General features: G+C 39.2%; 8 protein-coding genes across 10 annotated transcripts; 6 read left to right on the top strand and 2 right to left on the bottom strand.

The window, feature by feature from the left end:
• The first annotated feature begins 21499 nt into the window (after positions 1-21499).
• Positions 21500-31165, top strand: slc25a43 (solute carrier family 25 member 43). The gene is made up of 5 exons (XM_072663266.1): positions 21500-21924; positions 23756-23997; positions 24603-24775; positions 27065-27199; positions 29420-31165. Exons 1-5 carry the CDS (start codon positions 21653-21655, stop codon positions 29630-29632), a joined length of 1035 nt encoding a protein of 344 aa, XP_072519367.1. The 5' UTR covers positions 21500-21652; the 3' UTR covers positions 29633-31165.
• A 1081-nt stretch (positions 31166-32246) lies between these two features.
• Positions 32247-34937, top strand: slc25a5 (solute carrier family 25 member 5). The gene is made up of 4 exons (XM_072663696.1): positions 32247-32459; positions 33702-34188; positions 34272-34412; positions 34499-34937. Exons 1-4 carry the CDS (start codon positions 32349-32351, stop codon positions 34654-34656), a joined length of 897 nt encoding a protein of 298 aa, XP_072519797.1. The 5' UTR covers positions 32247-32348; the 3' UTR covers positions 34657-34937.
• A 1621-nt stretch (positions 34938-36558) lies between these two features.
• Positions 36559-51584, top strand: LOC140541063 (uncharacterized). Its single transcript, XM_072663576.1, has 16 exons — positions 36559-36811; positions 38669-38774; positions 39045-39258; positions 39488-39630; positions 44514-44670; positions 44765-44820; positions 44952-45118; positions 45211-45321; positions 46023-46148; positions 46318-46428; positions 46541-46699; positions 47862-48456; positions 48809-48872; positions 50077-50252; positions 50331-50419; positions 50524-51584. Exons 1-16 carry the CDS (start codon positions 36626-36628, stop codon positions 50632-50634), a joined length of 2571 nt encoding a protein of 856 aa, XP_072519677.1. The 5' UTR covers positions 36559-36625; the 3' UTR covers positions 50635-51584.
• Positions 51585-53010: 1426 nt separating this feature from the next.
• ube2a (ubiquitin-conjugating enzyme E2A (RAD6 homolog)) lies at positions 53011-56914 on the top strand. The gene is made up of 6 exons (XM_072663236.1): positions 53011-53207; positions 53430-53510; positions 53881-53906; positions 55833-55922; positions 56095-56183; positions 56297-56914. The coding sequence occupies exons 1-6, from the start codon at positions 53164-53166 to the stop codon at positions 56423-56425; spliced, it is 459 nt and encodes a 152-aa protein (XP_072519337.1). The 5' UTR covers positions 53011-53163; the 3' UTR covers positions 56426-56914.
• Positions 56915-57643: 729 nt separating this feature from the next.
• Positions 57644-62724, bottom strand: nkrf (NFKB repressing factor). Of its 2 annotated transcripts, none has more exons than XM_072663234.1 (3): positions 62581-62724; positions 60882-61006; positions 57644-60705 (listed from the first exon to the last, which is right to left on the bottom strand). In XM_072663234.1, exons 2-3 carry the CDS (start codon positions 60988-60990, stop codon positions 58472-58474), a joined length of 2343 nt encoding a protein of 780 aa, XP_072519335.1. In that variant the 5' UTR covers positions 60991-61006; positions 62581-62724; the 3' UTR covers positions 57644-58471. The 2 variants fall into 2 exon arrangements, with proteins under 2 accessions (XP_072519335.1, XP_072519336.1); XM_072663235.1 differs by lacking the exon at positions 62581-62724 and adding an exon at positions 61168-61397.
• Positions 62725-65230: 2506 nt separating this feature from the next.
• arr3b (arrestin 3b, retinal (X-arrestin)) lies at positions 65231-81432 on the bottom strand. Its single transcript, XM_072664244.1, has 17 exons — positions 81292-81432; positions 81102-81189; positions 75399-75523; positions 71857-71888; positions 69982-70012; positions 69831-69891; positions 69677-69721; positions 69156-69352; positions 69012-69071; positions 68843-68919; positions 68621-68756; positions 68428-68512; positions 68253-68325; positions 67831-67968; positions 67231-67338; positions 67062-67111; positions 65231-66167 (listed from the first exon to the last, which is right to left on the bottom strand). Exons 1-17 carry the CDS (start codon positions 81430-81432, stop codon positions 66139-66141), a joined length of 1476 nt encoding a protein of 491 aa, XP_072520345.1. The 3' UTR covers positions 65231-66138.
• On the top strand, positions 81205-107242 carry inppl1b (inositol polyphosphate phosphatase-like 1b). Of its 2 annotated transcripts, XM_072664264.1 has the most exons (27): positions 81205-82589; positions 85152-85215; positions 89692-89830; positions 91014-91173; positions 92225-92365; positions 92530-92617; positions 93158-93247; positions 93357-93479; positions 94090-94204; positions 94577-94677; positions 95016-95118; positions 95278-95474; positions 96910-97027; positions 97286-97382; positions 98481-98619; positions 98846-98945; positions 99078-99166; positions 100499-100580; positions 101472-101558; positions 101924-102031; positions 102179-102267; positions 103189-103276; positions 103360-103515; positions 103842-103923; positions 104092-104893; positions 105543-105658; positions 106041-107242. In XM_072664264.1, exons 1-27 carry the CDS (start codon positions 82453-82455, stop codon positions 106132-106134), a joined length of 3705 nt encoding a protein of 1234 aa, XP_072520365.1. In that variant the 5' UTR covers positions 81205-82452; the 3' UTR covers positions 106135-107242. The 2 variants fall into 2 exon arrangements, with proteins under 2 accessions (XP_072520365.1, XP_072520366.1); XM_072664265.1 differs by lacking the exons at positions 81205-82589; positions 85152-85215; positions 89692-89830; positions 91014-91173 and having other exon boundaries at positions 92312-92365; positions 92534-92617.
• Positions 107243-114910: 7668 nt separating this feature from the next.
• On the top strand, positions 114911-125681 carry LOC140541181 (P2Y purinoceptor 4-like). The gene is made up of 2 exons (XM_072663735.1): positions 114911-115081; positions 116490-125681. Exon 2 carries the CDS (start codon positions 116497-116499, stop codon positions 117607-117609), a length of 1113 nt encoding a protein of 370 aa, XP_072519836.1. The 5' UTR covers positions 114911-115081; positions 116490-116496; the 3' UTR covers positions 117610-125681.
• Positions 125682-142029: the final 16348 nt, after the last annotated feature.

Raw genomic sequence — 142029 nt, 5'->3', positions numbered from 1 at the left:
TAGTTGTCAGTAACAATAACAGTATGTCTTTGTAGAGGGTGCATGTGGATGCCACCACCAGTTGAAAAAGACTCCCAATACTTATAAAATGTCCATTAATATCTCTTTTTGTTAATAATGTGATGTGCCTTTGGTGTGCAAAGTGTACCCCATAGAAACATCAGGAATATGGAGTTGCAAACCCAATATCAGACTCTAATTCTGTGGTCTGTTTTTTTCTAATTTAATTTTTTTTTATCTAATTACTAATGTCTTGTGATAAATAAGTATTTATACATATTTAAAACTCCTCTTCCCCGTGTTCATTCTGTTAAACCCACCACCCACCTTGAAATTGCTTAACCATCCAACCACTATAGATTCCAAGCAAAAATACAATTACAGGAGAAAGGAAACACATTCTTAGCTTTTAATGTTAGATAGTTAATGTAATCTAATTTAATGATCTTATTTATATCATTCTGGAACATTTGTGTCGATCCAAACATCCTGATATATTGACATAAAAAATAAAATGATAGGATAAAAACACAAAAATGGAAAGGATTTGACAGCATGCTTCAAACGTACCAGAAATCTGTAAAATGTCTATGTATTTAATTCAGTTTTTGTGTGCTTTGTACTTTGAGTCTATTTAAATGATGATACTTCTACTCTAGTATATTTATTAGGACACCATTTTTTAATGCAGATTAAGTTTCTAATTTTTTCCCATTCTTTTAAAGGTTAGCTTCAGTTCCTGTGGTTATAGATGCTAAGTGTAAAATAAGTTAGACTGCAGTTCTATAGAGAACCACATTTCTGGTCCCTTTAGAACCATATTCGAAAGTATTAACGAGATTCATTAATTAAAAAGATTTGTATGTGTGAAGAACCTTCTAAAGGCCCTAAAACCCTTTTCATGATGTAAAAGTTCTACACCAATTTATGAGTTCCTCCCTTTTGTACACTCATCCATCTCATTTACTAAGGTGATTCTCTAAAGACCCACTGAATTGTTTTTCGGGAATCAGAGTTGGTTCTGTATTTTTTGGTTCTTTAGTTTGAAGAGCATATTTTATTCAAGTTGTTCTTGGCAGCTACACTCTTTAAAATACAAGCTAATAATCGGTTCTTGGTTTGGATGTATGACTCTTGGGAAAACCTCTGTAGTCATATAGAAACTTTACATTATATGGAGGTTGTTTAAAAAGATTCTTTACATTTGACTCACTTACAAAATGATTCTTAAAGAATCATTCTTTCAAAGATTCATAATTCATTCATTTGAGTAACAGCACTTTTACTTGTAGGGGTGGTATAAGGCCGTTCTGGTAAATCTGGTAAGTTGAAATGACTGAATATTACATTATTGTTGTTCCAGTATGGATCTGGTGCTGAATTGACTAGTGCTCCAGGTAATGGATGTTATAAAACCAGCTCAAAACTGATTTCTGTCATTTTTCCTAAGAACATTATTGATTTACAGACCTTTTCAGTACACAACAGCACACTTATTGACATATACGCTAGTGTTTGGTGTGTGGTGCGTTTGCCAGAGAAACGTCTTCACTCTGTGGAATGATTAACAGACTGTAACCTTTTCCAAGCGCTTTATCAAACTGTTGGCTTGTGTAATGGCACACCTGTGTGGATTGCAGATTTGCACAGCTGCCAACAGATGCTGAGTCTAAAGAAGTGTTTGAGAGTGACACCTTGTGGTGTGTTTTTGCAGGACACGATGTTTGGTAAGTGCTGCTTTTATTAACCTCTTAAAAAGCCTATGGCCTACCAGCAGGTCCTATTACCAAAAAATAGCCCCACCAGTCTGTACAGATGTCCCTGTAGTTACTGAATAAAACACTTTAGTGTTTAAAGAACAGGGATTAAAAAACAGTCCGTCATTCTCAGTTTTCCTTCAATGGGGAATCATTCCAACAATCTATAATGTAAAAGAACAATATGCAAATTTTAAATATACATTACACTGAATTACATTATGCTACACTGCTTAAATGGATATGATATGTAAGAGCATATCTTCACTGTTTTCATTTTCTTTGATGTAATGCATATTGGACAGTTGTTCTTTATACTGTGTCAAAATGGCATGATGAATGGACCAATAGAAATGCTCCAAGCTTTATTATTATTATAGTTTTTTCATTCTCCTGCAAAGTTGCTATTTTGCATGACCCCAGCGACATTAAAAACATGATACAGGATATGTTTAACCCCCTTATTACAAACTTCTATTACCAGAGAATAGCCCTGTAGTTACTGAGTAACACACCTTACTGTCTAAGAAGCCTTACTGCCTTAAGGGGTTAATATATCAGCTCAAAGCCAAGTACCTTATAGCCAGTCTAGTGATTTCAACTCTGCGGATGGAAATGTTTGAGGCTAGTGTATAAAGACAGTAACCACACAGAGCCCACAGCAAGGCACATCCTGCCTGAAACATCTTCACAAGCTTGTCTGTTTGAGCAGGGCTCCTTCCAAACAAGAACAAGCCTGTTTGTCCTTGCTGGGATCAGTAAACATCCTCAACACAAACAGCAGCGAGAGAGAGAAAAAACTCACACCAGCAGGCCAGCTGCACTCTCACTCCATGTGCTCTTTGATGTCTGTAGAAGAGAGCTGATAATGGAGATCCTAACATCTTAATCCTTTTAATTGGAGCACTGGTCAAGCTTTATCTTGCTGATTGTGTCCTAAGAGAGGGGATTTATGACCGATTCTCTTGTATGTAATGAGGTATCTGTATGGAGGGATGTTTGGATAGATTTTGGGGTTCTCTGAACTATTGAATTTAAAATTGAAGTGATGCTGTAGAAGAACCACTTTGGATTCCCTTCCTACCGTCCTACCACCTATTTTTGTTTTTTAAAAATGTAATTAATTATTCTCATAACTGTTATTAAACAACCACTCCAGTAACCTTCAGTAGATGGTTCCTTAAATAACCATGTTGGTAAATGAGATAAGCAGAATCTTTTGGAATTTCGACATATAGTAAAGGTATGGTTTGTCATAGAACATAAACCTGTAAAAAGAGGTCCTTGAAGGGATAGAGAACCTCCTGTATATGGTTCTTTGAAGAACCTTTAAAAAGTGTCCTAAACAGTGCCACAAGGGCTCCACTATTGTTACCTATCAAATAACTCATCTTAGTACTACATAGAACTCTTTGATGAGAGTGTCCATGCAAGCCAAGATGATCTAAGAACATACTTCAAATCTGTGAGGTTTACATCCTATATGGACAAAAGTATTGAGACACCTGCGCCTTCAATGTTTCCTCCGTAATGAAGGGTATTAAAAAAGAGTTTATCCAGCATTTGTTGGAGTAATTGTCTCTACTATCCAGGAAAAAGGCTTTGTACTAGATTTTGAAGCATTGCTCTGAGAATTTGATTGCACTCAGCAACATAAGTAGGGTCAGAATGTTGGATGATCACCACTCCACCTCATTCCCAACTCCCTGAATCATCCAAAAAGCTTTGGATGGAACACCATCATTCCAGAGAGCACAGTTTCACTGCTCCACAGCCCAATGCTAGAGGGCTTTATTTCCCTCTAGCCCACACCTGGCATTAGGCATGGTGCCAATGGGCTCAGAAAGTCCTATTGTATTGGTAGTGGTTCTCTGAAGGGACTAGACCAGCTGTGTGTGTGTGTGTATGCACATCTGTCTCAGCAAGAAGCACTAGACTAAATACACTGAATGTAGCTGGATGCAATTATTATAAGGGGTGTCTGCAAACATTGGACATGTAGTTTATGAATAAATAAATAGGTGAATGAATGGATTGATTGACATACATTGTAATGGGAGTGTTTGGGCTGTAAAGGCTTTTTCCACAGGCTCAGCTTACTAATCTTAATATGTGTCCTAACTGCTACACTTGCAGTCCTCATTTGTTCATGCCTGTGACGACCATGAGTCTGAATGATATCCCATTTCCAATAATTGTGTTCATAGGGGTGCTCACAAGTGCCCGGTATGTTCCCTCAGTTTGACCTTTTGGCTAGAACCATATTAATGCACACCTAGCAGTGGCCTCCTATCAAACATTCCTATTGATGTATCAGCTATATAAGAATGACGAGCAATCATATCAGCTGCCTGATGATATTCTGCTGATTTCAGGTGATATATCATTTTGCTGGGAACCTCAAACTGTATAGACTGTACATTGCACAATTTCCTCTCAAATACACACATTTGAACCTAATGGCCTCAAGGTATCTTGCCCTTTATGTCCACATGGTATTGATGTCATTAAAGTATGGACATGGAGGAGAATCTTAGAGTTTAGAGTCACATTTTTAGAAAAATGAGGCCTATAATTTTTAAAAGCTTTAAACCAGTCATGATCTTCCATTATCTCTGATGGCATGCCCTCTTTCCATGACTTTCTCTTGGTGCAGATAACTTGCATTCTAAAGAAATTAAAGTTACGAGCATAGGCACACCACTAGACCTCTATGAGTCCCCACACCCACACACGTGTGGACCTGGCTGCAGGTGCACTGAATAGAGCTCTATTGCTGCTCTGTTGCTAGGAGGCCCCGTGGAGGCACATTAACTCGGTGGGCCGTTCCTCTTTTCCCATTCAGTCCAGCCCCCCTCCTCCACGGGCCAGACAGCCAGGCATCTGTTTCAGAGCATCGCTCGCACCCCCGACTTTAGGTCCTGTCTGGCCTCCACATGCAGGCCCTAAATCAGTGCCTGGGGAGTGCTCAGACACGGCCCTCCCCCGACCAGCTTTATTGTGACATTTGAGTGTCATTTAAACAGTGTGGAATCATAGATATGACAAAAATGACTGAAGTCAAATGTCTCTTACTCTGTGTTTGTCTCAATGGACTTAATTCAGCATTCAATCTGAATATCTGTGTAACCTGACATTAAAAATGTCACATGACCACCCATGTGGATTCCATTCTGTTTGCAAAAGCATGGATTAAGCTGCTCTTTTATTATTAAGCAAGCACTAACAATGTGAGCTCTGTATTTTTTGCCATGGAATTTACCCATACTAGGATTGCTACATATGCCATTTGCCTGAAGTAATATTGCCTAGGAAAAGTTAAGCCTGTAATTTACTTTTCACTCCATTCTGGCAAATTAGCCAGCCGCCCACCAGCCTTTCCTCTTATGCGGCTATTTGTGTCTGCTCCAAGCCATCTCCACCTCTGGCCTTATGCATGCTTGTTTGTACCTGCCATGTCGCCCTGCTTGTCCACTCAGCATGTCACTGTGTAACATCTTATCAGTTCCTCAAGGATCAAAGGTCCATGATGATCTTTATCAGGCAGTATCTCTCTTCTCTTTCTCCACTCAGTACTCCTTTTGCAGTACTGGGCCGACCTGGCCTGCAAACACCATGCCTGATGGCATATTGGCCTTTCTTTTTCTTTTTTTTTTTCTTCTTATCAAGAGAGCGGGGGCTTCATTCTACACAGCCCGGCGAGACAGCCTTTCCCTCAGGACGGGGGGAAGAGGTCAGACTGCCCTGTGTCTTTACAACTAAATAGCTGACCCCATTAAGGTTAACTGGGAGGTTAACTCAATGCAGTAAATCTGAGTGCTCTCGCTAGCACTCCGATGCCTCTTAGAGCGATTTAATTAATATGTCATTAAACACGAGTCAACTGTCACTGTCATTTCTCACAGATTGTGTGGCAAAGCTAGTGTTTGATTGTTTTCCTTTCTGTTTTGAAATATTCTCCTGACACAAGTGGAGGTGCTCTCAAGCAAATCTCAGGGTCAGACCAACAAATCATGTGCATTTTAGTTCTTATTTTCCTGGACAGCCAGACAGTGAGAGGCAGCTTTCCAAAGTCGCGACCTTGCCCTGACCTGGCTGAAGGAAGTGGTCACGTGGCTCAAGACAAAGCAGCGCAAGAGAGAGTCTGAGGGGCCGGACGGTCAGCCCGGAACAATGGGGACCGCGCATTCAGCCCGGGAGCAGCACAAAGGAGCCTGAGACCTGCTTCTTCCCGGTCACACCTCGCCACAGCACTGGCATTTCACACCGACCTGCGAACAGCCATTCAGTGAAACTACTGTTTAACCTAAAGCCCTGGCCCACACAGAAACCGAGATGGGTTTGTTGGGTTGTGTTTGAAACTGTGACCCTGTTTGTGCTACACTGATGAAGAGCGTCCCATACCTTTCCAACATGCTTGATAAATTCTTTTGCATGGGCAAAGGTGAGGAAGATAAGATAAATAGAATTCAGGGTATAATAACAGTGGTTATGATCATGGCATTATTGGAAATACATAAGAATCCAAAATCACTCAAAATGACCCAAACCAACCAACCAACCCCAATAGTTGAATGTTAGAAGTTCTAGACTAAGAGCTGACAAGCCAAACTAACTGGTATGAATGGGAGGGAGAGTATGCTAGAACAGTGTGAATAAGAGAACTCTAGAAAAAAAAAACATTCTAGGGCAGGGGTGCCTTCTTTTTTGTTTATAATGGACTGAGCGCCAAAAAGATCAAATAATGTACATATAAATAAACGTGATATAAATATACGTATTATATAAATAACCAGGTTTTTGCTAAATAATTTTCTGAAATTAATTGTATTGCTAAAATACGTTGAAAGACCCCTATAGATTGTCTATAGATGCCAAACTATTAACAAATGATCTAATTCTTAACAAGAAAATGGTTATGGTTAATTATGGGAATAGGTTTAGGTTTTTGGTTGAAGCTGATGTTAGATTTAGGCTTAGGTTTAATAGAATCTATTACATTCCAGTAGAATTTAATAGATATTTAAATGAATGTTAGTTAGATTGAAAAGGTTGATCATCTATAAAGTTTCTGCAGAGGACCATTACAATAAAGAGTTACCCGCACCAGCCCTGTTTTAGAGTAACACACGAGTTTGGTACATCAACCCAATCTTTGATCACGTTTTGGGTCAGTGTGCTCTAACCTTTGGAGACATGGAGGGTGCCAACCATCATCAGAATCCCAACATAGTCTACATCCTCAGACATAGGAAGGTGTGAGGGCCTGATTGCTCTGTAGGGAGTTGGAGGCACCAAAAAATTCTTTGTCTGAGTCAAGCGCCCTATGGCAAGAGCTAAGAGAGAAAACTCACAAACCCTCCTCCTCTTTCTCTCAATGGACTGCTCCACCCCTTTACCTGTCCCAGCTCTGGATCAAGGTGTGGGGGCTGCATATCAAACAGTCGCAGGCCTTTGATGTTGGGAGAAACACAAACACTGATTTGACCTGAGTCGTAACAGCTTATTTGTTCCCTTTAGTCATTCATGGCCTCCTTGTTGAATGTGTAAGCCTTCAAAGGGCTCTCTCTCAGTGGGCCTGGCTTACAGTAGCCATGCTGGCTCTGAGAGAGCTCTGAGCTGGGTCTGGAGGAAGGCCATCTGGCTTCCTGCACTTAAGATTTGATATTGATTTATTGGCTGTACATGTGAAGATAGGAGGACACCAGCTGCCAGCGGCTTGCTGTTTTTTAATGCTTTCCCCAACCCCTTTAAGACAATAGGTCCTGCTTTGTGGATTAATTTCTGCAAGTTAAAGACCAAGAACAATTTTGTGTGAATTAAAATTGTGGTTATATAACTTCTCAGTTATTAACTGTTAAAGCAATAAATACTTAAACCTGCAAAAATTTCTGCTGATTTTATTGCGGCCATGAGAAAGCATTGGATTTTATTGCTATGCCTAGAACATTTTCATTATGCTGTATATTATTGTAAAATTGTATATCAAGGTCATTAACAGTCAATCAAATGTTGATGTGATAATGTATACAATATGGTGTCAATTAACCCACCTGAGCTTGTTATTCTGCCAACATCAAGCATAATCCACTTAAAAATAAAATAGTTTTTATTGAGATGTTTAATACATGTTTTTTGACTGGAAATGGGTACATCCTTTATATAGAGATTTAATCATTCATATTTAAGAAGGATATTCATATTAAAAAATATAATTTACATTCATAATTTTTTATAGTGTAATGTAATATGCAGTTAAGAGAGCGAAGAATGGGAGAGTTTAAAGGGTTAAACAGGTGATATTTAACATGTATCAAGGTCATCACTAGGAATGTAGTGAAAGATGCATTCTTAAATGTGTAATGGCTCAAATGTGTAAAGACTTAAACGTGTAAGAGAGCTTCTGTGCACCACATCTCTTCCCTTGCTGTGAAGTGAGCCAGCCTGCCCTAGCTGTGTTCGCGCTAGGCAGAGGGTGTCAGCATGTGCCCCCCTCCTTCTTCCTCTTCTCTTCTCTCTTGTCCCCTCCCGGCGCAGGACTGTGATGTGACTGTGATAATGGGGCGAGAATTTTATGGCCCCTTGGCCTCCTGGCCCGGCACCAGGCTGCGAGAGCAAGGACAGGCCCAGCCAAACTGCTTTGAATGGCATAGAGCTCCCTCTATTGAGTGTTCATGTTCACAGCACTTCAAGCAGGGCTGAACTGGGGCGGAAAATCTGAACATGCATGAATTCAGATTCACACTTCACACGTCAAGGTCAACGGTCAGGGACCGGTGTGGGAAGCTGTGGGCCGAGCAGAGCAGCCCTCTCTCTTCCTCCAGTGCTCCATTTCAAAGCTAGGGATCAAGAGCAGACTTGCGCATGAGCTGCGGTGAATGACAATGGCTGCTCCTTCCACCTGTGGCTCCCGGGACACAGAGAGGGACCCTTTAGACAAAGGAGCTTTGGAAGTTCTCGGGTTAATGAATCCAGGATACGCAGCCTCCAAGATGGTCAGCAAACAGGGAGGACACTATGTCATTCGGGAGGAAGTCGGGGCCCTATCCTCCATACAATGTATGCCAGCAAAACAGAGCAAGTAAAAGATCAAGAGACAGAGCAAGAGGGAGAAGGACAGGGGAGGAGATCAGTCCAGCCACAGTGGAGACCTTGTGGCAACACATACCAAAGCTAACCCTGTTAAACGGCTCAGCCCCTAATTGATAAGAGGCAACACACGCACACACTTCACACTAGTTATCTGGCACCAGCATCGCCCCATTATCTTGTATTAGGAGCCACATGCATATGACAGTGAGATCAAAGGCTCGTTTTTCCTGGCACGTTCAAAGGAAGCGCTGCAACTTTTATGGCTCTTGAGACTGGAGAATCTTCTTTATTCCCACTTTGACATTCTTTAACAGGCCAGAGTGACACTGTCAAGAAAAATTCCTCACACGTCCAGTCTCTTCTCACGGCTACACTTCCGTTTAATCTACATACAGTTCATATCTGCATCTATTCATGTAGCAGTCCGAAATTCTGTTATGGATACATGACAAGCAGTCTTTGCCATACCACACTGTATTTACCAGTATATGAGTATTGATAATAATTTTAAAGCCTAATGGTGCTACAAGTTCAGCTGGCTTAGTGATGTGTCATGGAGTAGAATAGAATAGAATTATTGTCAGTGCATCAGCGTCGCTGTCCAGTGGAGCTCCAAAGTGCTGACTTCACTGGAAAATGTTCTTAACCACTTAATGCAATAATGCCTATTACACACTAAGGCTTGTACTTCACTACAAACTGGTGAAGCTCTTTGATAATAGGAGTTTTTTAAAAGGAATTTATAGCATTTCTATTGGCCCATTAATCCACCAATATTTACACAGTGAACAGAGCAGAAATGGGCAAAACTGGAGATACATGTCTTTCATTGGACAGCAGAGAAAAAGTACAGCAAACTGGGTTGTGATCTTCCACACCAGATGCTATGTGAGAAATAAGATGCATCACAAATGCAGAAGTGTAAAGACCGAATACAGAAGCACATGAGCAACTATCATATAAACTATCACTAAGCTAAAAGCAACATTACAGTCGTAGATAAACAGTGGAACAGTTCAGATTAACTACAGCAGCTCTCATCATGCTGTAACACAACACCTTGTGTAAAGGCACAGTAACAGTTCTTGTCAGTGGAGCTCAGTGCAGATCAGAGAGGGATGCTCATAGTTATTAATACATGTCTCTTGGAGCCATTTCTAAACAATTGCTCATCAAATGATCATCAGTTTGAGTTATTGGGAGGTGCAGCCACTTTACCAAGATCTGGAAGAAGACCCAAGCTGTCACCCTTGGCAAAGAGAAAATTGGTGCGGGTGGTCAGGAATAATCCCAGAACCACCAAGGCACAGGCCTGCCATGAACTGACAGCAACTGGAAAACCAGCATCACTGTGTACAGTAGTAGATTTTACATTGCCATGGACTGAGAGGCTTTATCGTCAAAGAAAATGTGTTCTGTAGGAAAGAGTCAGATTACCAGAGGTATGTTTAGAGGTGTAATAGGTGAGCCATTCAACCTCAAGAATCCTGCACCACCTATTAAGCATGGTGGTGGTAGCATCGTGCTCTGGGGCTATTGTGTTGCCAGTGGAACTGGTCCATTGCACTGTGGATGAAATAATGAAGAATGGGCACTACCTCAGAATTCTTCTGCATAACCTGAAAACATCAGCTAAACAGTTGAAACTTGGACTCAATTGGGTGTTCCAACAGAACACACAACCTTAAGCAATGGGTGGTTGAGGCCTGACCTCAATTCTAAAAATATATGGAAAGTCAGGTTTCATACTAGGAAAACACCAATTCTCATTGAGATTTACCAATTCTACCAAAAGATAATCAACCAGAATTCTGTCAAAAACTTGTGTATGGTTGGTGGTTACCAAAACATCTGGTTAAGGTACAACTTGCTAAGTATGTATAATTTTGACCCTGTGTTAATTTCAGAAGACCCTCTGATGTATGTCGTACATTCACCCTGCCCCAGAAAAAGAACAGTTAAAAAAATCACTGAAAGCCCAATATTGCCATGATATTCATGCCCAAGATGATGAGACACTGTAGATACTAAACATAGATATGAAGCAGCAGAAGTCCAGATAGGAACACACAATGAAAGAAGTGGAGCCTTTTGGTGTCATAGTGCAGTGTGTATGTGTGTTTATCAGACAGTTGGGAGAGAATCTCCAGACACACAGAATACAAACATACAGGATTATACCCTCTCACTGCAACCAAACAGCCAAAGAAGTGTTACATATCATAACATGTCATATATGACCCTCATCTAAGACCTCAGCCTAATCTAATTCAATAAAAAACTTATATTATAATATATTATATATATTATATAATATAACTTAATATTCAAGGATGAGTTTCTGATTTTCCAGTAGATGAGCAATGATAAAGTGTGTCCCTGACACCTCTCTTTGCCTCCCCAGACCCCCTCCCCCCCAGAACAGGGCCTCAGAGAAGGTGCTCTTTTGAAGAGGCCGTCATTTCCTTCTCGGGGCTCTGTTATTCCAGTAGTCTTTGTGAAGAAGCCAAGTGGTCCAGCCTCAGACAGGAGGTGGGCTCTTCACAGGGAGCTGAGGTTGTCAGCCCAGCAGGGGAGGGAGGTGCACCTCGCGAAGGGACACAGGCCAAAAACAAACACCGGCCCCGACAGGAAAGAAGCTACAAGACCCTGCTGAGATACAGGGACAGCTCATGCACTTACTTTCATGTGCTGGGCAAATGAGCCCCAATGTACGCTTACACATATTAAAATAAATGGCCATAATAAAGGTTGTAAGTTGGCAGTAGCCTATATTAAAATATTATATTAAATATATAAAATATTACATTACAAATTTTTAAAAATATAATTTAGTATGTGATGTGTGGGTGTAGGGAATGTAATATTTTACTAAGAGGATGTTATGAAAGAGGAAGTGACTGAACCAGCAGCCACCAGTTTAATATAAATGATGGTCACTTCTGTCTTTTAACCCGTTCTAATAAATGCTGCATACAGTACATTGCAACACATGCCTCTTGGGTAGGGATTAGTGTGAAAATAATAGGTCCAGGTTTTGACCTATTCATTGACAACACAAGTCCAATGCAGCTTTCTCATTTGTTGCACAAATTGCTGATGTGAGGGCTCAGTTGAGCTTGTCAAGGATGCAGCAGTGTTAGGTCTCCCTCTAGTGTTCACCGTTAATAGGTCAAATCAGGGGTCATCAAATCCAGGCATTTACATGAATACATGAATCAAATCAGCTGACAAACTGCTGGGTACCAGTCCTCATAAACTGACCTAATCTGAGGAAAGACCTGAAGTTTGAGGAATATTTTTGGTTATCTCCTCATATTCTCATTGCAATAGTATCTGTGAATTGTAGCCAAGTATTCACACTGAAGACACACTGAATGTTTTATGACATATTTACTCATTCTGGTTACTGGGTTGTTAGCTTAGGCAGAGATGTAAAAATATTACAAATATTTTGTATATATATTTATACAACAAAATCATTTATAGAAGCACTAGGTTGTGACAATTTACTTATCTATTTAAATAACTATGTTGCGATAACATACAGTATATGGACAAAAGTTTTAGGACACCTACTTATTCATAGTTATTTGACTGAACATTTACTGTCCATGGCCATGTACTGGCTATGTTGAACATATGCACTACCCCACCTCCCCAAAAACCTTTTCTAAGAGCCATTAAGACTATAATGTTATATTAAAATGTTAATGTCGAAAAATGTTGGGCTGCACTAGGCTGCCTGTTTCAGCTGCATATCTGCCCATTGAAAATTAATGTTTTTTAGTAATATCAAATATATTAAAGGATATATTATGTGCACTACTGAGCACTAACTAAATATGATGAGTAGTTGCCTATAAGTTTTGTAATGGTGCAAAAAGTCAAACTTCAGAGGCATGTTTTTGCTTTATTGGAATGTAAATATGGAGCTTAGTTGGGACATTTCACTCGAGGTCTCTTGAGTCTCTGCCACGGACATCTTCATATTAGGCTACATACGTCTGCTATGTCCTTGCTGGAGTGTGACGTGACGTGCAGATGCGATGGATCGCTTATGATCCAATAGGGGATCAGAATGGTATATGTTTTATACTTCTCATCCAACCACAATCAAATTCACACTTTTAGGATGGCGCGATTTATCTGGATTGGATGTCCAGGGAAGGCTATCTACCATATTTTGGAGCATTGCTGTCAGGACTGCATTCAAGAGCATTAGTGAGATCAGGATGTTGGATGATCACAACCCCCACCTCATCCCCAACTCCCCAACCCACCCCAAAACTATTAGCACAATTTATCATTCCAGAGAACACAGTTCTACTGCTCCACAGCTCAGTGCTGGGGGGCTATAACCCCCCCCCCCCCCCCCCCCCAGCTCACACCTGACATTAGGCATGGTGCCAATAGCTTCATGTTTTACATATTTATCATGTTGTCCGCAAACATTTGGACATATAGTGTGTTTGTTATTGTGGAAATAATCAACATATTTGAATTAAGGAAATTAAATGAATGATATTTCATATGTAAAATAATAATCTTGAATATTTAACGCACATCATAATACACATAATGTTTTTTTAAAAACATTTAAATGTATATCAAGTGATGCTCTAGTCTTCTGCTATTCCGTGTGTATCCACTCTCAAAATAGTGAAACAAGCCAGTAGTTCTCTACCAGCAGCGGGCACCTTAAAACATTATCAAAATGTTACAGATGATCTAGCTGACATAGGAATGCTAAGCCTGATGTTGCAAAAACATTATTTTTATTTTATTATTATTTGGTGAAAAAAACCCACTGATCTAGAAACAGAAGCTGAGAAGATCCTAAAGCACAACCTCCTCGTTCCTATTACTGAGTAAAGGCTGCCATCTGCTGGTCAGTGCTGATACAGCTTCACATGTGCCAGAGTGAGTTCTCATAATCTAGTCCCTTGCTTTGAAGACCTCCCATGAAGAATGAACACCCATGTAGACACTGCTGCCTAGTAGAACGTTACGTGAACGTTCTGAAACATCCTTTAACTTTTCTATACGTAAATTCTCACGTTAATTTACGATATTCTGGTAGGCATATTTTTAAAAAGTTACACAAGTTCTTAAATAATGTCCCAATTCTTACATTTGGAAAACGTTTTTCGACACATTCGTTATGATATATTTATCAGTTTAATTTTGTATCAGTTGTATCAATGCTTTTATAGTACTGTTTATTATGTATTGTATTTTTAGTTTTGGGAAAGTTCATTCAGACGTTTCTACAATGTTCGTTTGTGTCTAACTGGAAATGTTGTGTAAGAAACGTTCCAATAACGGTGTGATGCAAGCCATTATAACGTCACACGTTTTCAGAACGTTCCTGGAACATTATTTATGGAACGCTACAAGTGAACCTTCCTGGAACATTTGAACAAAAGTGTCAAAAGTATTCACATTCATTAGAGTTCAAAAAGACTTCCATAGAAGTGAAAGTGTCAACTTAAGCTTTTTACTAAAGTAAAATTGTAAAAGTACTGGTTTCAAAACTACTTAAAGTATAAAAGTAAAAGTAATGTAAGGAAAACAAATCTTTGGCCGCGCCATAGGGGTGTATAGAGCACTACCCCACCTCCCCAAAAACATTTTTCTATGTAATATCATAGAAATCATGATATCATGTAATATCAAATATATTAAAGGAGCATCTATGTGCACTACTGAGCACTAACGTGTTTCATAGAGCAGAACATATGATGAGTAGTTGCCTATAAGTTTTGTAATGGTGCAAAAAGTCAAACTTCAGAGGCATGTTTTTAATAAGCTTTATTGGAATGTAAATATGGAGCTTAGTTGGGACATTTCACTCGAGGTCTCTTGAGTCTCTGCCACGGACATCTTCATACTAGGCTACATACATCTGCTATGTCCTTGCTGGAGTGTGACGTGACGTGCAGATGCGATGGATCGCTTATGATCCAATAGGGGATCAGAATGGTATATGTTTTATACTTCTCATCCAACCACAATCAAATTCACACTTTTAGGATGGCGCGATTTATCTGGATTGGATGTTTTGTTGTTGTTGTTTCCTTTTTTTTTCTTCTTTTTTTTTAATAATGACAAACAAACCGAAATAAAATAGGAGTAACGAGGCTATTTTTAAAATGTAAGAAGTAGAAATACAGATAATTGCGTGAAAATGTAAGAAGTAGAAGTAAACAATCTGCTGAAACATAATTACTTATAATATCAAGTATGTAAATATAAGTATAGATAACCAAAATTTCTACTTACGTACTTGACACCTCTGCCTTTTAAAAACATTGCTAAACGTTCATATAACGTTCTTTGCTAGTCGCCATAATGCAGTCAATTTACTAAAATTGCTTTGTGTGTATTGTCAATACATAATTTCGTTAGGTATTAATCACGTCATGTCAATTTCCTACATTTAACTATTTAAATTAAAATAAAATAAATACATTATTAAATAATAATCTCGTACTCATTACTCGTACTTATTTCTGTATTTCTTACATACTATGACCTTTTTAGAAAGCAGATGATAGATGAAGTTGGATATTTTTTGTACATGAGATTTTTTAATATTGTCCTCATGATGTTAAATTAAGTAAATGGACAGCAGTTTTGCAAAATGTGACTGTTGAGTTTTTGCTCACTTTTCACAAACGTTATTTCACCAGGGGTGCCCAAATGTTTGCTCCTGACTGTAAGTAACAGCACAGACATGCCAGACTTTTAGGCAGACACTGCTGGGGTACATAAAAACAGAATTCAGCCCTAGAACTGTCCTCCATTACCACATACAGCGTGAGAAAGATTGCTTCGGCTCATTAATGAGGATTGGTGTTTGCTGTATGTGTAAGATAAGAGCAGTGTTATATGCAAAGCAGCCGAGAGAACTTAAACCAGATTTCCAAGAGAGACTTTGATTTTTGGGACTTTATAGAGCACATCATGCTACCCTTTTTATTGCTTGGGAAAACATTATACACTGCCTTTGCCAAAAAAAAAGATCAAAGACTATTTTGTTGGACAGTCTTTAGCTTTGATTGATGCACACATTCGCTGTGGCATCGTTTCCACGAGCTTCTGCAATGTCATTACATTTATTTCTATCCAGAGTTGCATTCATTTTCCCCCAGGATCTTGTATTGATGGGAGATTTGGACCACTGGGCATCCAGCATATCCCTAAGATTTTCAATGGGGTTCAGGTCCAGACTCTGTGGAGGCCAATCCATGTGTGAAAATTATATCTCATGCTCCCTGAACCACTCTTTCATAATTTGAGCCCAATGAATCCTGGCACTGTCATCTTGGAATATGGCCGTGTCATCAGGGTAGAAAAAATTCATTGATGGAATAACCTGGTTGTTCAGTATGTTCAGGTAGTTGATCCTCATTCTTTGGGCACATAACGTTGCTGAACCTCAACCTGACCAACTGCAGCGACCCCAGATCAAAGCACTGCCCCCACAGGCATCACTTCAGTCGCCACTCTTCTTCCTGTTGCCCCCAGTAAATCTGGACTCTTCAGTCCAATCTTTATGCTTTAGCAAATTGAAGCCGTTTTTGCTGTTTAGCCTCACTGACAAGTGGTTTTCTTAAGACTACACAGCTGTTAAGTCCCAATTCCTTGAGTTCACTTCGCATTGTGCTCTTACTTTCTCTATTAAACATATTCCTGAGTTCTACTGATGTTTTTTACAACTTGATTTCACCAAACCTTTACAGTAATCGTCCATCACTATCGTTCGAGATTTTTTCCGACCACAATCCTTCCTCGAAGATGATTTCCTCACTATCCTTCCACTTTTTAATAATGAATGACAGTTTTTAACCCGGTTTTAGTAGTTTCACAAATCTCCTCAGATGTTTTCTCTGCTTGATGAATGGCAATAATTTGACCCTTCTGAAACAGATTAACATCTTTTCCACAACATGGTTGTTTACAAATGAGAAGCTATTCCCTGCATCAGTTAGGGTTAAATAAATTGTTGCCAGCTGAAACATAATCACTCATGCAGTAATTATCCAATGAAAGGCTTTTACCTATTTGCTTTGTTAAATCCAGGTGGTGACTTTTTTAGGCCAGGTAGTCCATAAGTAAAAGTCTTTTACCTGACGTTGATGGCAGTTTTCTAAACCTCCAAAAAGCAAATAGAGGGGGCGTGGTCAACATAACACCTACACAACCTAATGTTCTGGTTGATGTCATCACTGCCATCAGGTGTCTTGCTGTTTTAAAGGAACAGACACATGCAGACATGAAGGCACTATTGTGTTTAACATGGTGCTGGACGGTCATCAGTAAAGGAAGTGTATCTGCTGGTCACAGTGTATCAGAAGAACAACAGTATAAGAGGTTAATCAAGTAAATGGAAACAGTATAGTATACATTTGGGCCTTAAGGCGTTTTGTGCTTTGCGGCTTAGACTATGTTTATATATATCTATGTTCTATATATCACTTATAATCATGGAGTTCTATCTGATACTGTGGATTTATTTAGCCTGCTGTTCAGTTTCAATGTCCATAGTGCTTTTTACAATGAATAAAACTGTAATGTAAATTCACTCTGAATAATCTAATAGAGGGCAAATTAGGAATGCTCAGGGAAATGACAGCCCATCATTTATTCTTTCTACCTTTCCTTTATATAAAACAACACAAAAACAAAATCACACAGAACTCAAATACACATATAGGACACCAAAAGGTTGCCTCATTTATACTTATTTCTTAAAGCAGCATCATGCAAGAATCTGTATTTTTCGCTCCTGGCCTCCCCCTACACCTTTACACCACTGTCATACAGTACAAATTATGCTATGAGCAACCCCATCCCCTATCATTGTGCATTTGTTGACAAGCTGAGAGATATAGAACCGGCATCTGAAGTGAAAGAGGCATGTGGACTGAGGCGGTACAGTAATATTTCAGGATTTTACACAGGAATGACTCAGGTTACGCAGCGATCTTGCAAAAGGTCTTGTGCGTACGCCACCAAAGTGCAGTAGGAGCATTCCAGGCCGTTCTGGGACTGACAGGGATGCTATATTCTCCCTATTACAGTCAGTGGAGCATTTTAAGGTAGTTGCTACACACTATTGCTTTAACCCCTTAACGCAGAAAGGCTCATTACACACTAATGTAACACAAATTACTTTGCAGGTACAGGTACTTCTGTACAAACTGGTGGGGCTATTCTTTGGTAATAGAATATAGTAGAGTTTGTAATAACACCTATGGTCTACCAGGGTCCATAGGCTTTTTAAGGGGCTAACAGCCTAATCGCACTATAGGGATAAAGGAGTTTTTAAAGTCTGTTATACTTTGGAAATCTGTATTGAGTGCCTGACAGGAAGAGCTGGATTTGTCATTTTAATCAGCTCTGCTAGTCACACATTGGCGTTGGTGTCCAATGAGCTGGTCGCTGGTTATAACAATGCTATTATGAAGGTTTTGTTTCCGAAAAGCTTGTTTACTTTGCCAGTGATGATTATTGTGGCTGAACTGAAAATTGCTCTAATGGTACGAATATTTGCTCTTTTCTCTCATTCCTTATGCCGTTCTTCTAACCTGTGCAATTGAAGCATTAATATGGAGTGTTCTTCTGGGAAGGCTTTCTACAAGATTTTGGAGCGTGCCTGTGGGATGTTTTGCCTGATTATCCAGAAGAGCCTTTATGAGGACAGACACTGATGTAGGAAAAGAGGGCTCGCAATCTCTATTCTAGTCAATTCCAAAGGTGTTGAGTTCAGGGCTCTGTGTGGGCCAGTCAAGTTCTTCCACCCAACCATGCCTTCATGGATCTTGCTTTGTGCACTGTGGCACAGTCAGTCATGTTGGAACAGAACTTTCCCAAACTGTTTCCACAAAGTTGGACGTTTACAATTGTCCAAAATGTCTGAAGCAATAGGATACCCTCACTGGAGCTAAGGGGCCTAACCCCTGAAAAACAACTACATAGCATTATCCCTCCTCCACCAAAGTTTACAGTTGGCATAATGCAGACAGACATGCAATGTTGAAACTCTCATTCATGCTATCATCTCAAGCTGCCTAGATTACTGCAGATGTTTTCTTACAAGTGTTAGCTTTTCATTACTCTATAAACATCAGATGGTTCAGATCATCACATCACCACATTACCTCCACTGGCTCCACTTCTTTGACCTTTCATACCTATGCACACTTTCAGATCTTCTTCAACTGGTCTGCTTCCCATTCCCTTTTCCAACCTCCATAGCTTTAGTGACTGAGCATTCTCCAGACTTGCTCTGGAACATGCTCCCATCACAAATTTAACAGTCAAACTCTCTGTCTCTGTCCAACTCCAGCCTTTTTCTATCTATTTCCTTTTGAATGCAACATCCCTTGAGTTTATTAGAACTCGTGCCATTTCCTTTGCTATGTCGATTTTCAATCTATGAGTGTTTTGTGATGTTCAAATGTTTACAGTAGTAGAGGGCTATTCAAATTCCATGTGTTATTATTATGATTATTATGATGATTATTATTATTACTTCTTATTTTCAACAACAAAATGCAAATGTAAAAAAAGAAAACAAAAAGGTCATAGTCAGATATTTTTAGCACATCTAAAATGCACTAAACATTCTTAAGAAGAAACTCTAGGTATTTTGGTCAAATCACAGCTAACATCAGTACCAGGGTATAAAGGTATAAAAGGTGCACGTATTCGTCACTGTACAGTGTGGACTGTACAGCGAAATGTGTCCTCCGCATTTAACCCATCTGGTAGTGAACACACTCACACACACACACGTGTTAGGGGCAGTGAGTACACACACACACCCAGAGCGGTGGGCAGCCAACTCCAGCGCCCGGGGAGCAGAGAGGGTAAAGGGCCTTGCTCAAGGGCCCAACAGTGGCAGCTTGCCGAGCCCGGGAATCGAACCCACAACCCTGTTATCGATATCCCGGCGCTCTAACCGCTGAGCCACCACTGGCCTAATTGCTAATCCTTTCTGCTGGTAACCTTTTCTACTGGACTGGTCTGAGAACACTGTGGCTCTTTTTAGGAAGGGACAGAGTCGTCTCTACTTTCTGAGAAGGCTGGGGGCCTTTAACATCTGCAGGAAGTTACTACAAATGCTCTACCATATGTTGTGGCTAGCTGTCTTTCCTATGCACTGGTGTGCTGGGGAGGAGGCATAAAAAAGAGAGATGAGAGACGTCTGGACAAATTGATCAGGAAAGCAGGGTCGGTGGTGGGGGTGGAATTTAACACTCTGGTTATGGTGGCGGAGAGGAGGACACTGAACAATTTGCTCTCTACCATGGATGATGTAGCCCATCCACTGCACAGCATCATTATGGACCGGAAGAGTAAGTCCAGTGGCAGGTTACTGCTGAGGAGATCTTGTCTATCTATCTCTGTCTAATCTAATCTGTCTGTCTGTCTGTCTGAATGTCTATCTATCTCTCTCTGTCTGTCTATCTGTCTGTGTGTCTATCTATCTCTCTCTCTATATCTGGTAAACTGCCGATCATTGTTGGATGAACATTATTAGTCTCTCATTTGTCTTATCAATAGTGATATTTATAAATGAACCCTCACACCACTGCACAATATCTGATTAATCAGTGCAATCTGTCTGTCTGTCTCTCTGTCTGTCTGTCTATCTATCTATCTATCTATCTATCTATTTATCTATCTATCTATCTATCTATCTATCAGTCTATCTATCTATCTATCTATCTATCTATCTATTGTCTGTCTGTCTATCTATCTATCTATCTATTGTCTGTCTGTCTATCTATCTATCTATCTATCTATCTATCTATCTGTCTGTCTCTCTGTCTGTCTGTCTCTCTATCTATATATCTATCTATCTATCTATCTATCTATTAGTCTATCTATCTATCTATCTATCTATCTATCTATCTGTCTATCTATCTGTCTGTCTCTCTATCTATCTATCTATCTATCTATCTATCTATCTATCTATCTATCTATCTATCTATCAGTCTATCTATCTATCTATCTATTTATCTATATATCAGTCTATTTATCTATCTATCTATCTATCTATCTATCTATCAGTCTATCTATCTATCTATCTATCTATCTATCAGTCTATCTATCTATCTATCTATCTATCTATCTATCTATCTATCAGTCTATCTATCTATCTATCTATCTATCTATCTATCTATCTATCTATCTATCTATCTATCAGTCTATCTATCTATCTATCTATCTATCTATCTATCTATCTAGCTGTCTGTCTGTCTGTCTGTCTGTCTACCTTTCTCTCTCTCTATCAATAGTGATATTTAGAAATGAACCCTCACACCACTGCACAAACTCATCTGCAATCTGACCATGCCTATCCTCAATGTTTTGAAGGAAACGTACACTAATTGAGTCATCTGCATACTTTCTAATGTACCTGCCCCTCATGATACTGGAAAAACAGGTTATGAGGATGGAACAGAGAATTTTATATTTAGAATTATAGGAAATAAGATTTGGTGAGACGGGTCTTCATACAAAAGACTGAATCCCTACATTTGACCCACCCGCGGAACGGTACCCACCAATGGTGGCTTCCAGACTCTTCACTCGTGACGTCACAGGGGCTTGTTGTCGCGGAGGCAGCCAACAGTAGCGCTCCCAGCTAGGTTAGCAGTTTACACTCAGGTGTCGTGGTAAACATTAGTATTTTCCGTAGTCTTCAGACAGACACCGGTTGTGTTCGAAAGACAGTGGAGCTGCGTTTTGCATAGTATTCATTATATGCTTGTAATCGTCGAAACATGGCGACCGTTAAACGGGACAACCGATTGACGAGGTCTCAAAGTTTCCTTTGTGTTGGTTTTGCCGGTGTTTTTAGCAAAACCGTGACATCGCCGCTTGAGGTGGTAAAGATTTTGAGTCAAGTGGGGACGTTTCACTGCAAACGCGGCTTTATAAACAGCTTTCTGTTGCTGTACAACAGAGAAGGTCTGCGAGCTTTTTGGAAAGGAAATTCGGTCTCCTGCCTTCGTCTGTTCCCATACAGCGCCATACACCTGGGAACCTACAAAAAGTGAGTAGTCCCCCTGTTTTCTACTCTGAACTACTCTGATATACAGGTGTGTATTTACAGCGACCATTCCTGCAGAGGAGGAGAGCTTGAATTCGTTGGTGCAGGAAGTCATCCGGATAGCCAGAAACACAGTCGGCTCTTTACCCCAGGGTTTCTCTATTACCTCAGAAGAGCCGCAGCAACATTTTTAATGTTATCATATGCATTTGTTTATGAACTGTGCCTCGAATGGGGCGTCGATTTAGGTCAGGTCTGAACATATGGTCAGCTGGCATCAGCTCTCAAAGTTTACCTCCGTTCAGAAAGACGTCATCGTGAAATCACGCCTTTTTCGCTCAGCCAATCCGAGCGCCCCGAAGGCCTCAGCACACCGTGACGTCACTGGTTGTTGGAGCGGGCGTTTGGGGAAGAGGACTCGTTTACTGTATGACTCAAATGTATGGACGAATTAAGTGACTTACCACCCTCTTCAGGCATGTGTGCCAGAATCAGCTTATTCTGACTTGTCCAGTAGAAAGAACAGACTGTGCAAGATCATATCTGTCACGTGGTCGCAGGCATACACACGGAAAGTTCTATATACAGTATTCTTGGAAAGAGGGGAGTCAGCGTGCCATGAACAGTGTTGCGAAAGACCAGTGCTGTGCTGTTGATTAATTATGGCTGAGAAATTGGAGAGCTGTGTGTTTTCAGTTCTCTGTAGGTCAGATTTACAGTAAGCCTACGTGTTTTTGCAAGGTAGCCACACTTGCTGAAGTTTGGGATCAGTAATTCCATAATATAGGCCTATAAGCAGTATGGTGAGAGATATGGAAGTGATACAATTGTGGAAGTCCAGAAAGGCCATGAGTTGTATTTTTCTGTACTGTTATCTCACGACCACAACCTATTTTTCTTTTAATCTCAAGATAACAAAAATATTTTTTATTTGATTTTTCTTCAGAAAACAAATATACATTGTGATCGTGACCAAATGTTTTATCTCTAGATCATAAGAAAATATGTTATCTTGAAAACAACTTTTGTTATCTTGAGAAAAGTTTATCTGAAGAAATAAACCTGTTATCTTAATCACAAGAAGAATATGTTGGGCTAATGAGATAACGGTAGAGAAAAATGTATTTTTTGTAAATGTAACTTATGTTCCTCCTTATAAAGGGATTATCTATAGTGCATTATATTTTAAAAGTGCCACAACATGCCATTCAACTTGATTGAAAAATCTTTAATCATAAATAAATAATAAATTGATACTATATTTCAAATGTTCTTGTTGCAAAAATACTTTTTTAAATGGCCTAAAACAGTATTTAAATCACCATTGATTTGTTTTTTATATAAAAATTTGTAAGTAGAACAAAGTCTGCACAGCACTTCATATTTTATTACGTTTCTGAGGTCTGCAGATAATTCCTTTGACCCCATGGCTTGGAGTTTGCTCTGTCATGCACTGTGGGACCTTTTATAGGCAGGTGTTTGCAATCCCCAATCATGTCCAGTCCATTGAATTTACCACAGGTGGACTCCAGTTAAGTAGAAACATTTCAAGCAGAATCAGTGGAAAGAAGATGTATCACAGCTCACTTTTGGGTGTCATGTGAAAGGGTGTGCACATGTGTATGTGTGATATTTTACATTTTACTTTTTAATACACTAGCACAAATTCCTGCTTTCACTCTGTCAGTGTGGGCTAGAATATTGTGACACAAAATGAACTCAGTTTATTGTAGATCAAGTCTGCAGACTTTCCAGCTTGACTGTATTTACAAAAGGCCCTTGGAAACAGAGCTTGAACTGTTTTGTTAATTGGATCGTTTCTTTTGTCCAATAGGATTGTCCACCTCCACATGGATGAGCTTGGTCGTATCTCACAATGGAGGGCCATTGTGGCGGGTGGCCTGGCTGGTATATCTGCTGCTCTGCTTACATATCCATTAGAAGTGGTTGAAACCAGGCTGATTGCTCAGAACTGCAGAGAATCCACATACAAAGGCGTTCTGCACGCTCTGTCCAGTATCTACCAAAAGGAGGGGTTCCTTGCTCTCTACCGGGGCTTTTCCCTTACTATTTTAGGTATGCTTTGTATGCTTTTTGTCTCTATTTGTCCAGTAAGCATATAGATATATAGATATCTATGCTTTTTTCTTCATTTTTTTATGTATGTGTGTGTATGTGTATGTGTATGTGTGTGTGTGTGTGTGTGTGTGTGTGTGTGTGTGTGTGTATAAAGGGTAAGATATGTCACATATTTCATACCGCTGTTAGAACTTGGTTTTTGGACCTTGTCCTGTGTTATAGAAGTAATGAGTCGCATACTATGCTGTCCTTGTTTCATACCGGGGGTCATGTGCATTTGATAGGCTGCAGTTAGCCTGGCCTTCACTGTACCTCAGTCTACTGAAAGCTATTAAGCACTCACGAGAGTAAGGTTAAATTGCCTAGATAGTTCAAGGCAATGTATTGTTTGGTGAAGTTTTCCTTTTAAACTGTTAAATATTACATAATATGCTTCACATATGAACAGACATAAATAGTAGTGACACATGTTTTCTCAGGTTCTAAGGTCTCTAAGGTTTTTCCATCTTTTTATTTATACAGATGTCAAAACATATCCAGGACAAAATACTTTAGCAAGATTGCTAAAAGTTTTCTTATGATTGTGTATCTCTGTGGAATAGGTGCAGTGCCCTTCTCCATTGGCTGCTATGTAGTCTACATTAACCTGGATAAACTGTGGCAGGAACACCACTTCCGTTTTAGCTCCTTTCAGAACTTCATCAATGGCTGTCTCGCTGCAGGAGTGGCTCAAACTCTCTCTTTCCCTTTTGAAACAATTAAAAGAAAGATGCAGGTGAGCATTACATACTACTTCTCCTGTTTGCTTTTTCAAGCTCTTATACACATTCATTTCATATATTCCCTGCTATCCAGGAAATAACACTCCCTTTAACTGGGGAAGCGTGGGTTTATTCAGTTTCTATTTTTGGATGATGTATTCTTTTTCAAAAGAATTCAGCAAGATTTAAACTAAATAACGGTAAAGTATTTACAACCGCGACAAGTTAAAAAATGCTATCACAATATTTAAAAATTCTTTCATGATACACAATGCATGCAAAATGCATCAGTAGCGACAGATTTAAAAAACCTAGAATCCTCTCCCATACTGAGTACAGTGATTTATATTCATATACTGCATTTTATTTAATTAAACAGCATGATTACACTCTCTTTAATGTTGTTCAGTGTTCTTTATGCATTGACGATATCCACTGTATCACAATAACAAAATGTGTTGCGGTTTCAATCAAACATCATCCCTACCCCAGAGCAAACCTTTATGATTTGTTTATGACACTTGTTTATGCATAAAGTATGAATGCTGTTGCCAGTGTTTATATTTCACTGGTAGTTCACTAGCAGCATCCAGCAATAATGTCTGAATGCCTTATTGCTTTTGATACCTCTGAGTATTTAATAGTATACTATAATATAGTAAAATAGAGAGGTCCGAAGATTGGAAATCATAGTAAATCTGTATGGCGTTTTATTAAATTCACCTTATTTTTATGTCTCGGTTAATTAAAAACTGCATCACAGACAACTGTCTGCATTCTTTTGACTCAGTTAAGGTAGCAATTGTTTTTACTTGGATATATTTTTCATGAGTAAGTAGATATGTTGACAATAATAAAGAAAATATGCTATTAGATTAGATGACATAATAATTATTAGGTGAATAATAATTTCTATAGCACTATACTTGAAATGCTTTTTGATGAAAGTTAACAAAGCCTTATGTACATTCATAATGCCAGTGTGTGTGAATCACACTGCACAATACAATACAATACTGCACACTACCTAATCAGCATTCAATAGCCCTAATGCAAATAAAACTGCTCTATGCAAAGAATGTGCTACATACATGTCTTACAGGCTATTATTTTTACCGCACAGTATTCTTGGTCCTTGGTTCCTTGCTTTAGGAGTGTGGGGCGTGTCCACAGGCTAAATTTAAAACAACTCTTGACACCCTAACAAGGACATGACTCAAAATGCCACTGATGCACAGGAGTACAAAAAGGTCAATTTATGGCTGCTAATAGACAGATATTAGGATTCTAAAACTTAGTTTTCTGAAGCCCTTGTTAAATGCTCAACACTAGGCCTATAAATGTTAACACAATGTTATTTTCTTTATTGGATACTTTCTTAGATGTAATATGTTTATTCACCACCTGATGGCAGAATTGTGCAACAATCACAGACCTTCCAACTATCAAGTATCAAAAAAAACTTCTTGTGTATTGATTAGTTTTAATATCAGAAATAAAAAGCTTTTATATAAGGTGTTGGAAAGCATGACATGACACAATCTATTACTAGAGAGAACAACTGGCTGCAGCAGCTGGGAAAGTAGATAATGCTTTGAAGCTAAAGAGAAGTTCATTAAAAATAAATGACACGTCACACTATTCCCATATTACTATTACTGCAAAAATTAAACTCCTTGTATTAGTTTGAATATGTCTGCATTCTGCATTTAGAGAAAACACTAAGAAAGGTTAAACCAGATTGTCAGGCAGAGCAATTGCCAAGTTGCCATTACCCTGCTAAAGAAAAGCCTGCAGTTTGGTGCTACACAAAAGTGTCTATAGAAACCAGCACAACCCCCATCAGCGCCTCCAACAGTGTTTAAGGAAGCTTAGAGCCTCCCTGGAGCTCTTCTCTGCAGAACAGGATTAAGTCACTATAGTGATCTTATCCTTTTAAAAAAACAAGGTTTAAAGTTGATGTGTCTATAGGACTAAAGTTGTGGTTTAGTCTCCTCACTCGTAGACTCTGTAGTACAGACTTTTACTACAGCCACCACGTAACACTGTACCATGTGCCAGTGGTAAATTCCTCGCAGTGACGTTTTCCAGCTCTGCAACTCGAAACCTCCGGATGCCTAACTCCTTGACCCTGTGACTCATTTACTGTGTTGTACATTGGATCCACCTTCTTCCAAAGTACACACACAGAACACCCTCTTGTCCTTTTGTCCTTCAATACATTTCAGAGTTTCCGTTTAATAATTTCAGTGTATTTGTGAGTTAATCTTTACTTAACAACTTTGATTTATTTCACATTTAAGGCCCAGAGTCCTTTCCTGCCACATTGTGGAGGAGTTGATGTCCACTTTACTGGGATGGTAAACTGCTTTAAAGAGGTCATCAAAACCAAGGGCATGCTGTCTCTTTGGAGTGGCTTTACAGCCAACACAGTCAAGGTGAGGTGTTTTAAAGACTATGCTTTTTCCAGTTCTGCTGGCCCAGCCCCCCGTGAACCTGCAATGAGTTTTTTTTCTCTTCTCTACATGAGCAGTTTGAAATATTGAGGATATCTTTGTCTATCCTTAAACTAGCTTTGTTTGAAGGGCAAATAAAACCCACATATACTTCAACCTCTCAAAGATCGAGAGTCAATTTCATATTGATTTGCCTGCAGCTAACTCTGTCCTTTTTTTTTAAATGAATCAAAGCACAGACAACACCAATCCTCAGGACAGTGCATTGTCCTACAGATGTTAGACCTTCAAGGAGGACTTGGCAATATGACAATAGTTTATTGTATCCTAATAACTAATTAGTTTTATTTTATTTTATTGTATCCTAGTACATTTTATTGTTGTACACTGTTTTTCTAAGCATATTGAGGATATTGTCAGACCACCGATCTATCTCACATTTACTGTAGTCGGTATGGGAGAAAAGTAGTCTTTAAGAATCTGTCGTTATCAATTTTTTTTTGTGATCATGTGTATCACAAATTAATATAGTGTATTGTGAAAATTACTTTTAAATATCAGGATATAATATTTTTTACCATATTGCCCAGCCCTACCTTCAAGGTTAATCATTAAAACTGTGGTGATGTTTGAATCAGTCAGTGCAAATCAGAATTGAATAAACCTAATAAAAATTTTATAAAACTTGAGGTTAGTTGAGAGTGCTCTGGGCAAGTAACTGTTATGACCTCTAACATGCTCTTGCCAATTAGCTTAATCAATTTTTTATCAAGTGACCATGCATAACTGCATGATTGACAGATTGGGTCTTGATCAATGAATGGATGTGAATTGTGTGTACAGTCCTGATTCAAATGGTCAGCTTCAAAAGGCAATGAACCAAAATTTTGTGAATAGGATGCTTCAAGTTGTGCGTTATGTAAGAAAAGTATGCTTATAATTTTTGATAAACCTTGTGAAATGTTTAATGGTAATTACTGTAGGTATAGGCCTCAGCAACTCTGGACTTTACTAAGGTGAAGCAATGTCCAGCCATTATTTAATGTTTGTTGTGTTGCTCATTGGTGCATTATTCTATCTATTAGTTACATAGAACCTGAACCGTGTGTTGGATTGTTTGATGTGTGGAATATGGTCAGCTAAGAAGAACTGTGTGACTTTGAAAAAGGCCAAATCGTTGTTGCCAAAAAAAAGGGTTGGGGCATCTTCATAAGGATTGCGACCAGTCAGCAGTGGTGACTACATACTGACAGCGGTCCAAACAGGGACAAACCATTAACCTGTGACAGGGTGTTTGGTGGCAAATGCCTAACAGTGCACAAAGACGAGCACCGCTTATCCAGTCTGAAGTTCAGTTGGACTGAACCAACAAGTGGTTTGCTATGGCACAGAAGTCACAGAAAGTGCATCGCACTGTTGTATAGAGGCCTTAATGGCCACAAATCAGAGTGACCATGATAATGTACCATGTAAGTGACCATGTACAATGTACATGCAAGCATTGGAGCTGGACCTGAGAGCAGTTCAAGAAGGCTATATAAAATGAGCCAAAACAAGATGATCATCTGCCTAATACGTTGTTGATCCACTGTGTGCTACCAAAACAGAGGAGTCTACAAGTCCTCTGAAGGTGTCCTGTTGTATCTGACACCAAGGTATGAGCAGCAGATCCTGTAAGTCCAGTAAGTTACATGGTGGCTCCACCTCGCATCAGACTTGTTGCACATGTTACCTTTCCATCCACATGATTCAGAGAAAGAAAAATAAATAAATTAAAATATATAGTACTCATCAGACCAGGCAACCTTCTTGAACTGCTCTCAGTGCTCTCAGATCATATATATATATATATATATATATATATATATATATATATATATATATATATATATATATATATATATATATATATATATACACACACACATGGAAAACTAAAACTAAAAAACTAAAACTAGAAAACTAAAAACAGACAAAAATGGAGATGCATGGTTTGCAGTAGACGGCAGCGAAATGTTCTGCTTAGAGCAAATAAAAACATTTTATTCATTTTAAGGTATTCAGAGACCTGCTAATGTCTGTTTTTATGGTCGATGTTAATTATATGTCATTCTGTAAATCTGATCATTGAAAACAGCATCATTGCATTGTTTTTGTGTGCTGGGTGTATTCTAATTGTCCTGTTTGCTGTGTCTTGTACAGATCGTCCCTTACTACGGCCTGCTCTTCAGTTGCTTTGAAATGTGTAAACAAATCTGTCTTTACCAAAATGGTTATATTGTTTCTCCGCTGAGCTACAAACTCAAACCAGGAGTCGACCAAAGCCTGGGCCCACATGAACTGCAGGAGTTTAAACGTTACCTGAGAAACAGGAAGTTACAGGCACAAAGTTCATCAATGGGAAATCGCTGGTGAACATGTTTTTCCTTGCCCTTGAGATGAGCAGAGGGACAGCAGGAGGACAGGAGGACAGAAGAAGAAGAAGAAATAAGACAGTGTGGGAATTTTCTCCATCACTTTTTCTGGCACTTTGGAGCTTTGATTTCTGAAGTCACGCTAGGCAAAGTGCCAAGAAGCTAGACCGAGATCAAGAAGACGTTTCAGCTTCTTGCTTTCATGAGAGCTCATGAGTCTTCGTCCAGAACTGGAGGCAACAGCAGTCCGCAAAACGTCTTTGGGTGGTAATTGTTGTAAAATGCAAGATCGCTTAAAAGCAGTTCCAGTGTGAAATGTGAAAAATTCATCATCTCACATATGTAACATGAAAGAGCTACTCCCACTCTAACCCTTAAACCAAACTGAAATCAGCTGAAATGTTCATTCTCAACATTGTTGATACTACTTTGAGAGCAGTGACCTAGCTTGCATTTCTCTTTCACTCCACTTCTCATTGGCTGTATGTGTGATAGAACAGCTGATTTGTCACCTTTCCTTTACAGTTTAGCCCAGTGCTAAGTGAATCACTGGGAAGCTTGTTGGTTACAGAGCAGTTTTAGGCTCAGAAGGTCCTTAGTCTTTAAGGCCATTAGTAACTTCCATGATGCTTTGAGAGTCTGGCCCCTGAAAGCTTACACCTTTAAAAGACATACTCAAATTACCTACAGCTCTGCAGATCCAACTAGGGACATTTAAAGCGACAGTGTAACAATACTAGAAAATAAAAGTCAAATTTAACATTACAGTGTCCAGAGCAGTGAGATCTGATGGTTGTGAGAGTTTGGTACATATCTGTTGGTTGCTTTTCAGGAAGTGGATGGTCTTTTTTTTTTTTTTTTACTTTTTTTAATGTCTATATTATGGTTTAAACTGAGCGCATCGTTTTGTTGGACGCTGGTCCAACTGCCCCGAGAAGTGTTCAGTATGATGTACTTAGAATAGATGCTATCAGTGTTCAGTAGACAGTATGGACTTTCTCCTGTGGCCTGGGTCAGAATTGATTGTTGGTTTCACTGACGATGGTAATCACTGCGTATCACATCTGTAACACTACTTGCTGCTAAACATTCAGTTGTGAAAATGCTGTTATTGAGCCTGCTACTGTAGTCAGTACAATCTTTGCCATGTTAGAGATCTTGGCCCAGTATACTTGAAGCACATACCTCAGATCATTTTTGACAGTGGTATATCAACCATGATCACACATTTTTCAGACAGTATTTGATTTTTTAAATATTTATATCAGTATCCTGTCCTTTTATTAAGAATCTCACTGGCAAGTTAAGGGCCAGTCCAGACGGATTACTTCAGTGCCTTTGTCTGACCGATCACAGTCTAGATTTTAACTGTATTTCATTATTTATGAGCTTGACTGTTTTACCTTATGTTCTGCAAAGTACTGCATGTACAAATGATGATGTTTTATGTAGTACAATTATTTGTTTAAATTGTATTGGTAGCCGTGATAACGATGAGTAAATGATATGTTAATATGAAACTGATCATTGTCCTCAGTTGTCCAATGTTGCTGTATTCAACTCAATTCTGTTAGACTTTTATTGTCATTATACTAATACAGGCCAACGGAATAACCAAACACTTTTGGGCTAAGTCTCCGGTGCAGAATAGGTAGGACATACAATAGTGCAGGGACAATCAACAAAACATGAGACGGGGTGCATGGACAATAAGTACAAGGACAATAAATACAAAAATGTCCTCGCTTTGTCTCATTTAACCTGACTTAACTGTGGCAAAGTCCTTATAGGCGTCACTGACTGTAGGCAAGTCCTCTTGGGATCTTCTATATAGCACTGTTGACCATGTCTTTTAGACTATAGTGGTAGGACAAATAAACTTCTCAATGCCTTTGTCGAATCAGATCATCCATAATTATGTGTAAATAATATTTCAAATGAGTTGTAAGTTTTAATTTAAAACATTGAAATCACACAAAATATGTCTGAATAGGCTTCTTCTTAAGTCCCTACCCATTTCTTAGAGAATGGTATAAAGCCCTCGAGTAGCATTTGCATCGATACGGTCTAGGATCACAGACCATCGGGATAATATAGCTTTCAATGTTTGTGATTTTAAGGTGGACAGTGTATCTGTCTCTCGTGATAAAGACAGGCTGCTTATCACAAGCACTGTGTTGTACAATCGATTTGTGCGGTAAAGTAAGTCACGTCAAGGACTTTAGGTCGGAGAGAATGGGTTGTTTGAACTGACTGACAAAACGAGGACCACTTCTCAGATGCTTTCTCGTATAGCCCCACTTAAATTGCCATTTTACTCAAACTAATAATAATAATAATGAGTTTTGATTTGAAAGCGCCCAGATTTGAAGATATTATTTCTTTTTCCTCACGAGACTCAAACAGTGGAAAAAAGAGAATCGTAGTGATGACGCCAATATTCTCTGATGACGCCTCCTTCTCCTGCCCTCGTGATCTCAAGCCCCGCCCCATCTCTCAGTACGGTCAGTACAGTACACTTGGCCCCGCCCCGACATTCCAGGAAACCAATCAAAGCGAGTCATTTGTGTTCGCGTTTTGTCTCGCGAGCAGCACCGCTTAAATTCTGCTCTTCTCTTGTCGATCGGCCATTTCGACCCGGCCGGCATTCCGTGTACGTCCTGCGGCTGAGCGGGATTTGTCTCCTTCACACGACATCACATTAACACCACCCAACAATGAACGAGACCGCCATTTCTTTCGCCAAGGACTTCTTGGCCGGTGGCATTGCCGCTGCCATCTCCAAAACAGCTGTCGCTCCCATCGAGAGAGTGAAGCTTCTTCTTCAGGTGAGTTAACGGGGGAGTCGGGCCGGTTTAAGACGGTAGATTTGAGCTGCCGGTTTAATGTGAACAGCGGCTTCCGGAAGCGTTAGCTAGCCGGCCATCAATGCCAGGTTAGCTGGGTGAACTGATTTGTTTCAGGCGGCGGTGTGGATCAGTTTATCTCGCTATAGAAAACAGGAAAGTGAGCGCTAAACGTGAATGAATAGAAGCTACGTTTTATTCATAGTTTTGTGAAAGTGACCGTCGCGCCGCTAGCTACGTAGCTACAGCATGTAAAGCTAACTAGCTATCTAGCTAGCTTTCGGTTTATTAAGAAAAAAAAACTAGCCCTGAAACGCGTCTATTGGTGTAGCTAGTTATTCGTGTAGGTAACAATTGAGTCGTCCTTTATTGGTAGAGCCATGTAGTCATTTGATTCTGGCGGTCGAGTGTGAACAGTAACGCTCCTAGCGTTAGCTATGCAGTGTGACCTTAGCCAGATTAGCTGCGGAGCCCGGAGAGCGTTAGCCAGCTAGCGGAAGGTCTCCTTAAAGTCAATCGAAGCTTAGCACGCTAGCTAGCGAACAAAGCCGCTTGGCTGTCGAGGACGATGCAGCCCGGCACTTAATGTTCTCAACCAGTTTCTTTTGCAGTATTTCTGGCTGGTCCACAAGTTTTTGTGCTTTTTTTTTTGCTTCTTTTTGGGGACAGCTTGTAGATAAAGAACTTAGCTAGCTAAATGCTGCGCTAGAGCCATGGCTTAAAAGAAATACTTCGTATTGTAGTTAGCCAGTTGATTCACTGGCTTTGTGAAAGAAAGTTTTGGTTAGCCAGCGCTAGATAGCTGTTTATTGCTGATCCAAGTTGTTTAGCTTAGCATACGTTAGACTTCCTCTTATACGTTGCCAAGGTCGTAAGAATGTGGGGCCTTCTGCTTCGGGTTTCCTTGCTAGTCATTCAGTACTTACGAGCTTGAAACACTGAAGCTAGTGCTTCGCTCGTCGTTCTTTTGTAGACCTTTTCTCAGTGTTAATACTACTCGAGCTTGTGCCCGCATAAACTCGTTGGCCTGTGAAGGTCCGGTACCATGTTCCTCTGTGCTTGCTGCTCATTCACGTGCAGCATATTTAGACATCCTAATTTACAGCAGTTTCATTGTAGATGCACATGGAGATGCATGTTTAGATTGTAGTAATTGATGTGATTATAGTAACACTACATGTTCAATAGTTTGCTTATGTTTTTTTTATCTGGTGCTTTTCACAGGTGCAACATGCCAGCAAGCAGATCACCGCTGACAAGCACTACAAGGGCATCATGGACTGTGTTGTCCGTATTCCCAAGGAGCAGGGTTTCCTGTCGTTCTGGAGAGGAAACTTTGCCAATGTCATCAGATACTTTCCTACTCAGGCCCTCAACTTCGCCTTCAAGGACAAGTACAAGAAGGTCTTCCTTGATGGTGTAGACAAGCGCACCCAGTTCTGGAGGTACTTCGCTGGTAACTTGGCCTCTGGTGGTGCTGCTGGTGCCACCTCCCTCTGCTTCGTCTACCCTCTTGACTTTGCCAGAACCCGTCTGGCTGCTGATGTTGGCAAAGCTGGAGCCGAGAGAGAGTTCACTGGGCTGGGTAACTGCTTGGTGAAGATTTTCAGGTCTGATGGCCTGAAGGGTCTGTACCAGGGCTTCAATGTGTCTGTGCAGGGTATCATCATCTACAGAGCTGCTTACTTTGGCATCTATGACACAGCTAAGGGTAAGTGTTTCTGTAATATAAGGGTTATGAGATGAAGATTTGTGGCTGCTGGTTATTAATGTTTTCCCCCCCTTTGCTTGCAGGTATGCTGCCAGATCCCAAGAACACCCACATTGTTGTCAGCTGGATGATTGCTCAGAGTGTGACGGCTGTTGCTGGTCTTGCCTCGTATCCCTTCGACACAGTGCGTCGTCGTATGATGATGCAGTCTGGACGCAAAGGAGGTAACTATTCTTTGAAGTGGTTTTGTTCTGCTTTACTTGTGCAATTTAAATGAGTTGAGTAACATGCATCTTTCTTTGTGTTGCAGCTGACATCATGTACAGTGGCACGATTGACTGCTGGAAGAAGATTGCTCGTGATGAGGGTGGCAAAGCTTTCTTCAAGGGTGCTTGGTCCAACGTTCTCAGAGGCATGGGTGGTGCCTTTGTGCTCGTCTTGTATGATGAGCTGAAGAAAGTCATCTAAAATGTTTGTTGGCCGTTAATGTTGTGGTGTTTAACTGTAACAACTTGTACATTTGGAAGGACTCAAATTCCGCCTTATTTATAGGGACCAGCTAGTGTCAGTGCTAGTTGAACTGGGGGGGTTCATTTTTGTGCTTTTAATTTGACCCCTTTTCTGTTTGGTTTTTTTGTTCACAATGTCATTCCCCAAGAGAAAGAAGCCATGCCAGGTACTGAAACCTACCTGCCACCCAGCCGGTCTGTTTTTATGCATTACACTTCAATAAAGACTCACCGAACCTACTCAGTTTGTGCTGTGTTAATTTGTGCTGTGAGGTCTGGTTTTAAACAATTTAAGCAAACTTAAATCACTAAATCTGTGGCTGAGAAGGCCAAAACTGTCTTAAGTGTTAAGTGGTAACTCTGATTTAGTGCTTCAAGACAGGCAGGCAGTGTCTTATTTCATGAGCTGTAAATTCATACTCTGGCTGTTGCCCAGCCTTGTGCCTGGGGCTAAGCCAAGAACAGCTGTGGGGAGCATGCTTATCATGGTGCTTCTTGAGTGTCCTTAAGGCTGTTGGATACTATTTGGTGGGACAGATTGGATGGCCTACTCGTGCCACAAATGTAGTCAGGTGGGTTGTCTTCAGACAAGTTTGTAAAACCTGGTCATGGAGGATGTTTCTTCAGCAGAACACTGCTTTCCAACACCATATAGGGTAGATTCAGATTATACAGCAGTCTAAAGTGCGCTTTATGGGCTATTTCTTAGAGGCTCCTAGTTGATCAGTGACCCTTTTTACGTGTGTATATACTACACGTAGCCCCACTAGAGACCATACTAGGCCCTTGTCTTGCGATAGGGTTAATGATGGACAGGGAATCAACTCCGTCTCTGGGTGAGGTGACTGGTTAAAGAGTGTAAGTTGCAATGTGATGGATGATCAGCTGTGCTGACAAGTAACGAATGAAAAATACAGTATTTAGGATTACGCTCCATGTAGATTGGGCGAGTTATTCCAGACGCCCCCTCGCCCCCAGTGGAGCTGGGTGGAGGGGCTGCTCTCACGTGTTGGCTTTTGCTATTCAGTGGGGGCGTGCTAATCTGAAAATAGACCCCAACACATGTGAACGTATATTCCATAGGAAAATTATAGCAAAGATCCTCTGGACTAGGATGTGAACTGGAGACTCTCCTTCATTCATAAATGATGTTGAATGTAATACATGGGCTGAGTGCCATCTTGTGGCAAATACAAGGAGCAGCAGGCGATCCTAAAAGTAGGGAATGTGGGTTGAATTAAATTACATGACATGAAGAACATTGAAAACACCCACGTACCTAAACTGGCTGCATCAAATCAGAGTCAAAAACATACAATCTTCAATCTCGTACATCACAGAAACCACTAGTTAGATGTAAGGTTGCATTTGTGTTGTGTTTTAAAGGGCGTTTGTGTGGGTTTGTGTATCAACAGTCGCCATTCATTTTTACAAACCCATTTGACCCGTCTTTATTCCTTAGAAATGAATCAAATGATTTTTTTTGTAAATGTACCTTTAGGACGGACATATGTAAATAAGCTCTGCTCAGATTGGCTGAAACACTTAACTCCCAATTTGAATAGGCGGGGCTAAATGGCTGTATGGTAAACAGGTGGATATACGCTGGTTTTTGTAACCCTACAAAAACAGGAAGTTGTTTTTGCTGCTTTTGCTGTTTATTTTTCAGGATGGGGGGGGGGTAACGGTACATTTTGACATTTTAATATTAATGTTCATACATGACATTAATTTATTTAAAACAAAGTTTTCCATAATATGAGAATATTTAATTATCGACCAATCACAATACACTTTCACCAGGTCTCACCTTCCGGTTATAGTCCTCCAGAGATACTGTCTGAGCTCTGTGTGAGTCTCAGAGCGGAGGCTGGGCGGCATGACCACGAAACCTTCAAGTGATCGGTGTAATCTCCACAGAGACGAAAATGTACTTCTGGGGTTACCTGGTGGATACCGCCTTAAGTCTGGTTGGGTATTTGTCGGATTTTGGACACTTTTCGCTCCAGGCGGGCATTTGTCTGCTGTCTTTTCTCCCCGTCTTCCCTTCTGCCCGTAGGAGTCGTGAAAGAGGCACCCAGACGACCAGCCCCGCGGAGGAAACTTCAGCTGAGGTAGATAACTGTGGGTTTCAGGCAACAGCTCTCTCTGTTCAGCTGTGTCACCAGTTGGCAGCTGCTGCAATCTCACAGCTCTGGCCTGGTTGTCGAAAACAGCATACCGCTGCTGTCCAGTGAAAACCACGTATCTCCATTTTTGTCTTTCTCCATTTTTAGTGTTCTCCATGGTTTAACCCTGTAGCTGCTCTGTCCGCTGTGTGAATAATGCAGGATGAATGGACCAATAGAGAAACGCTGTAAATGACTTGGAAGAAACTTTTCATTTTACATTGACTTTCATTCAAAGTTAAGCACCTTTTTACCTTCCGTGTGATCAGTGATCTCGCTGTGTTTGTTTTGAGTGAACACATCAGCTCTCCACCTCTTCGTATGAGTATGTGATTTGTGTCCATCTGCATTATTATAGAGAGCCCACGTTTAGAGTGTCAGACAGCGCCTGGCAGCTCAAGCAGACTTCAGACCAGAAGCCTCCATGCATTTACAAATCCTGTCAATGTAATACGGGTTTCGGTTGTAGTCAGTAACGCATGTGACTACCGATCACTGTTTGATGCGCAATCCAAGAAACGGAATGAATCGCTGATGTTGCAAACAGCTGTTTTCAACCGTATTTCCTGTAGCGAACCATGGGCATACCAGTGCCATGCACTTAGTTAACTTCTCCTCAACCTTCTGCTTCATTATCACCCCATCTGTCATGATTGATCACACTGAGAATTCCAGTCAGAGATTATAGGAGTTATTGAGTGTTGTATTTTTCAGAGTAAGTCTAATATTTTTAGGGGTTGGTGACATTTCCTGACATTTTTCCAGCTTCTACATATGGCAAATCATTGTGCCTCCTCTATGGTGGGACATGCAGGGGATTGCCCTGAATGTGCATTATAAAATGTATGACAGTGTTATTCCTGTTAAATACTGCTTTGTGTTCTGACGTTGACTCGTGTGTCAGGATAGTATGGTAACCCTGTGTACACTTTTGTACACTACAAAACGGATGTGTTCGAACAACATGCGGTTAAGTACTGGACCTCCCGGACCATAACCGGAGAACCCTGGTAAATAACATCTAACAGCTAACAACCATCTAAACATGGGCCCTATCGAAGGGAGAGCCCTTCACTTCAGTGCTAGCCAGTGTGGGGGTCTGTTAGCTAATGTAACAGGCCTGGGAATAGGGATGAGTGATATGGTACAAATACTATATCACCATGTTTAAAGACTTTTTTCACGATATACAATATTTATCATGATGCATGTAATCACAGACTAAATACATCAGTAGCGACAGATTCTTAAATACTACTTATTCAGATCCTCTCCTGTACTGAATACAGTGATTTTTATTCAACATCTGCTGCCCTTCATCTAATTAACCCAGACTAATTACACTGTTAGTAATGAAACCTGCAGCTGATCAGTGTTTATTAAGCACTAACCGTATCCTCAATGTGCTTAGAAAAGCATATTGTTCATCATAATAACAAAAGTCATCACGATATGATAAAATATCATCCTGTTGTCCAGCCCTAGCTGGCAGTTAGTTAGTTTAGCGTGTTCGGCTGTAGCGTGTAGTTTAGTTAGCGTGTTCGGCTGTCCAGTGATGTTGTGTAATACATCAGTAGCGATAGTTCGAAGAGATGTAATTGGTTGGCTTCATGTAACTCAGAAGAAGCATATAAAGCATGTTGTTGCTTGTGAATGCGGGACTTTCTATGGTATTTTAGCACCACAAGATCCGAACTCCCAGTATGAAAGCGGTTAGGAGACTTTTGTCCTTGTAAAAGAGAATCGTGCTGAACTTTGCAAGTAACCTTACTATGGCCTTTATCATATTTTGTTTTATAACAGTCGAGTGACACTGGTCACATGGTTGGAAGAGATGAGACTGATTCTACTGTCCAAAAAACATTAAACCGATCAGAGTACCCAAATGTTCAGAGATCACTTCACCAGTGTAAGTAAGAACTTTCACTTTCTTTTAATGTATGAGAAAAGTTAACAGCCATGTGACTTCTCAGAATAAAATACATGTGCCAACTTGCCATCTGTGTTTTAGTTGTGTACGGTCTGTCTGATGAGTTATAGGAAGTGGTATTGATTCTTGGTTTGACAGTTATGGAAATTGCATATAGCACAAGAAATGCTTTTGCAGTAGTTGTTTAGCAGTAGTTGTAGTTGTGTGCTGTCTATTTAAAGTGCCCTAAAGCTACATGTCTTTTTGTAGTGTTTAAGTGTGCGTATGTTCATCTGGTCCTGCCCTGGTACACTGTCCCAGAACTGAGAGAAAGTCAGCCTTTACATGCAGCTCTGCTCAGCGAATTTGACCTCATTGTGGACAAGATCATTTCCAAGGCCAGGAAATTTGACCTCTCAGTCACTAGCGTGGGCTGCATTAGCATCTTCACCCAGCACCTCCGCTGTGCAAAGCAGTCAGCTAGGTAAGCATGTTTCTCAGTAAAGCTTCCACATCATGCGATCATAATTCTTTTGTTGGTTACCTCTTTCGTGTGGCCAGTGTAGTCTGATGTAACCTCCACAGGCAGTGTTCCTTTTGTTGTAAATGTGTAACTGGTGATCTAGACAATTCAGAGAGCATTACTGCTTGTAAAATCTCTTTTTATGTGTTTATACGTTTCTTATACATTTTTGTGCCATTATCTTTCCTAGGTCCCCATTGTTCAGCTCTAAGGCCCAGGAAATGGCAGCCTTCAGAGCCTTCTCTGAAGCCCTCATACTCAACCTTTTCCCTCAACACCTATGGGAGACGGATGTTTACCGCTGTGCTTTACAAGAGATTCTGGCTATGAAAGGTTAGAGCTGTTTCCTATCCCTGTGTGCTTTGTTCCAGCATTGCTTCGACCAAGAACATTCCTTTTAAAATCTTCAGAATTACAGAGTGAATCATTAGCATGCTTCTGTTAGATAGTATCTTGAGGGTGAATTGTTTTCACTTGTAGTAATAGTGGCTTTTCACTGAGTATGTTCATTACATGAGCTGACTTGCATGACCACATTATTCTGTCATTATCTTCAGGTACAGGAGGGACAGAATGTACCTTTTGCTTAGTTTTAGTTCATGCAAATCAAATTTATTTGTATAGCACATTTTACAGCTGGTGTTGTCACAAATCAGCTTTACAGAATCGGTAATCAGTAAGAGGACAAGAGATCAACAAGACATAAGACCCCAAGTGAGCAAGCCAAAAGCTACAGTGGCAAAAAAAACTCCCTCAGAGCTGGAGGAAGAAACCTTGGGAGGACCCAAGACTCACAAGGGGGACCCATCCTCATCTGTCCAGAATTATTGATAAAAACCAAATCACCACATAGAAACTGTTCTACTGCTCAGGTGTGCAACATAATCATAGTATCATAATATAACAATCATAAAAACTCAGAATATACTATACTATATACTAATATACTATATTATAATCATAGTAGTGATGGTTAATGGTGGCAATAATAATAATAGTTTTATTATTCATGTTGTCTGCCCTGGGAAGCCAATGATTAGTGATTCGTATACAACTATTTGACTCTTCAAATCCTTTGCCATAAATTAAGGGCCCTCCTCATGGGGACCCCCTTTTTCTATCATTAGGAGGTTTTGGCTTAAAATCTCACGATACAAGGCTCCGTTCATTCTTCCCTTAACACGGATCAGTCGTCTTGTCCCCTTTGCAGAATGTTTACCAGAAAGTTCTATTTTGGTTTTATCTGACCACATGATATTCTCCCAATCCTCTTCTGGATCATCCATTTGCTCTCTGGCAAACTTCAGACAGGCCTGGACATGTACTGGCTTAAACAGGGGGACACGCCTGGCACTGCAGGATTTGAGTCCCTCTCAGAGTAGTGCGTTACTGATGGTAGCCTTTGTTACTTTGGTCCCAGCTCTCTGCAGTTCATTCTTCAGGTCCCCCCGTGTGGTTCTGGGATTTTTGTTCACCATTCTCATGATCATTCTGACCTCATAGGATGAGATCTTGCGTGGGGCCCCAGATTGAGGGATCAATGGTCTTGTATGTCTTCCATTTTCTTACAATTGCTCCCACAGTTGATTTATTCACACCAACCTGCTTGCCTATTGTAGATTCACTCTTCCCAGCCTGGTGCAGGTCTACAATTTTCTTCCTGGTGTCCTTCGACAGCTCTTTGGTCTTGGGCATGGTTAAGTTTGGAGTCTGACTGTTTGAGGCTGCGGACAGATCTTTTATACAGATAACGAGGTCAAACAGGTGCCATTAATACAGGTAATGAGTTCAGGACAGAAGAGCTTCTTAAAGAAGAAATTACAGGTCTGTGAGAGCCAGAAATCTTGCTTGTTTGTGGGTGATCAAATACTAATTTTCCACCATAATTACATACAAATCAATTCTTTAAAAATCCTACAATGTGATTTCATGGTATTTTTTCCATTTTGTCTCTCATAGTTGAAGTGTACCTATGATGAAAATTACAGACCTCTGAATAATATAACAATCATAAAAACTCAAAATATACTATACTATATACTAATATACTATAATATAATCATAGTAGTGATGGTTAATGGTGGCAATAATAATAATAGTTTTATTATTCATGTTGTCTGCCCTGGGAAGCCAATGGTTAGTGATTTGTATACAACTATTTGACTCTTCAAATCCTTTGCCATAGATTAAGGGCCCTCCCTTTTTCTATCATTTGCCTTTCCAGTTAGAAACATGTCAGTGGAAGAGGTCAGTTTCTCTGATCGCAGGCCGATTATCCTTGACTTAATGCTAGTTAAGCAAGCATAACTAATTCTAGTACAGTAGATTTCTTTGACTTGATGCTTAGTGGAACATTTGGTTCTCATAGACCTAGAGAGGTTGAGGCAAGCATTGTTTCTAGCACATTTTTTATTGTTTCTAGCACATTTCATTATCTTTATACTTTAGTTATATAACTTACTTATTATGGTAAAGATCCAATAAACAAATGGTCAGAACATGCGGTACTGGATGACTGAGGAATAAAAAAACATGATTGAGGAAGTAGGCATATAATTGCCATAAATAGAAGAATACGTCAACATGAAGTTAGTGTTTACCACAGGATGCAAATGACTTGTGTCTAACCGCAGAAAGGCCTGTTTGTTGAGAAGTTGATTGAAAAGACTGTGTAGCTTTCAGACAAAGTATTTTAGACAGAGGAGACCCCAATTAACCTGTACCATAGTAAAAAAAAAGTATGTAAGTGTAGAGAACATTAGCTATGCATGATCCACAAGAGACATGTATGAAACATGGTGACATGGTTGAATGATTGCCTCTGTTTCCCTTGTCTGTATTCACATCTTTACTACTCAGATCCAGCTGAGTGTCTCAGATTGAGTGGACTTCATGTTGCAGCAGGACGATAACTTGAATCGTTTTTTTCAGGGCAGAAAAGAATAATGTTTTATTGGCTAGTAGCAATGCATGATGCAATATTACTGTCCAGTTAATGACTACCCTGTGTATATATGTAATGACCATTAGAACAATCATACAGTGCATGGCCAAGGGCTATTACACCTAAGTAGCCTGGCTTTACCAAGCGGATATCCACCTTCATCATTTCTCAGTAATGTTTTTTTTGTTTGTTTTTTGTTTTTTAAACGGTTCAATATCCATCTACATAAACCAGTATGACAGCATTCCAGGAACCATTGAAGAAGTGTTCTGGAGGCACAGGGTAGCCTATGGGCTATTTGTTGGACTTACCAGATGACTTACCAGATGATGCTGATAGGATGACAGCAGTTCAAAATAATAATTTCTCAGTTCATCTGTCAGTGACAAGACAAGGTAAATACAGTGGGGCAAAAATGTATGTAGTCAGCCACTGATTGTGCAAGTTCTCCTACTTAGAAAGAAGAGAGAAGTCTGTATTTTCATCATACGTACACTTCAACTATAAGAGACAAAATGAGAAAAATCCAGAAAATCACATTGTAGGATTTTTAAAGAATTTATTTGTAAATTATGGTGGAAAATAAGTATTTGGTCAATAACAAAAGTTCAGCTCAATACTTTGTAACATAACCTTTGTTGGCAATGACAGAGGTCAAACATTTCCTGTAAGTCTTCACCAGGTTTGCACACACTGTAGCTGGTATTTTGGCCCATTCCTCCATGCAGATCTCCTCTAGAGCAGTGATGTTTTGAGGCTGTCGCTGGGCAACCCGGACTTTCAACTCACTCCACAAATTTTCTATGGGGTTGAGGTCTGGAGACTGGCTAGGCCACTCCAGGACCTTGAAATGCTTTTTACAGAGCCACTCCTTCGTTGCCTGAGTGGTGTGTTTGGGATCATTGTCATGCTGGAAGACCCAGCAACATTGCATCTTCAATGCTCTTAGGAGGTTTTGGCTTAAAATATCACGATACAAGGCCCCGTTCGGTCTTCCCTTAACACGGATCAGTCGTCTTGTCCCCTTTGCAGATTTTTTACCAAAAAGTTCTATTTTGGTTTTATCTGACCACATGATACTCTCCCAATCCTCTTCTGGATCATCCATTTGCTCTCTGGCAAACTTCAGACAGGCCTGGACATGTACTGGCTTAAACAGGGGGACACGCCTGGCACTGCAGGATTTGAGTCCCTCTCTGACTAGTGCGTTACTGATGGTAGCCTTTGTTACTTTGGTCCCAGCTCTCTGCAGGTCATTCTTCAGGTCCCCCCGTGTGGTTCTGGGATTTTTGTTCACCATTCTCATGATCATTCTGACCCCATAGGATGAGATCTTGCATGGGGCCCCAGATCAAGGGATCAATGGTCTTGTATGTCTTCCATTTTCTTACAATTGCTCCCACAGTTGATTTATTCACACCAACCTGCTTGCCTATTGTAGATTCACTCTTCCCAGCCTGGTGCAGGTCTACAATTTTCTTCCTGGTGTCCTTCGACAGCTCTTTGGTCTTGGGCATGGTTAAGTTTGGAGTCTGACTTTGCCCACATTGATACGTTTATGCATATCGCCTGTGCTGATGGTGGTGACAGCAAGAAGTGCACAAATCTGATCATGCACATTTATGTTGCATTCCCACTAATCGAATATGTATCCAAAACAGAACCCCACTTCACTGGAATCTGATTTGAAAAGATCGGATTTGACATGTCCACACAGTCCTAAAAAACCCACACAGCCTGGTAATTTAAAAATAGCCTTATTAGCAGTATTAACAATGTTGCATGGTTACACTGACTGATTTCATGTTGCTTCACTGCAACACACTGAAAACTTGCCGGTTCCTCACAATGAACTGCTTACCGTGCATGTCTCATTGGGGTCATCAGCTCTGGTCTTGGGGAAGTAGAGTCCAGCACCAGGCATTATGACCCCTGCTGTAGAGTTTCTACATTTCTATATACTTCTTGGCAAGGATGGTGATGACCAGAACATTCCCCTGAATTGAATGAATGATGATGAATAAAATTCAATGTCTGATTTATTTTACTAGAAGAAGCCAGGCACTTATGAGATGTGTGATATTGATTCTTTTGAAAAAAGCAAACTTAAAAATGTTCTTAAATATAAAGAAAAGGAAAACTAGTCCATACCTCTCTTGTCTCTTTATTTTTAACTAGGCTGTTCGGTTTCATTTTGTCTTATTTAACTTAACAATGCCGAGAGTATGTATGAGTACAATATGTTCTGTAATCATTCTTTCACCCTTCACAGTGCTGGCTCTTGTGATGTTGCTGTCTGACCCAGACAACTTGAACCGTCTGGTGGTTTGTCAGCTGGATCGAGTACCCCCTGAGAATGCAGTAGAAGACGTGCATGACTCAGATAAAGAAGACTGTAGTTCCTCTTCCGAGAGTCACAACATAGAAGTGTGAGTGACTTCTGCTTTCACAGCATTGCGACTAGTAAAATTTTGAATTTGTCTTGATCTCATTTTGTCACAATGATTCCATCAATTTTTGCAGTTTACAAAAAGAGGTGGAGGAGACTCCAGATGAAGAAATCAAATCAAAAAAGACAGGTGCAGTGTTATCTTTTATATCAAATTACAGGCAGGGGTGAGCACTGAGATGATTTTGGAGTGTTTTGTTTATTTTATTAATTGTTTTAGCTAATTTTTCCCCCTTTAAAATGTTATTTGTCTTTATGCAGGCAACAAAGTGAAGCAAAAGTTCTCCAAACTGTTTGATACTCTTAATCCGAAGAGAGGAATTAAAAAGAAACAGAAAAGGTTAAGGAAGCAGGCTTTGTTATCACGCCGGCCTGCTGTAATAGAGGCTGATGGTGCAAGCAGCTGTGAGGACTCCAGCTTTGACAGCGTGAGCAAGTAAAACATTACTTTTAATTACACAGACCTTTTATTTCTGAGCTTTTCTTATATTATGGTCGTTCTCTTTTTTTTTGCTATTAGCATGACAGTGATGTGGAGAGTTGCGTGAGCAGCTTCCAGGAAGATATGATGGAGTTCAAGCTATCCTTTGAGATGTGGCGGGTTGGAAAGTGGGCTGTAACTGTAACTAATGTGAGTTTATTTTACTTGAGTCTGTTGTTTCTATTTATTTGCCCATTTCCTCACATGTCAGGATACATGTAAAGCCAGCAACAGCACTGAGCAACAGAATGAAGCATACACTAATTCCAGTCTTAACTGTTACACTTGATGCTTAATTTATATATCTATAGCAACTATACTACTTGATTGAGTAGGGCCTATTATAGGTTAATTGATATATGGTATTGGATGGTAAAGGATGGAACTCACTATGTGTATAGTCGGTCCAGCTGGGTTCTTGCCATTTAGTCTTTGCTTTATTGGCCTGACATTATAATTGTGGACGTGGTCATAATTCCACATAACACCCCTTCTAATAAATGCATCTAGTTACTTCAGGTTGCACCCATTGCAGCACAGATGTCAACACAAATGTGCACACATTGCTTGTCTAGGCCATGAAGAGTAGAAGTATTGCCAATCGAATAGGACTCTGAAGCAGAAAAACAATGGTTGTACAATGGTGATCATCCAACATCACAACAACCTCACTAACCCTGTTGAATGAGCAGGTGTCCCAGTCATTTTGTCCATATAGTGTATGTTTTAAGTTGATATGCAGGAAAATGTTGTTCATCAACCATATGGTACCGATGCACCAGATAGAGACTAGGTTGTAAAATAGCATGCAGCAAGTATTGCTGCAAATTATTTTTTTAACCTACACCTAGGTTGAAATGGAAGAGGACACATTGTGTTTCACAGTCCACTTGGAAGAGAAAAACAACTGTGAGAATCTCCACTGGGATGTGAAAAAGACCCAGTCAGAACTAGTTGAATTTTATAATCGCTGCAAGGTAAGACACAGGTTTTCTTATGGTTCTTAATAGTGTGTTCAAATGAATTAATCTATTAAATTAATCTAACCCTAACCCTAACCCTAACTAATTAATCTATTAATTTGCACCGCCACTTCATCATTTTCATCAATTTGGACTAATATGAACATTATTAACATCTCCACAGGATTTGCCTCATCTGCCCCCCATATTAACCATGGAGGAGAATACAGAAACCTTAGAGCTTAGTGAGCACTGCCAAGAAGATGCAAGAGAAGCTTTTGAGAAATTCTTACAAGTAAGCTCTATTTTTATTGAAAACAGATTAACATAACAATCAGCATAGATCTTGTATTGTTTACCATCTTTTAATTATGTTTACCACCTTTTAATGTTTCGCATTCCTGTAGGCGGTGGTGGCAGATACAGAGTTAGGCCCCACTCCGCTTGTATTCGAGTTCCTCTGTCCACTGCGCAGATTACTGAAGGAAGAAGAACATGAAGGAGGGGTGTGGGTTCTTTTGGGCGGGCTTGCATCTTTTCTGACTCCTGGCCATGACGATGATGAGGCAAGTATATGCGCCAAATGTTGCAATCATCCCACTGAATCACAGCTCATAGCTGATCTTGTTAAACACTGATAACTAAAAAAAAAGGCACATTTAGCACTAGAATTTACAGATGTATTTAGTCAGTACCGGGCACTGTTGTGGAACTAGCTGGAATCGGGACTACTTCTACTTTAATGAATATTTCATTTCAGCTCGGTCAAACACCTGGTCCTTGTTATCCTTATCCTTGTTCATGTTATTTGCTGCTGGTTTTGACAGCATGTTTCTTGTGTAAAATATACAGTTCAGTGATTTAGGAAAACAACAAACAGCTACACAATACAGCTCAGTGATTTAGGAAAACAACATATCCATAATAAAATAATACATCATTTTTTCACGTTTAACTTGACCTCATCTTTACTTAATACACTGATAATGAGACACAACCTTAAAGATGAATTCCACAGATTTGTCTGAATGCTCTAACTGAGATGTAAATAAAATAATTAAGGGCCCAGTTTCCCAAAAGCATCTTAGTAATAAAATCATAGTAATTGTGTTTTGTGTGATGCTCGATCGACCCTTTTAGAATAATCTTTGTGTTAAGAAGATTTTGGTGAACCTGGCCCAGAGTGATTTTGATGTGAATTGCAGAGACACTTATCAACATATTTCTTTACAATGGTTGTGATAGAAATTAGAGTTTGCAATGCTAATGCAATGCTAGGCATTTCCTTTAGTATAGAAAACAACTGGATTTACAATCATGTGGAAAAAATTAAGACTCATAAAACTCCTGTCTTAAACATATTTAAACATATGGACAATTTGATCTTCAGTTTAACAAAACTGAGAGATTAAGGTAATATAACTAACATAAAACATTTTGTCTATTTATTACATTTGTATGATGTAATTAATAGAAATACAATTTTCTTTGGATAACGTTAGAGCATGCACACTTTTAATGCAGAACTTCAGGTGCAAGGCACTTTTCAATATTGTTTAAGTTAAGATCTAATGTCCAGATATTTAAATATGTTAAAAAAGACAGTGGTTTAATAGGGTGACTCCATCACAAACCAATTCAGAAATCTGGAAAATAGGCTAATGACCTGCCGTGGTTATTTGAGCACATAGTGATGATGTAAGATGTGGCACTTTATATTATCCTCAGGTTAACACCCTGGAAGGGGAGGAGTGCAGTGGATTGGCGACCATGCCTCAGCATGATGGACTAGCTCGTGCTAAGGTGGCTTGTATGGACACAGATCAAAGACTAAATAAGGAAGCAGAGGAAGAATTGTTGGTCACAGACTCAGGGCGTTCACCTTCATATGACCAGACGGATGATTCCACAAGTGAAAAAGAACAGACAGAATATACAGATTATCTCTTGGATGGTTCTAATCGGGTGATTTCGACTAGAAGTGAAAGTGTTGATGAGAATTTGGCACATTTTGCAGCCAGGACAAAAGTCCTCCCTAAAAAGCAGCCAGCTGTCTTTAGCTCATTTGACAGTGATGATGTAGACCATTTTGTAACTGATGGCGCCTCAGACTTGCGTGTCAATGAAAATGTGAACAAGAAGGATCCTATCTCTCGCAAAAAGTCATCAGGAACACACAAGCCTAAAGGAAAGGAAAAATTAAATCACCCCAAAGAGGAGCTGAGAAGTGTGCCGCAAGTACAGAAAAAAACAACCACCTTGCCCAACATGGGACAACCCGAAGTCAATAAAGTGATATTTGATTTACTAAGGGAGATTTCTGGTGGGTATCAAATGTGTGTCTTTATGACTATAACAATAATATTCAAATAATGTCACTGATTTGCCTGCCATACCTACACAAATTGGTCATTTTATGAGGCACACATACCATATATTTTATTTTTAAAAAGATGAGTGAAAAGAAGCTTTTAAAATTGGTAAAAAATAGGTCTTTATGGAATTAAACAAGGTTCCTCTGTGGCATAACTTAAACAACCCTTTTGTAGCACCTTTATACATTTTGTATACTCTTGGTGCACATTACTAGTTTACAAAAATTTCAAGCTAGATGCTAAATGCTCAAATCAGAATGTTCCTTAATGGATTAATATGATTATTATTTCTTTCCACAGGTAATTCCTGCATCCTTAAAATCGTCAAGACTGCTCTAACACCATTTATGCCTTTGATAAAGAAGTAAGTTCCAAAAGTTTTCCTTTTCTCTGTTGACACGTATTGTTCAGTGCTGGAGCTGTTCTGTTGTTCTTCCTGTATGGAAGTTTGAACCAGTGATGAAAAGATAAATATTAGGCAGGATTTAGGATTGCTATCTTTTAATTGTAGAAAATGTACTGTATGATATCATTTGCATTTTCTGTGCTCAGCTCAAGTAGTTAGCCATAAAATTCTACAAAGCCAACCTTTTTTCACCTTTGTTCAGTAGGCACAAACTGACAACCTTAAGATGCTAAAATATCTCTGATACTCCCAGATTTCCCCCCCTTTCTCATTTTCTTATGAAATGGCAAAACTGTGCCCAGTGATTGGGCTATGGTTTTGATATAATATTTGTTTTTCTGGGGAGGCTAAGCTGTTACGCTGCATTACACCTAACCCCACAATGTGGAGGCTGTACTTTAACCTGTCTAGTTTTCACTGTTGTTTAAATGCTTAATAGTGATACATTCCAGCCCCCGGGAGGGTGATTTATAATAATAATATATGTGTAAATTGTGAACTTTTTTTTTGACTGGTCTTCAGGATTAATCTCAATATGGTTAAAATTCACAGATAACACTGATATGAGAAAATGATCAAACACCCACATCATGTTCTCTTTAAATCTGTTTTACTACATAAAAATAAAAAGTGTTACATTTAACCCTGCATTAGTTTGTGCCCCAATATCTTTTTTTTATGCAATAAATATTTGCACACACATACATCTTTTCTAGTCCCTGTAGAAAAGTGCTGCCAATGGAATATGACTGAGAATGTCTAACGCCAAGTGCAGGCTAGGGCGGTATAAAGCTGACTAGCGTTGAGCTGTGGAGCAGAACTGTTGTCTAGAATAATGGTGCTCCATCCCATACTTTTGAGTTGGGGATAAGGTGGGGTGGTGATCATAAAGCATCCTGATTCCACTACAGTTCTTGGCAGATCCTCACAGCAATGCTCCAGAGTCTAGTAGGAAAACCTTCCCTGTACAGTAGATACAGTTAACCAAACAAAAGCATGATACAGTCTTGTAATACCATTGATTTTTGAAGAAACAATGAATGAGCAGGTGTCCCAATTCTATTGTCCAAATAGGGTAATGCTTTTTTAAATGTGTGGTTTTAAGCATCTGCATCTGCATCTTATCTTAATCTCCAAAAGTGAATTATATTTTGCTTTTCAGGAAAGTGAACACTTTTTTAAAAAAGTTGAACCCTTCTGAAGTTCAGACAGCAGAATACATTGACCATCTTCGTGAGCTCTTGTGGCCAGAGGAGGCCACGTCCCAGAAACAGCTTCGAAGCAGTGAGGAGATGAATGAGACCAAAGAGAAAGCTATGCACCTAATTTCTTCCAAGCGTATGTATCGTATCACTTTAAGCTCTTGACCAGAAGGTTCATGCTTTAAAAATGACTGATATCTTGTATTGTGGATAGTTGCAGGATATCCAATCTTCAGCAAAGCAGACGTGGAGGCCATGCTTAAGATCTTGCAGGACACTGAGGAAAATAAGAAGCTGGTTTATGTGAGTGCTGTCTTGTACTTGTATACATCATTATTGGTTTCAGTATTATATTTATAAAAATTTCAGTATTATTCTTCTCTGTAACCGCTGACTTTTAATTCTAGAGGCTGCTCTTGTATGTTTTGAATGAGTTCCTGGCTGGAGAAGATGCCTTTAAGGGGACATCCAAACTAAATGGAAATGACACTTTTTCAATGGACACTCTCCAATGTTGATTGTATGATTGTTGATTGTAAGTTTTATAATCATGATCTTGACAGGGAATGCCGGAGGAAATTTGGTCACTCAGGTTTTAAAACTGTAATCATGTTTTTGTACTGGTTTTTAAAAACTATTTTTACACTGTGTATCTTTATATGGTTAACCAGTGCTCGCTAATCTGCCACCTGGATTTCTAAAAGCCTGTGGAGTTCAGTTTCCCCAATGTATCTTAGTGTAAATATTATCATTGTGCTTAGATGTTTTTGGTAAACCTAACCCTGATTAAATAATCAAGGCCTTCTGAAAGTTGACTTGTTGCTCATGAGCCTGTATGTATGAAGCATCTGGGTTTATAAATCAGTTCCTTGATTTATTCAATGTAATTCTATTCAGTGTCATATAAAAGGCCTAGATCAGCATTCTTACTCCGGAAAGTTCACAAAGATCTAGTAGATTTCAAGTCTTATCTTGAGGTATTTTAAAAATGAAAATATAAGTTCGGAAAGTGTCTGAAAATGTCTTGGTTTTGTTACTGTTACACATACGAAATTCCGAGGTAATAGCTAACGACCAGGGCTGTTTACCAAAAGTAGTGTTCATCTTAACGTTTTGAGTGGGTTTTCAGTGGGATGCTTGCTCAGCCATTTTCAGAATCAACTTTGTTCTAAGATGCTTTTAGGAAACCCAGCCTGGTTTCAGTCATAACTTAACTAATCCAGAATAGTCAACTAACTTAATATCTGGCTCATAGCAATCCTGTGGTCAGAAACTGACCAGTGTTTGAACAAAACGGACATCAATACATTCCATAATTGTTTGTGTTGTTTTTTAATTTATTTATTTTTATAATGTGCTGCAGCCCAGCTTTTTATTAAAACAAATGTTGTATATGTTGCATTTACCATTGTAACTTTAAGCATTGCAAAAAAAAATTTCTTTATTTCATTGTTTTGTTGAATTGAATGTGTCCATGAATATATGCATATCAAAACTCGGATACAAAATGTGTATTTTTGTATTATTATTATTTTTATTTTTTTTTACCTTTTTATTTGAGAAATCTGTAGTGAACCTAGGTATTAGCAAATCCAGGCTATTTGATTGGTCCTTCTATGTCTTCCCATCAACTTTGTAGAGATTCATTTATTGACCTTGAAACTACTTTAAGTTTACATTTAGTAAAGTGTAATTAGATAATAAGGTGCATAATAAGTGCATAATAAGTATAATGAGGCAGTAGTATAGCGAGTGTGGGGTGAGGTTCAGTGCAGTGTAATAGTTTGTGCCTGTTAGTGTAATGAGGAGTTCAGTTCATAATGGATGTTGGGAAGAAGCTGCTCCTGGTTCTGGCACGGATGCTCCTGTATCTCCTCCCCGATGGTAGGAGGTTATACAGTAAGTAACTTGTGTGTGAGAAGTCCCTAATGATGTTGCATGCTTGCATGCAATAGTTTGTGGTCTGTGAGGATCTGGATCTGCGTTGGGGTTTTTTTTTTTCAGGTTTGCCCTGGCTGTGCTGTAGGCCTCAGTATCACCAGCTCTGAAAGCAGTGTCACGTGCCTTCAGCAGTGGGCGAACTTCGCCATTTATCCAAGGCTTCTGATTAGGAACGATTTTTACATGTCTGACAGAGTTGACATTGTCAATCCATTAATGTGGTGTTAATGTGGTTCATAACGGATGAGGTGTGTGTCCAAGTGTGTGTGAGAGTCCACTGTGACTTGAGAGGGGAACACACTCCTGTCACTGTTCTGAAACTGATGTTGTAGAGAGGAGACAGCACCTACTGGCCACACGTTAACACTTTAATTAGCTGGGAGCTTAAGGGTTAGTTTGGAGCAGAACACTTAACCAGACATGGAATATAATTAAGTTATATCAGAGAAGCTTTTGCCTGACCGGAAACATACTGGCCCTTCGTGTATAAGACTGGTGACCCCTGTGTACCAGGGAACACCTGAGAAATATAAAGCCTGTGAAATACTGATTTACAGCAGTAAGATACTCCAGTACAGTACACTAAAGCTGTGTGGGCTGAATGAGGCTCCAGTAGAGACGGACTGGATACAACATGTTCTCAGGAAAAAATAGAAATTACAGCAAAACCAAATTATGACTAAATGGTGACGTAGGTACAGTAAAAATGGCAAACGTCAACTGGTTTAACTTTTAAGGGTGACCACTAATATTTTTAGGATAAATTACATTATTTTAATTTAAAGTGGCAACGTTTAAGTTAACGTATACTATCTCTTAGATAAATGTAGCAATGTTTTCCACATGTGACCTGACCTACTGACTCCTGCGCTAATTCGCTGTAATCCCAGAGCCTCTGCGTTTCCCCCGCCGTCCCCAGGACATGGTATCGCCCAGGCCCGAGAGGCTGCCCCACTTCAGATAACAGGAGAAACGATACTACAGCTAACAAGTCAGCTAACGCCAAATTACACACCGGCCGCTCTCTAACCCCAACATTTTAACCTGATCCCAAACAGCCGCCATCGATACCTTATGGTGAGGTTTTTATTTTCAGTTTAATCAAGATGTCAACCCCAGCACGACGGCGTTTGATGAGAGATTTTAAACGGTAAGTCCGAGACAAGCAGGCCGCTCGGTTGTGTTTGAGGAAGCCGGCTGGGTGGCTGCTCGCTTTGCAGATCAAACATGGCGACTTTTTACGAAACTACCAGTGGCTCTATTTGGCTTATGTGGTCGTTTTCAGTTCGTGAATGTGTGTATGTTACACTTCTTTACTGTAATTGTCGTGTGAATGCAGAGAAGAGACCGTTTTTCCTGCGTTTATTTTCAGACTGCAGGAGGATCCCCCGGCAGGAGTTAGCGGAGCCCCTTCAGAAAACAACATCATGGTGTGGAATGCTGTCATTTTTGGGTAAATGTCATCGACTGTTTCACAGCTTTTAAAGTTCTCACTCATTTTTGTGTCTGAATTGTATTATAAACCCACAGTTAGCGTATAGCTATCATCTGTCAGAGTTAGCTAGTATCTACCTTTACCTGTCATCTTGAAGGCTGTGGGACTGTTGGCTAAGTAGCTATCGTTAGTGCTGTTGAGTCAGTGATGGACACCATGTTTATCATCTAAGCTACATACTTGGTTAAGTTCAGCCTTTTGTCTGCGTTTCATACACTGCTGTGTGTGTGAGGATTTATTAGTTAACTTCAGGTTTGTATGGCATTTAGCTGGTTAAAGTCCTGTGGGATGAATAATCTGACACGTTGTTCATTTCTTCCGTCTTTAGCCCAGAGGGAACACCTTTTGAAGACGGTGAGTTCTCCACAACACTGCGGCTCTGTGCGTTGATCTAGGTTATTTCTGTTGTTCTAACCTATCAGTGGTCAATAGCAGTGGTGGGGTTTAATGGCTGAGATTTGATCAGTACTTAATGATCTATGCATTTGAATACAAGCATGTAGAGATGACTTCAGGACCTTTATCAGTTGACCCTGGAGGGATTTCCTTAGGTGGTTTCTCACGGGTCTCCTTGTGATCTCCTGTTAAATTTCTAGAAAGGAAAAAACAAAACATCCAGTATGAATAAATCCAGACATATAAAAGTTGTGTGAGAGAGGGGACAAATAATTTAGTGTTGCCAGTTAATAGAAGAATAAGTGAGTTCACTGTTCATTTATTCTCAGGTGGCCTTTCATACGGACAGAAGTGCCCAGTGCTCTTTACTGACCTTTAATCCGTTGCATGGTTTAGTTTAGATTACTGTCTGCTGGTGTGTTTGAGGCATGTCTGTTAATGGGGTATTTGGGTCCAAAAGGGGATTTTCTATCTGCCCATGCAGTAATGCCATACGGGTCACTGATTAGGTCTTTCATGTAATCCCCCCTCCTTTAGCAGCAGCATGGCGGCATCACATATGTGACAGTTTAGATGTTTTAAAAACGTTAAGACCCACAAAAATGTTTAAAAAGAAGACTGTTAAAAGGTTGGATGGTTGCCAGAGTTTGGCATAACATTTCCGTATTACATACTGTCATTTTAGTGTAAATCGTGAAAATCAGTTTCCTAAAACTAAAAGCTAACAAGATTCAGTGATTAATCATGATGTTTGTATGTCCTGTTTACATCAGAGAACTGAGACAAGTGAAAATACAGCAGTGCAAGGTTATGCAAAAAAACATAAATAAAATGAAAGTGTGTTTTAACCTTGCTTTAAAAGATGATGCTGTAAGCTGTGTAATTGTAATTTTGGCATGTCAGCACCTCTGTCCTGTGTGAGCATCTAGAGAGCATTTTGCACCTGCCAGAGTATGCCTGTGTTTTTTTAGGAGCAATGCAGATCTGTTTTCTTGTTTTGATAATGTTTAAAAATGAGCAGTTCTAATAAGATTTAGGAAAATTTAGGATGCTTTGTTTGAAAGTACATTACACTAAAAGACAAGAATTCTTCTTTCTGAATTTAAAATATTACATTATTGACAGTCTAACAAGTGTGCTTTTCTTTTTATTTATTTTTTGATAAATCAGTTAATTGAAATTATAATGGACCATATAATCGATTTTGGAAATGGTTAGTAGTTGTAGTGCTTAGTTGTAGTCTGAAATTAGTAAGGTCTGCATCTTGATAATGACGTGCAAGTAAGATGCTGACATCTTAATGTATATGATGATTTGTTTTTACATAATTTGAACGCGGCAGCTGCCTTTTACATTGAATAAACAATTAATGATAGAAATTCTCCAAAATTTGTTGGTGCACAAAACATCCAGTAGTGGCATATTTAAAATCTATTTTAAAATACTATTAAATACTATCAAAAATAAAAAGGTTGACTTTTAATTGGCAGTTCATAAACTGCATTGCATTAAATGTAGTTAACCAGGACTAATTGTGCTGTCTTTGTAATGACATAATTGGTCAGTGTACCAAGTATGGACAATATCCTTGATATACTCAAAAAAGCACATGGGTCCTGATATCAATAAATATCAGATTGCTCAGCCCTAGGTTTAATAGATTTTGTTGCCTGGAGTCTATATGTTGCTTTTCACTTAAGTGTAAACACCTCAAATACTAAAATATATCTACGCATCTAAGTTTCCTCACAAAATGACAACAGTATGACAAGAATGTATCATGATTTTTCACTTGCGGACAAAAAGTAAATGGCAGAAGTGTTTGTGTTTGTAACTGTGTCTCTAAAATTGTAACCATCGGTTTTGTTTTTGTTGGTCTTCCAGGAACTTTCAAACTCACAATAGAATTTACAGAGGAATATCCAAACAAACCTCCCACAGTCCGGTTTGTATCCAAAATGTTTCACCCTAATGGTAAGTTTGACAGCATCACTTTCATTTCAGATATCTGCTGTCAGTTGCTTCATTAATGCCTGTAGCATTGGTCTAATTCCCCAGCATGCAGCGGTTTATTGCATAGGTTTTAGTTTTGGAGAAGTGTGACTGTGAAACTTAAACAAACCCTGTTCTTCTCCAATCTCTTCAGTTTATGCAGATGGTAGTATATGCTTGGACATTCTTCAGAACCGCTGGAGTCCAACATATGACGTTTCCTCAATTTTAACATCTATACAAGTACGTAAAACACTATTTTGTGTGTATGTGTAATACTGGAAGTCTAGTCAGATGTTTAAGAAGAATGCTTTGTGTTTAGAATCAGGATTTACATGTATTTTCAATTACTGCAGTCTTTACTGGACGAGCCGAATCCAAACAGTCCTGCCAACAGCCAGGCAGCTCAGCTGTACCAAGAGAACAAACGAGAGTATGAGAAGCGCGTGTCTGCCATCGTGGAACAGAGCTGGCGTGATTGTTGACCCTACCTGCTCATCCCGACCGTCCCCTCCTTGACCGTTCAAAGTTTGAACAATGCCTGGCCTCAGCCATCAAGAGGAAAGCCGTTGCGCAAAGAATAAAATAAATACACATCATGTTTTGAATTCTCCACTTACTCTGTAGAGTTGTCTGTTCTGTAGCTGTTGCAAAGTTAGTGCTGTTGTGTTGTGGTCTCCCTCTTCATGCTGAATCTTGCTCTTGGATACGGACGTTTCCTAATTCAACAGAATGTACCTTGCTGCCTCAAGGTCACTTGCTGTAAGAGTTTCTTTTGGTTTTATCCTCAAAACGTCTCCAAGCAGGAGTTGGTCATCAACATGCGCCGTTTGGTTTTGGTTTGCTCCTGTAGTGTGGGCTGGTTGCATTTAGGACTCGCGTGGTTGCTCAGGTTGTGGTTTCCAGTGTGGATTAAGCTTTACTTAAATCCTTTGTGGTTTTTTTTTTTTTTTTTTTTTTTTGCTCCCCCACAAGTTCAATTAAAATACCAAGGAACTGCAAGAATGTCTTGCAGAAGGCAGGATAATCGAAGCAGCTTTCTGTGTCATTAGATTTTTTTTTTTTTTTTTTAGAAATTCAGATGTCCCCACGTTCTGGACAAATTAAAGACACGGTTCTTTGAGACTAAAGTTGTACCAAGATGTGAATGTTAAGCTCTTTTTAAAATCTCAGAACTGTTTATGTATGTATTTTAAGGTATTTAATACAAAGAGTAGTTTTTTTATACCCGAAATGAAATGAGAGTGCGCTACTGCTCTGAAAGGAATCACATCTGCAATTTCACAAAGCCCCTACCATGACCTTAGGAATGACTTAGAATGTAACAAAATGGTACTGATGTACTTGCAGACTGTATGCATCTTCACACCATTCTGCCATTGCATGACAGTTGGCCATTTTCTTCAGTTATAATTTGAGTCTTTATTTTTTCACATGTGGATTGCCTCTGACTGCCTGGGCATGATGCTGTTTTATGTTTGTTCTAATGCAATGTCCATTTTAATTCTTTTTCTTTCTTTTCAAATGCACATCCTGAGTTCGAGTGTCAGATTTGCACTAGTAATCCATGTAAGAAACTGTACATTTTCTCACTTCTTGTAAATAAACAGTAAAATAAGATAAGTGTTTTTATTAAAGCCAAAAGGAGGAAATGGTTTCAGGGGTACTTTCTAATCACTCAAGAAGATTGCCAGCAAAGCATAAACAGATTAAATTTGTTTAATATGTCAAAACAAGCTGACACTTAACAGTATTCACAAAACCTAAAGACATCAGGAAAGCAAATAACAAGAATTGCTGCTGAGGCATTTGTCAAAGGAAGACAGGTCACTGAACTAGCTTCCAAAGACGCCCTTGATCTTTTAAGATACTGCTAGCAATGGTTATCTGATCATAATGTGACAAGTGTGATAGCAATTCCTCCCTTGAATATTGTATTTTTTTTTACTTTTATAATTTAAACATTTAAGTTACTGCAGATGAAGAGGGGATGAATACATTTGATGAAAATGGAATGTTTCAATTTGAAAGGAGCACATGCTGCCCTAAGACCCACTACTAATGTCAATGTCCTTAAAAATCACAGAATACAACATGACAAACCTCAGTTAGTAAGGTAGCTTGTGTACATCATAGTGCCTTGAGTTAGCCTAGCGCAAACTTTACAGTAGACAAAATCTATGGCATTACATGAAAGGGAAGAGGAGTGTGCCACCCGTTGAAAATGATTATTCTCTCAGGAATGCAGAAGCAACTCCACACTTTTTTTTTCTTTTTTTTTTTGAAAAATACATTTTACACTTTTTTGAAGCAAATAAACAAAGTACAACTGCTTTACTCATAGCAACACTAATATGTAGCAGTAGCTTCCCAATCCTGGTCATTAAAGTATCCTTGCCCTTCAATTTTTAGCTAAGCAGGAGCATTGGGAATATGGAAACCACTACAATGTGCAGTGCACGGGTACTCCATGAACAGGACTGGGAAAATACTGTTACATAAAAGGTTGCTTTGAGATCTGCCATTTCCAGTCAGTGAGAGGCCTGAGGTTTCACAAGCTCGTATCGTCCCACCTGGCCCTCTTGCAACAGCTGACCAATTAGCTGCTCTTTCTGCACTCTCCGACTAACCACAAGGAAGCGCTGTCTTCCCTGTCCGTAGGACTTACTCCGTAGCCCATATTTTTGTGAGACCTGATGGATCTGCTTGCGCTCATCATTATTGAGCTCAGTGGAGAAGCGCAGGTCATCCTGTCGATCAGAGCAAGCGTAATTACGGATGATTTCCTCAATATCGCGCTTACTCAGCTGATTGCCATGCCTGTCCATATCCATACCCAGTCCTTCCCTGGTAAACTGTTCCTTTACCATGATTGGCTCTGCAATGCCCTCTCCCTCTCGACCCAGCCCGCCACCTGTCCAGCCCATCTTGCGGAGCAACTGGTTACCAATGTTATCCTCTTTGATTTCCTGTCTCATGGATTCCTCCCCAGAGCGAGCTATAATTTGATTTCGGGAAATGGCATCCACATGCCCCTCCTTCCTGAGGTTGGACTTCACCACTGCCTGTGTCCGCTTCAGCGTGGCAATAGCCTCCTCCGCTGCAATGTGTTTAACCGTCTTCTTGGGTCCAATGCCTGCAGCCACAAACTGACCTTCTATGTAAACTTCGCACCTCCAGCGATGGTCTGGTAGCACAGTAAATTTGTAGTCAGCAGCCACTTTGTTGAACTGTGCTGTGTCATTAATGATGCAAATGGCATTGTCAGAGTTTTCTAAAATGACCAATTCACTGAGCTGCTTCTTTCGGCCACTATGCTGGCTAAAACGGCTAGGGGGTTGCTCAGCATTGTGAATCCCTTGGGAAAACTGCGGTGGCTGGTGGTGCTGTTCCTGATGTTCCTGCTGTTGGCGGGCTGCCTGGTTCATTCGCAGCTTTTTTACAGCCTCCTCGGCCGCAGCATGCTTGGAGCTCTTTTTAGTCCCCCTGGCTTGAGCCACAAACTCGTCTTGCAAGTATACGCTACACAGCCAGAGATTGCTGTTAGGTATTGGGTCAAACGTGTAATCAATTTTCATGCGGTTGTAGGCAGCAGAATTGTTAAGCATGCAGATGGCATCATGGGCATTCTCCATTAGGACAAACTCTGACCAATGTTTACTTTTGTCAGGCACATACTGACCCTTGGTATTGGGTGGTGGGTTATCCTCTGGATTGCGGAGAGGTGGAACTAAGGCTGGGTTTGGGGCATTTAACTGGCACACAACCATGTCGTTTACATAATTCCGCTTATAATGACGTTGTACAACACGAACCTCCACTGGCTTCATAAAAAGTTTGACGGCCTGCTCTGACGCACGATCCCTGGCACCATTTTTGCTTCCAGAGTACCCTGTTGCAAGGTACACACACGAACACCTCAGCTCACACGCATATCCCTCAGATGGCACCTTCCTGTTCTTAGGCAGGTCAGCTGGAGGAATATCCTTCAAATTGACATAGATGTACTCCGGGTTGGTTTTACATGCCTGAATGCTGCGGCTGAGAATAAAATTGTAATTTGGACCATCAGGTCCTCCCACGAATGCAGGATCTCGGAGAGTAACAGCTACGGCAGATGAAACCCTGGCAATCAGCCTCTGCTTCTCCTCCAGTGTTGCTGGGGGAATTGGGATTGGCATGGATGGCGTTGGTAGCAGGCCAGGGCTGCTCCTGCTTGGACTGTCATAGACTCTGGTAAAAGCCCTGCTAGATGATGGTCTGTCCTGGTGTCCATAACCCAACCCTTGGCGTCCAGAATCCCAGCCTCCAGGCCTACCCCCTGCATATCCATCAAATCTACTGGCTTGAGAAGGTGAGTTTGACGGTCTTGCACTGTGCGCCTCATATCTGGCAGTGTACTCCTGTTGCAATCTTCCCATAAAGTTTGAGGGAGACCCTCTGCTGCCATAGCCGAGACCACTCTTGCTGCCGAACGACATGTCCTTGCTTCTACGATCGGCCCAAGAATCATAACCATGCGACGTCCCCCTGTCAAAAGAAGAGGCAGATGCAGAGCTGTAGCCACGGCCACTGTTGTACGGTGGATCGAGCTCCCTCTGCCTCACACTGTTCATCTCTCCACTCCTGCGTTCCTTCTCGTTTTCCTTCTCATCAGTACTCCCTAGACAACTGCTGCTGCTGCTGCTACTGACAAACTGCACTGGCTCAAATCGAGGTCTTGAGCCAAATTTGGACACCGGCATCTTCCTCATGGGCTCCTCTCCTGAAATGAACAGACAAATGATTTTAGTTCATATCAAGGTACAGTGATCCCACTTAATAACCATAAACAGTCAATGACTAAACATTTCAGACACTGCCCTTAACAAAGCACTGAAGTTTATGGAATCGCTCAAAAGAAGTCAGAGAGGCAACATCACGCCACATTTTTGGACTTACTTCCATCAGACGAATTCGGCCTCTTTTTTGCTTCACCACTTGGGACTAGTTCATAGGAGGGCATTTCGCCAACATGAATCCCCTCTGCCATCTCAAGCACTCTCTGCATCAGTTGTGGGCCATACCTGCAAGATAGAGCAAATACGTAAAATTTGTATATGCCGACTAAAAAAAGTTAAGAGTGCATTGGTCTGATGAAGTACTGAAATTTTGTTGCTGCTTACTGGTGTAAACTACACAATGCCCATAAATTACAACACCTAGTTTACATTTAAAACCGTCCAACCTGCATCCCATGAACACATGGTTGACCCACACCATCGACAGGGACAGTAGCTGATCTATGTTACTTTCTTCGTACTTCTCAATGTGCTTGTTTATGAACAACTTCCTAGCTAACCACTGCTTGTCGCTTTCAAAGTTCTGTCGGAATTCGTCCACGCGAAAGGCCGAGTTCACCATGTTAAAGGTCTAAAAGGAGCCACCTGCCACGACATCCTCTCCTGGACCGCCTATTATGGGCTGAGTTGAATACAGCAGCCTGGGAACCTCAAATATGGTGGCCTGCGCTAAGCTAGGCTAACTCGCGGTTGCTAATATAGGACTGTATGTGTTCGCTAGCGCTAGCTAGCAAGCTTTCCCCTTCACACCTCGAAGTCGTGGAAAGCGAGTTACTTTACCCTTCTAGTGTGAGTGGGAAGCTACACGTCAATAACACTTTCTTGCAGCAACAGTACTTCAAAATTGTCCCATTTAGCCGATAAGTTTGCCGGCGTGGTGCATCATCAGGCATCTAGACGCGCAAACTTAGCATAGCTACACCACAAGGACCGTTTGGTAGCTAGCAAGTCCGCCTGATTTTAAATCAACCCAATCACTGCTCATGTAAACTGGTGCTATAATAACAACAAGGTGTTTACTAAATAACACCAGCCAGCTAGCTAACCAAACGACCCTATTCAAACAGCTGGGATGTGCACTTGAGCTGGATAAATGTAGCTATAGCTAGTTAGCTAAAGTAGAGCTAGTGAAGTTCATATGAAAGGTTTCGATTCATTCGTTAGCAGCATCGTTAGCTCCTACGAAAAAACACACGATTCTCATGGCCAAATGAGTAGCTAATTTGCTAGTTATTGGTTACGCGGATCGATCAGGGATTCAGTGAGAGTGTGAACGGAAACCAAAGGGCGCACGTTGTTGTGGGAATGTGTGTTATCGCATACATCACCGGTTAGCTAGCTAGCTTGTCAGTGCTAGCTAACGAAACCCACCAAGCTAGCTAGCTAGCGCTAGCTCTATAGCACAGGGCTTGTTTGTACACCAATCGCACGATGTAGCTACGCGCAACAGAACAACTGAAAACCAAACACGCTAGATACGTTAACATGTCATGTTTAGCCATGTGCACAAAAGCGAAGGCTCCATCCGCGGTACGCACTCGAACGTAAACCAAGCTAACATGCTAACTGGCTAACTGGCTAGATCATTAACGAACAACACTGAGAGCAGGGTAGCTAGGTGCTAGCCAGCTAAGCTAGGTTATTTGATTCACTGGGTGACGCAGTCCTGCCATCTGGAATTGAATAATTCAGGCTTATTTAAAACCACCATTTGCACTCAAACGCTGTGATATTGTCCCTAAACAGAGCAAAACAAGATGCCAGTAAAACAGATGCCCCGCATCCACTGTAAATGTTACCTTGCTGCGGGTAAAGCTCCGACTGTTTACGTCTTCGTGAGTGGATGAAGCCCCACTGCGGTCGCTCGACTTTGCGCTCCTCTGATGCAGTTTCGGTCACATTCAGCATCTGAGCTAATGCTAATTCTCCACAGTGGAGGCTAACCCGAAATCCGGCCACAGCCATTCATCTCCAATCTTACAGCAACTACAGAGTCAGTTACACTGCATCTAATTGGCCATGTTAGACAAGGAATTTCACAGTAACTCTTATTGAGACACACAAGTAATTAAATAGAGTATATTAAAGAAGAAAATAGTGTAATAAAAAGTAAAAAGTTAAATAATAAAAAAATATGTACAGCGAGAACCATACTGATACCAGGCTGGATCAAGGTTTGGAAACGCTTTCACTTTTTTTTATAAATGTGTTAATACTACAATTACGTTTTATGGGAAAAATATTTTCTGATGTTTTCTGATAATCACATGAAAGTTGGATCGCAACTGGGAAACAACCCCTTCAAAATTTCTAGAAATACATTTGATGAGCTGCTGTCTTTCGTTCATGTTTTTTAAACGTTATTTATCCGTTTAATTTTTTTTTCTGAATAAAAAAAACAATATAATCCTGCCTCTGTAGTTTATATAAATCTGAAGTAGAAAATCTGAAAGTGAGGTGATTTCCTCATCTGAAGTAGGTATAGTGTAATAATAGAAACAGTAACATGACAAAAATATGATCTGAAGGTCCAGTCGGGTTGTTATATTCAACTATTTCATTTTCAAAAGAATTGTATGCACACATACAGGTCAGGCGTCTCAGACTAGTTAAATGTCTTTCTTGCTATAATTATTTATATATACGAAGCACCACATCATGAGCTTGGCTCGTAACTCACACTCACTGGTCCTGTCCCAATTCTCGCCCTATTGCCTATGCCCTTTCAGGAAGTTCACATTTATTGAGTTATCGAAGGGGAGGTAAAAGGGTAGTGAGTGTTAGGGTGTCGGAGAACTGGGACGCACGGCGCCTCATGTCCCTTCACCTGTACACGACTCTGCTGCTTAAACGCCAAATACCGCAGTTGCCACGATGCTGGGTTTAACAGTTGCGGCTATTTCACTGAGCTGCTGATAAAGTGGGTAAGTGGTCGGCGGCAGAGACCCCTTTTAAAGATAGTGAAACGTTAATATAACTACGAGGCGAGGACCGTCATTGGATTGCAGTGGAACATGGGTAATTGCCTCCACAGGGCATCAAGTGTTCATAGGGGGCAATAGCACGCGCCCTTGTTAGGGAAATGTAAAGAAATGCACACCTGGCAGGCACACTCACAAACGAGGGGTGCGAGGGAGCAAGTGCGAATAATGGGACAGGGCCACACACTAATAAGCATGTCACCGGCCGTTAGCAGGTCAGGCATGAGAGGACCTATTTAGAGAAGTTCTTCTTCACATCTATTCTTTTCAGAAATAAAGGTTTATTTTTTATATAGTTTTATATTACAATACAGCCCCTGTTCTCCTTTAGGGAGTCTGTGGGCTTTCTGTGATTTGATCCACAAGCTTGACAATCTCTTCATAATTCCAAAATAGACTTTATTTTCGTGAGACAGTGCAGAACATTATGGGACAAATGTTTGTGGTAGACACTCCTCAGTATTACAACAACATTTATAATAGTAATAATGATAATAACAATAATACCAACGGGTAACAATAAGATAATAATATAACACGACATAAAATGTTGCTAATATATATTTTTTTGTCATTTTTTATATGCAGACTTCGGTTTGTAGCTCACTAGACTAAGCTATGGATGCTATGTAGACACAGCAGGCCCCTTTGAGATTATACCTATTTTATTGACACCTTGCAGAATTTCTCCCGTTATCACAAAAGGTAATAACACACAAAACCCACTGCAACCCCCTTTACTGTTAACTGTTGTCAAACTAGCCAGTAGGTGGTGCTATAATGAACACATCAGTTTAATTGCTGAAGCTCCTCCTTGTTTTGCAGTGTCCTTATTCAAGACTGGTTACATTTAATGTGGTGCAGTGCTGTTACAACATATACCTTAATAATGAATTTCCCATTAATATCTATAGAAACACCCTGCTCCTCTACAGCAATTTACTAGCTTAAACATTTCAAAATAATGAAAGAAATGAGATGAAAAATAAAAAATGAAACTAGCAGTACAGTGTTGCGATGTATTACTAAAACAATAAATGAACTTTCTGACCTCTTGCTGACATGGGAATGTATAAGCATGAATATGTTTTTTATGTTTTGCAGTGCAAAGTCATGAACCACTGAACAGGTTTAAAGTGTTAATTGTAAATGAATTAATTCATTGTGTGCTTATATATGTGGGATACAATTTCCAAAAACAATAACATTCATTACAAAAATGTTAACCTCAAGCTAAATGTACTTTTTTGAATAAAAAAATAAATAATTGTAAAATGTAAATGAATGGATGTGTGTAAGATAAGATAATCCTTTATTAGTCCCGCAGTGGGGAAACGTTTCTGTGAGAAAGTAATTATTTAAGATCAGAAAAATGGAATATGTTGTATTCATATTAGACAAATGATGTAGACAAATGTATCAGTGTAGACAAACACATGTTTGTTCATCTCACTTTACATCATTCGACCTTCATAAATGTTGAAAATAACAGAAAAACAGAAAAATGAAATATTGAAAAATTGTAAAAACACAAATTTCATTTACATTAAGACACAAATTACAAGTCTCCAGATGTATTTCTGCTCCAAATGCATTTGTTACTTTCAGAATTATATTGTTTTCAGACTAATCTCAAACTTTCCAGGTGCTAAGAGTGCTTTTGTAGCATTTCTGAGCTATTGAGCTATTTAAATAGAATCAGTGTGTTGGTCTGCTCCCATGTTTAGCATCTTTTCACAGTGCTACAATATCAGTATCAGTATCAGAATACAAGAATATCAGTCATCATTGCTGTCAACGTTTGTTAGTACTGCGGGGTATCGAAATTCAATACTAACTGACCTGCTTTCGAGACTCTATTACAGGTTCTGTATTACATAATGTAGAATAGTTTGAGTTATAAAAATAAAGCAGTTGTAACACGATCAACATGACTTTACATGATACAGGCAGAAATAACACAAAAAGCAAATTTAGTTTCAGCACAGAAGCCTGAGATTTAGTGGTAGTGGTAGCTTTAATTTAGAGGCCATAGCTGTTAATACATGCTCTGATCCTACACGGCTTTTTAACATGAAGCCAAGCTGCCCAGGGTTTACACAGCCATGCCTTATGTCTGTATGTGCATCTTCCTGTTCCTGTTTCTCTCCGTTTTCTCTTCCTTAGTTGTTTTTCCCTGCCATCTGCCAGGGAATCTATTCAAGTTTGATGTCCGTGCTGAGATCCATGAAAAATGCAAAAACAAGCAGCATGCATGAGTCACTGTGCTCTCAAGGCATGCTTTAACATGACATGAGGGTTAGCCTCCAATCTCTGAAATCCTTTAATAGACCACTGAAGTCGTGTCGTCATTCGGTAGATGGCATCATGCTTGTATTAGGAATTCCAGGGTCTATGCTGGACCTCTGTGTGAAACAAATGAAGGGGATTTTAGAAAAACGCTGCTAAACAAAACATTTCAAACCTGGTACGGTTTGTCCTGTGTGCATTTGTCTCCTAAATGTCACTGGATGCACTGTCAAATGCGAATTTTGCTACATATGAGCTGACACTGTTGCTCATCGAGCAGATCTCATAAGACTGGAAATCTTAACATGTCCCAGTATCGTTTCGAAAATCCAGTTTTTTTTTTCTGCAGAAAAATATATGCCTAATATGAGCATGATGCAGACTACAGAACGCCAATACAACTTCTCTGGTCCATGTGTTACATACATTATATGGGCAAAAGTATTTGGACACCTGCTTATTCATTGCACAGTATGTCAAACATTAATAAAACCAGTCAAGGTGCTTATAGAGCATAAGTGATTAACAAAGCTTTAGAGCTGTAATACATTGTCTAACAAACTGAACTACAAAAAACAGAAATGCATAACATTGGGATTGTCTTCACTTTCACTACTGGGTAACTTATTCTACACTACTACAGATAATAGAATTCACAAACACATATAAGAGCAGCATTAGGTTGAGGTTAGTTAGCTACCAGCTGTTTTTCACTACTGAAGTAAGTTTCATGGACCAAGTATCATTGGATGCCTTAACATACAGCTAGGTCATAATTTTGCATTTTTCTTGCCTCAAAAAGAAAAAAAAGGTCTAGCGTGAGGAAACATTGTACATCACTATGAACATCAATTAAAGGAGTTATGGTTTAAGCTTTAGACTTACACATCTATTCCATTGAGATGCAGCAGAAATATGGAAGAAAAGAAAGTGAAACTCATCAGTGATCTAATGTTCATTATATCTTCAAACCCTCAAACCTTTAGACATTTAAAGGATCAGTGCCTTACCTGCGGGCTTTGGTGACATCAAGACCAGAGGTATCTCTGCAGTAACATCACTGTGGACAGAAACAGTCACACTGTAAAAAGTCAACCATGGATCAATTCCATGCATTAGTGTGTTCAAGGATCTCACTACACTACATTTATTTGACAGAAGAATATTAAAGTCAGTAACCTGGCCGCAAGACTGCCCAAGAGACCACCACTGGACACCATGAGGCTAACTTTAATTTTGTAAGAGACCAGAATGCCCTGTACTTCTTTGTCCATGCCAGGTCGCAGGCTGCAGAGGGAGACAGGGGACAGTCTTTTTTTTAGAATGTGACTCTGTATGAAACAAAACAAGCGACTGATTTATGTTTTTATATTTATATCTTTCAGTGTGGCCAAAAAATGCAAATTTTCAGAGGAGCAAAAAGTTGTTTTTTACTGAAATGAAGTGTTTTACACACTTTTAGACCTAAAGCATAATTGATACCTTGCAGACAAAAATACGTAAAAGAAGTGCAAAAGTTTAATTGAAATTATATCATTATATTGGCAGACAGTGTGGCTTATTTATTAATTTATTTTCTTTGCCAAGATACTATTTTTTTGGAATGCAGTATTTGAAAGTATTTTGAGTATTTTAAATAATATATATATATATATATATATATATATATATATATATATATATATATAATTAACACCCGGGGTGAAAAATACTCGTAGTAGCCAAAGCTGGTAGGATTGGTGGCTAAGGGTGGAATTTCGTGCTCAAATCTTGACTAACATTGTGGAAGATGCAAGGTTGGTGTCTTCATCCTTTAGTTTGCCGTCCAACGCTAGACCACGTTTCTCTTTGTTGCTGGCCAATAGAGGAGTCACTTTATATTCCTTCTCAAATGTGGAGTTGCCATTCACTTGGTCCCTAAAAAATTATTAACATAATACATAATGATTATTAGCAAAAATTGTTGTGGTTTGAAATTAATTTTCCACCATCTCCAAAAAGGTAACTTTACAGGACAATAAAATATGTTTTAATGTAAGGTATTCTTAAAAAAGTATTTGTTTGGACCATTTCTATTGGCCATTTTGTTTAAAATATGTACCCAATGTAAAAGGTAATTGTATATGAATATTTTTGTAGAATGTAAAATTATGATATCTTGTCTTTGCAAATATGAAATGTTTAAAGACATTCAGACTTACCCAAACTCTTCAAAGAGAACAACTTTAGTGTATTTGTCAGCTGAATAGAGCACAACATCTGTTGTTTGGTCAACTGTAGGAGATATGCACCAAAATCACAAAACAAGGTATGCTGTGACTATTCAGTTATTGTTTTTAAATAAATCTTTGTCTTTATTTTTGAATATTTACTTACTGGAAATTCTTATTTTTTTAACCACTTTGTTAGTCTCGTTGTTTATTTTCACTTTGACAGGAATTGGATCCCCGTGGTAATAGACCTTTAGGAAGATTTGGATTTTAGAAAGATAACATCTAATGTATTTGATTGACAAGTTTGCTGATATTATTCTCCATTTCACAGAAAACCTATGTGTCAAACGATGTACCTCCTTCTCAATAGAAGTCTCCAGCTGAAGTGCTTTGTCTGACAAAATGAATTGCTTGAAGATGTTGGCTTTGGGCCCGGCCTCCAGCTTGTCTGGTGCGAATTGGATTTTACGAATGACCAAACGGCAAGTGTCCCTATACAGTAAGAGATGGGAGTATAAATGTTTATTGGGTTACTTTGTGCTGTAGTCTCTAAAGATGATAAATGCATCAATGCATACTTCTTAGCAATTGTCTCATCTGGGTTGTCTGCCTCATTGGCAATGTAGGCTTTCAGTTCAAAGTCAACCCCACAAGGCTGCAGTAGTGAGGAAGAGAACATTAAAGTGAGTCATAAGCAGAGAGCAAAAATAAATTATTGTAAATATTTGTAGGTGTGCAAGATAATACCTTGCCTGTGTCATCTGGTGCTGGCTGAAGAGTTACAGAGCATGGCAGATTTGTGGGAATCTGAAACAGACATGGAGGTATTATTATCTCTCACTATTAAACCCCTGCATTACACAGTACACAGCGATCAGTAGGTTCACCTACATTAAATGTGAAAGGATGTCCCTCATCGCCAGCTTTCCTCATGAGGGCATCCTGCATAGGTGTGTTTGCTGGCTTGTTACCAGCTGTTGGAGGGTAGATCTGAATGTGCTGTATCCAGATATCTTTCCTGAAGGAAAGTCCAATCACATCCAAATCATCCCGTCCGTAGCGGAAAGCGCAGAGCAGCTGCACCCAGACTGTACAAATGAGAAGTAGCTTAATCAGGATCTGGACCACTACCTCTACCTGTTTCACTACTGGTTTTAACATGTGCTTGTCAACTTCCCCTGTCCTTGGGAGGCATTACCCGTGCCATCTTGAAGACCATACCTTTACTGCTTTAGCTCAAGTGAAGTTAGTTAAATCTTTTAAGCAGAGGTTTTAAAATGGCAGGTCTAAACGGCTATGCGTTTTGGCAGTCCATTATGATTGGATCACCCAAGACATGGCCAAAGTAGCAGGACATGGGCTGGGGTGAACTGTTCTCAGTACATTTTGATCAAATTGATTCTCGTTCCTACCTTTCCTTCCATCAAGCTCTGAAGGGTCCACTTTGAGCACCCCATCTGCAAATGAAATTACAAGGGCTATCCAGCAGAATGTATGTGTGCCTCTGAATAGTGTGATTGTCCAATATTTTGATATATTTCTGTCATCTATAAAGATAGAACATACCAATAACATCAACGCTGTCCACATGGTCTACAAAGTCTCTCTTCCCCAAGTAGAGGCATATCTGAAATCATTAGCTTGGTTCATTAGGCTGCTACAATTTTCTTAATTACCAAGTTTTTTTTTCAGTGTAATGACAAGAGAATCCCCTTACCGAACCATTCCCACTGGTCTTCTTATAAACTCTGATCAAATGGAACACAGAAATACATTAAACACAACAATCTCTGATTTCTGATTCAGTACATACTCATAGTTAAGCCCCAGTGTAGAGCAGTTCTAACCTTCTTCACTTGTTAAAACGTGGAGTAGTTTAGCTGCAGTATTTCAAAGGAAGATACCAAATTAGAATAGTCTGCATGCACTCGCAAACTGTTCTCTTTCATGCAATTGGAACATTGGTGCCAGCCTGACGTTCTCATATCACATAATGATGAAGTAGATCTCCACAGACTTTTTGCAGATTTGAATTGTTAGGTTGCAATTAAAGTCTTTTAGAGTGGTTTGGTGTGAAATGCTCCACTATAGAGTTTTTTTTTCAGAACAGAATTGTTCGCATTGGTCATGATAAGAACCATCTAAAGTGTTTAACGTTTCAAAAAGTGCTTTAGAACAGTTTTGTTAAATTTTGGCCTAAAATTTATTTTTGAAAGAACATATGCAGGGTGTTTTAAAATGACATAATGAAGCAATTTCACCTTATGATAATAAATAACAGAAGAATAACAGCTTTAAATAAGTGGCACATTGACTTGTAATTGGGAGAAAGGCATCTCTGTCATTGCCACTTCAGGCCTGGAATGGCTGCTAACATGGAGCCTCTCTCGCAAGAACACTGCGTATAATTCCGTAGTATTACTCTACCTCGTCAATCAACATGTTTCTTTCACTTCAGACACTGTATCTGTATCTCTCAGCTTGTCAAGAAATGCTCATTCAGAACTGTCCACATGAGGTTGCGCATGGTGCTATTTGTCTTTACTGCAGTAATGTAAAAGTGAATTACACTCCCCAACTGTAGGGGGAGCACAGGAGCAAAAATACAAATTCCCACACTATAATGCTCTAAGGCAAATTAATACCCAATGAAATTTTTTCCCCCAGATTTACCACTTTCATATAAAATAACCAGCATTAACAATACATATAAAAACTTTATTATTTTTGATAGAAAAATAAAAAAGCCCTGGTGGCTAGCATTGATAGAAGATGTAGAAAGTTTCTCTATAATACAGCATTTCGCAACAAACTACTCTGAATGACTTTGTTTCCATTGCAACAATTAAAATGAGCATATCTTTCTTACACAAAATAGAATTGCCTTTTAAAAAGATGTCAGTTCCCCAGACAGAGTTGATTTTACTTATTAACCATGTGAATTCAGGTAATCAGAAGCCTAGCAGGACTTTTATTTTTTAAAGCCCAATTTGTCTACGCCTGCTTATGACAATAATCTATCAGTGTATAATTGTTTGCATAAACAGCATGCATTAACATCACTTGACAACAACAATCATGAAACACTTATTATACCCACTTGTTATATCCATTATATCCATTATATATATGTCCAATATTGGTCAATCAAGGCAAACAGTAGTCCTTTAGGTTATTTTTCCTACTTACAAGGTAAAATAAGCAAAAAGGCTTAACTTTGCATGTGTAGCTTAGCACTTGCTCGTTACTTTGAGGTGATTAGCCAGACGCATACATCAGGCTTTGCACTGTTACTTTTAAATTTATATTCACTAAGCCAGTAAATCCACCCTAAGAAGGATTTAGTACAATCTGCTAATCCACCTATACCACAGTCCTAAAAGTCTCTTATACATAATACAGGTGTGAGGACAGAATGTATAGACATTAAAATGCTTAGACTGCTTATAGTGCAACAGGGTGGAAGAAAAATATCTAATGAAATTGCTAAACTGCATAATGTCAGCCTTGAATAGTGCTTCTGCAGCACATCCCCAAACCACTGTACTTGTCTTTGTGGCAGATGTGAATGGCTTAATCTACTGGAACTTACTTTGCCATGGTTGCAGTTACTCTGCTGAGTTCCTAAAATGGAAAAGATTAAAGCTGTGTTAGAGAGCAGGCAGTCAGAATAACAGCATCCATGCCAATTTCTTGTTTTGCATTCATTAAAATGGCTGATGAAAATGGCCTCACAAACAATGAGTTTAAATCTAGTGGAGCTAATCTGGGAGTAGGAGATTAACATGACGATTGACTGTCTGCTAATCTTAGTCGAATGCTGCACTCAGGATAAGCTCTTGCCAGTTGCTAATATGCCTGCTCCTTAATCCAAGAGATGAGGCCCAGCTTTCTTAAGCACTGACAGCCTGATGCTTCTGGCAATAGGAATACTTATTTATGAGCAGTTGAACCATGGGTCCACTCAGTTTAACCCTGATCATTTTGTTCCATATGTACACACATACGTATGTGTATATATATAGTTAATGTTATAATAAAAGTCATTAAATACTTTTAGATAATGCTTACATTGCTTTTATTTGGGTTCTGTTATAATAAAATATTACAGATATTTATTTACTTAAATTCTTATTGGTGTCCACCATTACCCATATTCATTCCAGTGTAATATTATTGTTTATCTTGCATTTGCAATAATTCAGTTTTCTAATAATAATTTTCCAAGGGTTGAGCAATACTGCTAACTTTGCTAATAGCAAGTGATACCAAGGCTAAACTCCTCAATACAATATCAATACTTTTAAATGTGTCTAAAAAAGGTCACAATTCTTTGTGATTTCCAAAGTGAAAACTATCAAAAAATGTATCTAAGCAATAATACATGAGATGGATTGCTATAATATGATTTTGGCACTGGGCTGCAGGCCAAGTGCCAAAGATCAGTGCACTAGTGCCAGTATTTAATGTTATAGCATGAACCAAAACCCAAAGTGTATTATTGTGATTATTTTGAACAGTTTTATTTGATATCTCTTTATTGTTAGATTATAAAATAAACAATCAGCATTCCATTGACAACATTACATTACTTCTATGTTATACATAATCCTATGGTGACACACACTGCCAAAACTGTTAAATATTGAGATCCTACTTTTATGTAAAGATGGACTGTATTTCCTGATAACCTGCTTGGTATTCAAATGATCAATGAATGGTGCAGTAGATGCTTGGTATTCAAATGAATGGTGCAGTAGATGCTCCCTCTGATTGGATGATTGAATTCCGTGTCTCAAACCTATCTACCTGCCTAGCAACTATTGCTCTGTGTTTAGTGCATGTATGGGCAGTATGGGACGCCATGCAAATAATGGCATAAAATCTTCAGCATTTAGTTTTTTAGTTTTCATTTATGATATTTACTGTAACAAATGAAATGTATCACAAATATTATTTTACTTGTAGAATTATAACGTTGTTGCTTTTTTATGGATGATGTTTTTGTCTTGTAAGCACTGGCGTCATTGCTTGGTTAGGTGTGAATGTGGTGAAGTAATGCTTAAAGACCTTTGGTCAGTGCCATTGTCATGCTATACTGGCACTCATAGAACGTCTCTCAGCCAATCACGTTGCGGGGTCAGAACTAACTGTTAATTGAAAGTATTTACATTAGTATTAAAGAAACCTTGTGCCGTGTGAGCCTTGTAATAAGGACTTGGTTGCACTGGTTATGCATACATTTGTGTGTAAAGTGTTTACTAAGTCCTTAATTTGCAGCAGTTTTACTAAAACACACCACTGATCCACCACTGATTCAAGTCAAAAACCAACCAGTAATCACTCTGATATTGAAACTTGTGCCATACGAGCATAAAAAGACTGATATATCCAGCATAGAAGAAAAAGATGTAAACTGATACAACTTTGGTTTATTTAAAATTATTTTTAATTACTTTTTCTGTCCAGTTGATACAAAAGCAACATAAATCCAGAGTTTCTGCCTCTGCTGGGTGCGACTGAACTATGGCTATAAGTGGGGACAGGCAATACCATACATTGATTTGGATCCAATACCAAGTAATACCAAGACAAATGTACCTAAACTAATACTATATGATACTTCAGATGGTGCAACCTAAACTTATTAAGCCTTTGTTATTACTAGCCTTTGTTTTTGCTTACGTACAGCTACTGCTACTGACCTGGAAGCATCCACCCATCCTTAATTTGCTCTGTTGGCTTTTAAATAAGAGTTATAATCTTCTAGAAAAGTTTGGGAACCCAAATGACACATTTTTAATTTCTGTAGCAAATAAAACATAAATGCACAGTTACTCTGTCTTTAATAACATTATTGTGGTCTATCTGAAAATGCTTGGTCACCTTACAGACTTAGGGCTTCAGAAATCTCTCAAGAATGGTTGTAGGCCTTGTATTTTCCCTTCTCTTCTTTGCAGAAGTGCTTCATTTTGAGATGTTTTTGGTCCTCTTACATGCACAGCCTGTTTATGTCTCCCCAGGTAGTCCATGAGGTATATTTAGATCATATTCTGCTGTAGAAAACGCTCTTTTATGCTTTAGACTTTTATCAGATGGTTTGACATTTGCATCCAGAATTTGCAATATTTGCAATATTGCCAGTGCCACTGGCAGCAACACAACCCCAGGGCAGGATTGATCCACCCCCATGCTTACTAATTGGTAAGGTGATCTTTGCATGAGATGCAGTTCTTTTTTTCTACAGATGTACCTTTTCTGATTGTGACTAAATAGTTCTATTTTAACTTCATTAGTCCACAGTCTCCAAAATGTAGTTGCTGCTGTAGCATACTTCAAATGGTATGTATTGTGACTATAATGGTTTATTTATTATATAACTCTTCCATAAGGTTATATTTGTGCAAGCAACTGCACACCACCCTCTTTTTTCACCATTTCTTTACAGTTAAATGGGAGTTTTGGTCTTTGGCCATTCAAATATTATCTGGGCTTCCACATGAACTGCCATTAACTGCCCTTCTTAATAACAGTCCGCATTTCTTTTGCCCTCCCTTGTGGGCATTGGTTAGATATTAAGAGAGTTGCTTAAATAAGTCCAAGGTTTAACATGTCTTAGAATTTAAAAAGCTTGGAAATTTGATTTAACTGGCAGCTCCTCTTGCCTTAGGCCTCACTTGCTAATGAAGGTCTAACCTTTGCAGTGCATAGGGTGTCAAACACATTTGCACAGGTCACATTGATGATTAGGTTTTTTATAAAAGACAGAGAAACTGTGCATTAGAATAGTATGTGTTCTGTTTCAGCATAAAAAAATGACCACCACTATTACCTAAACTAATTATTCTCTCATATTCAGACACAATGTAAGTGCTTTCACCCCACTCCACTTTATAAACCTCAGATTTTCTACATTCTAGATGGCTATGTGTACACCACCATACCAACAATGCTGCTTGATAACAAACAGAGTCTAGTCTAGTCCCATTTCTTTATATTTGCTACACCTTTCACTCTTCTGGCTTTCATCAGATTGTCCTCTACCCAAATCCACCATGTCCATTGCTGTTCTGCTGTCCCTGTGAGTTGTAGTAATTGTATTAGAGCTGGAACCTTGGCCGAGTTTTCTCCTACCTCCTTTGGCTGGCTGACTGCTCCTGTGCTCTGGCTGTAATCCGTCAAACTGCTTGCTCTGACCAAGTGTAAATCACGTCCGCTTCTGTCACCATCTGCCTTTATACTGCAAGCTCTCCTCCCTCCTTCACAGTAAACACACAGACTGTTATACAGTGGAGTGGCCTTTTTGGTGCCAATCCTATTACTTCATTAGTCGTGTTCTTTTCCTGGCTACAACGTGTATAAAAATAGGCACAATATGGGGCTATAAAGGAATTACGTGCTTACACATCTAATATTTGCAGCATATTATTATTATTACTATTATACATATTACTTTAAAGTTAAATATTATAATGATCTCTGCCCTTGTGTTTTGTGTAAGCCCCTCAACTTATTTTGACATAATAATAATTAAGGGATAAGGATAAGGATAAAGAGTAAGTGACCTCATTTTAGGCCAAAAGCTGATAAATTCTGCATTTATTTTAACATTGATGATTTCTTATTTTTTCCTTTCTTAACAGGATTCCTCAAGCATACATTTTAAATACTTTATTCTGTTAAATCATTTGTATTAGAATGTATTTTTGATATAAATTGTGTAAAGAGTGTCATCTTTATCAGCATGTGCTTAGCCAGCTAGCTAGCTAATTTAGTAAATTGTAGCCAGGTAGCCATATTAAAAAAATAGATAACATTTTGTGTTAATGAAACTCACAGTTAATGACAGTGATTTGATCACAAACACTGAAACTAGAAATGAACTAACATCTCTTTGGATTGTTTTGAATATCTGGATAGTTTTGTTCCTTCAGTTGTAATGATGGAGATTTAATTTCTAGTAATATGTTCAGTGTTGATTATAATGTAGGGAATTTCACAAAGCAGGTGAATATGCTGAAAAGTCCATCTGTGGTGAGGATTTTATTTACAGCAATGAATGAATGTGCTGCCATTAAGGTGACATCGCTGTTTTCTTGGTTATAGGAGATTAGTGGGAGAGGATCATGCCTGATTGCTGTATTTTCCTTTGGAAGCTGCCTCAGCAGATGGTCCACAGAAGGGATGAAGTCCCCGTCCATATGGCTTGTAATCTTTTGACAGTTAATAATTGAGGTATTATAAAGTGAGCGTCCAACAAGTTAACCTGGACCTGTGAGTGCATGCCTCTGGCATCAGGACACAGTACCAATGTGACTGAACTTGGGCAAGGGATAGAGACTCCAGCTGTGTATGAATACTGCCAAGTGCAACCTGCACTTTAAATGTGCACGATCCCTTTAAACACATCCTATTATAATCTTGATCCTTAGTGCGTGCATGCAAAGGTCAGCAAGAGTTCACACAAACACATCGTTGCCACCCCCCCCCCCCTTTTCTCTAAGGTAAAAAAACAAGTAAATTTCCAAAAACATTTCCTAGAATTTCCACAGTGCAATGCCTTTGCTGTAGGTCTTCTTAGAATACACGTAATTTGATGAACGCGCATCTGTGCCTTCTGTGTCTGCGTGCAGCTAAACAAGCATGTGGGGCTAAGGAGCATGTGCAGTTAATTGTTTCTTTGTGTGATGAGATCAAACGTTAAAGAGCTTTCTGTTGGGCTGGATGTGTAGACAAAGCAGATTCATGAATGTTTTCAGTCATCCTCGACTGACATGAGCTATTCTTGGTATCTATCTACCTCAAAGACGCTCCCTAATACTGTTTTGTTCAGAAAAACATAATGGTGTGTAATTTATTATTCTGATTCACATCTTATTCAGCTGTAGAGTCAGCTAAATCAGCTAGGAATTCGTTCTTTAGGTCAAAAACTGACCCACAGAACACAGGATTTTTTTCTAGCTTAAATAAGTATGTAGTTCAGTGCAGTAAAATAATACAATATATAGGTATATGTAATACAATAATAATAATATGCACTCTAAAGGTATATAGCTCTGTTGGTACATATCCAAATAGGGTACAGACATGAGCCAACAGCTGTGCCTATATTGAGAGAGAGAGAGAGAGAGAGAGAGAGAGAGAGAGAGAGAGAGGACATATGTATATGACAAAAATAACTGTTCAAGGAGAGAACAAATGAGCTATAGGTCATAATACATAAATAACAAGTCTCAAGATAGTTATTCACACACATAATGTTGACATACTCTACAGAACCACTATAGATATTGTAGTAATGTTACCGCTAAATATTCAAAGCTTGTGAAAGACACTGCATGTGTTTGACAGGATAACAGTGTCTTTCAGCAAAGAGTACTGGCACAGAACTGTTTTTTAGACTACTACTAGCTTACATTCCCACTAGCATTCACAGAGAACTGCAATTTCAGAATTATTAAACCCCTTGAATGGAATCTCTCAAAAAAGCAAATTAGGTGGCAAATCAAGGGCTTCATTAGTTGCATCAGGTATACTCTTGAGGTCACACATCAATGTTTAGAGGTTTGTCAAAAGTTAGCCAAAAAGTTCAGAGAAGAGCTCATTGCCTTACAACAAGGCAAATAATACAAAAGGTATCAAAGGCACAGAATGTTCCTAGAGATAGAGATGGAAGCATAGCTCACAAGTACTAAGTGAAAGGAACACTAGCTACACTACCTGGATGTGGCAGACAGAAGATGCTTCAAAAACCCTCTAGTGACTACAAAAGATCTGCAGCAGATAAGATTTGGTGGCAGCAGACACTGATGTTTCAGATTGCACAATAATGTGCATACTAAATACTGAAGGTCTGTACACCTCCACTGACCCAAAAGCACAGACTCCCAATCAGTGATCCCAATCAGAAGCCAACCAAGACTTGGTTTCAGAAGAAATTCTGGAAGGTTCTGGAGTGGTCATCACAGTCATCTGACTTGAACCCTATTGAAGACCTTTGGTGGATTTTGAAGGTGGTGGCAGCACACAAATCCAAGAATGTGAGTGAACTGGAGGCCACTGCTAAGATGGCCTAGTCAATTAAGTAAGTTCTCTTGTCAGTCACCAAGTATACTAGATATTTAATGTTGCTTCTTGTTCAGTTGTGAAGATTTAAGGCATCACTGTTCTCAGATGGCAGAAGCAAGAAGCAGCTGATAGCGAGAGTGTGAGAGTTCATTGCTGGGCAGTGTGAGAGTGTGCATGCATGCAGAGTAGATTAGCCCTTTCGGTCAGGGGTGGACAATAATCCAGTACTGTGTTGTGTAAACAGAACTGCTCGGGTAATTGGATGGAGACTGTAGCAGTGCGGGGACAAGACATGGCCTTAAGACATGACTCTTGGAGGCATTTTGCTATGCTTCGGAAACTGCCTAGGGGAGAAAGCACAGCGCTCTGATTTGGCTAAGCTTTCTACATCACAAGCTGTCTCATTAGAATTCTGCCACCAACTGTCTGAGTGGCTCCACCCACTACAGTTGCAAAAGCAGGGTTTTAAAAGGCCACCACGGGTCACAATTGTGAGGTTGTGGGGTGTGTGTTTTTTGCCTACTTTGAATTGTACTGCAGGCAGAAAATTATTGACTGTACACAGCAGAAAATAAAACGTATTGCCTCTTCCCAAGCATATTTGTTACATGTAAATATGTAAAGTTTAGATAATATAATTTTAACAACACAACACAAATAAACACACGTTGGAGATTTTCAGTGCTCATTCCATTTATTGAAAAAAAACTTGATCCTAATCCTATTAACTAGCTGTGCTATCTTGGACAGTAACAGTTGCACTCAAACTTTTGCAATAACTTGATAGTGTTTTGCATTGCTGAGGAGGAAGTTTGACCCATTGGAGGGTTTTCAAAGTTTTTGAAAAGTTTTTGAAAAGTTTTTTGTCTGTTTATGGTCTTTTCTCAGCTTTACAATGGGATTCAAATCAGGAATTTGTCTTGACCACTGCAAAAACATAATGTTGTTTCTTTTGAGTCATTCAAAAGTGGATTTGTGGGCTTATGTACTTCAGATCATTGTTCTGCTGCATAACCCAACTGCACTTGAGCTTTAGATCACAAACTAACATGTGACATGCTCATTCAGGAATTTCGGATAGATATGTTCTGTATGACATTTACGTTACATTTACGGCATTTAGCAGACACTCTTATCCAGAGCGACACACAAGGTTATTCATATCACAGAGGTGGGCCAATGTAGTGTTAGGAGTCTTGCCCAAGGACTCTTATTGGTGTAGCGCAGCATAGTCACCCAGACCGGGAATCAAAACCTGGTCTCCCACATGATGTTGTAACTCAGTGGCAGGTAGTGGTGTTATCTGTTGCGCCACACCAACCACTGTTTGTATAATGTTCTTATGATAGAATGCGGTGTGAGCTTTACACCAGATGTAACGGGAAACATGTCTTGAAAAAGGTTACACCTTCGGCTCATCAATATTAGGCTAGAAGGCTTGAGGGTCATCTAGATATTTTTTTGGCAAATGTGACATGAGCCTTTGTGTTCTTTGTGGTCAGCAGTGGTTTGCACCTTGCTCTCTTACATAGATAATTTTTGCAGTGTCTTTCTCATTGTGTAATTGTTTACATTGTGTATTTAATAATGTTGCCTTTATCTTATAATTAATTGATTTATTGAATTATAATCATTAAGAGAGAGAGAGAGAGATTTGAACTCAAGGTGAAGTAAACATTAGGTCGCTAGTACTAAGTCTAAGAATTCATATAGTCTGTAGAGAAGATTATTATTATGCATTATCATTTAAAGAAACAGGCACTCAAACTCTGAACTCTGAACAAGGCTTTAGTGCTTCAACTCTTGTGGTATTTTGACCAAGATATGTCACTGACATTTCAATAAGAACCCATGCAGGGAATTGTGGTAACTTGTAGAAAAGAAGTATGTCACATTTAAAGATATTTCACAATAATGGCATTATATAACACATAATTCAAATACTGTCATGTCAACTCTTATACTGTTAAATGAATTTAGTTCTACTTGCTGGTATTCTGCTCTTTGCTGTTATTTGTAGACTGTACTCTTCCTTCTTTCTTTTTAGAAAAAGAACAAAACTCAGGCAGTAAGAAACTACTCCTCTGTTCTGCATCTCGACACAAGGGGGTGCTGTGCTGCAATAATATTGTGTCTCACTATGTTTAAAAAACTTGTACCCTCATCTGGCCCTCTGTGGTCTGTTTCCACAACAGAGTAGACAGAATAGGAGGTGGCATATTGTAGGCACTGGCTGGAGGTGGGTGCCCTTAGGTGCTTAAACCTTATTTCCTTCATGAAACTTATTAAGAATGAAAAAAAACTTTTCTTGGCTGCAAACAATTAATAGAAGTTTAGGGGTGGGGCATGTGTGTGTGTGTGTATGTGTGTGTGTGTGTGCATGTGCCTTGATTTTGTTTTTGCTTTGGTGGTCGAGGGCTAGACAGAGGATCGTTGCTATAAAAGCAACAGGCTGAGGAGTCAGACAGCTGCCTATGGAGAAACAGCTCCATATTGCGAGGAGAAGGAAAAAAAGAAGAGAAAGGGGTGGAGGAGGAGGAGCACAGCTGTAGGAGGACGGAACAGAAGCGTATAGAAAGAGAGAGAGAGAAAGAGAGGGAAGGGGGGAATGATCATATCCATATGGAGGAGGAGGCTTCTCCCTCAACTTCCTGAGACAAACAGAGGCAGGGAGAGAGAGAGAGGCAACGAGGGAAAGAAACGTAATGGCATTCTAATAAAACGAGAAGTCCAGGGTCGACCTAAAGAAGAGTCAGAGACAGTACCTACCTGGCTTGGTTCCTCTTTGTACTCGAGAGTGCGGATGAGGTGCTTCTCTAAGTTTTGGAAACGCATGAGCGAGCCTCAGTGGGCTGGGCTTGGTTTCACACACCAGTGATGAAGTAAAGTCACTTAAGAGGAATTCTCTCTAGACTGTGCTTTTTTGCTCTTTGTTCACTCATCTCTCTTCCTCCCTTACCATCTGGAGCAGTGAAACACTTCCGTCTGCTGGCGGGGGCTGTTGGCCGTGGCCCCTTCTCCTCTTGGACAGCATTTTAAGGGGGAAGCGGGCATCAAGACGGGACAGTGCAGGGACAAACCATTTCTGAAGCCCAAGCATGTCTGCTTCACTGAAACAGTTTCTTGTTGGACTTCTGGCTGCGTTTGACATGTGGAGGAGGTTGCAGACAACAGCTAAACTTCTATGAGGGGTGCACAGCTTTCCCCCTCCCCTTTCCCTTATAAGGCTAAAATTACTGAGTGGAAAATCATTTGAATTTTGTCCTGGTTCTGCTCCGCTGCTCTCTCAGATCACGAACCAGCTCTTCTTTTTTTTTCTTTTTTTTTTTTTGAAGTCTGCTCTTGGTTCCTCTTCTTGGAAGGGTTTTCATTCTGGTCACTTGCACAGAGGGGACAATACCAACTTTTTCAGCGTGGAAAAGAGTGCATGAGCACAGTAAACATTTATTGTGTCTCTGTAGTGTCAGCTTTGCTCTGGAAGGAGCTGGACTGCTGGCAGAAGAGTACAGCCCAGGTCTTTCTCAGAATGTCATCCTTCATTTGAACAACTGTCAAAAGTTCATCCCGAAGGAAGCAGGCCCGGAGGCACCTTTGCTGTGGCACGAGTTTGCTGTGAAAACAAAGTGATTGGTTGTTGAAGGCAGTTGGAACTAAAAGCTGCTGCTGCTTCTTGGAGTGCTCTGACGATGGAGGATATGTGATTGTGGAGGCCTACCATCTCAGGTGGGGGACGTGTGACCTCCTCCTTGACATTTTTTATACTAGTCTTCTAGGATATTTGGTTCGTTTTTGTACGTTGGGAAAAACCAAAACATCTTTCATCTATGTGGGACCCCAGCTCTATGTTCGTGGACTAAACTAGAAATGTCTGAACGGCTGCAGTTTTCTTGTTCATCTGATCTCTAATGAGGACTGAAAACCAAGAGACAGAAATAAGCTGACGGTACATGAACAAGACCACAATAACCAGAAACTGGGTCATGGTTTGGTGTGACATCAACCGCAACATGCTTTTGTCTCCCTGCTAGTTTGTACCTTGGTCACCTATATATATAGTTCTGTTTTATCTGTTGTTTGGACATAAGGACTCCATTGTCGCTAGTGGCCGTGACTGGCCGTCATGACGATGGCAGCGTGGTATCACCGGGACATCAGCCGAGTGCTGGCTGAGGAGCTGCTTGCTCGGGCTGGACGGGATGGCAGCTTCCTTGTGCGTGACAGCGAGTCGGTGCCTGGTGCCTATGCGCTGTGTGTGCTGTGAGTAATACCTAGTCACTCATTCACATTCACACAAACACACATGCGTACATTCCGGCAGACCACCATCACCCTCTGGTTCTCTTTGCTGACAACAACACGAACCTCAAACTTTTACATCTGGGACTGATTTTGGGTTTGATGTTCATTGGCTGTGAGATATTGAGTGTCATACTTGAGTAGTCAAAATTTCATTGACAAAAAGCAGCCTCCTGTTACATCCCAGGGGTCTTCAGTTCTGGTCCTAGAAGGCCTTAGTGCAGCACATTTATGTTATCTACACCTGTTTCAGCTTATTGGTTAAATGCTATGTTTAGATCAGGAAAACTGACAAATTGTGCTGAACTCTGGTTCTTCAAACCTGAAACTGCTGACTATTGGATTACATTGACTCTTGGTGTGCCCACTCCATATCACTAAGCACTAACTGCTTTTATCACCCAGAGGCTACATCACCCGACTGTGGCTCTGTGGCTCACTTTGGAAATTACCTTTACCTCGCTGGGGCAGGATGTGACTCTCTCTTTCAGTATGTCCTTGCCTGCCGCAAACCCACAGGACTGTTCTTGGGAGTAATTCTTCCAAAATTGTGAGTGTGTCACCACACCCATTTGTTTATTGGCAGCATTCCCCTGCATCCCTTTAAACTGTCCGTTTAATTGTGCACGCAAAGTGCTCCTCACCAATAACGTTAGAGGGAACTGTATGTTAACAGAACCACGTGCAAGCTACTACATGATCCAGTCGTTCAGCATCCTGTGTTTTAGCTTGTGTTTTAGCAGTTCCTCTCTCTGGCCAACACATAAGGTTTCTATAAACATCTGCCTGTGAGAAGGTTGTGGTAGTTCTACAATGCTAGTCACCGCTTTTGGTACTTTAGTGCCTCTAGCTTGCAGATTTAGCTTGTTTCCTACTCAGCTTATAAAGGTGCCAAAAGGGCTGACATTTTTTCTTCTCCTTCTTATCTTTCATTAGGGGTTTCTTTAAGATCCCCTGGACTCAAAACACCTTTTTTAAATGTTTAAACTCTCTTGGATGGTTTATAAAGAAAATGTTACCCGACTGATACCCGTGTTAAATGTCACATTGTTCCATTGAAAAGATGATGGGAGGGCATGTGGGCATTCTCATTTTTTTGTTATAATCATACATATTCATAAATCTTTATTCCTAATGAGTGTGAAGGGTTAGATAGTCTCCAGCAACATGTGAAGGCCTATTTTGGTACAATATTACACAAGGAATGTGTAGCAATATGTTATTTAATACATTATTTTTAGTCTCATTTTCTTAATGAAACAGAAGCATTGTTTTAGTGTAAAGAACTTTGACATAAAAGCTAAGAATTCAAAGATTTTAATTTGGTTTCTATCACAAGCTACCTTTTTAAGCAAGCTAATGCATGAATAGGAATATACTTCATACTTCAGTCAATCAATTAATAGTTAGGGCTTATAGATCTGAATCGTGTTCAGCTCAGCAATGATTGCAGTGCGTCCAACAATAAGGCTAGACTTGTGTTTCATTTATATAGCGATATAAACCTCAGTAGCTCAGAATTCGACACGTAGGTTCATTTTACTATGCCCACTGTGGTCTTGCCCATACTTGCCCACAACAGCGCCTAATATATTGCTGGATGTATGGTATGGTTTAAAGTTCCTCCTGAGTTGAAGTGAATGTGGTGGTAGGCTAGAGAAAGCGCAGTGGTTCTCCTGGCTGTAGTATTGGGATCCACTGTTTTAGAATTCTGTCACTTTTCTGCTGCTGGTGCCAATTTAAGCCCTCCTTGGCCCTCAGTAGGTCAGAATGGTTCAGGCTCCAGACGCCCCCTTCCTCCCTCTGGACGCTGGAAGAGCAAGTGAGCTCCAGTGACCACACGGCTTTCTCTCTCTCTCTCTCTCTCTCTCTCTCTCTCGCTCTCTCTCTGCTCTCCGCCAGCAACATTCCTGAAGGCTGAGCCCTGCAGCTCTCACTGCTTTTTTTTTGCTCTCCCCCTCTTTCATGCTCTCTCTCTCTCTCTCTCTCTCTCTCTCTCTCTCTCTCTCTCTCTCTCTCTCTCAGTTTCTCTCCCTCTCTCATTCTGTTTGTCTTTTTTTTTTTATTCATGGCCACCTTACATAATTCACATCCTCTTTCCACCACATCTCTGCTCTTTGTTTTCTTTATTTGTGCTTTGTAAAATTCACAGCATTTTAAATCTGTCCCACAGAAGCCTGACTTGCCTGTGCAGCCAAAGAGAATGCCTGAATGGCTGCAATTTTCTGGTTCATTTGTGCTCTGACGAAGACTGGGAAAACAAGAGACAGAAATAACTGGATGGCAGATGAAGGTCACAAAGGCTAGTAACTGGGTCACTATGCTGCGTGGCATCAGCCAGAACATGCTGCTCGCTCTGCTAGTTTGTACCTTGATGTGTTAATGTGGTCACATAAATAGGTTGTCAGGCTCCCAGGGTTGTTGGTTTTCACAGTTCCATTGTTGTGTGAGCTTAGTGGTAATGCTCTTGGTCATGTAGTTTCCCTTCCCTTCCCTTAAAGAGAACGTCTGTCATCTTTGCAGGTTCCAGCGCCACGTTCATACTTACCGCATCCTTCCTGATGCAGACGGACTGCTGGCTGTCCAGGTGAGAGAGCACTTTATTAGCCACAGCAGCTGCTTTAGATGTCAATAATCCACAACAATGAAACCACTGCACACATACTTCTATTTTGATACTTCAGCTGTATGTGAGCCTTCAGCAAACGACAGTATCAATAAAAACTGATTTCATGCTATTCATCATCTTCACAACTTTACCTGTGTTGGTCCGTTACAACTGTTTCAAAGATGTTGAAACCCTGGTTCAACTTTCATAACTTCACGTTTGGACGAAAGGAGAAAGGGACACAAACTGGCGTAGGGTAAAATGTAACATGCCCAATTTCAAGCTGAACATATTTCCATACATGTTACCTGTCAAACAGCCATGTGATCTATCTATCTGTCTGTCTGTCTGTCTATCTATCTATCTATCTATCTATCTATATATATATATATATATATATATATATATATATATATATATATATATATAGTGTGTGTGTGTGTATATATGTGTATATGTATATACTCATCTGTGTATATACTTCATTTCAGAATTTATTTAAAAGTAATTTGTTTGGTGTTGTGTTTTTGATTAGTTATGTGCAGGAATCGGATAATTCACACCTAAGTTCACAGTAAGAGCGAGACTGGGGATAGCTTTAACATACTGTAACTAAGCCCCCTAAGTTTACACACCAGTGAGAGTTATTCCCTTATATATTCAAAGGAGGTCTTTTTACTCATCAAAAAAAGGACTTTTTGTTTTTCACTTTTCTTTACTGCTCATATTCATTTTGCTGATAATAATCTAGGTAGCATTTTAGTCTAAAGACTCACATAATTCAAACAACCTTCAATTTCAGTGAATTACTTGTGTTTGTTTCATTTATGACTTTTTTTAGCAGCTCTTACAACTCGTTTTTTACAGTTGAACCCACCTGTAGGGTAAAGACACATATATGCACCCTGTCTTACAAATAACACTTAAAAAATACTTTTAGATGTGTAGGTATGTAAAAAAAGATAATTCCTCTTGCCGAAATACTTTTACAACATTTATCATTTAGCAGTGACCAAAATATGTTGCTCTGACACATTCCTACGCATTACGCATTAAAATTCAGTTACTAATGCCTCTCTAAAGTCACAGCATTAGTGAGAAAGTGTGTCATATAAAGTATTTATTATTGCTATTATTATTGTGATTATTTACTCATAGAAATACATTTAACTTTCTTTTTAGTGACGGTGAGTGTTTGCAGTGTTGTTTGCATAATTGTGACCTTTAGCTGCTTTCAATTCTTTAAGCAGGAAGAGCTGACGTATGGCAAGAGGAACAGTGTAGTTCTTGTACTCCCAACATGTTCTGGTTATTACTATGGTGGCAGCGGTGCTTGTTGTGTTTGTGTGTGTGTTGTTGTGTGTGTGTGTGGCTCTGTGTAGCGGCATGTTTGCAGAATGACCTCAGTGGCTCTCTGAGTAAATTATGTGTTTCACACAGATTCCTCCAACACCCACATGTAGTATCCATTGCAGAATGGCTGGAATGGTCACTTTGTGAGAGTGTGACTGTGCATGCGTATTAGTGCATGATGGCATGTGAACAAGTTTATTTGTGTATAGGTTTTGCAGATATTCCTCGCAGAGCTTTGATCCTGTTTGGAACAGAGATGTATGTATCTGAACCGGAGGTCTTTTGGCATTCTGTTGCTGCTCTTTATTAAAGACACGCTGAGGCAAACACAACAGTCGCAGAAATAAAACACCACAAAACCAATAAGAGCATTTCTGACTTTAATCAATCACAGACACGCACACACACACACACACACACATATGCACACCAGTACATACATATACACACACACACACTCTGAAGGTTTTTATTTCTTTGTAAGGTACTTCAAGGAAAAACACACCAGCTTGGCCTTTTTAAGGCTTCTGATGAAGTGTGATGAAAAAATGGTGTGGGGACCAACCACACTGTGTTTCTGGTCCCTTTAATGCCAAGTGTGCTAATGAATGGCGGACCCCACTATGCAATAAAAACAAATGCACACACATGCGTTCTCATTTTCTGTGAGTATTGCTTTGTGGTCGCTTCTGTCTTTAAAAGTAGGAGCAGGAGCTGTTTTGTCTGTTCATTTGACTGAGGAGGCAGACATTTTCCGAATATCCAGCCTCTCCCACTGCTCCTTTCTTTCCTTTTAATCGCTTTTCAAGACGGCTCTTTTCTTCCCGTCTGGAGGAAAAAATGCTACTATTTGAAGATTTTCTGGCAGCTAATGTGGACTCAATCTGCCAAAATGGTTTCTTCTACCATGCTAGGAGAGCACAGTCTGCAACTAAAAAAGTAGCCCTTCAGGAAACTGCATGTTTTAGTTGCAACGCTGCTGTCCGATGTGGCTTTGTATGGCAATTCATATATGTGTATGTGTATGGGAGCGAGTGTAGGAGTGTAGAGGATGCGTGATGCATATAGACATTCAGATATTCTACTGGACAGACTGACTTTCTGCCAAGAAAAAAATATTTGTTCAAGCCTGCTGGCAGTTGCAGGAAAATAGGCCCGATTCCATCATGCTGTAATGTAGTTACAGTAACATCTATTGCTCTCTATCAAACCCTTGCTTCTAGCTGCATCCCATCAGAGTGAAGAGAGGGGGAAGGGGGAAGGGGGGAGGGATTAACACTACCCACTCACCTTTTCTCTGAAGTTACTTCTGATTTCTAGGGGTTCTGTATTTTGGGACTTATTTTATTTTATAGATGGCTGGTCACAGGAGGTGCTTCAATTTGAGAACTTTTACTTTGACTACGTAAAGTTATTGCAAATAACACTAATACTGAATTGACTTTATGTACTGTAAGTACATGGGGCACTGGAGGCGTTGTTTGCAGGTAACCAATCCTGGGTTCCTTAACCCACCTGTGCCATAGCATGGCATACCCTGCATTTTGACCACGACTTTCTAAGAAATGTTCTTTTACTGTCCAAGTGTATATGTAAATAAAAGTACGTAACTAATGAAGTAAATTACTTATTCATACCGATATGTCCTCATATCATTTATGGACCTTATTGATGATTTAATGAATACATCATTACATACATACATAATGATATATCATTTAATTTCTTTATTTCTTATTTCAGTAATTCATGAATTATTGTAGATTCATTAGTCATTGCTTCATTGGCTTTTCTGATTGCTCTGATTGTGCTCTTGTTTTGCTGTGTGTTGTCGAACAGAGAAAGACGGGTTCCTCTTTTGAGTCTTGGTTCCTCTCAAGGTTTCTTCCTCTTGCTCCAGCTCTGAGAGAGTGGCTTAATCAGTAGGGGCTCAGATGTGGATTTTGGTAAAGCTGATTTGTGACACTGCCTGTTGAAATTTGTTGAAAGTGCTCTTGACCTGAAGGTTTATATAATGTGCTGCTGTGTACCAGAATGGCCTTTTTATTGTTCTCATTAAGAAAATTCTTTACATTCCTGAGAAGCTGTTGCTTTAGAACTGAACATTTTGAACATCTTCCAGTCATACCAACACAACTACTAGCTTTTTGGTCAGTGCCTTGAAAAAAATGAATGTTCAAAAAAGTCAGAACTGGATCTAATCATGATGTGTTTGTGTGCTTGTGTGAGGGGGAAATTCATCTCTGTTGTTTGACATCTAAGTGCGTTTTGTCATTATGAGTCATGACTGTGTATGTGTGTGTGTGTTTTCATGTGTGTAACGGCAGGATGTAGCAAAAAATAAATCAATGAAAATGGGCTCTAAAAATAGAGTCAATAAAAAGGCATGAGAATTTGAAATAAGAACAATAAACATTTGAGTTCATATAAAAAGACAAATAGAAATAACACATTTCTGCTAAGAACAGAGGAGATTGCAGGTGAATATAACACCTGCAAAGTGTTATATTATGAAATGCTTTGCTAAAAAAAAATAATTATTTGATTTATTCAACGTTTAACATTTTTGTTACTTTGGCTTCTCAACGATAAATGCCAGTCAGAAAGTGCTGCCCAGCTCTCTGCTTGTCTGTTTGCCTTGAGCAGAAGACGTAACACAAAGGACTGATGTTAAATAATAAATGTGATAAACAGTAGCAAAGTTAACCCCTTATTGCACAAAGGCTTATAACATACTAAGGTGTATTGCTGCGTAACTACATGATCTTCTCTACAAACTGGTGGGGCTATTCACTGGTAATAGAGGCTTGTACTAACACATGCAGCCTGCCAGCAGACCATAGGCTGTTTAAGAGGTTAAATAAAAAGGTCCCTTTGCATCACATTTTTATACAAATCTTGTAATATTTGTTTTACACTCCTATATTAACCACCATGGTGATGAATGATAAACCGTGACTGGGATAAACACTGTTTGGTTAAATTGATTGTTTGTTTTTATCAAGTCAACAAACTTATACTCATTTTTGATTTAACAGCTCCTTGTTTATCAGTTAATATTCATTATGTCCACTCCTCACACTTGCTGTTTTATTCTTTTAGACCACGCAGGGAGTGCAGGTGAACTGTTTCCGTTCGCTTGGGGATTTAGTTTTGGGATACCAGCAACCTCATAAAGGCCTCGTGACCCCACTACTTTATCCAGTAGGACGCGAGACAGAAACGGCTGATGAGAGCTCTGGTAAGACACACATACACACAGACACATGACTGCTTGCACATTCCATATAAAAGATTATTGGTTTTATATGGTAGATCTTCCATAACCACACTGCTCAGTGAATCAGAGTGTTTTGGATCTACTAAAACTACAGACTTTTTCTCTCTCCTATGCTTCTAAATGCTGGGAATCTTTCTTATTTTGAAGAAATCTTCATTAAATCGTCACTGAATTACAAATTATTATCAGAATGACTACTAATAATTTGTTCCTTTTTTCAGGAAATAAATCCTTGGATTGCTACGAACCAACTTCCAGCTGGTTTGTAACAATTGAAGTAAATTAAGCTCTAAAAATGATGCAAGCAGTTTGAACATCCAAACGATTTTGATTACTTACAAATCTTTTATCTGTATAAAAGCATTGCTGGAACACTGGACTGTGTTGCTGCACTCTCTACAGCATTATTTAGAGAACGTCTAAGAGCACATCTGGATTGCTGTCAGAATGACTAGAAAAAGGCCATTAACAAGGGCAATGAACATAGAAATACCATTATAACTGATAAGTGATAATAATCCTTCAGAGGTATTACAGATAAATCCAGGTTGTTGTAAGTACAGGTTTCTACACCTTTAAGCTGCTCTCGGAAAAGAGAGAAAAGAGATCTGGTACAGAAAGAGGTGTGACACACTTAAATCCTCAGCAGCTTCAGAAGACCAGTTTCTGAGAGTCAGCAGCTTGTGTGATAGACGACTTAACATTTGAAACATAGCTCAGCTTAACATTGGGCCAAGTCTCAGCTGTGAAGAGAAGAGGCTGCAGGTTTGAAAGGGTCAGGTGACAGTAAGAAAGTCATTGCTAAGAAGGCTAAATCAGAAAACCAGGCCATGCCGCACTACCAGCGGACTACTGAACAAATGGGCGGTTCTGCGACTTTCTAATAGCTAGTATATGTGTTGTGATGCCAAAAACACCTTTAAATAAAGTAGACTGCTGCCTACAGACAGCCTCTGGGATTTCCAAAAAGAAACGTTTCCTAATCATATTTCAACGCTCTAGAAAGCTTCTTTATGTTTGCAATGTTTGTAAAGAGCAGAATCGAAGCCCTTGCTTGTTTGGCTCACGGCTTGTTGGAGTAGATGCGTTTGGTAAAAAGATTTACAAATCTGTCATTGTGGCTTTTATAATGTGTACCTTGCAGATGGAGATGATGAGAAGGCGGCTCAGGGGTCAGTGCGGAGCCCCATGCCTGTCTCTCCTCCTGCGGCTTCAGCGCCCTCTGCAGGCCAGTCTCCTTCTTCATCCCAAACTGCAGCTCCTCAGTTACTGCTGCAGAGACTGCAGGACATCACCACACCCAGGTGACACTTAGTTTAAAGTAGTAAGTCAAGTCCAACTTGTGTTTTGTGTTTGGATCCACTTCACACCCATTCAGACACACTAGAATTCTGGAATTCTAGAATTTTAGTGAAGTACAGAACAAGTCAGCCAAGCTGAGAGTTTAACTTTGTTTGGCTGATTTCTAAAAGTAATGTTGTTTTAATTAAGGGTTCAATGGCATGTACACACATCTTGTATAACCCACAGTAGAAAAGCTTTGCCAGTGGAATAGGACACTGCAGCAGCTGCATGTTAGTGTAAGTTTACCATTCCCAAAGGGAAATAGTAGCATTGGGCTGTGGAACAGTGGAACTGCAGTCAAGTCTTAATAACAATGTTTCAACAGTCAAACATCTTATTTATGCCCTTCATATTTTTTTTTTAGTGTATATTCAAGCTTAGTCAGTTGTTCACTGATGAAATCTTATGAGACGTAGCATGAAACCAAAAATTGCGGCTATGTACAGTGAAATGTGTCCTCGGCATTTGACCCATCTGTGGTAGTGAACACACACACACACCAGTGAACTAGGGTCAGTAAGCACACACACCTCCAGCGGTGGGCAGCCAACTCCAGTGCCCGGGGAGCAGAGATGGTGAAAGACCTTGCTCAAGGGGCCAACAGTGGCAGCTTGCTGAGCCCGGGTATCGAACCTAGAACCCTTTCACCAATAGCCCCGAGCTATAATCGCTGAGGTACCACTGAGCCTCAGTGAAGTGAAATTCTTTATGCCAGATTCATGAATTAACAAGGCATGGTTGAGTATTTTTAGCTGTAGAAAACAATTGTTGGAAATAAGATGGTAATTTTGTAATATTTAATTGTGAAATTTTGTATTGCCTTTCAAGATAAAAAAGTAGCTACTAATCTTATAAAAAGACTCAAATAATACCCTGAAAATTGTTTTGTGTGTGGTTGCAGTGAGATGCAGTCCACAAGTTGGACATTCATATCATTCAAATAAAAAAAGCAATACTGTTGACTTTATCTGGTGAGTGACTGAATGTGGTGTGGTAACTTTTTTTCAACAGTGTGGCCTCTGAAATGGTAGCACTGCTGAGTGAGTACTTGCATGGTGATGTAACTCTGGATCTGGAGAGTTTGAGGAAAGGAGGTTCAGGGCTGCACTTCCTCCAGCGACTCCTCTCCACCACCTGCCATAGGCTGCACAGGTACCACATCACTGCCTGCATCACCAAATGACATGTTAAAATGCCAGTTTCCCAATAACCCACTGAGCTCTCACCTTTAATGCAGTTACCTGTAGCTGTAAAGGTGCTGATGTTTATTCACTTGTATTAAAGAAAATATGGATTTTTGATTTTGCCTCCGGCAGTGAGATTGATCAGACCATGTCCAGTCTGGAGACTCTGGCTAAAGTGTTTGACCATCCCAGTTGCCCCTTGACCTGCCCTAAAATCCAGGTAAAAATGACCACTTATATTACTTAATATAATATAAGAAATATTGGGACTTAAAATGAGGGCTCCACTGTGGTAAATGCAAAATTGCGCCATCTAGTGATTTACATAGGTATTAAATTCTCATTCCAGTCTAAGGCAGGTTTGCCTCCTGGCGACCACACACTATGCACATTTTTGTGCATTCCCTCATCTAGCACACCCGATTCAACTCATTAGTGAATTAACTAGTTAACTAGCCTCTCGTGTGCTTGATGAGGTGAGCCAGAGTATGAAAAACACAAAAACATGCAGAGCATATGAGGTCTCCAGGACTAAGAAAGCCCCTGGTACAAAGGTACATTCATTAATGAGAGTTTAGGACTCTTGGGACTACTCCTGTCATGCACATTTCAGTGTTTTCCCAGCTCTAGCATCCCCATATCTACATAGGAAGGGCTACTTAATGAGATTTGTTGGAGAAGTTTAGATTAGTATAGCAGTAGCTCTAGTTTAGACCTGTGTGCATTCAACAAACTTGCTGTCTTGTCTTCTGTTCTGTAGAATTTGGGAAAGGGTCCTGAGGATAACTTGGATACTCTGCTCCACAAGATAACTGCCCTGTGTAACTTGCTGTCTTCTCTGGAGAAGAGGGTACAACAAAAAGACAGATCAGTCATGCTGTGTTTCTGAATGTCCTCGTAACCTACGTTTTCCATCTCCAGTTTTTGTCTTTTTGTCATATTTGTCGTTTCTTTTATAGGTTCTTAAGGCCCTTCAAGAGGCTGTGGCCAATCACAATCTATCTGTGCAGCCAGTACCTGCACCTGAGCCAGCATCACCTGTAAAACACCACACCAAACCCATCCCTGTACACAGCTTTCAGGCAAGATATCCCTCCTTATCCACTAGCCTAACTATGAAGGATATACCTTGTGTTATTCATGGGAATTCTTATAGATTCTGATATCTAGCTAATTTGTAAAAAACATGACTCTGGCCCTGTTCACACCTAACTTTAACATGTATCATGGGTGATCCGAGTGGCCAGCACAAAGTACAGGTGTGAACAACGTTCAGAGATGGTCAGAGACACATATGACCACATTGTTCTCGTGGACATCAACCGTGTGACTACCCCAGCCAGAAAATACATAACAGTGAGACCACACTACCCACCCTTTGCACAAGTTAGCGGACCATGCGACAATAACAAACTGATAATGGATGGAGATGATACTTGTGGCTGGTGCCATAGTGAAACTAGGTTCCTCATCTCATCAATTAATTATTAATGTTGGCCATGCTCCTCCTCCAGCAAAAATCTAATCATATGGGTTTACTGGAGACACAATGAAAATGCCAGGTGTGAATGGCTGTGCGTTTTTGGCAGTCATTTGAGGTCTGTTCACCCGAGCCGCATGTTAATGCTACCAACATACTCAAAACAGTGAGTCTCTGAGACACTGTCTCTGTCTAATTTTGCACATGTTCAGGTGAAGGTGGTCAGGTACGGCAGGCAGACAGTGTCTGTAGACGTGGACAATGGGGTGCTCCTCTTTGACAAGACAATCGGTGCTTTCGGAATAGAGACTGTCTCACACGACAGGAGTAAGTTTATCTTGTGCCATTTTTTTAGGCTGTATGTTACGGCCCAGTCTCATACAGAACCTGTTCCCTAATCCCTATTCTGGTCAGGTCTGGTCCTCGAGGGCTGTAGTACAGCACAGTGTGATGATTTACCTGTTCAACCTCTTAACGCAGCAAAAGTAACTACAGAAACTTCTGTACAAACTCATGGGGCTATTGTTTGGTAGTAGAAGTTTGTAATAATGCTTTCTTTGTTTAAGGGGTTAGGCAGATAATCTTATCAGGTTTCAGATGTGTGTGTTTGAGCAGGTAAATTTTCAAATTGTGCTGGATTAAGTCCATCGAGGACTGAAGCTGCTCTGCTATCTAACATAATATGTTTTTTGATGCTAGTTTTGCAGCTGGTGAAGTTTCAGAGCAGCCCGGCCAAGCTGAGGATGGTAGTTGATAATCACCACAACCCTCCACGAGAACTGCTGTTTGAGAGTTTAAAGGTTAGCCAATAAATTAAGAAAGATTAATCAGTTATAAACGCAAAAAAATGAAACCCACTAGCAACAATGATTTATAGTGATGTTATTTTGAGTAATATTTAATATTCAGTTTTAATTTTTTAGTAGAAAATGTTTTTAGTAGCAAAGTAATCAAAGTGGCATTTACAATATGTTTGCTCACCAGCAATTAAAGGTGAAGCTGTCTTATAAAAAAATAATTCAACCTTTAAAAAAAGACTACACTGTTATAATTTAATATCAATATCATGCCAGTTTTCAGGGATTCAAAAAGCAGTCCAATCATACAGAAAATGCAACTATGTGATCGTCTCCTTTAGAAAAGAGAGGCCTTCTGCCAGCTGCTGAAGCTGATGAAGACAACCCATTCCCAACAAAGCGAGCCGGACATCATTTCTGTGTTTGTGGGCACATGGAACATGGGTAGGCCTGTCTTCTCGATTGAAGTATATGTCAAACACTTCATAAAGCAGACTGTAAAGACTGCAAAATAAAAGCATATTGTGTTTATATCTTCAGTTCTGTGTCTGACTGTAAAGAGAATGTTGATAATCTTGTTGGTGTGGTTTTGTATTTTTCTAGGTGGATCTCCGCCACCCCGTAATCTGCAGACCTGGGTGACCTGTTGTGGTCTGGGACTGACCCCTGATGAGTCCATTTCCTCACTGCCTCATGACATCTACGCACTCGGGACTCAAGACAATTCACAGGGAGAGAGAGAGTGGGTGGAGCATATCCGAGCCACGCTCAAGAGCGCTTCTCAGGTCGACTTCAAGCAGGTGAGAGCCTCCTGGAATGTGAAGATCTGTGTTACATCTAAAAGCTGAAACTATGCCAAGCAGTGCTATTTGTGGCATTGAAAGAAAGTGATTCGTTATCTCTCGCTGTATAAACTGCTGAAAGTGTTTATTATTTTGTTTCCGTACAAAAATCCTGTAAAATGCATTTTTAAGAATCCTAGCAGCCTGAGCACCTTGATGCGTCCCGGCAGCAAAGCACTGCCCGCATCAACTGTATTACTGCCCCAGCTGGAAAATACATAACAGTGAGACCACACTGTCCACTGTCTGCACAAGTTAGCTGAGCATGCTAAAGTGACAAACTAACTAATGGATAAAGATGATACCTGTGGCTGGTGCTCAAGCAAAACTAGAGGCCTCATCTCGACTGATTAATTATCAGTGTACGTAATGCCCTTCCTCCACCTAAACTACTGAAAATGTTACATAATGTTAATATATACATATTTATAATATATATATACACATATTTTCTCTTAACAGTGGATTAAGCATAATAATAAACAAATGGAGAAATGGAGTAAAAAAATATTTTCTTGTTTTGAGTACCATGATTATACTTATTTATGGTTATAGAACTGCAGATATAGGAACATAGGTTTGGTTGCTGACTTTAGCAACTTCAGCTATTAAATGGATTAGTTCAGTTCCACCAGCTGCTCGCCTAAATTTATTAATTAAAGGATGGGTAAGATAAACTCAAGGGGTTTAACAAAAAATATTGCATTAATATTGCAGTTAATGCCACTGTTACATAGTCCCTCCTGGTAACTAGACAAACTAACATAATTATAAATAAAGGGGAGTATTTTAACTATCTGGATGCAAAACATTTGTCAGTGACTGCCTAAAGTCTGGACCCTATGGATGCCACAAAAAGCCTTTCTCACATGAGATGCCAGGTACTTACAGTAGCTGCCATCAATAACTTGTTGTTTATGGGTATTTCTGCCTTTGTTTTCAGGAAGTGAGAAGCATGCTCAGTTGGGTTGTGGTCAGGTGTTTGACTCCATTAAAAACATTTATTTATATTAAGAAGCTATTGAGTTACTTATGCTGTATGTTTTGGGTTATTATTCATCTCTACTGCGAAGCTCCAATACAATCAGTTTTGCAGCAAAATGAACAAAATTTATTTATTATTTTTTTCTGCTACTTCTATCAACATCATTAACCCTTTAACGCAGAAAGGCTTATTAAACAATAAGGTGTAATATTCAGTAGCAGGGAATTCTATAGAAACTGGTGGAGCTATTCTTTGGTAATAGAAGTTGGCACAGGCTGTTTAAAGGGGTTTAAAGGGGTTAATTCAAATTGCTGAGGTGGTGTACAGAGCAAAAATGATCCACTAACAGACTTGACTGTATTTTAAACTGCTTCCTCTGAGCCTGTGCTGTGTGTGAACGTCCTGCAGGTGGCATTGCAGTGTCTTTGGAACATCAGATTGGCTGTCTTCGTGAGGCCTGAGCATGAGGGACGCATCAGCCAAGTAAACACAGCCAGTGTAAAGACGGGACTGGGGAACACACTCGGTACAGTCATTACTAACAAAGTCTCAAATACATTAGGCTTCTCCCTCTCTCTCTCTCTCTTCCTCTCTCTCTCTCTCTCTCTCTCTCTCTCTTTTGCTCTTGCCCCCTCTCTCTCTCTTTGTCTCTCTCCCTCTCCCCTTTTCTTCAGTTCCTCTCCTCAGCCTTATGGCCAGCAGCCAAATATGCCAAGAGAGAAGAAACAGACCATTCAACTGAAGTTTATAGAAGCAGTACAGTGTTTTGTCTGAATGCTTGCAGGAAACAAAGGGGCTGTGGGCATCTCCTTCCTTTTTAATGGCACGTCCATGGGCTTTGTGAACTGTCACCTGACATCCGGCAGTGAGAAGGCACTCCGGTATTCACCCACACCCACATCCATGCACTCTTCCCATATCAGACAACATCCGGTGCCATTTTTAATCGACTTCCTTTCCTGCTTATTCAACAATCCTAGAATGTACACTAATGCTTCAGGCACTCAAACTTCAGTCTTGAAGGCAGAGACACAGAAAAGTGGTTGGGGTTAGAGCTGCTGAAAACAAATCCATGTTTTCCTAAAATAGTAATCTTCATAGAAGAATGCAAAAGTTCCCATTAATAAAAAATCAGTGTAACTGGAGTTCATACAGTTGGGCATTTCTGTTGGCCTGTTCAAAATGAAATTTCCATACAGTGTAAAGGACGGTTGCTGTGTTCTTTTTGAGAAAGAAAAGTCATAAAGCTACATATACATGTGATCTTTTTTGTTTTTTGTTTATTTAAAGATTCAGAGTGGTGTAATATGAAATGCTCTGTTCTGGAGGCCTTAATTTTTGATCATGGTGGTGATTAGTGAATGGCTCTAAAAGCTACATCACACAGCTTTATTACATGAAATGGACACAAATACACTACATTGTTTTACATGATTTTTTTCGGTATATATTTTAGAAATTTTAGCTAGTTTTGGAAAGAATTTCTAAAATAGATTTTTGGATTCACTACTACTTTACCATTATCAATATTGCACATAAAACAAGTGTTTTCACTGTTGATTTTGGATAGTCATGAAATGAAATTACGCTCATTGTAAAGAAATCAGAGTTGTATGCGTCTCTACAATGAACCTTTTCATATCAAACCACAATGAGAAATTCCCCTTTATCTGTAAAGTTTGGATCATTTACAGCAAACTGACTAGAGCACCCTCAGCGCCCCCACGTTAAACATAATGCCATAGTTCTTTTTTTCAGGTCTGAGTTTTTCCCAGTTTGCGCCTCTACACATCTTGATAATTTGTTATCTAGATGATAATTTGATAATTTGTTATCGAGTTGAATCAGGTCTGATAGAGCTATCCTCAGGACTGGAGTTTGAGCCTTTGTGGTGTTACATTGTTAGGCATGTAAGCAGCATGAATACAGTGTGGGTATTTCCAAGAACCATTGTTGATTTATTTTTTTGATACATTTAGGAGGAACCAGAACTTCCAAGATATCCTCAGACTGCTGTCCCTGGGGGACCGGCAGCTTGGTGCTGTAGACATCAGTCTTCGCTTCACACATCTCTTCTGGTGTGGGGACCTCAATTACCGCCTGGACCTTGATGTTCAGGTCACACAGTTGTCCTAAGTTACTTCTACTGCTTCTAAGCTACTTTTTCAGTTTGGCTCTTCTTGCCATTGGTGCTTATGTCCTTGCAGTCCAGTTTAATGTAATTATTTATGCTGTTAACGGCAGTATCTCCTGAACTTTAGCACAGACCTTGTGTTGCTCTGTGAGATGCCATTTATTGTTCTCAGTTTCTGAACTCAAATCTTTCCCCTTCTTTCTCCTGCAGGACATTCTAAAGCATGTGTCAAAGCGGGAGTTTGACGAGCTCATGTGTGCAGACCAGCTGACCAGAGAGCGACATAAAAGAAAGGCCTTCTTTAGCTTCAGTATGGTTCTCTTTTAATCTCAATATCAGAAAACACCACACTAAAATTGATAGAAAGTTTCACAGTTCTGATAGCAAATCTGATGTTTGTGTTCAGTGTTTCCAATTCATATTGGCTCTTTCCCGTTCTCAGAGGAGGAGAAGATCACATTTCCACCCACCTACCGGTATGAGCGTGGCTCCAGAGACTGCTACCTATGGCAGAAATACAAGACCAGTGGGGTAGAACTTTCCTCATTTCAGTTACCCTTAGTCTGTTAGACTACTCAGTCTTGATTTACTTGCTCCAATTCTTGCATCTAAATTCACTAATTCTATATATATCTGCCACGCAAAACCTTGTACTTCCAAAATGACAACTGTACAGAAGTACATAGAACTTCAATGGAAGTCAACACAGACTATTTCTATTGGTCAGTTCATCCTCAAATGTTGACACAATGTAAAATAAAGCTGCCAGATTATCATTATGCAAAAAAAAAAGAAAAATGTAAAGAAAATGGAATTGGTTTGAATGATAGAGACAATGTAGTATGTTGAATTATGTATATGGTATGAAATCTTTGCAAGTGAAATTTTAATCTTAAATCTAGTCTAAATGTCTAATATTTGTATATATTTGTATTTGGGAGTGTCTTAGTCTAAGAATAGTGTAATAATAACATGCATTTTAAAGAAATTATAATATTGGTGGCTTGTTTTGAGTACCTGTATCTACTGAAAGTGTCTTATTCCATTGGCAGACAAGTTTTCTTGTTTCAAGCATTATTTGCTAATGAAAACAAAATGATCTGCATCCGCAAGTCTTCAGTTGTGACATAATTTTTAGCAAGATAAAATATTTGTTGACATGTTGGTCATTTTACTAGTGTGACTTCATAGTAATGTGTTTAATACATTAAGCTTTTATGTTTGACCATTAGTCCCTGGTGGTGGCTGAACATACTGTATACAGCTCTTCATGGTTCCAGATATAGCATATGTTTTCCTCATAAACCACTTACACTGTAGCCAGACATTAACCACCAGTCTGGAGAGCTGTATGTCATGTAAGTAGTGCTGTGCAGGTGTTTTGAACTGCTGGCCACACAGTGTTAGCAATACTAATTATCAGTGCCTGAAGCTCAAAAATAGGAACATATTCAATCCAGGGTTGAGCCACAGTCCTGTTAGGTCAGATGTCATGACTTCTAAAATTGGATTGAGTAATGCCTGTGTGCTTAAATAAGGGGAGCAGATGCTGCAGTCTTTAAGGCATAAAGAATGTCTGATGTTTCAGGTCAGTGAAAGGGAATATAATTTTCTTTAGGATAAGAGCCAAATGCATACAAGCTAATGCCCAAGTGTTCTCACATATTATTATTATATGCCAAAACATTATGGATATGGTCTGATATCTCATCAAGTGGAATCGTCTTCAATGGCGTGAGAACATAATATTATTATTCAAATCATTTATAGACATTTCTGGTGTGTAACTAATAACTGACAGTTTCTTATTCCATTGGCAGAAAAAGTTATATCAATTGATCTGCTTCTCCTGTCTGTTCTCAGGTGCGAGTGAATGGGCCTTCATGGTGTGACCGTGTTTTGTGGAAATCATACCCAGAAACGTACATCACTTGTACTTCGTATGGTATGATAAACACTAGTTTGTGTGAGCTTTAGTTATGGCAATTATTGACAAGCTACACTTGGTGTTTTTGTTAAAAAAGTTCACAGAACCACACATAAACACTGAAACATATGAACCAGGGACTTGTTTTAAAACGTGCCAAATAGAAAATGTTGCCAATTTAAATATATTTTTGCAATTTGATTAACTGTACATTTCTGTAAAATTTTCCTGAATAATTTGTTGGAATGTAAGTCATTCATGGTGTTTAATGGTGGGTGGTAAAATGCTTCACTGTTGAAAACCTACGGACTCTTTGCTATTGTGGTGACAGGAACCAGGGGTCACACTGTGTGCAATGGAAAAAAGCCATTTATTTACTATCCAGCAGTAAATGTACACATCTTTTCTGAATGTCATATGAAATGTCTGTATAGATACTGTATATCTATACAGTCAGTTTCCATCTACCTCTCCACCATTATTTATAAGCACATTTTAGGCAAAAATAACTTTAGAACATAATGTCAGAGGCATCAACTCAAGCTATCAGCCTCTGAGAAATAACACAAATGGTCATAGGATGGCTACCAGGCTGAAAACCATTCAGTCCGTTTGTGTTTACATATGGGGAGAAGAAGCATTGGGCTGTTAGTTCAGTGGCATTCCAGAATGAATAACATAAAGACTACAAAGGTTTTCTTAGAATATGTTTGCAGAGGCCGCTGGCCTGTGGTCCACCATCAAAGTCATATCCTGTCTGTTTTGCAGTTCTAAAAATGAACAAGTCTACACAATTTGTCCTCCTCAGCAATGTCACTCATAGTGCATATAGTGTGTGTAAGGTTCAGCTGTCTGTTGTATTTCTTTGGTGTTGTGTTCTATGGTGATCAGTCTAGTCATTTATCTTAGGCTGCACTGATGACATCTTCACCAGTGACCATTCTCCTGTTTTTGCGACATTTCAAGTCGGTGTGACTGCACAGTTCCCCAGGCAAGGTTTGTGAACGGCATCAAACTAATACTGTTGGTTTCTCCTTCAGTTTGAGCCTCTTGTACATTCTTCTTTCCCCGTTCCTCATTTTGCAATAACTGGGGTTATCAGGAGTTGGCTGACCATGCAGTTCTCTGAAGGACATTTCCTTTACAGCATCTTAGTTCTCCATAATGTGTAATTGATGCTTTCTGTACAATCACAGCTAAGAAGTATTTTGCTGCCACACTATGTAATCTCTGTAACCTTCACAACCTCTGCAACATGCTATAGGGCAATGCTCTGGAAAAGACAGCTGCCTTGACAACATTTGTGATGGTTTTACAACTATTTTGCTAAACAAATGCACCCGTCTCTGTCTTGCAACTAGATTCATGTTCGGACCGGGCTTGGATTGAACTGGAGACTGTTGAGGCCATAGTAAAGACTGCCAGCAAAGCCAAGTTTTTCATTGAGTTCCACTCTCGCTGTCTAGGAGGTGCCTTTTGTTCACCATTTTCCATCAGCTTAGCAGGCTTTCGAAAGTCTGTATGTCTGGCGTGTTTCTGTTACATTTTCAACGGGTCATAAGATACATGTAGGAGTTCCTTGTTTTCTTTTCTGTTTTTGCCCTCTTCCTGTGTAGAGCCACGCCGTTCCACGGAGAATGACTCGCAGAGCTGTGAGGTGCCAGGGTTCCTCAAACTGGGCTGGTCTTCAAAACAGCTTCCCAAGGTTCAGTCATTATATATACATTAGCTTGCCTGTTTGTTAGGAGGCATTAAAGTAAAGTGATAAGATTGGCTGTACAACTAGAAATTGTTGAAGATATACAACGATGTTGTTGTAACTAATCTCAGAATCATAAAACAGTAGTTTTAATGTAAAAAAAGCCAGATTTGGTTGGGGAGTGGTAATGAAGTCCAGTTTGTGAAGTCACTGTGGTGGTGGCCAGTGTGGTGTGGCCACTCTACCGCTGTGGTATTTTTACATATATCCTTGATAAAAGCTACTCAAAATCAATATGTTAATGAGCTATTGTATAAAAATGACCAAAGCTCAGAGACTGTATTGGGTGCCACAATGACAATAATGAAGTACTATTAATCATAGTAATCATAGTAATAATATCCAGCCGTTGTTAAATATGGTTGCAAGAAAAACAAGGTAAAAGATAAAGCGTTTATATGTACAGAGAGTCCCAAAGCTTGACACAAACTGGATGATGTATTATTTATACCTGAATATAGGATGAATTAATACTTACTTTAAAACATGACAAAGCAGAAACTTTGATCACTTCAGTCCTTTTTTAATGCTTTTTTGAATGAATTTTAATTATTTGTGCAATATGCCATCAGCACAAATGATTGTTATGAATGAGGAAGAAGAGCAGTGATACCACACAAAATGCTGAACATGCTAGTAAACATGCTGTTAATGAGTGAGCAAATGCTGATGTTGATTTAAGAATATTGCCTTATATTGAGTTTGGGCCATTTCATCTATTTATGAAATCTTCACATAATACAAAGTGTAGCTGACATTTACAAACAAAGCTTGAAAACAGTAAAAAATTATCTGATACTGGCTCAGCCTGTGTGGCCTTGGGAAAAACAACTCTTGATTTTTCTCTCCCTGTTTCTCTTTCTACAGCTTCATCCCCTTGTATCAGATATGGAGTATCTTCGAGACCAGCACTTGCTGCTTTCTGTGAAGTCATGTGATGGCTTCGAGTCATATGGTGTGTACCAGCATTGTTAGAAATGTACTTATGACAGTGACAGTGTTTTTGTTTGTGGTTTTGAGGCACTTGTGTTGTTCCAGGTGAATGCTGTGTGGCTCTGCAGTCAGTAATAACCAGTTCCTTGGAGTCATTTGAGACATATCTGACCCATAGAGGTGAAGAGATGGGCTCTATCCGAGGCCAAATTAAGGTCTATGTGCCACCGAACAGGCGCCGGACCCGGGAGCGAGTCTATGGTGAGTCAGCTTCTTGTCCTTTCTGCTCTTCAATCAGTTTTTTAGTGCTCTATCGCTTCCTTATATTCAACCTGCTCACTGGGCGCCCACCATGGCTCTTCCCCTTTTGCTTCCTCTGTCGTTTCTGCTCTGCTTTTTCTTTTATCTGTTATGGCTTCCTCTTTTGGCTCCTTGCTAACAGACCTTGTCCAGATGCATCCTGAGGCCTTTAGGACGCTGAGCGTGAGTGTGCCACTCTCTCTGTATGCCTCAGGCTTTTACCCTAGACAGCTGGGTTATTTATACAGCCCCTTGGCATGAACTGTGTGTTTATTTGCCTGTTACAGAGTGGTTCTGCATTGAAAAGGATGATAAGGGATCAGTTAGGGGCCCTTGGTCACCTTCACCCATTCGTGCACCTCTCAGTCAGTGAGTAGCTTGCTTTGCTGTTGATAGAACATGCATAGGAAGTGAAACTGTTAAATCCTTCATGTATGAGTAGGTGTTCTGGGCATTCACATAGTCTTTTTCCAATCATAGCACTTTCCGCAACTGACTTTTGACTTTTTACAGTTCTGCTTTCTGGCTCTATTGCAGAGGTCCATCAGCTACTCGTAGTGTGGCTCCTAACAGCTACACTAACCCAGCCTACTTCATGTTTGAGGGTGTTCCCATATTGAGAAAAGTAGAGGACGTCTCCTTGCCCAAGGAGCCCTGCGCTTGGATCAGGGACTCAGCGATTCAGCTTCCTAAAGTCACAGGTGGACACAGCCATGACCGGAGAGCTGCCCGGAGGTGTGACTTCACAGAAATAGAGATTCCTGGCTCTCTGCCACCTTACACACCACCTTCTGACCGGCCAACCCAACTGACACCTCAACCGACTTCGTCCTACCAACTTTTCCCTGGACCGAACCTATCAAACCCTGCCCAAAACCAAAAGAACAGCATGTCAAATCCTTCTTTCCAGTCACAAATTCAAAGGCCTAGTGTAACTCAGGAGTCCATATTACCTGTCAAGAAATTAGGGATTACTCACATGAACCATTCAGTCTTTGCACGTGATGTGCAAAGGCCACACAAGGAGATGGTTAAGAAAGAGTTTTCCAGGTTGCACCAGGAGCGGCCAGTGCCTGTACGCAATGGACCAAAACTGTACCCGTACGTGTCCACAAGGGTCCCTCATTGCGAGGCATCCGCTCCATGGATTGTGGAACAACCACCTGCAGCATCAGGGGATAACTCACTTACTGCTCTACAGATAGCCAAATCATTGAGTGAGGTGGACTTTCTGCCAACAGATAAGAAGTACCCCTCAAGCTACAGGTCTGTCCAGCCAAGGCATTATGGCTATGATTATGCCTTAGCATCCGAGGCGAGTTACTGCTGGGAAAAAGAGGTACTGTATAAACATTATGGATCATACAGTGTTGTAGTTAGTTTAGTTAGTTATCTAATCACACAGTGTTGTGCAATATTGTGAAAAAGTCAGAGAGCAGCCTTAATTTATTTAATTTCAAGTCAAACTGGCCATTAAGTAAGTTTTTCAGGAGATATTTCAAGAAGATTGACATGTGATAATCCACTTGCATTAGGAATTTGAAAATGAGTGAAAACAGGAGCTTCCAAAAGAAAGTTAAACAACTGGGATACTGGGAAAATGTAACTCCCTGGAAGCAAATGCTGAAGCTGCTGGTGTTTTTAGAACGATGGACTGAACACCCTAAACACAGTCCAGACCTTAACATCATTAAATGTGTTTGGGATTACTTGGATGGGAGGAAGCAGAAAATGCTCCAACTTCTAAGACTGAAAGATTTGTTGAGGCTTTTGTGCCATTTTCTGGCGAATGTATGTTTTCTGCTTCTTACCTAGTGCAGAAAACTGAAGAATGTCTACATAATAGACATTTTGTAAAAGAATTAGGCAAAACAATGGCTTTGACTTTTACTCAGTACTGTATTTACTGACCTACCTACCTATTTGTTACATACATTTTTCTGTAGTCTTACAATGTTGCTTTATTGCTGAAATGTTGGTGTGCACAGGTGTCAGTTCTACGTGGTGCTCCAGAGACAGTGCGAGAACTGCTGAGTACTTTGGGGCTGCAGTGCTACACTCATGGCCTTAGTCTCAATGGCTGGGATGACCTGGATTACTTCAGGTGAGCAAATTGCTCTGGGCATTCAGACTGGGTTTTGCTCCGGGAAGCCATTGCAAAGCAGTTTCAGTACCTGATCCAATTTATCACCCAATTATCTAACCCAGTATGAGCTGTATACGATGTACTGGCGCAGGGAATTGTGCAGGATAGCGGTTTCCCAAAAGTAGAGCAGAGAATCATAGAATTAGAGCTGGTTTGCCAGACCCAAAATAAGACTAAGATTAGAACAAATTATATTTCTAATGATGAAAAGCGTTTGACATAGAACTTTAGTCCACAATTAGGCTTTATCCTGGAGCACAATGTGAGCATTTGCTCATAGCTCTTTACTATTGATATAATTGTTAACCATTGATGTGTCTGAAATGTTGCTTCTCTATAGTGGAATTACTGAGGAGGACCTGCGTGCTTCTGGAGTTACAAACCCATCTCACCGTAGGAGAATCCTGGAGAATTTGCCAAAGATCTGGGACTAAACATGAGACAGTGATGGCTACAGGTGCACCTTTGGGTGCACCTACTAATGAATATGTTGCTGTTTTTTATTATTTTCCACATTTTAAATTTACAGGGAAGACATAAAAACAATGAAATAACATATACTATTAATCTGTCTGACTTTTTGGGCTAGTAGTTCCCCTTTACACTGATGCAACTTTGAACACTTTTACCATTCCCTCTAGCAGCATCACGGTGAGATACCAGGGATGATTTTTCAACTGAATTTTCCGAAACAAACATGCTGCTAGCAGAAACTACTCGTTGAAGCCTCCAGGTCACATTTCTAATTATGAAAAACAAGATTAAGATTAAGATGATGAAAAACAGACATTCTCAAACAGGTGTGTCCAAACTTTTGGCTGATTTTACACAACAAATTGAGTTTGCCCTATTCCCTGTCTTTTCTCTAAAATGTCAGTTATGATAATGTTCTCTGCTCAGACCAGATTTGCCTCACTTGCATGAGAGTAGTAAATGTGGTCTTTATAACACCACATATGTTTCCCATGTTATCCCTCGTCAACTGGAACAACAGCTTTTGGTGAACATTGAATTGTTTATTGTGAGGAATAACTCAGTTGAACTCCCAGTAACTGGAACATAGACATGAACAGTTCATATGTGCTACGGAAGCCCATGTCACATGTGTACAAGAACTATAAAATCCCAGTTCTCCTCCTGAGTTTTACTATATTTACTGGTTAAAGATGTCATCCTTTGTCATGCACACACTCTGTTCTTTACCTTTTATAAACCTGTTCTGTGAGTCAACTGTTTGCATAAAAAACATATCTGTGGCTCCTCTTTAAGAGGGATGCCATGTTTGCACTTGTTCCTGTTTAACATTTGTGCCAGTGGGACGATGGCCCTATCAGCTTATTAAACCATGAGTGTCCATTGAACAAACATAATTATGTCCAGTTCGCCCGATTTCAAACAGTGTGAACAAGCTATGGATATAGTATTAAAGTACTTGTAAAAATGCACAATAAAGTAAGCACTGTACATATTTTCCAACAGGTTGAGGGTGTATCTGGGAATGATATGTGCCATTGGGATTAAATGGCAGACTGTAAAGTGCCATTCTGTTTGCATTGTCTTCATATAAAACTATAAAACCTAACCAGACCAACTGGATCCTTCCCATTTTTACAATGTGAGTTTTTGTGAATCATAGGAAGAGAAAGTTCTCCTCCTTGACCATAACCCAGATGCCTTCAGCATTTTCTCTCATAGATCTATATTCTGTGTTAAACACTATTCAGCAATGTTTTCTTTAATGGAACCTAGTAAATTATATTAACACCAGTTAAGAGAGAGGTGTTTACACACATCCAATCAAATTCCACTTCAATACATTTCACATTCTTTTTTTAAACATTTCTGCAATTGGGGGCACATTTGAAAGAGGTGTGAATTGCTGACACTTTACAAAAACTTGTGTGTGTGTGTTGGGGGGAGGGGGGACTGAATCGTGGATTATATTTACTCACCTTTGTTTTGTATGAAAGCCCATATCTGACTGGTATGTGAAGGAAAATGTTTTCAGTTTTACCTTAAAATTGTGAAAATAATGACATTTCTACACAACAGTTGTCAATATAATCGATAAGTAGTTGTGAGAAAATGAGAAGACATTAATTCCACATCCCACAAAAATTACACTGTAAAACCTTTATTTTCGGCTGGTCGTTTGATCTGAGTTCAGTGGTGAGTGTGAAATCATTGCGAGCATGAGCTCTTAGCTACAAGCAGTACAACAAAGGTTGTTTGTGCAGCCTGCATGAAAGATTGGAGAACATTTAGTAATTTAGGGATTGCACATCCAATGTGTACTTTCCAATAATCTTTTCGGAAAAAAAAAGGAATTGAAAAAAGATTGTTTTTTTAATCCTGCTCATAAGAGTTTGATGACTGCTGTACACCATTCAAACTAGTAGTTTAATCATTTTAACTGGTAATTCAAAAAATGTGTTTCATTAAAATTATTTTCTTCTTCAAATTAAGAATATGACATGTCAAGCATTTGCCATTTATTTTAACTTAAAAAAAAATAAATAAATGTGTTATAAATTTGGGAAATATAAGGTACAGAGCAGTGGAGGCTCAGTGGTTAGAGACCTTGGCAAATCTATGAAGCTACTTAATTGTAATAATTTTCGTTCCTAGAATTTTGCTTTTGAGAGAGAAACTTCTATTAACATATTAGTAATAAAGCAAAAGCACAAAACAACAGTGGCTGCCCCCTTGATCTTATTCAGAGACAGTTAAATGAGGAGATGGATCACTGGTTGAAACACGTATTCGAGTTCCTCGAATGCTTAACATAGTGTCTGTCCCATCCTTCAACAAAAAGAGCCTTGAGTCTATATATATATATATGTATATGTATATGTATATATATATATAATCCTTTACTGTTTGGTGGATGGTATGGCATAGTGTTTAAGACACTGCCTTCCCTGTGGTAGACTAGACTAGACTCATTCCCTTCTTGGTCAAGACTCCTAACACTGCATTCTCCTACCTAAGGCTTTTGCCCTTTCTGTTTCCAAAAAAAAAAAGACTTATTGATTAGAACAGTAGTATATTGACTTTAGTTGTTGACTTACGTAAAAATGAGTTACTATTCTTTGATAAAGTTTGTGATTATTTCTTCAGATGTAAATTTTTTAAGAAAACGGCACAGCATTACATTTTTTTAAAATGACAAAATAGGGGTTGCTACTTTTGCATGGACACCTAAACTGACAAAAAAATGACATGCTTTTGCAACAAATTGCAATGTATTAATAAATTGTGCGCAGTTGCTGTCACAGATGAACAGTAAGGGAAGTTGGTGTCACACAGAAATATGTGGGTGGTAATTTATCCAACTGTGTTTTTCATATCCATTTACTTTCATTTTGACTAACTGTTATGATTTGATTTTACGTATAATTCAGAATTTCAAATTCTAGCTCATGTAGTCTTATAGTCAAACAACTATGCTGGAATTTCTGCTTTCAAGGAATGCCACAGCCTAGAGAAAACACAACTGCCACTTAAGTGTGTTTTCTGAGCAAATAAAATAGAGACACAGAGAAAGCGATGGTAGTTACTCATTATTACATGGTCTAACAAGTCTTTGTGTGCTCTCTGTGTGAGTCAGATGCCACGGCTGATAAACCTGCAAGACAGGAGCTTCGCTGTTTCTAGTAAAATGGCCTACCCAGTTCTCTTTCCCTCTCCCCTCCAAGATACCCTTTACTATCACTCCACGGGCCATGGCTCAAATGTCACAAACCACTACAGTTACTGCAGAACAGAACAACTTTTTGTTTTGACTGTACTCCACCAACTTGTCCGACCACAAGCAGAAGTGGGTGAAGAGTGAAGGCTTGGTCGTGGTCAGTTTTGCTTTGTAAGGGCCTTAACTGGTCTCAACTGTCAGCCCTGTTGACTAAAGCTATTACATAAAGCAGTGAGGGAGGGTTTAACACTGAGCAGACTCTATTCCCGGTGGTCCACCTAGACCAGATGAGCTCAGTGAATCATTGTTCTGCTCACTTTCCCACTCCACTCACTCACTTTCCCAGCACTGCTTCTCTGCCCGGACCTCCATTCAGCTCTGACAGGCCAGAGGAGGCTCAATGCCATGGGCATGAGCATTTTAGTCTCGTAGCTTGTACAGGTAATGATTTACAGTAGAATCTTTGGTCAATAAAAGATTGCATACTACTGTAAAACCACAACAATAAAGAGGAATAACATTAACAACTCAGTTACAAACAACTGTTGTGGTATGTAAAGTAGGGCAAAGGGAAGATTTCTTAAAGCTGTGCTCAGCATGCATATTAAGGTATTCAAATGAGGCATTGGATTTCCATTTACTTAAATGCCTTCCCACTACTTGCTCTTCACATTTTTATGATTTGGTAAAAAAAATAACCTCAACACTTTTCCTACTAGCTGCTTTTTCTGTTAAAATATTTGAATCTAACCCTAAATAATCAGCTTTATTTTTAAAAGCAGATGCATATTGATTTGCTTTTCTCTAACTGTAATGGATTGTAGTCAGTTATTTTTTTTACCGTACATACATAATGTCATTGCTTGCATTGTGTTTACCACCCCAAAATACATATTATTTGTTTTGTTTTGTTTTGTTTTTAAGAATAATTTAAATGGCTAACTAAAATGTATTATGGAAATTGTTCTTTACCACATTCAAAAGCACAATTTTAGCTGCAGCTCCAAAAAAATGGTAAGTAAACCTTTTGGCATTGATTACTTGTGAAGCATGGTCTGATTGTTATCCAAGTCACAATTACAGACAAACACAGCCTAACTAAAATAAAAACACACTAATAATTGTACAGTTCATGTTTTATCGAGCACATTGAATTTATTCTACAGTGCAAGCTAGAAAAAGGAAGTAAACCTCCGTGTTAACCCTTTAAACAGCCTATGTTCTGTTATAATAAATAAAATAATATTAGCCAAATGCTGTAAATCTAAAAAGGACTTTTTGTCCCTCCGTTTTCATTTAAAATTGTAACTCATTTGATTAAAATAGAGGTACATTGACTTGAGGTTTTCACTTTTGAGGTTTTGAGTTACTACTTTTTGATGAAGTTTGTGAGTATTTCTTTAGTAATAATTCTGTTGAAAAAAATCAGACAGCATTTAACAGTAAACAGTAATATAATATATATTTATTTATTTATTTATTTATTTATTTATTTTTTGAACACAGAGATTTACTTTTTCTAGCCTGCACTGTGGATGTTCATTTAACATGTTTGATAAAAGACATGAATCAAAAGTGTTATTACAAACTTCTATTCCCAGAGAATAGCCCCACCAGTTTGTACAGAAGTCCCTGTCGTTTCTGAATAATACACCTCAGTGTGTAATAAGCCTTGTTACGTTAAGACTCTAAGATATGTTATAGAGACACAGGATGCTAAAAAAAAGGCTACAAAGCATTACTAAAGAGGTGGGTGTACATCAATCAATGTTTTGCCAAATTGTCTGTGAATGGAAAGAAATTCGGCATTCTTGTTACTGTTCCTAGGAGTGGATGTCCTGTTAACAGACAATTCTAAGAGGTGAGCAAGAAGTCAACATTAACAGCAAAAGATCAATGTAGGAATTAACAAATCTCAGAATACTTTCACTATTAAAAAAAAATTCACTTTTAGAAACACATGAAACACTGCTGCCTATACAAACATTGTGGACCATCTCAGGTTTGCCCAAGACCACCTAAATGTTTACTAATGAAGATTGAGGAAGGGAGAATCATGGTTTGGAACTGCTTCGGGGTCTGGATGCATCATTAGGGGAACAATTAATTCAAATGTGTATCATGAGCTCAAGGTGAAGAGACGTCAGATGATACAGCAATCAACTGAAGAACTATTGGGAAAAAAAGATATGTATTTTGGAATGGCTGAGTCAGAGTCCTGACCTTGACCCTATCAAGATGCTGTGGCATGACGTTAAAGTGGGCTGTACACGCAAGGCACCTAGAGATATGGATCAACTGAAACACAACAATTTGTAGAGAGGATGTGTTTGTCTATAACTGTGACTTAGATAAGGACCAGACCACATTTATTAAGTAATCAATGCAGAAATCCAGGTCATTCTAATGGGTGCACTTACTTCTCCTTGCAACTGTATATTTTAAAGTAACTATATGATAACTTAGGGTGGAAAGTAATAAATAAACATGACTTAACTTGAATTCAGAGAGTGTCCCAAGACTAGTTTTGAGGTGCTGTAAGGCACTGCAGTACTTATTTGAATGCAAATGTTAAACTGCCTTGCAAATCCTACTACAAAGTGAAAAGCAATGTCTGCACACCGTTGACACAGCATGAACTTTGACAGGTTGCATACGTCTTCACTTTTCTCTGGGATTATGGATAGATAAAGATCTCCCCATGTAACATCCTGCCCTTTTCCCTCAGTGTGCATTGCCAGGGTTTGCTTCAAACGTTTGCTCTTCCACGTTCCCGACTGTCCACTCTGAGTAAATATTAACCCCCTGCCTGCATGCCAAACCACTCGCAGCTGAAAGCTCAGACCACATGTTCCCACTGACATCTCTGACATCTGTAGCTGGGTTATTGTTTCATGAGCCCAATCATTCCTGGTCATTCTGAGGGTGAATTATGTTGTTGTTTATGTATCAGTGTTTGGGGTAACTCTCCTTGTCCATTTCATAAAGCACTGCAAGTCTTGATATTAGGATCCTGAATGATTTGCGTTCTTAGACAAATTCCAATGCTTTGAATGTGGAGTTGAATATGACCACCACCGATGTGTGGGTGGGTGTTACACCATTGTTTCAGAGACTGGATTATTTTATGGCTGCATTGCCACTTCATTTTTGATTTAACCTTTTATCTAAGGTGGCATAAAAGAGTGCCTCACCCATCATGTTTATTTCTTTATGGGTGTGTTACATATGTTGCTAGTCAGGTGATTCTAGGAAATTACTTATGGCTTTCAAAGATCACTTTTGTAACTGCTAGACAATATTGGAAGGATTCTGGACAACTTTGTTCAGTCTGATTCATTACAGTTACAGTGTGTCAGTGTATCAATGGCTTACTAAGGTTGGTTTTTAAACCACAAGTCATATTTAGCTCAAATTTGAAGCAATTTTAAGTGCTTCACCCAATAAATAAATACAAGTCATTAACAAGCATCTGGTGGAACAATTCTGGATGGATAATGGACCACTCTCCTTGGCAGATAAATTTGTTGGTCCAGTCATTGACCCGACACAGTCCACATATTTCTGATAGGGTTGAGATGAGGACTGGAAAGTCCAAATGCTTAATTTTAGCCTGCTTTATCCAGTCCACAACCATCCTTGATGTGTGTTTGGGGTTATTATCCTGCTGGACAACCAATTGTGTCCAAGTTTTAACTGTCTAGCTAGACGGCTTGAAGTTATGCTAAAGAATTCTTTCTTCCATGTGCAATGTACCAGTTTCACTGACACCACCATGCTAAACAGTTGGTACAGTGTTATGGGGTTGAATGCCTAACCCTTACTCCTCCAAACATACCTCTGGTCATTGTGTCCAAACAACTCAATCTTTGTCTCTTCTGACATTAAAACCTTTCTCCAGAAGAAGTTTTCTTTGTCCATGTGGTCAGCTGTAAACTGTAGTTGAGATGCCTCTCACTGATGTTCCAGCAGCTTCCAGTTCATGGCATGATCTTGGAATCTGCAGTTGTTTAGAAAAGGCTCCAAGAGACATTCCTTAACTGCACAAATCCACAACCATCCTTCTCAGATCTGCACTGAGCTCCTTGGACATTCCCACCATACTGTGTGCTGGTCAAACAAACCCTTTTTATATGATTACTGAGATGCTACCAGTTGTAGTCAATCATGATCACTAGCAGGAGGTTAAGAGGCTCTCAGCACCACTGAATTAATAACCAAAGTGGACGCACATGCATTTAACCCTGTATGATCTGTGTTGAGAAACTTCTCAAAAAAGGAAAGCTTGTGTACAAAATACTTATTTTTTCTATTAATGATGTATGTTGTTCAATCTTTCTGCTCTAAAAATATTTAAATGACAAATATTGCTGTGTGTTTTTGTCCCTGATTTATGTAAACACAGCCAGATCTGTAAACATTTCCTGATAACCCCTATTTACAACTTAAATAGGCAGTTTATGGCCATATTAAGTGGTGAGAAGCACCAGACTTCTACTAGTTATTAGGCTGGCAATCTTGGCTGGGAATTGGTGTGATCTGTTATTTCAGTTTCAGGATTAAGAACGAGAAAACAGTTGTAGCAATTCCCTGTTTCAGTTCTCTGCACATGTTTATCTTCGAGCTGCACAAATTTTAACTACATCTGTTGTAACAGAATCTGTCCTATGATTAAAATCGCTTCCCTATAACATCATTTTGTTGTTTATCTGACATACTCTGCACATCACAGGCAAAATCAACTAATGCACCTTTGACAATACATATCACATCTAAATTATATTAAATAAAAATATCTCAATCAAAGCACAATAAAAATGCACTTCAATATAAGACAACAAAAATCAAAAGCAGTACAATCATTTTTGACGTGTTATTTATTTACTACATTATTAAATGTTTATTAGACTGCATGCAGTTTTTGAAATGCTGCTTTTTTTCAAAGCGATTCTTTAAGGTCCTATTTACTTTAATGCTATAAATATTTTGTATATTTGTACTTAAATGCTATGAAGATGTTTTTTCTCTATATTTTTGTTGTTGTGTCCCCGGTGATGCCACAGCAATCTGTGTTATGGAAGGAAGGCTGTCCTTGGGTGAGCAGGATGGCCCTCCCTCTCCCCCCATCACTTGCTAGGTTGTTACATAAAAATGGCAAATAAGTGCCTTTTTTTAATAAAAGAAATATTTAGTCTCACACAGAAAATTCTTTTTTTTTTTTTACATTTTTTTTAAACTGCCATTACTTGCAATCCTCATATGACTAAAAGTAATCGATGTATTAAAAGAACGGAGGAACATGTCGAGACACTTATAGCATGTTTATCTCTCCCAGTGGACCATTGAGAATTTTCTGGACTTCTGCTTGTAAGGTATTTTAATCAGCAAGAGCTGGATGTAAACAGTGGCAATTACTGTGGTCATATAAGGGGGGGCTTTATGTGCCTTGTGGGCGGGGGCACTTACTACCCTATCGCACTCTCTCTTTCACATTCACACACACAGCCTGCAGACAGACACGCGTTCAGCTGTAGCGCGCGCCTCGTTCCCTCCACGACTCGAATGGCTGCGATCATCACTCACACTGGACGACGAGCTCGGAGAGAGTTTACCTCACCTCACCGTTGTTCACCTGAATAACTACGTTCAGAAACCTCAGGACATTCGACGAGTGGAAGACTGTCTGTCAGGTATTTCTTATCTTGTTCTAGTTGTCTAACAGATACAGCCTGGCATTCTGAACCTTTCCATGGTGTGGCTCAGCTTAAATAGCCAGCACATTTACCCTGAAAACACCACTGTAGGTTTTCAATGAAAACGGCGGGACAGACGAAGTGAGGAAACTTGGGCTACACACACACACACACACACACACGGACAAGCACTCGCTGTAGGTCTCCAGGAAAACGAGTTACAGATCAGGGGGGATCGTATTTTTCTGTTCACATCACATTATTCGGAAAAAGGCTTTGTAGTAGGTCTATTAGGAGAGTTACAACATGCCTGGAGAGGATCTAACATGTGTCCCTCAGCAACTTCTCCTTGCTTGAGTTTCGCCTCTTGCCTTCTGAAATGGGTAGGTGTGCTCTATAATCTCTGTAATTTCAGAATAACAAAGGACTGATTGAGTCAATTTGCATTGGGCTAAAGGGTGATTGGGGAAGTTGTTAGTCCCTGTGCTCCATAGAAACCAATATGCCTGTTTGTTTATACTGTCATCCCTTTGCCAAGGTACAGTAATCCTCATATGCTGCCTCAGGATAGTCTAGTTTAAGATGCTGAACTGGCAGAAGTGTCTGACAGTGGTTGGCTGGTTTATGTACAGCAAAGTTGGTGAAAATGAAGATGACTGCGGTGAGAGAAATGCAGCTATTCTTTTTGGTGTCAGTTAGCCTGTACTGTATGTCTGTCAAGTATCAAGCATATTCCCTAAATGTCACTTTTAGCCTATATTCTCTTAAACACAGATCTCAGATTTTTTTATTTACAGCAAAAAGAATGGCTTAAAACGTGTCTGATGCTAACATATTAGTTCATTAGAGAATTCAGTATTATAAAAGAACAACATCTGAAACAGAAACTGTTCTTTAAAGGTCCCAATCTAATGCCATAGTCAGAAATCAATACATTAGTCCCATGCTAACAAACTTGCCACAAACTAACACACTCACTTAGAACAGTACTGTGCAAAACACTGCAATATGGAATAATATGATATGCTGTATTATTACTATATCTATATCCGTCAAGTCTCAACATTAGTTAATACGCTCAATTTGAGTGAAGTGATGGATTGCAGTATTACAGCACCTCAGTCGCCATGGTCATTATTCAGTTCCTAGCCTTAAGCCTTATTATTCAGTAACTAATACAAATGATCCAGTAAGTACTATAAAACTAATCAGTAGAGATGGCCATTGCCACCAGAATTGTATTGATTAAAGTGGAGAGCAGATTCTGTAGTTAAAATTAAAATTAATAACTCCATCTTATTTATTTGACTGTATTTGTAGCCCTCTACTGTTATATGTGGGCCTGTGCAGTTTAATAGCTTGCTGCTATTGTTCTGTTTCTTAAATGTTGCCCTTCTGTTTTCAGCTAAAAGATGGCTTCATTACTCCTTCAACCCTTCTCAAGAAACCTCTCCGTCCCGCTCACCACGCCAATACCAGTGGATTCAGTGGATGTGTATAATAGCTGCCGCTTTGACGAGGAGTTCAAATACATCCTGCTGCCTGTGTCGTACTCGCTGGTGTTTTTACTGGGCTTGGCACTTAACTTAGTGGCTCTGTGGATGTTCCTGACTAAGATGCGTCCTTGGAACACCAGCACAGTGTACATGTTCCACTTGGCACTGTCGGACACCTTGTATGTTCTCTCTCTGCCCATGCTCATCTACTATTATGCCAACCGCAGTCACTGGCCCTTTGGCGTGGCCTTGTGCAAGATAGTACGCTTCCTGTTCTATGCCAATCTATACTGCAGCATCCTCTTTCTCACTTGCATCAGCGTGCACCGCTACCTGGGCATCTGCCACCCCATCCGTTCGCTGACGCTGGTGAAGCCACGCCACGCTCACCTGGTGTGCGCCCTGGTGTGGGCCACAGTGGCCGCTTGCCTGGTGCCCAACCTCATCTTTGTGACCACCACACAGCGGGACAATGACACGCTGTGCCACGACACCAGCAGCCCCGATGATTTTCAGAACTATGTCACTTACAGTTCAGTGGTGATGGTGCTGCTTTTTGGTGTGCCCTTCCTGGTCATCATGGTTTGCTATGGTTTGATGGCGCGGACGCTCTGCCGCCCCAGGCAGGGCCTTTCTCCCGGTCAGGGGCGCAGCTCATCCCGAAGGAAGTCCATCAAACTTGTTATCATGGTGCTGACTGTGTTTGCCATCAGCTTTGTCCCGTTCCACGTCACACGCACTCTCTACTACACATACCGTGTATTGGAGGCAGACTGCTGGTTCCTCAACATCGTCAATTTCACATACAAAATCACCCGTCCACTAGCCAGCTCTAACAGCTGCTTGGACCCGATCCTCTACTTCCTGGCGGGGGATCACTACCGCTCCAGGCTCCTCCGAGCATTCAACAGGCAACCGGTAGTTGGCCGATCTGCTGAATATTTGCAGTCTCCTGCTGCCAAAAAGAATGACCTCGCCCTGGTGTATAAGAGCCCAGACAATCAGGGCAGTAGTGAATCTGACCGCTAGGAAAAATGCATGCCAGGACCTGCACAGTGTAGGCAGAAAGGACCATTTTGAATGGCCATTGTCATACTCCAGAGATGCCATATGTTCACCATCAAGAAGATCTAATCTTCTAAAGCCAAACACATCAAACCCAAAGTCTGGATGTAAACAGTAAAAGTTGCACGAAAGAAGAGCAGCCCTTTGTGGAGGTGATGAGGTTTAGACATCCTGTGGGCACTCCAAATGAATGTTCCAGCCAGTCTCATGACTGCTGTTAAAGGGAAATTCCACCAGTTTTTCAAAAGATCTGCATAATTTACAGAGGTGTCAAGTAACAAAGAACCAATACTTCATTACCTTACTTAAGTAGAAATTTTGGTTATCTATACTTTACTAGAGTAATTATTCTTCAGACAACTTTTTGCTTCTACTCCTTACGTTTTCTCATAACTTCTGTACTTTCTACTTCTTACATTTAAAAAAATCTTGTCTTGTTACTCCTATTTCATTTCGGTTTGCTTTCATTCAGGCTTGTCATTGTTAAAAAAATCAAAACAACAAAAAAAATCCTATCCAGATAAATCACACCATCTGGAAAGTGTGAATTTGATTGTGGTTGTGTTACACCATTACAATACATTAATATATTTGATATTACTAAAATGCATTCATTTTCAATGGGAATATTAATAGCTGAAACAGGTAGTGTACTGCATCCCAATTTCTTTCAACATTAACATTTTAATAGAACATTATAGTCATTATGGCTTTTAGGAAAATGTTTTTTGGGGAGGTGGGGTAGTGTGGTAGACCCCTGTGGCGTGGTCTAAGCTTTTGGCATTTGCTTTTCTTACATTACTTTTACTTTTATACTTTTCATAATTTTAAAAACTTTTCCACTTTTACTTGAGTAAAAAGCTTAAGTTGATACTTCAACTTCTATAGAAGTCTTTTTAAACCCTAATATTTACACTTCTACCTGAGTAATGAATGTGAATACTTTTTGACACCTTTGATAATTTACTGGGAAAGACATAAACAAAGTCATTCAGAAGGGTTTAATGTAAAATTATTCATTCTAGAGGAACTTTCTAGAGAAAGTGTTCACAGTGGGAAAACATCACCGAAAACTACCGCATGAAATAAACACAAATACCTATGTTTTGTGATAGTTCTGTGATAATGTTTTGACCTAAAATATGTATTAATTCCATATTTTGTGAAAGGGGCACATGCAGGGCGTTGTGTGGTAAAATAGAACCCAGGGAAAATGTACCTTTTCTAAGTTACCACTGTTTTACCATTATCAACATATTAACAACATATAACAACTTATCAAACTCAGGACACACTGATACATTGGTATTTGTTCACTGGCAATTTTGGATAGTAAATCCTGTATTTCCTGTATTTGTGTCTCTACTTCACAACACTATGGTAAAGAAATACTAGATGCCTACATCTAAAGGTTTTCTACAATGAACCATTTCACACCAAACCACTCTGAATGACGTTGTTTACACCTCAACAGCTGAATTATGCAGAATTTCGAATCATTTGAATTCCCCTTTAATATAAAGCTGAGTGCATAAAGCTTAACTTCTTTTCCATTCCTACTTTTACTTCAGATGACAAAGCAGATTGAGAAGTATAGTCACTTATAATCACTTTCTACAGTTTGTACAAGGATTAAGTTCCTTATCTGCCTTATTTGGTTCAAAGTTAAAAGCAATCCCACAGGAGAATAGCTGGGGCATCAGGTAGACATGATTTAATGTGAAGTAGAATGAGCCGACCTGAAGGCTGTATGGTCACGAGGATAGAGGAATAGGGGGTGTGGAGGAGTTCTGTGGTGAAGCAGACTGTGTATATCAACAGAAACAGTGTACGTTCCTTCGAGATCACTCCTGGCAGCTTTTGGTGCTCCAGCTGTTTTTGTCCTTCAGCAGAGGAGCTCTGCTTTCTCAAGAAGTAGGTGGAGGAAAAGAGGCTGGGGAAACATGAGGGGGCTTTTCCTTTGCTTTTCTCAGCTCCCTTTTGGCTGAACACAGTCGGATTTCCTTAATACACCCATTTAAATGTAAGCTCTGTGATTTTAGAACAATACATTGGTGAAATTGCTCAGAAATTTGTTAGAGCTTGACTGTATGTTCAATCTTCTAATGAATCCATTCAGCTCAGTGAAGTTGCACCTGTTGCAGACACAGTTGTGCAAATGCACACACAGAGATTGTCTAGTCCCTGTAGAGAAGTATAGACTAGGACTCTCTGGAGCAGACAAACATTAACCTATTGGTACCATGCTTAATTCCATGTGTGGGCTATAGGGGCCATCAAGCTCTGAGCTGTTGTACAGTGGAACTGCGTTCTCTGGAAAGATGGTGCTCCATCCAATACTTTTGGTATGAGCTAGGGATGAGGTGGGGTGGTGATCATCCAACATTCTGACCTCACTAACACTCTTGTCGCTGAATGCAATCAAATCAAGCCTTCATATATGAGTGTGTCCTAATATCTTTGTCCATATAAGGTATATTCCAGATAGTAAACAAGAAGTAAACAGTGGATTTATATACAATTTAATATGAAGAAAAAAAATTAAACACTCTGTAAACTCTCATAAGCATGCATAACTGCTTATTTCTGTAGATAATTACATAAATTTACAGTTGATGTAAAGCAGTTTTTTTAATGGAAAAAGCTGATATTGTGAATGTGAAAGTGTGTGTTGCCTACTTATTTATATTTGTATAAAGATTAAAGTATCAGAAATCTATACTTTTATTGTATACTGCTGAAATTGTGTACTGTATATGATATATTTTAGCAATCATATATTTGAAATAGCTCATATTGCATATTGAAATAGCTCGTATTTCAAGTACATTCAAATACATGAAAACTAGTTATAATGGTTTGCCATAATATGTTACTGACTGGATTTGCAATCTTATGTGTATGTTGTTGGATGCCACTACTATCACTGTTGACCTGTTGATACATTTTCTGATTGGATGAGGAGATATAGAAATATGTGCACCTTCTCTAAGACAGTATAAGTTTGGGGAAAACATTGTGCACCACGTGGTGCGGGGGCTGTGTATGCATCATTAATCATGGCTATGGTGATCTCAGGAAGCCCAGTGAACGGAGAAAGAAATAACAAAAAGTAGGGAAGCGAGATAACTAATGCCTGACTGTTGTAACTGGAGACAGGAATTTTTCTAGAAAGAGGTCATTTTCCAGGAGCCGATGAAAAATAATCCTCTGTTCACCTTAGTTTGAGAGGATATGCATTAGGCCCAAAAACAAGCTGTTCAAACCATGTGTACGTTGCCATCACATGTGAAGAAATGTTTGCTTTGGCCATCAGATCTTAGTGTAGTTTGTTGTGAAACATTCCATTTTTGTAGATCTGACCATGAGTGACCACATAATTTGTTTATTAGATTATAACAAATATATGTATTATGAATTGTTACAAATCTGAAACCTACTGTGAGCAGGCAGCATGTACCGCCAGCTGCCAGCAGGGAGCCCAGCCAGCAAAGTAGGAAAGCTGGTGGGGTTGGAGCAAAGAACTCCAAGCCCCAGAATTCCCAGCGATAATCAACGCTAACCAGACCCACCTGTGAGGCACGGTATAAATACACCTAGCCAAACACACCTCCCCGTCGCACCTTTGTAGAGGGGCGAACGGTAACAGTGGGTTTATGTTGAGAAGAGAAAAGAGAAGTTTAAGCTGTGAACAGAAAAGAGAAGCGTGAACAGCTGTGGGAAAAAAAAAAAAAAGTGAAAAAGAAAAAAGAGAAGTTTAAGCTGTGAACAGAAAAGAGAAAAGTGAACAGCTGTGAAGAGAAAAGCGAAAAAGAGAAAAGAATTTGAGTTGTCTTTAGTTTGTTTTCCCGCCTTTTTGTGTTGCTTACGATCAGTGCTTATACTGCCACCCCTCCCAGCTGTGGTGGCCCAGTGGAAATACACTGGGCTCCCATTACCAAGGTTGGGAGTTCAAGCCCAACAGTCAACAAGCACACACCACAAAAGGAGTTGTCTCATTTGACAATAATAAAACAAACTTTAACTGCACTTGAGTCCAAACCCCACACCACAGCGTAACACCTACACTGTAATAAAGGTTAGGAAGTTTAGTCTAAAAATATACTTCTCGTTTTACTTCTCATTTACTATTCATTCATGTGCTTTTAAACAGCAGAATTTTACACAGCTCTGCTCTTATAATGATGGGTCCCATTGTCTAAATTCTATAACACAGGTGAATGCCAGAATCTTAAAGAAAACTCTGTGGGTTTTAAGCACAAATTTCTTATTAGAAACAGTTGGTGAATAAGGCGCAAGGAGTTGATCTAATTAGAATTATGTAACCTTGCATGAAACATGCCTGAAAAACAAGCTAATATGTACACTGTTAAATGTATGTGAGTATTTACTACTACAAGGAACAATGTTTACTTTACTTTATGGAGGAACAATACTTTACTTGCCTTTATGTCTGTTAATGTGATTAGGTTAGAATTAAGGATTACTAATAAGTTTAGGTTAATCAATAATTTTAGTAAAGACATTTACAGTTTAGAGTGTAATCTTTTACCACAAATAATTTTGAAAAAATATATATGGAAGAGGAAATATAGTTCATGACTAGGTGTAATCCCTGTCCAAGGAACTGTCCAGAACACTTTATTCTGATTGCCCCTAGAGATGCTTTTTTGATGAGCAGCTTATTATAACTGAACTTGAGTTGAATGTGAGATTAATCAAACTACTAATTGTAACATTAACTTTAACATTTCAACAGTTTGAATTTGAGCACCTTCAGATAATCTGTAGGGGACCCTGAAATTAAAGTGTGATATTTCGAAAAAATAAACTTCATTCACTTAAATAAATCGGTTCTCAAGAAGACATAGACTATTTCCTATAGTTTAATTATTGTTATTCATGTTCATACATAAGCAGTTTCCTATACTACCTGTCACCTCAAATACTTTAAAAGTAGTTGCTTAACAGATTGTAGCACAGGTTGATTATGAATGGTTGCTGCAACTCATGCAGTTTAGGTTCTAGATATAGACTCAATGGGCATGTTGCTATACTTAATTAAAGGTGGTTGGGGAAGTTTTCCTTGACCTGGAATAAAGTTTTCAATACTGTCAATTGTCAAAACCGTTCCAGATTAGCTTAATGTAAACTTTCCATAAACACACAAAACTCATATCTTTCAGGTCGCTCTGGATGTATGCTGATAAATTCTGCTTTGTCATCACTTAAAGCTTGCACTGGGATCAGATTTCCCTCAGGGTTACTTTTTACGACAAAGCTAATATGTACACTGTTAAATGGGTTCTTCAAGGGTTATTTACCAAAAGCAATGGAGTAAATAACAATTTAATTGCTTATTATTATCATCAGACTTAAATTGTTCTGTAAAAACAAGGAAAACTTGTGTAGATGGTTCTCTGTAACATTTCAAACAATGGTTCTGTATAGCCCCAGTTTTGTTTTAGTCAAAACTCTTTTTTTCATGATTGTATAGTGCCTTTTTGCTTAGAGTGTAGTTCAATTAATTGGTACCACACTTTGTGACCATATTGGAAGTCTAAAAATCTGAAAATAAGTATCTTATTTTCAATCTCTGAAGCAAATTCTGTTTTGTAATTGAAACTGAATGATTTCATTTTTTAAATATTGAACTGGTTTCTCAGGCAGAAATGAAGTCTTACCCAAATAATCCAATTCACTTTAATTAACAATTAAGCTTCCTCTATTTTCTCAAATTTGAGTAATGGCATCTCTTAAAACTCAACAAGGTGTTCTCTGTGTTTAGTGAAATTAAGTAAGTAAAGCAAACTAACTGGAAGTTGACATTACTCAAATTCGCGGTTTAAGAATGATTTTAATCGACTACAACAATTTCTGCTAATTAATATCTTAATACTTTAATATTTAATACTAGTTTATTTATAAACCAACATTTCACCAAATGCTGATGGTTAAATCCTGATTTGCATAAGTGGTCATTTCAGCACCCAGCAAGTAAAGAGACACACTCAGCAAGATAGTAACTTCGACACTGATGTCAGACAGTGACCTAACGTATAGAATACAGGTAAACACCCAGGGAAAGGTAGTCTAAAGTTAATGACAACCAAGCCAACCACTTTATTCTGATTGTCTCCTAGTGATGTTTCTTTTTTTGATGAGCAGCTTATGTTTAACTGAACTTGAGTTGAATGTAAGATTAATCAAACTTTAAACCTAATTGTAACGTTAACTTTAACATTTCAACAGATTTCAACAGTTTGAATTTGAGCACCTCCAGATAATCTGTAGGGGACCCTGAAATTAAAGTGTGATATTTAGAAAAAAATTACTTTATTCACTTACAAAATAAATCTGTCTTCAAGAAGAAATAGACTATTTCCTATAGTTTAATTATTGTTATTCATGTTTATACATAAGCCATTTACTATACTGTCTGACACCTCAAATACTTTAGAAGTATTTGCTTAACAGATTGTAGCACAGATTGATTATGACCCCATGCTGTTTAGGTTATAGATATAGACTCAATGGGCATATTACTATACTTAATCAAAGGTGGTTGGGGTTTTCTTTGATCTGGAATAAAGTTTTAATACTGTCAATTGTCAAAACCTTTCCAGATTAGCTTAATGTAAACTTTCAATAAACACACAAAACTGGAAAAACTCATATCTTTCAGGTCGCTCTGGATGTATGCTGATAAATTCTGCTTTGTCATCACTTAAAGCTTGCACTGGGATCAGATTTCCCACAGGGTTCCTTTCTACAACCAAGCTTCTTTTTAGTATATGCATAAACGACGATCTTGCACTGTTGTGATGATTTAGATGGCATACTCCTGTAAACTTGTGGGGACGACACTGTGCAAGTTGCTCAAAACTAGTGGATGAAGTTGAAAAGTGACTAGTTTAGACCTGAATGTAGAACAACAATTTCAATGTATTCACAAATTAATCAAAACATAGAGATTTTCCTGCAATGCTGATTAAAATGATATATTGGGGATTCTATTCTGCACAAGGTACAAGGTAGTCATATAGTAAGAAGAAGAAGGTTATAGAAATACAATGTTTATTTGTCTTTATTTCTATTCATTTTGCTGTGCTGTGGTCTCAAATAAATCAAGAAGCCTTGAAGCCACTTAAAACACTTTTTCATTCATTTTTAAATAGAAAATAAAAACAATATCACAGTATCAAATGGTTGTGTGATGGCATTTTAGATAATGCGAATGCTGCCTCCATCATTGACGGGCCTTGTTCAGCTGTGCTCTGAGGACACCAAAGCCAGTCTCAAAGAGGGAGTCATTGAATTGGACTAAATATTATCTATGCTATCTCTTTATGATTGTATATACTGTACAGTTTAGGAGGAAATGTATTGTAGTGATGTATGTGTGTTTTGGTGGGGGAGAAGGGGGACTGGAAAAGAATTTAGATTTAGGAATGTGTGATTAATTAATGTTTACTTGCCTATGGGACTGTAAAAAAAGATTTTAGGGAGTGGTGTATATATAATCCATGCATTTTTAATTAAGTTACTTAAGTATAAGCAAGTGAAATAAATAATAATGGATAAAATCTACCAACACTACCTATTTGTTAACAGTAACAACTGCAACTAAAAATATCCCATATTTGTTCTCAAGAGTGTTAAGCTACTGGTTTGAAGGTACTGTAGATGGGAATTAGCTAGTTTGTTAACTTACCTGTACATGGTCCATAACAAGATTCTTGTACATGATCTAGGCCAGAATTCTTATACATAGTGAATGACAAGATAAAAACAATAAAAAAAAATAGGAAAATGATTTAATAATTTTTATAATAATGCTGATTTGCAGTTGTTTGCATGATGTCCACTGTTATCATTGTATCATGTATACCATTTTTAAATGATCTCACAAAGACTCATCTGCAAGATGTTTTTCAATGTATTTAAAGGACCATGTAAAGAGTCTTTGGTTCGGTATAAAATCATTGTCTTTAGTAAAGAACCCTTAAAAAACCCTCTTTTTTAAAGAGTGTGCATAGCCGTTTGTTTTTCAGTTACAGTGCATATTTGCATTGGTTTAATAAGTCTTGCAGGGCCAATCCAGTCCCTGCTTTGGCCAGCAGATGTCCTTATTGCCATCTTCAAAAGTGAGCGGCCATCAGCTAAAATAATCTAAAGTCCCAAAGCTCTTCGGCTAATCACTGTGACTGTGATAAATAGACCTGTTGACTGTTGCTTTTGTAAGGTGGGAGAAAAGAGGGGCTTTGAGGTCAAGGAGAGTTAAAGACTGATGGGGGAAAAGACTATTCATGAGGGACTTTCTGTTTGGGAATTTTCATCCACGTTATGAGGAAATCAGTCAGGGCCCTGACACAATACACATTCATGAACCTTATACGGAGCATAGTATTTAGTCCCTAAACCATTTAATTTGAGAAATTTGAAAAATACTACTGCTTTTAATTTGACAAAAAAAATGTCTACAAATATTAATTTAGAAGAACTTAAACTTAAATGTCTTACTGATTGGACAATGGACTGATTGGAGAAAATTATTTACATTATTAAATATCTCCAGTGCCTTGTCAATTAGAAGAACTCTTACAGTGTATGATGTAACGATTGGTAAAGGTTTTAAATGCACTATTCAATCTCCATATATATGCAGGGAAAATAGGCATTTTTGTAATTCATTTTTCCCAGTGATGTCACAAACCATGTCTTTACGTGTAATGTTTACCCTACAGCAGTTTGCTCTGCATGTTTATGCTTAATTATAAGTGATAGATAAAAGACAAAGAACATGTAGTATATTGATCTTTTAAACTGCAGGAGTCAATGGTAATATATTTACTATTAAAATGCAGTGGATTGAATTGGTGTTTTCAATGTAGATGCATGTCTAACAGGTTGTGATTTGTTGAATTATCATCATCAAAAACACACAGACCTGGACACACACACTCACATACACACACACACACACACACACACACACACACTCTCAAAGCCAGCAAAATATTGCTTCTTGTAAGATGTATGGATTAGTTACGCTTCTTCATGCGTTCATATTACTAGATGTCACTGACGTTTCGGACTGTAATGCAATTTAACTGAAGCTACATTGTTTAAGAAGACAGATGATGTTGATATTTGTACTTTTATACTGTTTTTATTAGTCTGACCTCCCATGGGTAGACGGAGAGAGTCTCTATTTTTCTCACTCTCTCTCTCTCTCTCTTCATCTACCCACACTCTCTCACCCCTCTCTTCCTTTTAAAGCAGGCCTCAGCGCCCAAGGACAGTAACATTGTGCAGTGAAAGAAAAATCAATGATGTGAACCATGAGACACAAAATACTAGACATGTAAGAAAAAAGAAGGGAAAAAAATTAACAAACTGTCAAGCAAAGACTAATTTCCAATAAGGTCTTGACATAGGTAACCTTTCTAATCCTCATTTGTGCGCTGCAGGTCAGACTGAAAGGAAACTTTGGCACTGACTGATGTGAATGGATTTTTCTCAGGAGAAGAAGATCTGAATTGATTTACTTTCTGAATATTTGACATTGTGGTGGGATGTGACAATATTATTATTGTAAGTCTCCAAAAAGTGCATATGTGCCCTCTTAACCTGCAAATAATAGAAATGTAGGAGAAATATAAAAGAAATGAATGTTTCCTGACCTGGTGACATTTCATAACATAATATACAATACTCTTTGTGTTCAGAAATCAATTAATAAATCTTTCATTGCTAGTATGATAATCTAAAATCGCTGGTATTGAATCTCTTCTTAAATGTATAACCATGCATTAAACTCTTTTGTGTTTCATCCACATTTAGCAAAATGAATTATTAATTAGATAAATTGTTAAATTTGTGTATGAATGTATGTTTAGTGAACTTTTAGTTGAATTTAAGTGAAATTTTTAGTTTTTTAATGTATTTTTATTCATTACTTCATAATTTGTTTTTGTGGACTTTGTGTTTACTTACAGTTAGTATCATTAGTTAAATTTGTGTAGTGGAATATGTGTTGAAAGTAAGTATATCTTTTTTTAGAGGAATTTACATGTAATTTGTTGTTGTTGTTTTATTTTCTATTTGTAACAGAATCTCATTTGTTGAATCTGTGTTTATTTCAGTAGAATTTGATAAATTTTTACTGTTTTATTTATTTTTCAATTCTTGAGTCCTGATATATCTTTGCTGATGAAATGATGTAAAATGTCTAAATGTATTTTTTCTTTAACACTCCCAAGCTTTATTTCACACTAAGGTGTATTACTCAGTTACTGCAGGGACTGCAGTCTGCAGTCTACAAGCTGGTGGGGGTTTGTAATAACACTTTCACTTGGCTTTTTAAGGGTATACCCTGAATGTTGTTTTACAGTGGGTCTAATGTGTCCATTACAGGCTTAGGGTGTTTAACCATAAAATTAGAGCTGTGTCTATAAACTGCTGCTAAAGTGGAAAAGCTACTAATTAGATGCATTAAACCCCATGTTCTTATTACTGTAATAACTTTACACTACAATTGCCATTATTAATACTGCGATGGACTGGCACTGTATCCAGGGGGTACTCCTGCCCTACAAATAAAGGTGCTTCTAATGGATCTTTAAGTGTTGCCATTGATTAACCCTTTTTGTAGAACCATGTTTGTAAAAGATGTGAGGTTAAAGAACTTTTAAATTGAGAACCTTGAAAAAGAACCTTTGCATCAAGTGAAGGGTTATTAGACCTTTAAAGGTTCTTCACACTCACACATCTCTAGTACAAACATGGGTCTTTATGGAACCAAAAGCGGTTCTTCTATGGAAACACTTATTGATCAATTTGAAGCATCTTTATTTTTTTGAGTGTGATAACCTAGGTAAGCTCCACACATACCATAATCCTGATCAGGGAGAAGGTGAATAAACAATATATGCAGTATTCACTTATCCAGTATGCATGTTCTTGTTCCCATATTGTCATTACGGTGTCAGTAGAATATTACTGCTAGAATTAAGATAATGTGAGTTTACTAATGGAAACATCAAACCTAGATAATAACATTCATATTGGATGGAAATATTGTTCATGCAGTATCATATCAGTTATTGATTGGGAAAATGGTTTATTTTTAGTATATAAATGGATTTAGGGGAGAAAATTACATGCAATTTTTGAAATATGAAATAAGTCTCTTCAATGTATAAAATTGGCACTTGCAAAAACTGATTTGTCCTTAATGGTTGAGATATGTTGGCTTTTGTGGAATCTAGAATGTTGAATTTAAAGTGGATTATAGTTCATCAGAAATGTGGGCCCTGAGTTGCAGGGGTCACCAGAGAGGCAGGGGATAGAGTGAATAAGTCATCATAGAGATAAGGGATCTAAATGCTTTTTAGACGAACAGACAGTGTGGAGGGGTGGTTATTGTGATCCTGCTTGGTTATCATACACAGCTTCTTTGCTTGCTTATTCACTAAGGATTATACTTAAATAGTGTTAGATTTATATTTGAAAGCATATTTTATGAGAAAATGTATATTTGTAATTATTTCATTTTGTAGACTGTATAGTAGTATATGTAGTGTGGATGCAACAAGGTTTTGTCAAAAAATAAAGCAAAAAGTAATATAATAACAGATGTGCAGATCGTATAGAATATACAGTCCATACAAGCAAACAGTATTATCTCTTCTATTTATGTATTCTATTTATGTACTGTTAAGTCTTATACTTTTAAATATAAGGATATATATGTAAGTATATAAGTATGTTATATTTAAATATATATAAAAACTACATTTCAGAAATATTTTAATTTGCTGAAAACATGTTGCTTTGATGATTAATATTTATGAGTTTATGCTATATTCATTCCTTTCCTCATTAAAGACCCTTTTGACCACTTTTTTTAAATAATATGTAAATGATTTATAATAATAGAGTATAGTATAGTAAGTATACTACTTAACATTAATCTTTAGGGTCTAATAAATGTCATAAATGTCATAAATGTCATAAAATGCAAAATTCTTACTGTTAAAAACGTTACATTTATTTATGAGTGTTATTTTTGTTGTCTTTATTTTCTATGATTTATTACATATATTATATATGTATATATCATATGAATTGACATTCTTCATTCAAACCATATTTTTATGACACCCATTTTCTGCATATTTTCTATAGATTTATACTGTTTGTATTTTTTTTAATATCATTTGAAAATCAAATGATCTGAATTCTGAATACAGAAACCTCGTGTTAGATAGATATCTTTATTAATTTTGTTTTGGAATATATTTTTTCTTTTATGCTACATGCATTTATATCTGCACACTGCTTACTTAACCTTGATATTTGGCCAATGTTTCTATTAATTAATCTATTAGTCTACTCTGCAGCACTCATGGATCCACAGTGGTGGTAATAATCCTGCTGTGGGCTGGAATGCACGCTGACTTCCCACTCATGGTTTCTCTGCTCTGTTGTTTGTCACATTCTGGAATAGATGAGCGATTTCAAGGACGCACAGACTTTAATCTGAGAAGCTGCGAGTGGAGTGGAAGAGTGACATAAAAAGGAGAGAAGTTCATTATCCGTCTGAAAAGGAAACCAATGGCTTTCACTGTTGCCATGGAAACGAGGCTTTCTCTCTCTGACAAACCTGTGATAAGGTACTTGGGTGCAGCAAGCACAATTATTGCAGGGTAAAATGGGAAATATTGCTTTCTGATGCTAATAGATGCCACATATTGATTTGCATGGTGATTCTAGGCTGAGTCACCACCATCAGTGTTTTTACCTGCTCCTCTAATGCAGCTTGGGGGGGGGGGGGGGGGGGGGTGTTGGTTGGTGTTGGTGTGGGAATATTTGAAAATCTGCTATCATAATCTTGTATTTCTCGGAATGCTGTGGTGTGTGACCAGAGTTATGCAGCAGAATTTGATGTGGCACGTTTTGCAGTCCATAATATCAGGATTGTTCTAAGCCAGTCAAACGTTCAAACCTGTGACAGCGTAAAGAAGCATGTCAATGCTGTGTAAAGTAGTGTGTAATAAATGACTATCCACTTATAGATTTGTCTCACTAACCTGAAAGCTTTAGTAATAAGGAGGAGACTTAGTGACCTACAGATGGCTTGGCTTGCCCTTATTCTTTAAGATTTCATTAGAACAGGCCTACACAGAACCACTGCCACTCAAAGGACTGTTTTTTCCAAGTTAAATAGTTAATATAACTGTATTTGTGATTTTGTATGCAGATTTAAATGGTTCTATATAGCACTAAAAGGTCTAGTCAAAAAAGCTTTTTCACTAATACGTAGAACCCATAGCATGTATATGACTCATGTGCATTTAAAGTCTATGCATGTGCATTTAAAGTCTATTTTCCTATTAAATAACTACATGAATAAATACACAACATTTATCACATTTCTCTACAATACCTCCTTTATGTGAAAACATTTTTAGTGCATCATTTATTTTAGGCCTTTATGCCTCCCGAAGTCTAAGATGTCAGTGACCAATCAACCATACATGCAGATTTCTCAACTATCACAAAAGTTATTCTTTCACATAAATTTCAACATAAAATACTTAATTATTTTATTTAATTATAACATGTTGCAAAGTAGGCCACCAACTAAAATTGTTCAATTCCTTAAAACTTTTGTTCATGAATTACAAGATTTTTGTAATCAATGAGGTTTATTGTGGCATGCTTTTATGAAAGACTAGGCAAGTTATGGCATTAAGTGACCTTCTGGTAAGGTCATTTTTGAGGCATGGTTAGAAAACTTCAGGTCACAGAATGGTGTGACTATTGTTTTTATCATATTTTTCTTTTATGAAGCTTATTTATTTCAAATGTCTGCATGAACTCAAGAATAGTTTGAATGATGAATGATGTTCAGATTTAAACACTAGATTATACATTTCAGTACTGACAAGTACACCACTTGACATTTTCTGGTTGGTAACATTATTATGTTGATGTGATGATAAAAAACAATAACAATATATTAGACAGACTCTCACAGATCATTTTAAATTATGAATTCAAAAAAATAAATATGCTAGGAAAGTATTATTCTGTGTGCCATATTTGTTATTGATGTATATGTTTATGGCATCATGAGAATTTTTAGAATTTCAAAACACATTGCTTTATACTTATTATTATGTCTGTAGATAGGATTATCATTATTTATCATTGATTCAATACTCAGTAATAAGGTTCTTCACACTCACTTCAATACTGAATGTATTGAAGATTTCTTAATGGAATCAGGTGATTTTAGCTTCACCGCTAAGAACATTTAACCCTTTTCTTTTTAAGAGAAGTCATTGTAGTCATTAGGAAATACATAAGTCTGCTAACTAACTGGATTTTCTATTTTTCTGCACTGCTGGTATGAAAATGCCAGAAGTCTGAGGGCAGTGTGTGAGTCAGAAAGGCTGGTGACCACACATGGCAGCAAGGGCTGCCTGCGAGGCTTACTGGGGATTAACCCACCGTGAATTGCCCAACCTGCCCACCCAGGGCAAATTGTTTTAACCCCTATACAGCAGCAGCATCGCTTCCCTCTTATCAACCCCCCTGCAGCCTCTCATTAATATTCCAGACATATGGCCGCATGCTCTGTATCATTGTCTATTAATGGGATGGATAATCGCTCATTCAATTATCAGACCGTCAGCCCGGGGCGATGCCTGCCCAGCCACCCCTGCATGTCCGCCAGTGGCCGTGCCAGAACAGAGGTGCCAGTGAGGAGCTGAGAGTGATAGTGGGGATTACACCATATTAGTGCCTTTAATAACACAGACAAACATCCAGTTTCATGCGGAACCTTGCTCGTCTGGGGGAACAAATCACACACAGCTCACAAAGGGTTATTACCTGCATGCAGAAACCCTCTGAAAGTTTTGGAACCATATCTTTAAGCAGCACTGGTTGAGTGGATGTGTTCTCCATGAGTACCTGATAGGACCAAGCACTAGAACAAACCTGATTGACTCTTAATATCGTGCATAGTCATGTCAGCATTAAATTCACTGTGTTTGTCATAAAGTCAATTTATACTGGCTCTGTTTTGTATTTGCTGGAAAGTGTAGCCACTCTACACTGAAGAAAGGAGGTGTAGCGATACCACCCAGGAGTGGAAAACTTTTGAAAACCTTTTGTGGAGGTAAGCATTCTGACCTAACACTCCTCTAACTACAAGGGTCTATTCACAGGTCATGAGTTCACTTCCTTAGGGTCTGGCTCAAAACTGTGAATAATTAATAGTAATTGCAGGCACAATGGATTCAACGTTACTCCTACTCGTCCTAAAAAAATTATGAATATATATATATAGTGGTAGTGGTGGCTCAGCAGTTAGAGCATCAGGCTATTGACAAGGGTGTAGCGTCGCTACTGTTGGGCCCTTAAGCAAGACCCTTAACCCTCCCTGCTCCCCGGGTGCCGCAGCAATGGCTGCCCACCCCTCCGGGCACGTGTGCTCATTAAATCACTGTGTGTGTTTGCTCACTAGTGTGTATGTGTGTGTTGTGCATGGATGGGTTAAAGGTGCAGGCCAAATTCCATCTGTGTCCAACACAAATGCTTGATGTCTTTGACTTGTAAATGTTGAATCTGACTTAAATATTTGAATCAAGAAGAGCCAACAAAAACTTTCAATCTCTCTTTCTTGCCCACCTCTTTCCAGCTTTATTTTTATCACTCAGATTTGATTCCATTTTTTTCTGAAGAATATATACCTACCACCTACTCATGCAGCGTTTACTCTGCAACCCCAAATCATAAGCGATCCACATCCATACTTAACAGTTTGCAAGGGGTTCTTTTCTTCAAATGGCTGCTTTTTACTCCAAACAAAAGTTCCAATTTAACTCGACTAGTCCACAACACTTCTTATCAAAAGGCCCCTGGCTTTACTATGGATAGTTTTACATAGCTCATACATTGAACAACAGAACAGTGCACCACCACCCTGCAAAACCTTCTTGCAGGTTCTGGGGATTTCTGTTATGAGGGGATAGTAATGAAATTCATTTTCAGATCCCCAGCCCGCTGCTTAAAAGAGCTCATGGTTTTTGAGTATCAGGTTTTTAAGAGTTGACCAGTTACAATGAGGCAATTAATCCAAAGATCTAAAGACTTTACAGCTGGAAGAATATCCAGACCTGCCTATACATGACTTATTTACCACATTTTGTTGCTATTTTTATCAACTTTTTCATGACACACATCTTTTAGATTCTTAAGATTGGAAAGTTTCCAATTAAAATACTGAAGCTGACATTCGAAACAGTATCTTTTAACAGAAATGTAATTTAGTGTGGTACAGTCTGGTTGTTCTGTATGTTTCTTGTCTTGGGTGACTTGTGAAACACTCATCACTAATTGTGCTTTTTCCTCTGCAGGTTGACCCTGACCTCTGTTGGCCAAGGGCTGCAGAGAGATCAAGTGCACTGTTTATCCTGCTGATTCATGCATTGTGAAGCCCAGGCCTCCGCTGCGTGTTTTTTTGTTGGCAGGGCCACGGCCTGGATTTGGTGGACTACAAAGAGGCCGAGGTAAACATGTGGCCCTTGGGAGAAGCTAAATAGACATAAACATGCACACACTCACATAAACAAGAAGTGCAGCTTTAAGTTAAAGGTAGAATCCTTGGATTTCTCAAACTTCTTGTGAAAGAAGGCTGGGGGTCTGCGGGGGCAGTCCGGTTCGGGCCTGAGAAGGTCGAATAGGGAGCTGTGAAAAGATAGGAGGCGAAATGGTAACAAAATCATAGAAAAAAAACCCAGAGCTCGATAATTTTTTTTAAATGAACAGAGGCCCCCGCTGCTTGTGGAGGGCCTTTGTTGGGAGCCCATTTTCTCGGCGGAAAGGCGTGCACTCCCAGGGTCAGGGAAGTTACGAAAGTAATTAAAGCGGCTTGATTCAGCGCCTGCCGTGCAGAAAAGAAAGCAAGCTGTCATTCTGATTCAGAAAAAATAAATTACAATTTTAATAATGGGCTGTAGGATGAGGTGCAGTGATGTCTGGGAGTGCGGTTGGGCGGACGGCGAGCACAGGAGTGTGTGTGTGTGTGTGTATGGGGGGTGGTCTAAGGGTTGCTGGCTGCCTACTTATCAATAGTTGCAATTTTTTGAAACCACATCGGTAGTACATTGCAGGAAGCACAAGTGCCCTTAAAAAAGAAAATGCGGGGACATTAACATACTGATTTCATGCGCGTGGCAAAGGGCCTGTGCCAATATCAGAGAGGACTCAGCACTCCTATTGTCTGCCGGGACTCTGGTCTCCTCTGATATGAAAATTCAATTATATTATAACTAGATCTCGCCGTGCGTTTTGACAGTCGACGGTAGCCTCTTGCCAGCTGCATCGGTGGTGGGGGACCAGAGGCTCCTGATAGCGCTGAAGCAGCCTTTCAGCCATTGACATGTTTTTTGGGGGGAAGGGGAGGGGGTAGTGGCGGTGTTGGGGAGGAGGGTGTGTTGCGGGGGCGGTGGTGGGGGGAGTGGGGGGCACAAGATTACCTAAATGTGTCGCGTTTAAGCGACGGAAGTTAATCGGCAATGCAGCACCATTATTTCTCGCAGGTAATTCCAATACCACCCCCAAATCTGTGTTTACTCCCGCACGCGCGCATGTTCTCACGCTTCCACCTGCGGTTCACTTTCTCCAATCAGATCCTCCGCTTCCACTGCCATTCAGCACAATATGCCTTATTTATTTATTTATTATTACTATTATTATTTTTTTTTCTGTCTGTTCACGTCGCCCGTAAACAAGGCGGACGTTTCGGTCAAATGGCATCATTTTTCTCTGTGGCCAGCACTTTTTTTAAACGACGGCTCCCGCGCCTTTTTGGGAACTTGACTTATTCATTGTGAATGTGCTGATATCTGCGTTTAAGTCGCCGTCGCTTTGGGGCGCGCTGCATTCACGCGGTTTGCCAGAGTTTGGCACAGCAGTTAAAAACAAAGTGTTTATGTGAAGGAAAGTGTTTGAAAAAGAAGGCAGAGAAATTGCTGATGGCAGCCAGTAGAGTCTAACTATTTTATTGTATCTTCTGTCGCATTTTCTTCAGTAAGCAGACGCCGGCGACTGTGTGCATTCCCTGTTATATTTGCATTTTCTGTTACATGTACTCAACTATTGGCTTGATGGATTTGTTCTGTCCTGAGTAATGTACAATGCCACAACGTTTACTTCTGCTTCAGTACAGTCATGTGAAAAATGAGTAATTATTATGTTGTACATTTTAAACATTTAGGCATTAGATTTTATTGTAAAAGTATTGAGAAGTGCAATTTTATTATAAAGAAAAAATTACTATGCCTTAATAGTTGGTATCGTTTCCTGTAACCCACTCCTCCATTCAGAATTCCTTCAGCTGTGTAATGCTTGAGGGGTTTCTTGAATGCAAGAAAAAGATTTGGGCCCTTCCTAAACATTATTTATGTTTTCTTCCTTTTGAGCCATTCCTTGGTGAGTTGACTGGAATGTTTTGGTCATTGTAATGTGGCATGGTCCACTTCTGCTTCAGCTTCAGTTTTTAGATAAATGGTCTTCAATTGTCCTTAATCCCTTAAATAAGAACTATGGCCAACATAGGTTTGCATTACAATTATTTAATAGGTAGTCAGTGATCTGTATCTGATGACGTATTTAACCTCTTAATGCAGAAAGGCTTATTACACACTTTCGGCCTGCCGGCGGTCCATAGGCTGTTTAAAGGGTTTAATATAACCCTCCCAACCCTGCACATAGGCCTACATGGGTAGCAGATAATTATGGGAGAGATGCAGCCCATTTAACCTCCTACATAGCCTATGGCCCACTGGTGGGCTGAAAGTGTTATTATAAACTTATATTACCAGAGAATAGTCCCACCTATTTGTACAAAAGTCCCTGTAGTTACTGAATAATTCACATTAGCATATAATAAGCCTTAAGCATAATAAGCGTTAAGGACTTAAAGCACCCTCTGATACAATAATGAATTCACACAGTAGTTGATTGATAGAGAGCTTGTCAGGCTCTGCTGCACTTAAGCAGCCTCAAACCATGGCATTTCCACCTTGGTTTCCACTTGCTTCACAGTTGGCATAAGCTTCTTGTGCTTAAACACTGTGTTCAGTGTGTTCCAAACATGTCATCTGTGACTGTGCCCAAAAGATTCATCTGTCCAATAAGTGTTTTTCCAGACGTTTTTGGTCTAGATCTTCTTGGGCTTGCATTGATGTTTTTAAAAGCAAATGTTTCCTCCTTGCACACTTCCCATTAAAACCAAACTTGTACAGTCTCTTTCTAAGTGTAGAGGCTGTACTTTGACATCAAAATGACATCACCATGATGACATTTTAGGATTGCTTTAAGGAATCTTGTAGTCTGATTTTTGGCAACCTTTGGACAGCCTAAGCAGGCCATGTGGGCAGTTGTTCAAATGTTTTCCACTTGTAAATTATTTTCCAGACAGTGGAATGGCTAAATTCAAATTGTTCTGAGATATTTTTTGAATCCCTTCCCAGACTCATATGCATCAATCTTTGGCTCTTATCATGGTTATACCACTCACCACTCACTATATATTCTTATTACATTTCACAATTCATTTTGCAATGTTAATAAAATCACCATTAAGTACAAAGCATTAATTTTTCTAAGGAGATTAGATGCATGATAATCCACTCGCATATGGAGGGAGAAAATGGGACTCCCAACAACCAAGCCAGACCTGATCAACCACCAAAACCACCCTGATCAGAAACGTAAACAGTACTTAAAGCTTTAATCTTTGAGAGTGAAGAGAAAATCAAGCACTGCTGTTGTTTCAGATCTGCCAACATCCACAGGTGATCTGTCCATCCTTCCACTGTGAGAAGACAAATCATCACTGTGAATCTCAAATGATGTGTATCCAATCACAAAGCCTTTACTGACAAAAGGAAAAAAAAAATCAACTACAGAAGCTGCTGGTGGTACTTTTGTACGAGCTACTTGGCTGTCGTCCGTCATTGGTAATTAAGTACAATGTTTCAGGAATTTGGCTAGGTTCAGTGCTGTATTCCACTAAAGGTAAATCATCAGAGAAAAACCAGTTCAGTCATATATACACTACACATCTATATGCTGAATTGTACTGTTTCTGTATGTAATTACATGACCTGTGTGTCAATGTGTCACTATTTAATATTTTGATCTTGAATATTTTGATCAGCACCTATGGACTGACATTGATGAACTGCAGCATATTTTGGCCTTACCTTGAAGTGAACGTTGTTTTGAGAGAAGGAGAGATGAAAGCGGAAGTGCATTATTGATGTACAAGTGAGAAAGAGAATATCTGAGGTATGTCCCTTCCTCTCTACAGACTTATCTCTATTGTGTGTGTGTATATGCATAAGTGTGTGTGAGTGTGTTCAGCGTATAGAGGCCAAGCGAGAGGCCAAGGCACAGGAAACGGCCCCCACTTCAACCCGCAGTTCCAAGACCTGAGTGCGGCTAGCCTATTAACCTAGAGCACAGCACACACATACCTGCCTCCCCTCATTAGGCTGTGTTGAAGTACATGCTCGCCCAAAAGGAGAAAAGAAACCCTAATTAGTATTCTCTGCAGGGCCACAACCATTAGCACTTAATTAGCACGAAGAGCACCCTTCATTCGGTGGGGGTGTGTGTATGTGTGTGTTTGTACTGAGCACAGTATGGCTGCATCTTCTCTGTACACCGCGGCAAGCGGCCTTGAAAAGGTGGCCTTTGTTTGTACATGTGTGTTTGTGTATTTGGGCCTGTTTTGTGGACTATGTGTGCATGTGTGTGCTCTTTATAAGTCTTGTCTCCACAATGCCATGGCTTTGATTCAGAAGCTCAAGGCCAGCAGAATGGTCGCTTTTCTTGTTGTCTTCTATTCTTTGTGGACAATTTGGCTGTTAGGTGAGTTAGCCAAGGAACTTGATGCATTCATCTAATGTTCGTCTTAGTGCTGAGCTTTGGGAAGTTGCAGTTCATTGTCTTATGAAGTCTCATGCTCAGAGCTGTTTTCACTGGAGGTACGTCATCATAGCAGGAGAGACTGGGCCACAAACCAACATGCAATAAAATATAACCTAGACATTTTATGCAGTTATTTAAATGCAAGTACTATATGCTTTTAGTCATGGTTGGTGTTGCGCAACAGATAACACCATTACCTGCCACTGAGCTACCACATCATGTGGGAGACTGGGGTTCGATTCCCGGTCTGGGTGACTGTGCTGCGCTACACCAATAAGAGTCCTTGGGCAAGACTCCTAACACTACACTGACCCACCTCTGTAATACGAGTAACCTTGTAAGTCGCTCTGGATAAGAGCGTCTGCTAAATGCCATAAATGTAAATGTCTTATTGTTCTTATATCCGCATTATCTGTGTTTCTTCAAGTGTTTATTGATCATTTACACCTATTTGTAGGCAACACTGCACCATTTTCAAGCATGTACATAGCTCATGGCGGGAGCTAGGCAGTCTACAGTATATATAGTAAGGTTAGAATTAAGCGCTAAAAAGAGCAGTCCATATGTTTCCATATATGTTTAAACCAGTTATTATTGTTAACATGTTTATGCACAGCTTTATCAACATGATTGGAGAATTTAAATATCGTCAAGAATATTTTATTCAGTATCCATTGAATTTCACTAGCTGTTAGTGACTCTACCTCCACCATGCTTCTATATTTCATGCATGATGCATCTAATTTTCTGCAGAGGCACATCATCATATACATTCATAACACTGGCTTATTCTTTTTATTATTTGATCATTAAATTAGTATTGCTGAATTTTAGAATTGCTGGTTATTTTTTCACCACTATCTATAGTTGTCTCAATTTGATGATTGATAAACTCACCTTTGTAATTTCAGTTGATTCCCTTCAGCATTAAAATGGTGTGCCATCCATTCATACATTCTCTTTCATAAAGGTATAACCTCTTTAGGGAAGAAAAAGTAAAAGTATTTTTTCCCCATTTTGGCGTATTTATTTTTAAGAACTAACATAAGGATGACACAAGTGGTATTATTCCAATATCCCTCATAGAAATTATCTCAGCATTTTGCCTGATTCTTAACTAGTGACTCAACACCTATGGAGGGTACTGTATTACATTACGCTCTGTCCTGTTCTTCTTGAGATGTTTAGTGAACATTTGCTCTTTGTGAGGCTTTTACTTATCAGAGAATGTGGTTTAAGCTGCTTTATTTAGCGGGCAGGCGGAAGCTCTTTTGATGCAGCCTGTTTCCTCTTCCCTCTTTACCTCCACTTCATACACATAGAGTGGACACAGGGGAGGAGATGTGGGGATTTGTCCTCTCTGCTCTGTCCTCTTGTCAGTCCCTGTTCAGCTCAGGTCTAGACTGGAGGCAACTTTCACTTCCCGAAACCCAAGAGGCGGAGAGCTGTCATTTGCCAATTTGGTCTGAATGGGGCCAGGCAGCAGATTGAATGTCGTTTTCCCACCAGGCTTCTCCGTCCTGCCCCAGCGTGGAGGGGGGCTGGACCAGGGGAGGTGGGGAGGCACAGGCAGTAATGCTAGAGTAAAATTAGCTCTTTGATAACAGGTAATAGTTTGAGATGGGTGCTACTGACGTGGATTTCCAGGAAGAAAACAGCAGGGTCTCTCCCTCCCACTCTCCCCTGCCTCTCTAGCTCTAATGCCGGCCAGCATGGTGTTGACACACCTGTAAGATTATACTCAGCTAACCTCTGCTGTCAGGGCTGTAATTTCTCCCTGATCAATGTAATTATGCAGCTCCAGTACCCTCCTCCAGCTCAAATGGCCAGCCTGGTGCCCTCGCTCTGGCCGAGTAATCCTTCTCACCCCAATTAACTTCTTGCCTTTGTATGTCATAAGCAGACACAAAACAGAGCATACAACAAGTGTACACCATAGGTGTGCATATGGGCTTTAACATACATTTATTCAACAGAATAATTACACAGTGACATACGGTGGGAATGCAGCCTGGCATGGATTTCTATCAAATGCTGATACTGTGACATGTATATTGGTTAAAGCTAACAGCCTGTGGCAAGTGGGCAGGGCGTGGTTGTGAGAGTGGACAGACAATGCTGTGCTGAGAAGAGAAAGATCTCAGGGTGGGGTCACAGGTACTGGCAGTGGCGTCTGTTCCAGCTTCAAAGGAACAATCAGTTCTCATCTGTTTAGAATCTTGATACTTCTTTCACAGTTTCCCCCTGAGATGAAATGCATACACACACACACACACACAAAGAACAGACAAATATTCCCATACATGAATACATGTATTAGTGCATACATACAGACCTACAGTACTGTTCAAAAAGAGGCTGCTCTTAAATCATTTCCAATCAACAAGGTGAGATTAGATATAACACAATTCACTTGCATAAGGAAGGGTAAAGACAAAGGAACAACAGTGAAAAAAGCAAAGATGTTCAGAGTAAATGGGACTTCTAACATCCACGTAAGAGCCTGCAGATCAACAAACTGCCCCCCATCAGACAAAACACTTTGAAAGGCTACAGATCTGGGAAAAAATACAATATGTTGGTCTGAAAATGTGTGTGAAAACCTCTGCAGCTCTCAATGGCCTAATGACTCAGAATCCAGACCTCAGCATCACTGAATGTGTGTGAGTTTACTTGAATAATGATAAGCAGATTTCTTGAAGATTTCTTTAAAAAAAAACTAAAAGCATGTTTCCTCAAAAGAATTGAAGTTGTAATAAAGGCAAGGGGTGCACACACTACTGAAATGGGATATTATTTTGCTTGTTGAAACGTGTATATATCTGTTAAAAAATGTGTTTTCTTATTAATATGTTTTATTTCTTTCCTTGTGCTGAAAAATGTACATCTAGCACTTACTGTCTTTTTTCAGTGGAACCCATTCATTTGTCATTGGAGCAAAAGTAATGGAACATGTGATTGACAGGTGAATCTAGTTGTCCATATGATCCCTGCTAGAATAACAATAATAAAAAACAACAGGTTATGCCTCTGAATGTCTAGTCTTGGTTTAGGTCCAGGGTTCTTGCAAAGAAATGTGTAGTTAAAAGGATAAACCAATATGAAGACCAAAGAGTTGACTTTGGGACAAAAGCAAGCCATTTTGAAGCTTAGAAAAAGGGAAATTGACCATAGCCTCAGTGCAAGCATTGGAAACAATACAAGAAAGAAAGAAAGAAACCTTTGTTGTGCTATGAACACGCCACCCAACCCCAAAACTAACAGTCATTGACATAACTAACAATGTCTACAATGAAGAGGAAAGGTATTACAATCCACCAGGACTTTGAGAGCAGAAACACTGAGACAATAGCACAAGAGGAA

This window comes from Salminus brasiliensis, chromosome 19, assembly GCF_030463535.1.
Source record: "Salminus brasiliensis chromosome 19, fSalBra1.hap2, whole genome shotgun sequence".
NCBI lineage: Eukaryota > Metazoa > Chordata > Actinopteri > Characiformes > Bryconidae > Salminus > Salminus brasiliensis.
This window is presented reverse-complemented; position numbering and strand designations above follow the sequence as displayed.

Coding starts and splice junctions, on each gene's coding strand:
- slc25a43 (XM_072663266.1), top strand. CDS start 21,653: ATGGCGACCGTTAAACGGGACAACCGATTGACGAGGTCTCAAAGTTTC. Junction 21,925..23,755: donor CACCTGGGAACCTACAAAAA/GTGAGTAGTCCC, acceptor TTTGTCCAATAG/GATTGTCCACCTCCACATGG. Junction 24,776..27,064: donor CAATTAAAAGAAAGATGCAG/GTGAGCATTACA, acceptor TTCACATTTAAG/GCCCAGAGTCCTTTCCTGCC.
- slc25a5 (XM_072663696.1), top strand. CDS start 32,349: ATGAACGAGACCGCCATTTCTTTCGCCAAGGACTTCTTGGCCGGTGGC. Junction 32,460..33,701: donor GAGTGAAGCTTCTTCTTCAG/GTGAGTTAACGG, acceptor TGCTTTTCACAG/GTGCAACATGCCAGCAAGCA. Junction 34,189..34,271: donor CATCTATGACACAGCTAAGG/GTAAGTGTTTCT, acceptor CTTTGCTTGCAG/GTATGCTGCCAGATCCCAAG.
- LOC140541063 (XM_072663576.1), top strand. CDS start 36,626: ATGTACTTCTGGGGTTACCTGGTGGATACCGCCTTAAGTCTGGTTGGG. Junction 48,457..48,808: donor TTTACTAAGGGAGATTTCTG/GTGGGTATCAAA, acceptor TTCTTTCCACAG/GTAATTCCTGCATCCTTAAA. Junction 48,873..50,076: donor TTTATGCCTTTGATAAAGAA/GTAAGTTCCAAA, acceptor TTTGCTTTTCAG/GAAAGTGAACACTTTTTTAA.
- ube2a (XM_072663236.1), top strand. CDS start 53,164: ATGTCAACCCCAGCACGACGGCGTTTGATGAGAGATTTTAAACG. Junction 53,907..55,832: donor GGGAACACCTTTTGAAGACG/GTGAGTTCTCCA, acceptor TTGGTCTTCCAG/GAACTTTCAAACTCACAATA. Junction 55,923..56,094: donor CAAAATGTTTCACCCTAATG/GTAAGTTTGACA, acceptor CAATCTCTTCAG/TTTATGCAGATGGTAGTATA.
- nkrf (XM_072663235.1), bottom strand. CDS start 61,343: ATGGTGAACTCGGCCTTTCGCGTGGACGAATTCCGACAGAACTTTGAA. Junction 61,007..61,167: donor CATGTGTTCATGGGATGCAG/GTTGGACGGTTT, acceptor TCTATCTTGCAG/GTATGGCCCACAACTGATGC. Junction 60,706..60,881: donor GCCGAATTCGTCTGATGGAA/GTAAGTCCAAAA, acceptor TGTTCATTTCAG/GAGAGGAGCCCATGAGGAAG.
- arr3b (XM_072664244.1), bottom strand. CDS start 81,432: ATGCTTGGGCTTCAGAAATGGTTTGTCCCTGCACTGTCCCGTCTTGAT. Junction 71,889..75,398: donor CAGTCAGCCAGCCAAAGGAG/GTAGGAGAAAAC, acceptor TTTCCATTTTAG/GAACTCAGCAGAGTAACTGC. Junction 69,072..69,155: donor GACATCCTTTCACATTTAAT/GTAGGTGAACCT, acceptor TGTCTGTTTCAG/ATTCCCACAAATCTGCCATG.
- inppl1b (XM_072664264.1), top strand. CDS start 82,453: ATGACGATGGCAGCGTGGTATCACCGGGACATCAGCCGAGTGCTGGCT. Junction 91,174..92,224: donor CAGGACATCACCACACCCAG/GTGACACTTAGT, acceptor TTTTTTCAACAG/TGTGGCCTCTGAAATGGTAG. Junction 102,032..102,178: donor CCACTCTCGCTGTCTAGGAG/GTGCCTTTTGTT, acceptor CTTCCTGTGTAG/AGCCACGCCGTTCCACGGAG.
- LOC140541181 (XM_072663735.1), top strand. CDS start 116,497: ATGGCTTCATTACTCCTTCAACCCTTCTCAAGAAACCTCTCCGTCCCG.